This window comes from Miniopterus schreibersii (assembly GCF_964146895.1).
Source record: "Miniopterus schreibersii genome assembly, chromosome: 4".
Classification (NCBI taxonomy): Eukaryota; Metazoa; Chordata; class Mammalia; order Chiroptera; family Miniopteridae; genus Miniopterus; species Miniopterus schreibersii.
This window is the reverse complement of record NC_138105.1, coordinates 55,275,576-55,410,485: the sequence shown is the minus strand read 5'-3', so window position 1 is coordinate 55,410,485 and position 134,910 is coordinate 55,275,576. Positions and strand designations below refer to the sequence as shown.

At 35.6% G+C, this 134,910-nt stretch overlaps 2 protein-coding genes and 1 pseudogene across 3 annotated transcripts; 2 read left to right on the top strand and 1 right to left on the bottom strand.

Annotated features, from left to right (window-relative positions):
• Positions 1 to 13,321: 13,321 nt before the first annotated feature.
• LOC308556080 (putative ATP-dependent RNA helicase DDX60) lies at positions 13,322 to 86,623 on the top strand (the record flags this gene model as incomplete). Its single annotated transcript, XM_081135131.1, has 37 exons — positions 13,322 to 13,610; positions 17,977 to 18,046; positions 19,385 to 19,574; positions 19,929 to 20,270; positions 21,631 to 21,753; positions 23,533 to 23,703; positions 24,918 to 25,076; positions 26,777 to 26,918; positions 27,738 to 27,893; positions 28,942 to 29,044; positions 33,108 to 33,223; positions 37,801 to 37,967; positions 40,760 to 41,009; positions 41,780 to 41,943; positions 43,757 to 43,912; positions 44,321 to 44,470; positions 46,088 to 46,207; positions 46,764 to 46,859; positions 54,112 to 54,227; positions 55,103 to 55,242; positions 56,977 to 57,086; positions 57,186 to 57,290; positions 57,889 to 58,014; positions 61,631 to 61,758; positions 63,305 to 63,463; positions 64,770 to 64,914; positions 66,860 to 67,012; positions 69,306 to 69,410; positions 70,037 to 70,237; positions 70,632 to 70,736; positions 70,879 to 71,023; positions 72,757 to 72,878; positions 75,675 to 75,822; positions 78,129 to 78,271; positions 79,745 to 79,896; positions 85,700 to 85,762; positions 85,862 to 86,623. 37 exons carry the CDS (start codon positions 13,322 to 13,324, stop codon positions 85,968 to 85,970), a joined length of 5,439 nt encoding a protein of 1,812 aa, XP_080991257.1. The 3' UTR covers positions 85,971 to 86,623.
• On the top strand, positions 38,027 to 40,628 carry LOC308555597 (large ribosomal subunit protein uL6 pseudogene; annotated as a pseudogene). Its single transcript has 2 exons — positions 38,027 to 38,068; positions 39,999 to 40,628. The product of its transcript is annotated as a large ribosomal subunit protein uL6 pseudogene (transcript).
• Positions 86,624 to 87,305: 682 nt separating the features above from the next.
• ANXA10 (annexin A10) lies at positions 87,306 to 126,496 on the bottom strand (the record flags this gene model as incomplete). Its single annotated transcript, XM_081135426.1, has 11 exons — positions 87,306 to 87,374; positions 89,345 to 89,467; positions 92,117 to 92,175; positions 94,224 to 94,319; positions 95,019 to 95,112; positions 95,209 to 95,262; positions 101,727 to 101,806; positions 103,030 to 103,120; positions 104,698 to 104,811; positions 120,338 to 120,432; positions 126,397 to 126,496. The coding sequence occupies 11 exons, from the start codon at positions 126,494 to 126,496 to the stop codon at positions 87,306 to 87,308; spliced, it is 975 nt and encodes a 324-aa protein (XP_080991552.1).
• Positions 126,497 to 134,910: the final 8,414 nt, after the last annotated feature.

Here is a 134,910-nt window from a genome sequence, read left to right as displayed (position 1 = left end):
TGATATTGGCTTTTTCCCCCACTTAGTATAATTCCCTTCAGAACCATCCAAGTTGTTGCATTATCAATAGTATGTTCCTTTTTATCGCTGCGTGGTTTTCCTTGAAGTGGATGTACCACAATTTGTTTAGCCGTTCAACCCACTGAGGTAAGTAGATATTTTATTAAAGGAAGGGCATATTAAAGACTAGTTACAATTTTACCTTTGGCATGTGCTGAGTACTTTATAGAAATTATTTCTTTTAATTCTTATAATAAACCTTGGAGATAGATGTAATTATTGTTTTCCTAGTGAAGCTGTAGAAATTTATATTCAGAGCAATTACATAACTTGATCAAGATCATGCAGCTAGTGAGCACAAAGGTCTCTTCTTTGAGGAATTTGAACCCAAGCAATCTGGCTTGAAAAGATACCCTCTTAACTGCCATACTATACTTCTATCTGACAACAATAATAATAACAATCAATCTTTATTGTTAACTTATACTAGGCACTGTGCTAACTGTCTTACAGATAATATACCATTCAATTAGTAAAGCACCCCTGTGAGATAAGTATATATAATACAGAAATCTTTGGGAAAACAGAGGAGGTAGAGTTATATCTGTTTAGAATTATTGAGGAAGATATCACATAGGCAGTTGGACTTTTTTATTTAAATTATTGTTAAGCACTTCATGGAGATCCACTGGAGGCAGAGCTTGTGGGTATAATGTCCAGACTGCTCTTCTGGAATGAAACTCTAGTAGGTATGTGGTGATTGAGAGGGAGGCTCTTAAAATAGTCAAAGTCAGAGATGATAAAACAAGAGCCTTTACAAAGCAGTGACGCTAGGCATAGAAAGAAGGGATGAATAAGAAAGGTATTTAAGAGAAACAATTGACATGATCTAATGTGTATTAAATGTGGGTCTGAAAAGAGAAAAGGTAGGTTTCTCATTTGAATGGAAGAATAGATTTGGATGACATTAAATTATGTAAGATACATCAGGGCAAACATTTGAGGAACAGAAGATAATGATTTTGGTTTGGGGCATATTTAGATTGAGCTACCTCATTAACATTGCTGGTAGATAGCTTGAAAGATGAGATATGAGGTTAGGGAGAGATATTCAAGCTAAAGATAAAAATTAGAAACACAACAGTCATCAGGAATATTTAATATTTGGAGCTATGGAGGCATATTATGTGCTCAAAATCCCATGACATTTTCTCAATGATAAAATCCAAACTCCTTGGGATTCTATTTAAGACCTCCACAATCCAGCATCATCCTGTCTTTCAGGACATATTGCCTACTTTTTGTCAACATGGTATGTCTTTAATAATCTGGCCAAACTAAACCAGTCCACAGAGTGCCCTCCAAAGCATAGTTTGCATTTCCTCTTTTTAAACCAATTATATGGCTCTGAATTTCCCTCCAGTTGCTCTATTTAAATCTTAGCCATGTTTTAAAACCCACCTCAAATATCACCGTCTCTGTACAGCTTTCCTCCCAGATGATCTCATAGAAAGGGAAAACATAGAAGCACCTCTTCCAATATTCTCCAACTCTGAGTCTTCCCTAGCGAACTCAAAACGTAATGTAATGAGATGCATTCAAACATTTTGAGTCAAAATATTTTCTGTAGAATGAGTGAACAAAGCCCTTAAACTGTCATATTGTCTAAATGCTAGAAACCTAACTAAAAAGAGGGTCAGTACATTAGAGATAATGGGCAGACAGCCTATGAAAACAGGTCATCAGAAAGAGTGGTGGTTGGATTTGGAGCCTTTACTTCTATGGAGGAAGGAGTGTTTCTCAATGGGCTCCTCCTACTGCCATGAACTCAAATCCCCTTATTCTGATTGTGTGCTCATGATGCAAACTAACATTCAGTTTGACTACAATAATTTTCACATTATAATGAAAAACTTCTATTTATTAAGTTTAATAATTTTCTTCTATTTATAAATTTATAAATTATAGAGTACAATAAATGTCTTCTACTTTAGTATAACTTTATAATAAAATGACAGTGATAATAATAAATCTCATTTATAGAACTTCAGGCACTGTTAAGTACTTTACAGAAATTATTTTTTAATTCTCAAAACAACCTAGCAAAGTAGTTATCATTATCTTTGTTTAAAACAGAAAACTGAGGCTCAGAACGGCTCACAGGGCATAGTGTAAATCCAGGTCTGTCTCACCCCAAATCTCTTATTTATAAAACACTGTCTCATGTACAGGGTATTATTTAAAGTAACCCCCAAAAGAGAATGGCATTATTTCCAAGGTTAGGAAAAGGTTGAGAAAATATGTAAACTTATTTTGTGGGGGCTTTAAAAACTATGTTTAATTTCTTTATATTTTGCTGGATCAGGTAAGCTATTATTTTATTTAGGGTTTCTTTAGGGTTTTCCCTCTGGATATTTTGTTTAGGATTTTTACATCTACATATATCAATGATATGGACCTAAATTTTTCTTTTCCCACGTCTGATTTTCTTATGACAGGATTATTTTAGAGTCCAAAGTAAGTTGAGGACTGTTCTTTCTTTTTTATTTATTTATTATTTATGAATTGTTTGATGAGATTGGAAGCATGTCCCTTTAATGTTGATTTATTTTAGTTGGAGGAAGGGAGTGGGGTAAATTTCAAATGTTCATTAAGGCTTTCTATTTTTCTTTAGTTTGGCACATTATAAGAACACTTTCATGTTATCTAAATATTTAAATTTTTGATTTATGTTGTTGAAAGTACTTTATCTAATTTTTAAAATTGCTGCCATTTTTGTAGCTTGAGTCCTGTTTTTAATCCTAAAATTATTTGTTTTTGTTATCTCTCTTTGTTTCTTGGCAAATGACAAACTTCATTATTTCATTATTTTTAAATAATTAGTTTTGATTTTCTAAATCTATTCTCTTTTTTACATACAAATTTTTATTCTTTTTTAAAAAACAAACTATTTTTATTGATTTTAGAGAAAAAAGAAGGGAGAGGGAGTGGAAGAGAGAGGAAAGGAGAGGTAGAAAAATAGATGCATCAAAATGGATCAGCTGCCCCCTGCACACCCTCTGCTGGGAATCAAGCTCACAACCAAGACATGTGCCCTGACTGGGAATAGAACCAGAAACCTCGTGGTGCACAGGTCCATGCTCAAACACTGAGCCACACTGTCCGGGCTAATTTTTTTTTTACTTTGTCTTTATTGTTGAAAATATTACAGATGTCCCCTTTTTTCCCCCTTGACCCCTTTCTCCCTGCACCCACTCCCCACGCCAGGCCTTCACTACACTATTGTCTGTTTCCATGGGTTACGCATATATGCATGTAAATTCTTTGGTTAATCTCTCCCCACTGACCCACCCCCTGTTCCATGCTTCCATGTCACTGAATCTATTTTGTTAATCAGTTCATTGAGTTCTTTAGATTCCACATATAAGTGAGATCATGTGATGTTTGTCTTTCTCTGCCTGGCTTCTTTCTCTTAGCATAACATTCTCCAGGTCCATCCATACTGTCCCAAAGGGTACAAGAACCTTCTTTACAGCCGCATAGTATTCCATGGTGTAAATGTCCCACAGCATTTTTATCCCCTCATCTACTGATGGGCACTTGGGCTGTTTCCAGATCTTAGCTATTATAAATTGCGCTGCTATGAACATAGGGGTGCATATATTCTTTCTGATTAGTGTTTCAGGATTCTTAGGATATATTCCTAGAAGTGGGATCACTGGATCAAAAGGCAGCTCCATTTTTAATATTTTGAGGAACCTCCATACTGTTTTCCATAGTGGCTGAACCAGTCTGCATTCCCACCAGCAGTATACCAGGGTTCCCCTTTCTCCACATCTTCGCCAGCACTTGCCATTTGTTGATTTGTTGATGGAGCCATTCTGACAGGTGTGACGTGATACCTCATTGTGGTTTTAATTTGCATCTCTCTAATTAGTGAAGAGCATTTTTTCATATGTCTCTTGGCAATCTGTATGTACCTTTTGGGACAGTATGGATGGACCTGGAGAATATTATGCTAAGCGAAATAAGCCAGGCAGAGAAAGACAAATATCACATGACCTCACTTATGTGTGGAATCTAAAGAACATTGTAAACTGATGAACAAAATAGATCCAGTGACATAGAAGCATGAAACAGAGGGAAGGCAGGGCTGGGGGTAGAGATTAACAGAAGAATTTGTGTGCATAAATGTGTAACCCATGGACACAGACAATAGAGTGGTGAAGACCTGGGGTAGGGAGTGGGTGTGAGGTAGAAGAGGTCAATGGGGAAAGTAACAGGACATCTGTAATTCTTTCAACAATAAAGATAAATTTTAAAAAATCTTAATACCTTGTTTATTTGATCTCAGTCAAAGCTCATGGAATCAAGATACCACCAATCATTGAAATATGTTTATACCATAGAAAGGCTAACTTAATAATGAGGAAATAATGAGGGAAGTGATATTGTAATTTACATGCCCCTGCCCAGCAATGAAAATTCTCAAATGATGTTGATGGAAGTAAATAAATCACATACATTATATAAACCCTCTTGTTTCCTAAATGCACAAAGCATTTTATTGTCTGCTCGAGGAATACATGAGAGCCTAGTTAGTAATTAATTAAGAATAAATTGTCCAAAACAGTAAATATTTGACAAGTAAATATGTGTGCATTATAACTGTTCAGGCAGTTATAATGCACACATAAAAAACAAGGTGTTAAACATTTATTTCATCTAGTAAATTAGTTTTGATGTCCTGTTTACTGTTAGTATTTGAGCATAGCATTTTTAAAGCAAATCATATTTATGTTTTCTGCTGCTAACAAACATATCCTGTCAATTTGGAAATGTGTACTTTTATATCTTTGGCCAGAAAAATAAAGAACAGTAATTCCAAGAAGAGTTTCCCACAAAGCTGAGGTAAGAGTGAGATCTGTTTTTAATCACCGTAGCCAGTCAGCCATAGTCCTAGAATATGATGGTTTTATTGTCCAGGTGATTCACAGCAGAACAAGGGAAAGGTGATAGGTGTGCAACCCTTAACTGAGGAGGCAGGACAAAAATATCCCCAGTGATTATGGTGACTTAACTAATTTTCCTAATGATTTCACAATAAATTTATTTTGCCTTGTTACTGCTCTAGCTATGTTACTTCTTGAATCATAATACCTTATATTGCCTAACAGAAGGTGGCATTGGCTTGTGAAACTGGAGAATTCTCACCATAAAAGCATATTAAAGTTTAATTCAATACAAACATACATTTTGGTTATAGAGAGCTATCTCATGTGTTATTTCAAAACAAACACTTCTGTGACTCTCTAAACATTATCTCACCTAGAATCTGCATTTTAACTAAGATGTAGACCTACTAACATCTATTTAGAATTAAAAAGGAACTATATATGAAACATTTTCATCTTTTTCAAGCTGCATCTTAAAAACTTTAAAAGTAAAAAATTGCATATCTAAGAATTGATGTTAAATATTCCTACTTTTATATTACTATACACTATACACTATACACTATGACTTTCCTTGTTATAGACATATATGATTGCTCATCACTTGCAAACTTACATTTTGGAGGGGCACATATCACTTTTTCAAGGATTTAAAAATATATGAATATGTGTAGAACCCAAGTAGTCACATAAAAGGACTCTGTGCAGCCAGTTCAGTATGTTTTAAATAGGAGGCACTTTCCTGGGCAGGCAGTTTAAAATGCACTGAACAATGCAGATTCCAGACATATTTTGTTGGAGACGAAGATTTAGAAATATTGAAATATATTAATGGGGAACCAGAATCCCATGTGTTTCCTTATCGATATTAGCATATTCCATATAAAAATATGATGCTTTATCTACAGAGTAGGCCAAGATTTGGAGAGATATACCTTTGCCCAGACATGTACAACCTACCTCCTACTTCTTTCAATCTCCGGGATCAACTGTTTCAAAATATCTGTGGTCAGAATTTAAATTATATGTCATAAGCCTAGGAAACAAATGACAAACCAACTATTTGGGCCTCATTACTATCAGACTAAAAGCCTAATAGTTAATTGGCCAGTGTTAATATTCATAACTTATCATATAAAGAGATAGATAGATTAGGGTATATTTGATTTGTATGTATATATGTACATATACATACATATATATGTATACATAAACATTTATTCTTTATCAAATGTTAGCCCAGTTCAAAATGTATGCAGACATAATTTTTCTCCTACAGATTTATCTTTTTTCCTTCTTTAACTTTCTTTAAAAAGTGTTCTTAAAATATTTTTTGTTCAACTTTTTTAGTTAAGTTGCATGCTTAGCTCACTTTCATTCTAATTTCTTTCCTGTAAGTACCTAATGGTATAAATTCCTCTCTAATCACAATTTTAGATTCACTCCATACATTTTATAAATATTTTAAGCATAAAATTATTTTGTTGATTTTTTTCTTTTTTTTTTTTTTTTTTGCCTTTCAGTTAATTGGAAGAGCTCTTACTAGATTCCAGATGTAAGAAAAAAATTTTATTTTTTAAAATTTATCTTCCATTATTGATTATGTGGTCAAAGAGCATGGTCTCTAAGACACTAAATCTTTGAATTTTGTAGACTTATTTTGTTACATAGTACATGGTTAGTTTACATGTGTTCCTTAGATGCTTGAATAGACTGTGTATTCTGAAATTATTAGGTGTAATAGCAATCAAATGTTCTTAGTTAAGAACTTTGTTGTTCAAATTTTCTCTAAACTTCCTAATTTTTTATGCGTGAAACATGAGGACTATGAAGAAAATAGGCATATGCCAGAGGAGTTCTATTCTCTGTCCCATTAAAACCCTGAGGGAGATTCACTGTGCTCATTCTCTGCAGAGCACTGCTGCTGAACAAAAGCTCTCCACTGTGGGGTTTTATCTTCCACTGGACATTCCATTCCATTCAGCAGATCATTTTTGACCACATACAACATGTCAGATTCTAGTCCACACTGATCATGACTTTTGAGTTGATGACAAATAATTTTTAGTGAGAGTCTCGAGACCCCAGTTTATTATCCCAAGAGGTCCTCTACCCTTGCTCTAATTTTGGTAGAATTTTAAAAGCCAATAAAAGGAGGAGGAGAAGGCAAGTGTGAGCTTAAAGGAATGGTTGGACTAAGTCCTTAGGGTAATGGGTAGCTGGGATATGTGCCAAATTGCAGTGAGCTAGTGAGGCAGATGTTTGTGTAATGGACCTTTGCCTTCAGCCTTTAGTTTTCTACAGGGTGTGGCCTAAAGAAGTGAATAATGCTGAGGTATAATCTGTTTCCAGTTTCCTCACTCTCCGGGAAACAGAAACTAAGGCAGGGTGCCTTAACTGGCGCAGAGAAGTTGCACCCTTGGTTCAGTTAGAGAAAGAGCTCAGGTCTGACTGAACGGCGTGGAGGACTTCCCTTGCCTGGCTTGTGGCTACTGCTGGCTGTTGGACTGTGAAAAGGTAAAGGGTAAAAGAGAGGTTTGGTGTCTTGTGTTCGATGAATTGGTGAGAAAAGATGAGTGCTTATGTTAAGGGATCCTTTAAGAAAGAACTGGCTGCTAAGAGCTAAGTAAAAGAAGGTTAGTTAGACTCGGGGCAGAGAAGTAGTTTTAGTCCCAAGACAAAATAATTTATTCGCAAGTAAATTAACTACAGTATCCATTTGAGATTGATGTCAGATGGCTGTTTTAGGTTGCATTTTATTTGTAAAACGTGCTAAGACTTCCCAGCACCAGTGTGAATATTAAACCTAAATGTGATACACAGTTTTGCATTAGGCTTATAGCTTAATGTAACAGACAAGGCAAATATAAAAGGACACACACATACACAATTATATAAATTTAAGTAAATATTTCTAACTGTTATGGGAAGTTGAGGATGATGAGCTTGGCAGGATTGAATGACTCGGAAACAATGGTGTTAGTGACAAATCTCCCTTAAATGGTAGTTTGTAAACTTGGATTTTAAATACTGTTAACAGAGTTATCTTGAGTATATGTCTAAGCTTAATAGAAGGGAATTGTATTTCTCTTTAGGATAGGCAGTGATATATGACTCAACTTATTAGGGCTCTCTGAACCATTAAGGCTATATTTCTGCAATATTTCAATAAAACTGGAAATCAAAGGAAAAGTTAGTTCTTGCCTGTGTAGTTATTTCTAAAATCTAATTGTGAGGCTCCCTGGGGTAGCCACTTCCTTTTTAATGACTACAGTAGTATTGTTGGTCTATTGGGAAAGACAAGGACCTTGGATCAGACAAAATCAGTTTCTTCATCTTATTAGTTGTATGACATTGTGCAAGCTATAAAACCTCTCATTCTCTGATCACTCATCTGTAAAGTGAGAGATAATCATTCTAACAATATGGAATTATTCAGAAGGCTCTATGAGGATGAATAGAAAATACTTTTTAAAAACCACATCTTTTTATATTTAAAAAATATTGATATATTGTGTGGTAGAATGCAAAATTTATGTGCATTTTACTAAAAACCAATGACGTAAAGAATGAGACATCAATGAGATTGCATGCTTGCCAGGGCTGCTATTAGATTGTTCCCCAGGTCGTGTGTTGTTTGGTTATTTCTGGGGAAACATTTGAGGGAAAATGGTATAAGCTATGCAGAGAAAGACAAACATCACATGATCTCATTTGTATGTGGAATCTAAAGAACATAATATAATAAACTGATGAACAAAATAGATTTAGTGACATAGAAGCATGGAACAGACTGATGAATCTCAGAGGGAAGGTGGGGGTGGGTGGGGAGAGATTAACCAAAGAACCTATATGCATATATGCATAACCCAGGGACACAGACAGCGTGGTGGAGGCCTGGGGAGGGGAGTGAGGGCAGGGTGGAAGCAGGCAATGGAGTAAAAAGGGGACATCTGTAATATTTTGAACAATAAAAAAAATACAACCTGAGGAACAAATTTTAAAAATAGTAATCATCACTGGAAACAGTTTTTAATAAGCTTTCCGTTTATTCCATTTGATTGCGTTAACACTAGCAGCACCTACAGAAATGAGATTTTTGTGATGTGACAATATTCTTCCCTTCTTCTTTTGACTGTTCAACAAGTATATCAGTAAATAAATGTCAAAAGGAAATCTGTAACTAATTCCAAGTTGCTTGGTGTTGCTTCTATGATTTTGAAAGTCAACACTGTTATAAAGCTTGTGTATGGTTACATGGTTAGGCCTAATTCAATAAAAATATTCAGAAACAAAAAAAAAATGGTATTTGTGCTGACCATTAAGACAAGCATGATAATCTAGGATATACTTCCAGTTATTTCTTGATACAATTGACCAGGGGGATTAATCAAGTAAGGTTTATACATATTCTGTTTGTAAACTAGGGAAGATATTGCTTCTAATCTTGAAGAGGCACACCTGAGCAAGCTTAGCGAGGCACTCCATTCAAACTCTGCTCTCTCAGATCTGCTGTTGGCCTTTGAACACCCTGTTTTTCTAGAATGCTCTTACCCTGCCATTATCTGGCAAGCTCCTGATAATCCCTGAAGTTCAAGTTCCATGTCAAATCCTCTGAGAAGCCTTATTCAGTTCTCCCCAGCACTCCCATTTTGTGCTTCCATCCTACCTACTGCATTTACTAGCTATAGCACAGCCTTCATCATAAGGCCTCTTAATTTATCTGCTAATTTTACTTTCTTTTTTCTTTAGACTGTGTACTTCTTATCTATTATTTATTTAAAATTTTTAAAAATAGTTTTAATTATAGCTAACATACAACATTATAGCAGTTTCAGGTGTACAATATAGTTATTCAATATTTATAAACCTTACAAAGTGATCACCACAAGTCTAATAACCATTTGTCACTCTAAGTCGTTATTACAATATTATTGATTCTGTGCCCTATGCTGTACATTATAGCCCTGTGACTTATTTCATAATTTGACTTATTTCATAATACAAACTTACAATAATTTGTATTTCTTAAACTCTTTCCTCTTTTCCGTCCAAACCCTCACCCTCTCCCTTCTGACAACCATCAGTTTGTTCTCTCTGTATCTATGAGTTTTTTTCTATTTCATTCTGTTTGCTTTGTTTTTTAGATTCCACATATAAGTGAAATCATGAGGTATTTGTCTTTCTCTATCTGACTTATTTCACTTAACATAATACTTTCTAGTTCTATCCATGTTGGCACAAATGGTAATATTTCATTCTTTTTTATAGCTGAGCAATGTTCCACTGTATGTATGTACCACATCTTCTTTATCTATTTGTCTATAGATGAAAACCTAGGTTGCTTCCATATCTTGGCTATTGAAAATAATGTTGCAATGAACATAGGTGTGCATATATCTTTTCAAATTACATTTTTCATTTTCTTTGGATAAATACCCAGAAGTGGAATTGCTAGGTTATATGGTAGTTCTATTTTTGATTATTTGAGGAATATTCCATAATGGCTGCACTAATTTATAATCACACCAACAGTGCATGGGGGTTCCTTTTTCTCCATATCCTTACCAGCATTTATTATGTGTTGTCTTTTTTTATAATAACCATTCAGACAGGTATGAGGTGATATGTCATGGTGGTTTGAACTTGCATTTCTGTGATGATTAGTGATGTTGAATATTTTTTCATGTGTCTGTTGGTCAATTGTATGTCTTTGGAGAAACATATGTTTAGGTGCTGTTCCCATTTTTAAAGTTATATTATTGGGTTTTTTGATGTTGAGTTGCATGAATTCTTTATACATCTTTGATATTAAGCCCTTCTTGGCTACATCATTTGCAAATATCTTCTCCCATTCAGCAGATTGTCTTTTTGTTTTGTTAATGGTTTCCTTTGCTGTACAAGTACATTTTAGTTTAATATAGTTCCATTTGTTTATTTTTGCTTTTGTCACTTTTGCTTGAAAAGACATAACTAAAATTTATTGCTAAGACCAATGTCAAGAGTTTACTGCCTATGTTTTCTTCTAAAAGTCTGTGGTTTCAGGTCTTAAATATTTAAGTCTTTAATCCACTTTGAGTTTATTTTTGTATATGGCATAAAAATGTCTCGTTTCAACTTTTGTATGTATCTGTCCAGTTCTCCCAACACCACTTATTGGTGAGACTGTCTTTTGCCCATTGTATATTTTTGCCTCCTACGTCATAGATTAATTGATCATATATGCATGGGTTTATTTCTGGGCTCTTTATTCTGTTCCATTGATGTGTGTATGTGTGTGTGTGTGTGTGTGTGTGTGTGTGTGTGTGTGTGTGTGTGTATACACCAGTACCATACTGCTTTCATTTCTATAGTTTTGTTGTATAATTTGAAATCATTGAGCATGGTATCTCCAACTTTGCTATTCTTTTTCAAAATTTCTTTAGCTGTTGGGGGTCTTTTGTGATTCTCTATACATTTTAAGGTCTTTTTGTTCTAGTTATGTAAAAAATGCCCTGGACATTTTGATAGGGATTGCACTGACTTTGTAGATTGCTTTGGGTAGAATGCACATTTTAACTATGTTATTTCATCCAATCCAAGAGCATGGTATATGCTGCCATTTTTAATTTCTTTCTTCAATGTCTTACAGTTTTCAAAGTATAGGTCCCTTACTTCCTTGCTTAAATTTATTCCTAAGTATTGTATTATTTTGATGCAATTATAATGGGGTTGTTTTCTTTAATTTTTTCTGATAATTCGTTGTTTGTGTATAGAAACAGATTTCTGAATATTTAATTTTATATCCTGCATGCAAGTTTACTCTATTTATTTATTAATCCTAATAGTTTTTTGGTGGAAATTCTAGTTTGTTTGTTTTTTATATATATAGTACCATGTCATTTGCGAATAGTGACAATTTTACTTTTTCCTTACCAATCTGGATACCTTTCCTCTGCCCCTTGTCTCATTGCTGTGGCTAGGATTTCTGATACTATGTTCAATAATAGTGGTAATAGTGGACATCTTTGTCTTGTTCCTGATGTTACAGAAAAAGCTTTCAGCTTTTCACAGTTGAGTATGATGTTAGCTGTGGGTTTGTTATATCTGACCTTTATTATGTTCAGGTATATTCCTTTTATAACCACTTAGTTGATAGTTTTTATCATAAATGGATATGGAATACTGACAGATGTGTGTATCCTTCTTGAAGCTAGAGGCCTTGAGGGTATTGCCTAGAATATTGTCTGATGTTATAGTAAATACCCAATAAAATGATTGAGTAGATTAATTAATTTTATTATTATAGAGACTCAGTAGGGTGACAAATATTATACCCAAGTTACTCTCAAGTGCTTTTTTTACAAAAATAAAACAGTGACTTTTATAAATCTGTATATGTAGTTTTTGTTGTTTTTTGTTTTTGTGTTTTTTAATGCAGTTTACTCATTATATCTGTGATTTCCTTTAAAGAATTCATGACATTAAAATATCTTGGTGACACTATTAATGCTACTGTAGACTGGAATTTACAGATAATTATCCTATTTGCATGTAACTATATTGTGAATGTGAGTATCTACAGTATCTATTATTGTATCTATTTATGTTAGGTATGCAGTAACCCTTTATTAGTCTGATTTCTGAGGGGCCACACTTGACCCTTTCCCCTATAAGCTGGAGAATGATAAGTTTATGTAATATAAGTAATATAAATTTATGCTATCTGCTGGCCAACAAGACAGTGTCCCTCTTTAGGTAGCTTTCTTGGTGTCACCACTTAAATATTTTACTATTAAAAAAAGAACAGATGAAGGAACAGGACACATGTTGATTCAGTGAGAATGCATATTTTATAAACTCATTTGAAAAAGTGATGGAAGTCATTGAGTACACAGAAACCAGCAAATTTAAGCATTAATTGGATGCTAATTCATTGTCATCTGGTTGCTTATGTGCTCAACTATGCAATAAAAAGAAACAATGAAAGTAATATTTAAACTGTTGGAAATTTATCTATGTAGACCTTTCCAAAGTTAAGATTTACATAGAAATGTTTACTATTACTAATTTTCTTAGATTAAATCCTTCTTTAAACGTGTGTGTTTTGTTTTTTGTTTCTTTGTCTCTATAAATGTGACTTTCGCATACATATTTTCAGGAATATATTTTGCCCTACCATGCAACTCCACCATCCCTTTTGAGTGACTTAATTGCAAACATATTTGGGGTGAGGATTATGAAAAATGATCCTCATTAGGAAAGTAGATATTGAGGAGATTTAGAGAAAAGAAGGAATTGAACAGATTTTATTTGAGAGAAGTAAACTATATTGTGATATGTTATTTTAAATAAAGTGATAATGAAGAGCTTTGTTTTTATAGAACATGGCTTCTGCACCTCCTATGTCATATGAAACATCAAGCCCTAGTAACAGTGAAAGTGAGAGTGAGAGTGAGAGTGAGAGTGATACTGAAAGCGACAGCTCTGATGACAGTGAGACCGCAGAGAGCTTGTCCTCATTTGATCAGTCTGAAGAAGAAGATCATCTAAGCCCAGAAGACGTAATAGAAGAGCCAGCTTCTGGGCAGTTACCATGTGAGTTTGAAATCAATGAGGAGAAGCCTTCAGAAGTTGAAGCTACAGATGACAGCAGTCATGATTTAGAAAAACCAGGTGAGGCAATACCCATGGGTGGATTACCCTCCCTCCCTCCTCCCCCTCCCTCAGACTCCTCCTCTTTACCCCCTCCTCTTCCTCGCTGTTTACACTATCAATGCCTTCAGACACTGTCTCTTTTATATTAAATAAGATTTTTGTTGTTATCTTTTAGTTAAACCACAATGAAGAGTTGGCTTGGCTTGGACTCTATATTGAAAAAAAAAAAATTAGGTTTGGATTTTTTTTATTTTTATGAGTGTGTATAGGTGATTTTATTTAAGTTAAATATGGATCTGTTACACTGCACTCTAGCATAGATCTTAGAATTTTCATCAGTCCAATTAAATCAATAAATCCTTGGGGACAGGGACTGAGAATCAACAATTTTAATAAGATTCTCTCATGATTCTGGTCATAGTACTGTGACTTTAAAAGCAGGTCCACATGACTCTGCTTGACTCAGAAGGTTGAAGAGTACAGTACTGGAATGATATGCTTGAGTTCCTAAAATAATTACAGGGTGGGGCAAAAGTAGGTTTACAGTTGCGAGTACCCGAAACACAGAATTTATTCTATCACCATTATTTATTTATTTATTGCATTATCTTCCATATGAACAGCTGTAACCTACTTTTGCCCCATGCTATATTAGCACAAAAAATACAATTATACTGAATGTAAAAAAAATCAATACTATGTTGAGTTTTAATATATATCTCAATATAAAATTTTTATAATAAAATACTGTATATTATCAGATTAAAGGAAAATATTTCTGTAGCTGCAGAAAAACATTTGATAAAGTTCAGTAGTCACTTGTGATTACTTTTTCACCAACCAGGAAAAAAAGATATTTACCTAAACTTAATAAAAGCAGCCTGCTGAAAACTACGTCAAGCATCCAATAACGATAAAATTTTATCTGATTTGCCACTGACGTGAGGAGCAAGAGGGCGTTTTTGCTTTCATTACTACTCTTTCAGTGCTATTTAGTATTATGTTGGAAGGTCTAGTTAGTGTAAAAGTTAATAACATACGTGAGAATGAGGAAGAAAAGTTAATAACATACGTGAGAATGAGGAAGAATGAAAATAACTGCCTTGGACAGTGAAGAAAGTCTACCTAAAATGTCCTAGAGAATCTACACATAACTTAGAAATCAGAGAAATCTCCTCTGGGATATAAGATTGACATTTAAAAAAAATATTGATCCTAATCACCATCAGTATGGAAATGTCCATTAGTATGGAATATAATACTGATTCTAAGCACCAAAAATTATTAATTAGAAAAATACATTAAAAAATGGAAAACCATCAAATTAGCCACACAAACTAAAATATACTCAGGAATAAATCTAACAAAACATATTAAGGGGAGCCCTGTCCAGGTGGCTCAGTTGGTTGGAGCATCTTCCCAGACATGAAAATGTTGCAGGTTCGATTCCCGGATAGGGCACATACCTAGGTTACAGGTTTGATTCCTGGTCAGGGCTCATACAAGAGGCAACCCATTGATGTCTCTCTCTCCTCTCTCTCCCTCTCTCTCTGTCTCTCTCTCAAATATCAATAAACCTATCTCGGGGTGAAGATTAAAAAATATATAAACATATATAAGGTGAAAATAATTATTAATCATTATAGAAGGTCTTAATTGTACTGAATAAATGTGAAAATATATTAGGTTCTTCCTTGTTATTATTCAATATCATAAGTATTTCTAGCATGACAAATTTAATCTTTAAATTTAATACATGTTCAATCTGAATCTCCTCTTTTATCTTGCCTCTATGAAAAAAAATGCAGTAGAATATCTTAAGGGTCTTGAGGTAAATTTCTTAAACAAAATAAGACAAGTATTAGATTTCTTAAACAAGATAATAGAAAATTTCAAATAAAAAATTACAAGTTTGATAAATTTTACCATAATCAAGTAAAAGAGCGCTTATGTAATAAAAGATCCAAACAAAGTTAAAGGGACAGAATGAGACCATAAATCTATGTATAAATATAGGAATTATTTATCCAGGAAAGCTAAAGATTGTATACAAATTAATTGGAGAAGACAACTCAATAGAAAATAGGCAAATGTTATCAATAAGCAAATCACAAAAGGGAAATCTGAATGTTAAATATATATATATATATATTCTACAAGATACTCATCCTTGGCAGTAATAGAAATCGAAACTATGAGACACTATTTCACATTTCTCAGATTAGAAATATTTTAAAATTTGAATTAAAAAATGTGACAATATCAATAACGTGAATATGAACTGAATACTATCTAGTGAAGTGGCTTACCTCTCTAATGGTAACCTCTTAGAGGATCTCTCTTGCATATGCTCAGTGAGACATATTAAAATTTTTATTAACCAATGTCACCCCAATAAATTCTATTTAAAAAGAAACAAAAAAAGGCAAAAAAATAATGTACAATATGCTATAATTTGTAAGACAATGGCAAGAAAACAAAACAACTTAAATGTCTATCAGTATGGAATTTGGCTTTGGAAGATGATATACTTGTATGGTAGAGCATTATCAGCTGCTAAAATGAATGTAGTTTATCTTTGTGTATCAACATGGAATGATCTCAAAATCATAAAGTTGAATGAAGAAAACAAGTTGTGGGATGATACCATTTAATTTAAGACACAACACAGTATTATATACTGTAATACAAAATTATGGCAAAGAAATATCACACTGTTGGTTGCCTCTGTGATAGCAGAATGGGAATACAATTATATCTTTAATGTTTATTTCCCTTTAATAAATAAATTTGAAGCAAATGAGCAAAATTTTAACATTTATCAATTCCAATGTTGGGATACATAGGTGTTTGTTAGTATTCTTTATACTCTTTTGTATTTTTAAATTATCATCAGCCCCTCCCCACAAAAATAACCAACTGAAATTTAGGGTTGCCCGATCACCAACCACCTTTTATTTTCATCTTGATTAAATTCTCTAGATTTTTAAATTCTTCATCTGGATGACGTATGAATAACATTTACCCAAAGCAAATGTTAATAATTTACCTAAGCTCAAATTGAAATAGTTCTTACTTACACACTAAAATAAAAATAAGCAAAAGAAATACAGTAAACCAATTTAGTGTGTTTCTAAAATGAAACTTTAAAATATTCTTCCAAATGAATTTTTTCACATGACTCCACCAGTTAGGCAGGCTTATAATAATCAAACCTGAAGACCTGGTAACTGAAAATTTTCTGCCACCTTGAACAAAATTTTAAATCTTAAATCTGTAACTATTCACAGTGTTAGCTTGTTGAGTTGCTTCTCTCAGCATAGATATGAACATAGTTATGATAAAATGGTATTATGAAATTCTAGGGTCACAAAATGATGAAGACATTTGGAGACGTCTACATTAATTGTAAGAAATATGAAATAAGTACAATTTTACATCCAAGTGTAGCCTTACTGTTTGGTTAATAAATTCCAAAGTAGTTTTTAGGAGTGAGGAGCTACCTATTATTAGTACATCTGGCTCTGTATATGGGCATGTCTAGGCACCTCAAATATTTAAATATTCATTTATAATACCTAACACCCCTCAATTATGCACAAATTCACTTTTTTTGAAAAAGAAGTAGTCGGGAGGGCTCAACTCAATTAATATCAGTCATAACAATATGAGAGACTACATATGTTGTATCAAGAATGCCAAAAAAACTAAAATGTGTTTTAATATTCCTGCTTACTATTTTTCCTGAGACCTCACATGCTGAATAGATGAATGTTTGTTTCCTTTTCAAGTCCTAATTTCTTGATAGAATGCATTTAACAAGGACGTGGAACTACAAAGAAATTCTCAGGAGAAATTTATTTCAAAGAATTAAATCAGTGCCCCCCCCCATATAAGGAGAGTAGAAAAATACAGGATTTATCATTTTACCTTGAACAGTGAAGAAAGTCTACCTAAAAGGTCCTTTATCTTTAGTGAGAGAACTTTTACACTGTATCTGTATGCCTTTCTATAAATTCATATGAATTAATTTTGAAAGTAGTGAATTTTCAGTTTCTGGACAGTTTTGTCTTTTTAGACTTGTTATATTTATGTTTGTCATTAAAATTTATTCGCAACTGGGAATTTATTATTTTAGCCTTTATGAAAAATCTAATTTTAAACTGTAAGATGGCTTACCCTGCCCATAATTATTCTTTACAGTAAGTAATGTAAGCATATTCTCATTTTTAACAATCTGTTTCTCTTTTGACATGTTACTGAATATTTCAGCCATGCTTATGAAGTCGTGCATAAAATATAAATATACTAAAAGTTAGCAACAAAAGAATTATCATTAAAACTATCTTAAAATTGAGTGTTACACTTGTTACTTATTTTAAAGGATTAACTAAGTGTAAGAGAATTCTGAAGTCGCTCTCATTGAAGATTTGGGAAACTCTGTCAAAATCTAAGTAAGTACAGCTCAAATTCTTCAAAGTAATACATCATTAGAAGTAATTCATTTCCTCTGTATGGCATGGATTTTTTTTTTACTTCTTCCGGCTAAGAATCATCTTGTAGAAACAGCCAGTGGGACAAGAGATTAATATTTTTGAAAGTAGGTAAATATCTTCTTTTCTTGGGAAGGATTATGCTATATGGCTTTTATTCAGTAGCAAGGAATGATATACTGAAAACTTCAAAGAGATATATAAGTGGAGGAAAGATTCACTTTCTTTTCATATTGCGACGAGAATGATCATTGCAGCAAATTTTGTAATAGCAAAAAATGAAAGAAATAATTTAAATGTTCATCGAAAGGAGAAAGATATAGAATAAATTGTAATGTAGATATATAATTGAATTTATACAGCAGTAAAGTTATTTAAGTATAGCTTCCTATAACCATATAATAGAATTTTAATAGTAAATAGTAATTAAGTTTAAAAAGTAAATTCCATAAGCCCAGAAGGGGTGTGGCTCAGCAGTTGAGTGTCAACCTAGGATCCAGGAGATTGGGGTTCAATTCTGGGTCAGGGCACATGCTTGGGTTGCGGGCTCGATCCCCATTCGGGGGCGTGCAGGAGGCAGCCGATCAATGACTTTCTTATCATTGATGTTTCTCTCTCTCTCTCTCCCTCTCCCGTCCTCTCTCTGAAATCAATAAAGATATTTTTAAAAAAAGTAAATTCCATAAAACACAGATAAGACTTTGTCCTTAATAAAGATCTCAAACTAGGTATACATATATTGTCATAAAAACTTTAAAAATTAAGAGAGCGATGAAAACTAAATTCAAGGCAGTGGTTGCCTCTGAAGGAGTGGTAGGGAGATGAGTTTTGAGAACAGCTCATAAGGTAGATATCAGTTATGGAAAATCTTTTATTTCTTGGAGTTGGTGAAGAGCTCTTCATTATAGTTTAATTTAAAAATGCAAAATAAGATAGTCTCATACATATAACTCACCAAGGATTATGATGGCTTTAACTTTTCACACTAAAAGTACAGAAATGGTATCTAAATTTAAAATAGAGATGCACTTTTTTGCATAAATTTCTGCTTACACCAATGAATTTCAGTTTCACTACAGAATCCGTCATATTGTTAACTGAGGGTTTATTCACTCCTGCAAAGTAACAGGAATGCCCTAAAAAATTGTTGCTTAAATATAATAGAAATTTGTGGGTAATTTTTCTTTAAGTTTCTTAAACTAGAAGACAGTTTGTGTAACCAACTGAACTGTGGAATTTTATCTCAAGCTACTGTTACTTTTATAATCTTTGCCTTATGTGTTTTATATTTTTATTCAGAATAGTGAGCTTACTTAAAGACTTTGTTGAGTCTGAATTTTTTTTGATTGATGGAGATTCATTACTCATCACCTGTGTTCTGAACATGAACTTCAAGAAAGGACAAACTCTTCACTTCTTCTACATTGTAGAACAATTTCTGTATGATTTCATTCAAAAGGAAGCCAAATTTGTCATAGTTTTTTTTAAGGTAACAAACAGATTTAACTCTCTGTTCTCATTTTGTAGAGCCTAAGAAAACAATATTTATTTTTAAATGTGATCAGTTGTTACTTACTTTTTAAGATATTTTGCCTCTTCAGATTGTAATTAAAGTATCTACTAATAGGAATAATACCAAGTGTTATTGGTAGGAAAACAGCTAATGAGTCTTTATTTATCTGACATTTCTACAGGATTCAGAAGAATTAAGTTAATAACCTTGAGCTTTTAACTCTTTGTAGTATGTTAATACAACAATTTATATACAATGTTAATATTTAGAAAAGTAACCAGTTATTCTATTTTTATCTCTAAAATTAACATTGGTTTCCTTTATCTACAGGATGCAGAAAATCTGTATTGTGATTACCCTGATATTCTGGCCCTTCGTACCATATTGATTCACCATTTAGAATACAACACTGATGTTACTATTCATACAGAATTTTCCAACTGTCTGACACCAGAATGGGAGAGATTTCTTAAAGAATGTTATCCATATTTCCTAATTGTCTCAGAAAAGGGACTAACATCTCGTCAAAGAGACTTTTTAAATATTTTTATCATGCATACTCTTCACAAGAAAATCAATATTGTACAGTCTTTGGGAATAGAGTCAGATGTCCTTAGAATTTATGGATACTATTCCTCAAGTCTCTATATGCACATACAGTTTTTTGAAATGGTAAGTTATATTAAATTGCGCAGAATAAATGGGCAACATAAGTGTGGGGAAATTAACCAGAGAACCAATAGCATAAGGGTTTATTCATAAATTCTGGGCATGAGAACGCTCTGAAGGAATATTCTAACATGGGGAGAGAGGGCAGAATTTTTTTTATATGGCTTTAGGAGAAGTTAACTTAAGTCCTGGCCTATTAAGCCATTGTATGGGCAATTTTGAGAAGTGGGAGGAAAAATATGGGCTAAGGTCATGTACAAGAGACACTGGGGAGGAACAGTTCAGAGGCCCAGGACATGTGAGGACCACAGTGGGAAATTCTCAGCCAGTGTCTTGTACATAAATTACATGTATCTGTATATACATATGTATACATATTCACATACACACTTATTTATATGCTCCTATAAATTATAATGTATACTTTTCTGTGTATATATTTTACATAGACATATGTGTATAAATATATGTGTGTGCATATATATAATCTGGGATGATTTTGTCTTTATTCTCACTTTTAAAATTAATACCTGGAGAATATTATGTTAAGTGAAATAAGCCAGACAGAGAAAGAAAAATATTACATGATCTCATTTATATGTGGAATCTAAAGAACATAATAAACTGATGAACAAAATAGATTCAGTGACATAGAAGCATGGAACAGACTGACGAATCTCAGAGGGAAGGTGGGGGGTGGGTGGGTGGGGAGAGATTAACCAAAGAATTTACATTCTTATATGCATAACCCATGGAAACAGACAATAGTGTGGTGAAGGCCTGGGGTGGGGAGTGGGTGCAGGGGGAAAGGGGTCAAGGGGGAAAAAAGGGAACATCTGTAATATTTTCAACAATAAAGATAAATTAAGATAAATAAATAACAAAAAACACACAATAAAAAACCAAAAAAATAAAATTAAGATAGCTGATAAAGTATTCCATCATTTTATTAGTACTTTTTTGCAACTATTTTTAATATCCATTAAAAATAGATAGCTATGAATAAATACTAAGACTTGAGAATACCACTTAAAATTTTCTTTCCTTTTGTGTGTGTAAATAGATAACATATCATTGTGGGGCAATATAGAACAATTATACTACTGCTACGGCCAGCACTTTTTTTGAGTGGTTGATTTTATTAGAAAGCATTTTCATTTCTCTTCTTATATTCTAGTGACATCAGCAGTGAATAGTTCAAACAAAAGGAGTGGAAGTCTATTTTAACTTGAATTAATGGAGTTTTTGTTTTGTCTGTAGTCAAATAATCACAAACATCATTTTCCACCTTGTATTTAGTTTAACTAGAGGTTTGCAATAGGTATTTGAACCAGAAGACTTACTTATGTGTTTTGTTTTTTAGCATGAGATACAATTGCAACATGCCTTACATGCCTACATAATACAGAATTACCAAAGGTCACAGGAAAGAGAAATACTTCTGTATGGTCATTTGAAACTAAACTTGGGAGAAATGCAGAAAGAGGTAACAACACATTTACCTGGAAACTAAAGTCCAGCTTCTAGGAAATATACTTTTAATGATTTGTTGCTTCTAGAAGACAGACTTTTTTAAAACCAGAATTCATGTCCTTGCCAATTGTATAGACTTTCTTCTTCAAGCTGCATAGCCCTGAGGCAGAGGGAGTCTTACTAAATTTGTTGGTTGCAAAACCCTAGATATTTTCTACAAAAAAACCCTATGTATAAAATATACAGTAAAATCGGAGGAAGAAAACTACTGTGATGATTTTAAGATCTCACTTTTATTCTTAATATATGGGTGACTACTGTGGAAATGTTTACCTAAAAAGTAGGAATTTTTTAGTATTCTGGAAAGGAAAGCTATGTCGTTAGATTAAAGTTGAGCCATTGATGCTTTGGTAATCTCTGATGAGGAACGTCTGTCAGTGGTTATTTTACCTTTTTGATTACTTCAAACTCACTGTCTGATATTTATCTTCCATAGGTTATTCTTTTTGGAAGACTTGGTATACTGCAATGATGTGATAAAGGTCACATGCCTGTGGAGTCAATATGCTTATGAGCAGCATAATTTCTCTCACAGACAGTAGCCTATTAGATAGCTCCTCATGGATTTTTAATAGGCCTCACAAGATTAACAAGGCCAAGTTTAAGAACTTGAGTCCAAACCCATTCCAGTGGAGTCTTCACATATCAGTTAATGTTATCTTTAGGCTTAGAGCTGTTCAGGACATAAACCTAGGAGGTATTTTTGACCTCACTTTTTCCCTCATAGCCATACCCCATCCACTAGTAAATCCTGTCACTATGCATCCTGATCCTGCCAGCTTCTCCCCATTTCTATCACTATGACACCAGAGACTCTATTATCTCTTGCATGGAAAAAGTTAGTAGACTAAAATACATCAGCCCACTTGTATTTCTGCTTCTGCTCTTGATCTTCTATGACTCACTTTTTACACAGTAATCAGAGTGATCTTTTAAAATTTTAAATCTGATATCATGGTACTACTCTGCTCAAAACTCTACAAGACTGTTATCAATCTTAACATAAAATCTCTGCACAGCCTACATATATTGTAGACACTAGATAAACATTTTTAAATGAATCCATAAGGTTAAGTGACTTCTCTAATTAACATCTTAAGTTTTAGGAGAAGTTACGTTTTTGGCTCAGAATTGGATACCCTGCCACAGATAGAGAAAACTGTCTTAAGTTTGCATTAGCTATCTCTGCTCTTGTCTAAACTCAGTTTCTTTCTTCTTTCCAACCTTCTCTAAGGTTTGCAATAGGTTGTAGTGATAATACTTGCAGAAGCAGTGGTTTATAATTATCAGCTTATGAGAAGGTAGCTTTGTACATGAGGTAAATGCCTGAGAGTTGTCTCAGTTGTTTCAATGGCCACTGAAAATTGTCTGAACTGACAACATTGAAGAATCTACAAGTTAGTCATTCAGGGGCTTTCAAACTGGGTATGACTGATCCAGATTTGTTAGGGACTATACAGATTAAGAGGAAAAAGAGTTATTAATATGAAAATATACTTCAAACCTAGTTAGATACAGCCTCATTATCATTTTTCATTAAAGTTTTCCAAACTATTCTGTTTTTCCTTAGGCATTTCTTTTATATTTTCCTTTAGTTCTTTGAAAGATTAAAGTTCATTATTAATATTATTAGTGGGAAAAATTAAACTTATTTTTCTAAGGCTTAATATCACCTGAGCTTCGAATCTTGTCCCTTATAATCACTAGGTCTTTAAAAAAATTTTTATTGCAGATACATCAGACCTTGTCCTTGCTTCACAATCAGTGGCCCAAAGGGGCTGATATAAGAAGTGTTGTCTGCTCTATTTCATGTGCTGTGACACTAAAACTCTATAGAAAAATGTTACATGGTGCACAAGACTGTGAAAACCTAAACACCTGCACAGAAGATCATAACACTAAGGTGGGAATCTTTCAAAATTAATTTAATTATTCAATGTTACTTTTAAAGAGGTGGCAATGCTTATTTATGAGTAGTAAATAAGTTCATCAAACAGAAAATATGCGTTTGTCACATGTTTGTTGAATAAACATTGATAAATCTATTGATCACATTCTTATGATGGCATGCAGGGCTCTTTACAGAACAAGTTAGGATAATTTCTTTTCCCCTGGACTGAGCTTGTCACCTCTTTCTTCCCTGAACCAAAGCACAAATATCTATTTCATTCTTGTTCTCAGCTGATTATCACTGCTGCTGAGAATTTCAGAGACCGATTTCAAGTAATAGGTGGTGACATCCCACAGGAAGTTTAGCATCTGTTATAGTGGATGGAAGGTGGTGTTGGGGCTGTGATCAGGATGAACCTGGATAACTAGCCATCTACTCTGCTGCCCAGAACCCATGTTTTCTGTTGAGAATATCAATAACTATGCTGTACACCTGAAACTAATATAAAATAATATTGAAAGTCAACTGTAATTGAAAAATAAAATACAAAAGAATACCAATAATAATAGTGATGTTACAACTAATAAAAGAAGCTAACTTTTACTAAGCCTTTATTGCATACCAATGCCAGGTACCTTATACACATTATATGTTATATATATTAAATATAACATTAATGCATTAGGTATTCTTGTTATTCTACTTAATAGATGAATAAGAATGAAACAGCTAATTGGTGGCAAAGCTAGGCTACAACCCAATGTTTATTGGTTTGTTTCCTTAAGTCCTGCTAGGCTACACTGCCTTAGTATACAGTCATATCTCCTACTAAGCTCTGGTCTTCCACACAGGAACAGGTGTGACAGTGAGAAGCTTTATTACTCTCCTTGTATGTCTGCTTTCAGGTTGTAAATAGATACTAGACATGACTCCAAGCAGGTGATCATCCATCATTTAAAAAAAAAAGAAAGTATTAGATACAGTAAATGCTGGGGGCTCCATTTATTTTGAAAATCTTCCCTCCTGAGCAAAATAATTAGTTATGCTGTTTAGAAAAATAAATCATATGCTTGTTAAAATGTTTCTAAAAACAACATAATTGAATAGGAATACATCTGTGATGTGGGGAAATTGTGAGTAAGATGCTCTAAGATGCTGTTCTTACGTATCTCAATTTTTACATTGCCTGTGTGTAGGTTGACATTTTTAAATTTGTGTTTTTCTAGGACTTGAAGGAACCACCAACAATTAATGAAGCAGCAGATCTCTGCAGAATGCACTGTCTTAGTGTCATTTTCCTTCAGCATTTACCCCTATGTCAAAGAGCTAAGAGTAGAATCATTACTTATGTTTGGGACAGAACACTTACACCATTTCTAAGAATGGTATGTGAACCACATGGAATATCATAAATATTGTAAATTCAATAAGGCAAAAGTAAGAAGGCAGAATGCTTTGCTTTTTCTGATATTACTTTTATTTCTGTATTCACCTTAAAAATTGCTACCAGCAAACAGTGCAGGTTTCTAGGAAAATAGTCCCTTCATATATAAAAGTACTCAATGAGAAAAAGTACTTCATCTACATATAAAATGATCCATACTCTGTAGAATTCCAAATATGTATACAGTTTCTTTGAAGAAAAAACAATCCCTACTATTGATATATATAAAAGCAATAAATTTAAAAAATTATATCAATTGCATGTTTACATTTTATTAATTAAAACAGAAAAATGAATGTAAAAGTCATTTGTCAGCTATTGTGAAACTTTAAAAATCTTGGTTTTCATATTTAACATGGTGCTCCCTAGTTTGATATTTTTGTATAGTGCAGCGATTTTCAACCTTTTTCATCTCATGGCACACATAAGCTATTACTAAAATTCTACGGCACACCAAAAAATTATTATAATTGTTGTCAATCTGACAAAAATAGGTATAATTTTGAATCATTCACACTGGAAGGCTATAGTGTTGTGCTGGCTGTTGTCATTTTTTTAATTTGACAATCTAAGGGGAAAAGTTCAGTGCCTCGACTAAGTAGTCAGGTACTGCATGTTTGAAAAATTCTTTCAGCACATCGGTTGAAAATTGCCGGTATAGTGTAGTGCAAACTTATTTTGGGGTTAACACTTTAGCTGAAGAAAAAAAATTGCATTTTGGAGCAAACTTTAACCAAAGAAAATATTATATAATGTCTTTTATTAAACTTAAGCCTGCTAAGAGTAAAATTATTAAAATTATTCCATTAGGTTTAGCACAGTATGAGATTAAGGGATGCTAAGTTACAGAAAGCTAAAACAGTCCCTTTGTGAGATATTGAGAAACCCATACAATAAGTTAATACAATTATACAATAAATTAAAGCATAGTTGTATGGTTGTAAAAGTGCATTGTTGATTGTATTACCTAGTCATTGTCAGCACAATGGTATTAGGCATGCAGGTGACATTTTCAACGTATATTTAAGAAATCCCATTTGATATGTCATTGTGTTTTATTTAGGCCCTAAAACATTAAATGATGCCATATGTAACTTTAAAAAATATATATGTTTTTATTGATTTCAGAGAGAGGAAGGGATAGGGGGAGAGAGAGAGAAACATTAATGATGAGAGTCACTGCTTGGCTGTCTCCTGCATGCCCCCTACTAGGGATCTAGACCATAACCCCTGGCATGTGCCCTGATGGGGATTCGAACTTTTAATTGAAACTATTACAATAACAATGAATACCCACTATTTTTCTATAACTGTTATTTTGAGTCAATGGAAGAATATTTATTGTGCTTATGATTGTGATAAGTTCAAAGGAATCATTTCATTATAGAGCTGCAAGGTACCTTGGAAGGTGTAGATTAGCCATGTTATCTTATAAAAAATGAAGCATAAAGAAGGTAAGTCACTAGTATACAGTCACATTTTGTCAATGCTAGGTCAGTGGCATTGTGTTTTCATGTGTTCTTTAGTTATTTTTTCTTAATATAAGGCGTAGATCACGTTGAAGAAAGTTTAAGGAAGACATGAGCATTCTGGGAAGATTTTATATCATTGGGTCATGCCTCTCTCTTGTCTTTTTTCCAGCTAAAGAGATGTCAATTTTTCATCCTAAAACAACTAAAAGCTAGGAATAATTGGAATGTGAATTTCACTGGCCTGCCTGACTTAACTGATGATAGTTTGTGGAAAAATATTGCTTATTATTATGAAATTGAACATAATAGAGGTATGTTTTAAATAACTGTGTAGTTATGTCTTTTATTTTTTAGTGGGCAGGTGAGAATTGTATCTGAGAAGTAATGGCAATGGGCTATTCATTAATTAACTACAATTGGATAGGAAGCTTTCTTTGCAAATATTGTCTATGAAAACTCTACATTTTCACAATAGGTAAATGGTTCCATTGAGAACCTTATAAGGAATTTTATTCTCTCAAAACTACATGTGAGACAATATCAGCTATTGGGAGGGGGGTAGTTTAAATGGAAGGATTATGGGAGCTACTCCTAGAACACTATGATAAATGTTACCACTTATTGTATATCTCTCATATATTAGATAATTTACATGTTATAAAATGACACCATAGCTTTGCTGCTGATTGTTTTGGACAAGGTATTGATTCTGTGAAAACAGAAAAGGAGTGTCAGGCTGGCGTATCATGTTTAGAAATGAAGATGCACAGTGCTGAAGCCCTGCCCCGCTTCCTCCAGCATGACCTTTAGAACACCCGATACTGACCCCTGACTCCTTCACCCATCATATTGGACCCATGCGCTGACTTCTCATTGGCCCATCTGGTTTTGTTAAGAGTGACAGAAAAATATAGCAACACCAGCAACAGTTCAAAGATACTTTTACCTTCTTATAACATTAGATGCAACATGAAAAATATGTCAGAGCCTATTCTGTTTTGTTTTAAGCATCCAATATGAGATACAGACATAAACTTATAAGATAATTCATACACTCATAAAACATAAAATATAGTGACTATCACTCCAATTTTAATTAATAATTTGAACATATATTTTTTTCTACCTAGGGCTAAATTTGGAATTGGGTGACACTTTGAAACAGGGCTATCAGGAATTGTGGAACACAATCTTAACGTTATCAGAGGATGATGATTTTGGAGGACCCATGCCCATGAGGACAACGCTCAGACCATTTCTTACAAAGAAGAAAACATCACCTAAAGGTGCTGACAAGTTTTAAACGTTGATCTCATTCAGGACAGAAAAAGATTAGCAGTACAATCCATGTTTAGAAAAGAAATCTGACCTCTTAAAGTCTTATATTTTTCAGGGTTAGTCTTGCTGATTAACATCCATGCTTACACACTGTCCTTGCCTTCCCATTGTTTTATTCATTTCTTTGCTTATTTATTTATTGTGAGGACATGAGAAAGGGAGTTTTTACCCTTTCTGAGATACCCATTCTGAGAGATTTGCTGCTTTGCTGTTCACAAGAATTTTTAGATTTGTTTTTCAAAACAGCCCTACTCCTGGTATTATCAATCTCATTTTACAGATAAGATCTTGGGAGGGTATGTTCAGTCACATAGCAAATTTATGGTAGAAGGTTAGAACGCAAATCTGTCTCCACAGTCAGACACAGAGGACATCACAATAGTATCTTTATTGTATTTTCTACAAAAAGTGCAAGTTTGCTAAGGCTCATATGAAGGAATCAACTTGTATGGAAGTAGACCTGAGGAGATTATGATTGACAGATTAGACCAGCTTATTTATCTGGAAAAATTTTATTTGGACTAAATGAAATATACAAAGTTTTTTTTTTAAGTTTCAATTAATCAAAGAAACAGAAATTATTTTATTACTATTTCATTTTATTAATACTGATTATTAAATTTGAAATTTTTTTTATAAAACCTTATTTGTTTTGGTCTATTGGGAAATAGGCATATTTCTTACTGTGGTTCAGAATAAATATTCGTCTTTTCTAGATTGCATAGTGATTTGGTCACTGTTTCTCAAATTCCTTCAACTTAACTTGAAATAAAATTCTACATTAATTCATTCTATATATTTACATTTGTGCCTTACTAGGAGTAATATAAAGTTGATCTAAACATCCTGATTTGCAACAATTCCATTGAAGTATCATTTATTTTGAAATAAATGATGAAAATGTCTAATTTTGCTGTTCCATAAACATTTGCATCACCACAGTAAATTATTAGAGTTTTGTGTTCAAATGTTAATTATATTTCTAAATACCACCAGGATCAAATCAAGAAATTCATAAATTAGGACTCATTCCTTTGAAGGCTGAGATTATAGAAGATTATGCTGGAGATATCTTGTCAGAACTACCTTTTCTAAGCAGGTATTTATAGAAAAACTTTGCCTGTTTATAATATCTATCTATCTATATCCATCTCTCTATTCATCCATCCATCCATGTCACTGGGCATAGTGAACATAGTGAATTGGATTTATTGTTGTCTATATTGTACATATACAATTAAAATTTCACATTGGAAGATAAATTTTAATGATAATTTTAGTGAATTTTGCTTTAGATGTGATTGATTATTGTAATTTAAAAAACCCTTATATGTCTTCCTTAAATAACTTCCTTTCATTTCTCACATAGATATCTCCTTTACATTTTTCTCTGTAATAGTAGGACCAATGAAGGGTATGATTAATGGGTGGCTGAGGTGTGGTGGTAGCCAAAATATATAAATTAAAGGCCAGATATGAAACTAATCATAGATGTGAATCTTGAAATCATCAAGAGTGATATGAGAAGGAAATAGTAAGGAGAAAGACAGTAAGCTAGGTTTATAGCTTCAGTGGAAGAAACAGAGTAAGAGGAGAGTAACTCTCTCGGCGAGGAAAGGTTGCTGGAGTTGACACTGGAGTAAGGCTGCATGAAGTATCCTAAAATTTATTCATTATTTATCTGAAATTCCAATTTATCTGTGTGACCTACGTTTTTATTTGCTAAATCTATGAATCTTATATGTGAGTCATATATTTTAATGGAATGGAAAGGGAAACAGATGTCCTGACGCAGCAAAGAGGAGCAAGGAGGTTATTCAATTGTCTCTTTAAATATCAGTTTCTTGCTAGCAAGCCTTCAATTTACATCTCCAGTTTTTTGTCTCTTTTTTTTTATATATATATCTTTATTGATTTCAGAGGGAGGAAAGGAGAGGGGGAGAGAGTGATAGAAACATCAGTGATGAGAGAGTCATTGATCGGCTGCAGCCCGCAACCCGGGCACGTGCCCTGACCAGGAATCGAACCCCGATCGCCTAGGATCCTAGGTCGACGCTCAACCGCTGAGCCACGCCCGGCCGGGCTCCAATTTTTTGTTTGTTTGTTTGCTTTGAATCCCCCAAATTGTATCTTGACTCAATCCTCTGAATTCCTGATTCTAGTTGGATATCTCGCAGACATCCCAAACTCAATGTATAAATGCCAAACTCCTGATCTTCTGGCAGGAACCTCCTGTTCCCTCAGCATTCTATGTCCATCTTCTCTTTTCTTCCAGTTTCTTGGGCCAGAATGTTTGGAATCATGCTTACTTACTTTTTTTTTTAATTGATTTGATAGAGAGAGAAAGAGAGAGAACCATCCATCGGTTGCCTCCTGTCCCCCGCCCACCGGGGATCAAACCCGCAGCCTAGGTATGTGCCCTGATAGGCAACTGAACTTTCGACCTGTTGCACAGGAAGGTGCTCTATCCAACTTAGCCACACCGGCCAGGGCAGGCTCGGCTACTCTTTAGAGTTCTCGTACCACACCCGGCCTTTCAGCCAAACTCATTTCTGTTCTTCGAAAACACATGTAGTGTAATTCCTTTCCTGGTCTCTGCCCACCCTGCACACCCTGTACAACCCGTCATCATCTCTCCGCTCTTGCAGTAGTTCCTTAACTGGCCTCCTACGACCCCTGCCTTGGCCTCCTTCACTGCGTTAGCACAGCAGCCAGAGTGATGCTGTGGAGGAAAATCAGATTATTTCTCTCATCTGCTCGAAACCTTCCTAGGAGTTTCTGCTCACTCAGATACAAAGGACTGTGGGGCTCTACTGCTCTCTGTGCTCAACCTACTTCCCCTTACCCCTTTGACCTCATTTCCTCCTAATCTCTCCCAAATTCTCTTGCTCTGTCCATGCTGGCCTCCTTACTGTCCCGTCCCCCTCTCCCCAGCTGTATAGAGATAAAATTGACATATGTAACGTTGTGTAAGTTTTAGGTGTACAATGCGATGATTTGATACAAAAATGTATTGCAAAATGATTACAATAAAGTTAGCACAGCCACCATCTCACTTAATTACCTTTTGTGTGTGATGAGAACATTTAAGACATACTCTCTTAGCAATTTGCAAGTATATGATACAGTATTGTTAACTAAAGACACCATGCTGTACATTCCATCCCCAGAAAGTTTTCCTCTTATAACTAGAAGTTTGTATTCTTTGACCAATATCTCCCCATTTCCCCCATCCCCAGCCCCTGGCAGCCACCATTCTACTCTGTTTCTATGAGCTTGCTTTTTTTTTTTTTAATTCCACATAGAAGTGAGATCATATGGTATTTGTCTTTCTCTGTCTGACTTATTTCATTTAGCATAATGCCCTCTAGGTCCATCCATATGTCAAATGGAAGAATTTCCTTCTTTTTAATGGCTGAGTAATATTCCATTGTGCATGTCTATCTATAAGTTACTTATCTATCTAGGTAGCTAGCTAGTGATTTATCTCATTTTCTTTATCCATCCACCTGTTAATGGATACTTGGATTGTTTCTATGTCTTGGATATTGTGTTTCTTGAACACAATAGTCCCACCTCACAGCCTATCTACTTGCTGTGCTATTTGTTCCCAATGTTCTGACTCAGACCACCCTTTACCCATTGCTCAAATACCTTCCCAGCAAGGCTTTTCCTGACCATTCTTCTTAAGATCACACCATCTCTTCTTCCCAGAACTCACTATCCTGTCTCCCTGCTTTATTTTTCTCCTTCATGCTTTTCACCATCTGGCATAGCACACAGACCCACGCACTGCATAATGACAGTTCAGTCAACATTGGCTGCATATACAACAGAGGGCCTATAAGATTATAATGGTTTATAAGCAAAAAGCTTGTGATGTTGAAAGAAAAGGCTGGACCAAACTATGATGCTGAATTTACTGCAGGCTCTGGGTGGTTTAAATATACAAGGAGGATCAGTACACTGCTCTGTACCTGCCCAAGGCTGTGGCCCTGAGTTGGCAAGGGAGTGGGAAGAGTGGACGGGGGAGGAAGGGACCCGGGAGCCTGCCCTTCCCATGACCCACGCCCTGCAGAGGCACATGCGTGCACATGGACACTCACACACATTCATGTGCACACACTCATATCCCTTCCTTTTCTCATTACCTCTTTTTTCCTGGTCCCTTCCTGCTCTCTCACGCCCTCTCTCTTCCTCTCCCTTTCCTTTTTATTATTTCTCTTCTTGAACTTTCTCTTTCTGGGTTACTTTCAATCTCTGCCCTATTCTTCCTCCCTCTTCCTGGCATCTATTCTCTCTCTGAAGACACTTCCCTCCACAGCCCTCTCCCTGTCCCTGCAAGTGTTTATACATTTAGATACACAAATGTTTACCATTATGTTACAATTCAGTACCACAACATGTTTCTCAAGTTTGTAGCCTAGGAATAATAGGTTATAACATATAGCCTAGGTGTGCAGTAGGCTGTGCCATCCAGTCTTGTGTAAGTGCACTCTGTGATGCTCACACAGTGAGGACATTGCCTAACAAGGCGTTTCTCAGAATGTGTCCCGTCATTAAGTGATGCATGACCTTGTTTTACCTTTAAATTTCTTTGTTGTTTGTAACCCTCTGTTAGTATATAAAATCCAGACATTTTTAAAAGTCTGTTTTGTTCATTAACATATTCTTAGCATCTAGAAGAGTACCTGGCACACAGCAGGAACTCAAATAAATACCTTGGAATAAATGAATAGCTTGGCTCATGGGTGTCAATTACTCTCTAATTTTTTCTATATGTCTGAAATATTCTACAAGTACACACATATACACAAACAAGCTAAAAGAATCTAGGAGTGTCTCTCAACTTTAGAAATATCATCTCTTATAGGTAATGCTATATATACACTCTATTATTTGGTGCCTAATTAAATCTGACATACAAATAAATTCTTAATATGTGTTCTTTATTGCTCTAGAGATGACAGTTCTACAGCTATCTTTCCCTGCTTCTTGACGCTTTCTTCATGAGATTCATTATTTTTAAAAAACCATATCTTGTTCATTTATAATTATAAAATTAAAGGTAGAGACCCATTAAATAAGTTAATGCCTTATAGTAGAAACCGAAAAAAATCATATGTGTATTATAATGTATGCTTTTTAAATTTTTTCCTCAGTGATGACCCAGCTGTTACATCTCTTTGTAAGAAGAAAGAATTTGATGAACTCACACACTGGCATTCTTCTAGACCTCTCAGTGATGATTTTGAACGGACAAAGTGCGACAGTGATAGTAAGTGTAAATAATATCATCAACATTTTCAACATTCCTATATATCAAAGAATTGTATCCTATGTATAATAAAAAATGAGTCATCTGAAACTAATGAACTCTAATTTATAGTCTTTTCCTTCTCTGTCTCAGGCCACCATACACATTTCCAATGCCTTTTACATCAGAACCAGGAAGAACCTGGTTTCTACAGTATGAAAAATGAGATTCCAATCCGTCTATTGATGGAGGGAGGGAATCGTTTTGTTGAGATGAGGATCTTTAAAAATTTTTCTTAGGTTGCTGCAACAATTACTTTATATGTTATTATTAATGTTTCTTTAGTTCTTTGCTCTTCTCAATTAAAAATTCCTGTTGTATTATCTCATGAGACCCCATACCTTCATTAATCACATTATGTTTTCATTATTTGCCCAAATTACTATTATATTAATTATTTGCTTTAAAATACTGTTTAATAATTATTAAGCGCAATAAGTAATAAATATTCAAATAATCTAGTAATTATTTTGGCAGTGAAATATTATGGGCTAATGTAGTTTTCTAATCTTGTTATCTTCTTGGATTTAAAAATGGTACAGGGAGGGAGGAACAAGATGGCGGGTGGGTAACAGCTGCACCCGCCGCCTCCCGCAGCCACATCAGAATAAACACAGAACCACCGTCACCCAGAGCCTCCTGAGATCTGGCTGCACAGAAGCCCCACAACCAGGGAGCTGAAGGAGCATCGAGACCAGGAGGAGGGGCAGAGACGCAGGCGGGTCGGGGCTGAATCAGGGAGACGCGGCCGCGGGCCCACACCTGGTGCCGCGGGGTAAACCCGGGAGGGAATCTTGGCAGTGGGGGTTTCCTGGAGGGGCGAGGGGGCCCGGCCCCACAGCAGGCCCCCAGCCCAGGGCTCCAGGGCCGGGAAGAGACGTCCCCACAACTTCTGGCTGTGAATCAAGCGGGGACTGTGGCTGAGGGTCGCGGAGGCTGCGGGAGCCCCAGCAGCTCCTCTAAAGGGCCCGGCACGGACTCACTCGGACGCTCCCTCTGAGCCCAGCGCCGGGCAGCAGCCTGAAAGGACCTGGGACACTCGGGGGGGAACTAACCTGCCTGGAATCCGGGTGAGAGGCGGAGGGTGGCTTCCTCCCAGGCAGAAGGGCTGGCGGAGGCCATGGCTCCTTCGGCGAGTCCACCCCGCACAGCCGCAGGCAGGCGCCATGTTTGAGTCGCCAGCACCTGACTCACCCCTTTGGCCCCGCCCCGTGATTCCCGGGGGCCCCGCCCCTCCCCACCTGCAGGCTCGTCCAGGCCATTTCCAGGGGCTTTTCTGTGCAAGTGGCCTCTCCAGTCTCATGCTTAGGACTTTCCTAAAACCTCTCAAACAAGCAGCAACAGGCCCCATACGGCTTGATAAGCGGCCCCAGGCCTGGCACTAGCGGCAGCCTGCATTGGCTCATAGCTTGGCCTCTCCTGGACGCATCTAAGCCCAGCAGAAATAGCAGCCAACTACGGTTTGCTGTGTAGCTCAGGCTGGGTGGCCCTGGGCAAGGCACTGGCAGAGGCTGACTGTGCACCTCCCGGGAGGCCCCAGAGACAGTGCACCTGGTAGTCAGACTCAACCACGCTGGATTACAACCCTACCACATCCACAAGTGACCCACTCAAGGGGAGCACTTGGTGAACACTAAAGTCCCACTGAAGTAAATCCTGCTCCATAGGGGTGTCTCCAGCACAGCACTTCTTTGGCTATAGTTGCAGCTGGTCCTCACAGCCGATTGGCCTGCAGGTCAATTCCTCCCAGTGACGCCAACAGCAACCAAAGCTCAACTACAACAGGACAGTGCACACAGCCCACACAGGGGAGCACCTAGAAGGCCCAGCTCAGGTGACTGGGGAGGCTGAGGCACTGGACCCCACAGGACACCTACTACACAAAGCTACGCTACAAATTCAAGGAGACAAAGCAGTTCTACCCAATACATAGAAAGAAACACCTAGAAGCAGCCAAAATGTGGAGGCAAAGAAACAGGTCACAAAGGAAAGAACAGAAGAAATCTCTAGAAGAGGAACTAAATGAAATAGATCCAAACAAGCTAAAAGATACAGAGTTCAGAAGTTTGTTTATAAGGATGTTTAAGCAGACTATTAGGGAAATAACTGAGAAAATCGATGACATAATAAAGTACCAATTTGAAATGAAAGCTACAGGAACTGAAATGAAGAATAATTTACATGGAATCAACAGTAGAGTAGAGGACGTGAGAATCAAATCAGCAATTTGGAACATGAGGAAACAAAAAACACCCAACCAGAAGAGCAAAAAGAAAAAAGAATCCAGAATATGAAGATACTATAAGGAGCCTCTGGGACAACTTCAAGAGGCCCAACATTAGTATTATTGGGGTGCCAGAAGGGGAAGAAAGAGACCAAGAAATTGAAAACCTATTTGAAAAAATAATTACAGAAAACCTCCCCTGCTTGGGGAAAGAAATAGACTTACAAGTCCAGGAAGCACAGAGGGTCCCAACAAGAGGAACCCAAAGAGGCCCACAGCAAGATTCATCATAATTATAATGCCAAAGGTGAAAGACAAAGAGAGAATCTTAAAAGCAGCAAGAGAAAAGCAATTAGTTACCTACAAGGGAGCACCCATACGACTGCCAGCTGATTTCTCAACAGAAACCTTGCAGGCCAGAAGGGAGTGGCAAGAAATATTCAAAGTGATGAAAAACATGGAACTACAACCAAGATTGCTCTACCCAGCAAAGCTATCATTTAGAATTGAAGGTCAAATAAAGAGCTCCACAGATAAGAAAAAGCTAAAGGAGTTCATCACCACCAGACCAGCACTACAAGAAAAGTTGAAGAGTCTTCTTTAAGAAGAAGCTAATGAACAAAAGAATCTGAGGAACTAAATAGATCCAGAGACATTGATGCATGTAACAGACGATCATATTTCAGAGGAAAGAGGGAAGGGGGGGGAGTGGAGGGTGGGAAGAGATTAACCAAAGAAGTTATATGCATATATGTATAACCCATGGACACAGTTAATAATGGGGTGAAGGCCTGGGGAGGGGGTGGGAGTGAAGTGAAGGGGGTCAATTTTGGGGGGAGGAAATGGGACACTTGTAATACTCTCAACAATAAAGATAAATTTTTAAAAAATAATTAAAAAAATAAAAATGGTACAGGGAAATCAATACAGGAAAACTTAAAAAATCAGTTGCACACAATTAGGATTCCTTATAGATTGGGAAGTCACAGCTGGATTGGTATTACAGGACTCCGACACACTCATTCAGCGTCTATCCTATGAATTGAGAGTTACTATGTGCCCAGCTTTGGACTGGGCTCCGGGAAGCCAGCAGAGAACATGAAAGATATGTTCCTGCTCTTGTAGTGCTTACAGTCTAGCAGGGAAAGCAATATTAAACAAACCATTGCAGAGATACTTATTTAAAATTACGATGAATACGACAATAAGGTGCAAAGGGTGTGACAAGTGTAGGCTTGAGGGGTTGGGGCATTTTCAAGCTAAATCTGAAAGATGAAGATAGTTAGCTAGGCGTGTGGTAGTGGTGGGGACCAACAAGGAAGTGGCCAGAGAGCCTGTAGCACAGAGAGTGATGTGGGATGAGTCTGAACCATGCAGGCTTTTGTGAGGATTTTGAGTAATAGAAGAGCAACAGGAAGCAGCTAAGATCTTCAAACCATATGAGCAGCATGATCAGGTTTCCATTTTACTCCAGCAGCTGCTTGGAAAAAGATACAGTGGCACCTCAGTTTTCAAACGTCTCTGTTGACGAACATTTCGGTTTTCAAACCCCATAAACCTGGCAGTAAATGCTTCGGTTTTCGAACACACCTCGGAAGTCGAACATGCCCCATGGCTTCCGCTGAGGGCAAGATCCTGAGGCCCAGCTGCCGGCTGTGGAGCCCTCGGTTTTCAAACATTTCAGAGCTCGGACGGCCCTCTAGGACGGATCACATTCGGAAACCCAGGTACCACTGTACATTCCTTTTAGTTGTGTCCAGTATTGCTGCAGACTAAGAATAGTTTGCAAATTGGTAATACCTTGTTCCAGAGTCCATTTTATGATATTACCTGGAACTTCACTAGTTGTTTTAGTCAAATGTTTCTGACCTAATTTGGGGGTAGTTTTCAGAGACTCTGTTTCCAAATTGGAAACTCTTGCAGGGTGTTTGTGTCTTTTGTTCTTGACGCCATGCCCAGTGCCATCAAAAATGTCCAAGAGCTGAAGTTTCTTTTGCGGTTCTGATGTCCTAGAAGAAAAGTAGGGCATAAGCTGACCATTGACTTATTCTGTGGGATGTACCCATAATGCCTAGTAGGTTGTACTAAAGTGAAAATGCAAATAACAGATGCTGATTTAGATTCTACCATGTTATTGAAATACGGCTCAAATAATTTGAGTTTCTCTCTCTCAGTCTCTAGTATGCCTGTAACTAGATGAGTGCAAGTTTTAAGGCTGTTTGTCAAAGACTTTTTCACGGATGCTTTCTAAATGAAATTCTTATTTATAAAGATCATTGTCAGCATATTTTAATGATATATTTATTTCCTACAGCTAAATCCCAAAATGCCAAAGCAAGAAGGGACATGCAGAAATTACATCATTTTTATCATGTCTTTGGAAAATCTTTGATAGGAAGTGACAAATCAGTAAGGATTACAAGAGGAAGAGCTCTGCCACCTCCAGAAAATTCTTCAGTGCAAAAGAAAAAAACACACCAGGTACATTCTTGACCCATTAGGGCAAAGTCTTGTGGGCGTCCTAAGGTTCTACTCCTTCCATGTGGGATCTTCATGAACAATATCCAGCATTGTTCACAACGGTAATCTCATGTGTAATCGGAGAAGAAAAAAATCCTTTTTCTAAAAAAAGAGTAACTGTCAAATCAAGTAGACTCTAAATACTAACCATGAATTACAAAAGATACTTATAAAATACTTTTAAAATGGAAAAAAAAAAAGTGTAATGAAGAAAACAAAATCATAATAGGATTTTAACATTTAGTGCACTTCCTTGTAGTCATTTTTCCTTCCTGTTATTAAAAATCTCTTGAAGCACATTTTTGAGGCTGTATAATCTATGGTATTGCATGCTATTATTTGTTTAATTATTTCTTTTGAAATATAGAAAAACAGATAAGAAAAAAGGGGAGAAAAGAAAAGTCTATTCTCACATACCACAGATAAACACTATTAACATATTGACATACAAACTTTCAGTCATTTTTATTCATGATGTGCTTTTTCCCCAAAAAAGTTTCCTTTATATAGTTTTAAAATTTTTATCTTTATTGTTGAAAGTATTACAGGTGTCCTCTTTTTCCCCCAACTGACCTCCTCCACCTCACCCCCCACCCCGGCCTTCATAGCACTATTGTCCGTGTCCAAGGGTCATGCATATACGCATATAAATTTTTTGGTTAATCTCTCTCCACCCACCCCTGCCTTCCCTCTGAGATTCGTCAGTAGATTATATGCTTCTATGTCTCTGTATCTATTTTTTTCGTTAGCTTATTTTGTTCATTAAATTCCACATGTAAGTGAAATCAGGTGATACTTGTCCTTCTCTGACTAGATTATTTCACTCAGCATAATACTCTCCAGGTCCATCCATGCTGTTGTAAAAAAGATTTTTTAAGGCTGCATAGTATTCCATGGTGTAAATGTACCACAGCTTTTTTATCCCCTCATCTACTGATGAACATTTGGGCTGTTTCTAGATCTAGGCTATGGTAAATAATGTTGCTATGAACATAGGGGTGCATATAGTCTTTCTGATTAGTTACTATCTTTGTCATATATGTTGAAAATATTTTCTTAGTCTTTATTCTTTATTCTCTATTTTGTGCTTAAGGAAGTTCATTTTTTCTGGATGTTGATCTTGTAGACCTCTCCCTCCAAGGATATGTTTTTACCTCTGGTTAGGCTGTGTCACTCCCATGAGGAGCTAACATCACTTAATTGGTACCCTGGAGTTCCTGAGGTGGTCCACTGCTTCACATTTAGGAGGTGGAAGGTGGAGGGGAGTTAAATAAGGACGTGCCCTGAGTTCTGGACTAGAGTTTGTTACAGCGATTGGCTATGGCAGCATTCCCTTCTGCCTACGGTAGTCCAGATATTACAATATTAGACCTGATGACTTTGTATCCCATTTGGACTTACTATGTTTCTTCTTGCAATCACTGGGCAAGAGTTACATTTGTTTTCCTATAAAGCATAGCATGCTACTCTCCTGACTAGTTTTTGTGGTTATATCATACTTTGTTTAGTTTTATAAAAATGTATATATCCTAATTGGATATGAGTTTAAAATGGTTTTTCTTAGACCCAACCCCACAGACTTGGAATGCTAGAAAACTGGTCTTCAGCATATGGGTTAAGAAAATAATAGCTGAAGAGATTAGCCAGAGAACATATATGCATAGCCTGTGGACACAGGTACCGTGTGCTGATGGCCAGAGGGAGTGGGGAGAGGGGGCTGGGTGGAGGTGGGCAAAGGGAGGGGAAATGGGGAACATTTGTAATAGCGTTAACAATTTTAAAAAGTAAAAAGAAGAAGAGAAAAGGTGAGGATAGAAAGAAGAAAGAAAGGAACGCTGAATTATCCTGCTTGTGTAAATACAGATGTTTACATTTAATTTTTCGGGACCCTAAGGTCCTCTTAGATGCTCTACTTCAGTGTGCTAAGTGGTAAACTAAGGGCTTGAGATATTAACTATTTCTGTCAAGAAACATCACATTGAAAGACATTAGCTCTTTGAGAGGGTGAAGACCGTCCTCAGCAATCAGACTCTCAGCATTCCAGAAAATGTCCACATCACTGTGAAGGGACGCAGTTATTGTGAAAGGCCTCAGGCACCCTGCAGAGGGACGTCTGTCATGTCAGTCACATCAATGTAGAACTCAGTGTCCTTGGAAAAAAATAACAGGCTCCAGATTGACCAAAGAGTGGGAAGCAGAGGGGAACTGGCTACCATTTGCACTATGTGTGGTCACGTGTAGAACACGGCTGAGGTTGTTATACTGGGCTTTAGTTACAAGACCAGGTCTTTGTATGCTCACTTCCCCATCGACATTGTTATTCAGGAGGATGGTTCTCTTGTTGAAATCCGAAATTTCTTGGGTGAAAAATACATCTGCAGAGTTCAGGTGCGGTCAGGCATTGCATGTATAGTATCTCAAGCCCAGAAAGGTGAGTTAATTCTTAAAGGAAATGACATTGAACTTGTATCAAATTTAGCTGCTTTGATTCTGCAAACCAGACAGTTAAAACAAGATTATCAGAAAAATTTCAGATGGGATCTGTTTCTAAAACGGGAACAGTTCAGCAGGCTGATAAGATCTAAGTTGTTCAGCTGTAGAAACATTAAAGGTGCTAAATGATTCCTCAGACTTCTTTGTGATATTTTAAAGATCCAATAGAAGTGTATTGGAAAAAAAAAAAAATCAAATGTATTATCATGGAAAAATTTGTTTTATTGTTGATTTTTCTTATTTCTTTGTGTTTTTTTAAGACAAAGGCAGAAAAACTTATTGAGAAAAACCAAAAGAGACAGCTAGCTAAACTAGAGGAAAAAGAGGAAGAAAGATGGAAAAACTTATCTGTATGTATTAAAAAGGAAATTAAAGAAAATCCTAATTCTGGAATAAAACAACTGGAAGATTTTCTCCAAACATGCCCTGTTAACTCTGTAAAATTCGCTGCAGAAATGGTAGGATTGGATGCCTGTTTCAAATTATGGATGGAATGCTGTTTAAAACCAGGTACATAAAATATTAATTTTAGAAATGTCTTTAAATAAAAGGTCCCTGGTTCAATTCCAGGCAAGGGCTTGTACCTCGGTTGTAGGCTCAATCCCCAGCCCTGGTTGGGGTGTGTGCCGGAGGCAACCAATAGATGTGTCTCTTTCACACTGATGTTCCTGTCTCTCTCTCTCTCTCTCTCTCTCTCCCTTCCATTCTAAAAATCAATGAAAAAAATATCCTCTATTGAGAATTAACAACAACAAAAAGAATAAAATAATGTCAATTCAGCCCATTCTCCACATTAATCCTTATGATTAATAACAGCTGCCATTATTGTACAATTTTACATAAATTAATTTGTTTAAACTTTATAATAACCATATGAGGTGAGACCTATTATTAGTATCCCCAATTTCGATATAAAGAAAATAAAGCTTAGAAATGTAACTTTTCAAGTTCCTAAATCAAGTGCAGGCAAGTAAATTTGAATTTCAGATAAAAAGCAATTTGGTTTTTTTGCTCTAAGTATATGTCATGAAATATATATCTCAAACTAAACATCCTGTATTTTTATTTGCTAAAGCTGTCAATCCTACTCTTACTCGAGGCCACACTCTAACTGTTATGAATTTACTAGCCACTATGAATTCCTCAATTATTATCAGTGATTCATATGATATGTTTTTCTTATCCAGCCATAAAATTAAATCAGCTTTGGGGTTTTAGTATCAATATCACATGACACTTAAGTTATGCATGACAATGTGGTTTGTTTGTTTTTAAAACAGAAGCAGAATCCAGAGATATAAACATAATAATTAACTTGATGAAAAGGATTCATACAATCCATGAAAAACATTCAGAACTATTAAAAAATACACATCGACAAAAATTAGCCAAATACCTAAAATACATTGGATTTGACAATTTGGCGCATTCATTATGTCCTCAGGTAGATGCTACAGAAAATATTACGTGACATTCCTATATGCGTGTGTGTATAAAATATTTTATGGAATCTATTCAGAATTAATGTCTATTAGATGAAGTTAATGGTTAGCTATTTGTCATTCTGTAGAAACACAGATCTAATAATTTTTATGGATGTCTTTTTACCTAGAATAAATGTTTTATTTGTACTAGGGGTGCTATGGTCTAAATGTTTGTGTCCCCCCTCCCAAATTCATATATTAAAATTTTAACTCCCAAAGTGGTGGTATTTGAAACTGGAGCCAGAAAGGTGCATAGTTAGCCTTGCATTTCCTCCTGAACAGTCCTTCCTTGAATGGCTCTATAACTTTCCCGAGTCTTCATACTGACCCACCACAGAGATCTAGCCTTTTGCCAGATTGCCCAGTCCTGAAGAATGCTAACAGGGCCCATAAATCCTTTCTGGCTGCATCTTGTTCCCATAATCTCAGGATGACTTTGGGACACTTGTTGGCAATTCTAGAGACCCCCCTGGAGAGCTCTTCCAGGAGGCTTTTGTTCTGCTCTGTTTTACTTCACATCCAGCATGGAAAAAGCATTTTGATTACCCAAGTGCCATAGTTAAAATTCAACTGCAATATTTAACAAGACCTTTGAAGCCTTGTGATATAGAAATGTATTACACTGTAGAAAAATATCTCAATGCAGAATATGAGATGAGTTCATAATCTAGGTCCAACCACAGTATGGACAAGACGTCTCTTTCTTTGGTTGTTCTATTCTTACCTCATCCTGCAAGAGTATATAGCATATTTCCCACCAAGGGAGAGCTATGTTTCCCCACTCCTTTGAAGGACCTGAGAAGTTGGGGAGGGGTTCCTAAAATAAATTCACAAGCTCTAGGAAAGCAATTCTTTCTTTCTTAAAATAATAACAATAATAATAATAATAAACCTAGATGATAATGGACAGAATCTCTAGGTCCTCATTGTTTCCAACTCCAGATCTGGAGTTTATGCTCCAGCTCTGAAATAAGCTATTTACTTTATTATTACATAACCAAAACTATTACATTTTTTTTCTTTTTTCTGAAACAAGAAAGTAAATAAAAAAAATACTGCTAATTTAAAATTTTTAATTATACTTATGGTAATTTTTAAGTGAGAGATTTTCTTCTTCAAGCCATCAGTATTTAAAAACATGTTTTATGATACATTCTCAACCAGAACACTGTAATATATGAATTTATATGTCCCATGCTTTGCTAATAGTATCATAATCAAGTGTTATTGAAACTTCAATAGCAGAATAGAGGCCAAGTTTGTTGTGGTGGATTCCTCAGTGATAAGAGTTATTTAATCATTGGGTAGAATTCTTTGAGTAAAATAATTTGTGAGATACTATGTATTCATTATATAGATTCTTATAAGAATATATCCTTTACTAAAGATGCCCTTTTAAGATTGGCAAGAGTTCCTCGATTGAAACACAGATTTTATTGTTTGTGCGTGCGTGTGTGTGTGTGTAGGTGGTTGTTCATATTTAACAATTATCAAAGATTACGCTGATTTATAATTAAAAGACTAACTTCATATTGAATTTTACTTATATTCTATGGAACATGGTAGTGCACATGGTAGTGCAATAGTATTTTAAAAATTAAAGTGAAGATACAGTGTCTATATCTTATCTTCCATTGTTAACTCTGAACAATTGTGAAACATAAAATAATAATCTTGTTGAAGCAAAGCAAACTACAACATGATTGATAATAATTTTCTTGCCCAGATTAAAAATCTTAAATATGAAAATCTAACATGTAATATTTACTTTAGGTGCAGAAATCAGGTACTGAGAAGGATATTTCTAAATATTCAGTTCATATGGGAGCAGCTCGATTTCAGTTAACATATATGGGCCCTTACTTACTTCGAGAAGAAAGAAGTGATCCAGATCCCAGGGTTCAACATTTTATACCAGACACATGGCAGGTATTTACTGAAAAAATCTGCAGCATGAATCAGTGAAGAAACTTGATGGAAACAGTTGGTTCACATCTCATTGTGTGTTCACCACCCAAGTCAAGTCTCTTTCCATCACCAATTATCCCCCCTTTACCCTCTCCCACCTCCCCTGACCCCGCTTTCCCTCTGCCCCTCAGGTAATCACCATGCTCTTGTCTCTGTCTATGAGGTATTTTTTTAAATCCCTTCACTTTTTAATCCAGCCCCCCCCCCCCCCCAGCTATCAGTCTGTTTTCTGCATCTCTGTGACCTGGTACACTACTATGTCTCAGAAGGAACTGTGAATACTAATTTGCCTTAGATATTGTTGTCAAATTAAAATTTGACACTAAATATGTATTTTCAAAATGAAATGTGTTGTTTTTTTTTATCTAGAGGGAACTCCTTGATGTCGTAGATAATAATGAATCTGCTGTAATTGTTGCCCCGACTTCATCCGGGAAAACCTATGCTTCTTACTACTGCATGGAGAAAATCCTGAGAGAGAGTGATGATGGGGTGATTGTGTATGTTGCTCCAACAAAGGTATTGTGTGCATATGACACCGTGTATCTTACAGTAATTTTCCCTGACTGTTGTTTGTGCCCTTAATCACAGTGAGGTACCAGAGGGTGCAGGCTCCAGCACTGCGGTCATGGATGTGAGTGCTCATGGGCTGAGTGATCTTGAGCCAGTTTCTTACCTTAGTTTCTCTGTCTGGAAACAGAGGATAATAATGCTTACATTATACAGTAGCCCCCCCCATCTATGGTTTTGCTTTCCATGGTTCTTGTTATCCATGGTCAACCATGGTCCGAAAATATTAAATGGAAATTTCCAAAACTAAACAATTCATAACTGTGAAATTGTGTGCTGTTCTGAGTAGCGTGGTCCCATTCTGCCCTGTCCGCGATGTGAATCATCCAGGGTATCTTCGCAGTGTGCACTCCCTGCCCATTAACCACTTAGCAGCCCTCTCGGTTATTAGATTAGCTGTGGTATGGCAGTGCTTGTGTTCAAGTAACCTTATTTTACTTAATAATGGCCCCAACGTGCAAAAGTAGTGACAGGCAATTTGGATATGCTAAGGAGAAGCTGTAAAATGCTTCCTTTAAGTGAAATGGTATATAAGTATAGGAAAAAACATAGTCCCTGTATATAAGGTTCACTACTACCCCCTGTTTCAGGCATCCACTGGTAGGCTTGAAATATATGCTTTGTGGATGGGGGGAAAGGGGCCACTGTGCTTTTATTCTAAGGATTAAGTGAGATGATATATGTAAGGCATATTATAATATGTCTGGGTGCAAACAGTGATCAATAATGGTACTATTCACCCTTATTTTTTATTCATTTTATTGCTTAAACCTCCTTAGGTCCAGCACTTATTAAAAATAAGGATTTAATGATTTAGAGAATTTTGCTCAAAGAAACCATATGATATCCGTGCCAGGGTTAAGAGAGGATAGATAAGTTCATAAGAGAGGACAGGGGAGGGAAAAGCAGCCTTTCTCATTTCGCTTTCATGCTCTGCAGAATAGCCCCTGATGATTCCAAGTGCTATAGGCTCTTCCTTTAGGAACCTGTTTAAAACGATGTCTAGAGGTGCTTGGCTAAATCAGAATTTTTCTCTTCATCTAGAAGGGACTTGGCATATTCTTTCCTCTCTCCTTCCTAAGGAGAATACTTAATTGCAGGCCTTAAAGATGCAGTGAGAGAAGAAATTCAGAATGCTAGTGTTGGGAGGGATCATCTCTATCCTATCACCCAACACTCTCGCTTTACAGGTGAGAAAGCTGAGGCTCAGGGAAGTTAAGTAATATGCCGATTATTGGAGAACCAATTAGAATTTTAAATAAAAAATCATCATCTCATTTCACCTGTTCAAATATATATCCCATTTACGTGGCAGAGATTGTTGCTTATTGTCTTTAGCTAGCTCATTAAGAACTGTGATAGATTATACATTAAGGAAAACTTTAAAATGGAGCCAGTAGGAAGCATTTGGTGAAAGTAATTCTTTTATTAAGAAAGAGTTATATAAAATTGGTGCTGTACTTTTTGCATGTAAATTTGTTGGAACAAATACTTGGTAACTTTAAACAATTTTTTCAGTGTTGTCAATAATGACTGAATAGCAGATTGTGTCTTTTGTGATTTAAGGCTCTGGTTAATCAAGTGGTAGGAACTATCTGCAGTTTATTTACCAAAGCTCTGCCAAAAGGATTGGTGGTGTGTGGAGTGTTTACAAGAGATTACCGTCATGACGCCTTGAATTGTCAGGTATGTCACCGACAGGAACACATAGTAAATAATAATTCGTATTAAGGCACTTTGATAGGTACTTCAAGGTTTTAATGTGAGGATAAATTAAATTCACAATTACCCTGTGAAATATATTTGTATTTTAACATTATTTATATTATTTTTGTTTAATAATGTGGTTAACTTTCAAAAAATTGTATTTTCTATACAAAGTAACATACTTCTCTGAAATTTTAATATGAGGAAGCAGCTTCTTTCAATGGCGAAGGTTTCAAATTGTGATGATATTGTATTTCCAATATATTATATGGGGGAATGTTTCTTAATGAAACAAGCTTAACTTTTTGAATATATCAACCACAACATACATTTGTTACACAAATTTGTTTTGTTTTTCCACAAATGAGATGATTGTTTTAACGGAAATGCTAATATGAACATACTGTATCATCTAAAATATTTTACTGATGTTTAAAAGGAAGGGAAGGGTGGGGTCTGGGGAGGAAAAGGGGGGGGAGGTGGGACAGTTAAAAATAATTAAGTCAATGGTTTCCTTTTTTTTTTTTTTTAACAGATATTGGTGACAGTGCCTCAGTGTTTGGAAATACTCTTGCTATCACCTCGTAATCAAATGTGGGTGAAAAGGATGAGATATGTCATTTTTGATGAGGTATGCTACCTTTTAAAAAAAATTTTATGTTTCTTGTTGAAAGTATTACAGATATCCTCCTCCCCCCCCCCCCCCCCCCATTCATCCCCTCCACTCCGCATCTGTTCCCCTCACAGGCCTTCTCCACACTATTGTCTGTGTCCATGGGTTATGCATATATGCATATAAGTTCTTTAATTAATCTCTCCCCACCCACTCCCCCACCCCTGCCTTCCCACTGAGATCCCTCAGACTGTTCCATGCTTCTGTGTCTCTGAATCTGTTTTGTTCCTGAGTCTATTTTGTTTATTAGATTTCACATCTGAGTGACATCATGTAAAACTGATTCAGGAAGAATCAGAAAACCTGAATAGGCTAATAACAACTGATGAAATTGAAGCAGTAATAAAAAAAACTCCCAGCAAACAAGAGCCCTGGTCCGGATGGCTTCACAGGGGAGCTTTCTAATTCTTTAAGTTGCAGGGTTAGATAGTTTACTAAAAATGTTTCTTGCTTTTTGAAATAGGCCTGTAGTGCTATGAACTTCCCTCTTAGGACTGCCTTCGCTGTGTCCCATAGCTTTTGGGTTGTTGTGTGTTCATTTTCATTTGTTTCCAGGAAGTTTTTGATTTCTTTCTTGAGCTTATTGGTAACCCATTCATTGTTTAATAACATGTTATTTAGCCTCCATGTGTTCGAATGTTTTTGAATGTTTTTACTGTAGTTGATTTCTAATTTCATGCCCTTGTGATCTGAGATGCTTGATATGATTTCAGTCTTCTTGAACTTGTAGAGGCTTGTTTTGTGTCCTAACATGTGGTCTGTCTTTGAGAATGACCCATGTGCACTTGAGAGGAATGTATATTCTGCAGCTTTGGGGTGAAATGTTCTGTAAATATCAATTAAATCCATCTGATCTAGTGTGCCATTTAGAGTCACTGTTTCTGTGTTGACTTTTTGTCTGAAGATCTATCCAGTGAAATCAGTGGGGTGTTAAAGTCCATGACTATGACTATATAGCAGTTGATCTCTCCCTTAAAGTCCTTAAGGTTATTATCGATAGGTCCTTATTTATTGCCATTTTAATTCTTTACGCCTATCTTTCTCTCTCTTATTATTATTATAGCAGTCTTTTTAACATTTCTTGCAATGCTTCTATTTCTACTTCACATTACAGCGGTCCCTTTAACATTTTCTGCAATGCTGGTTTGGTGGTGATAAACTCCTTTAGCCCTATTTTGTCTGGGAAGCTCTTTATTTCACTATCTTGAATGATAGCCTTGCTGGATAGAGTAGTCTTGGTTTCAGATCCTTGTTTTGCATTACCTTAAATACTTCATGCCATTCCCTTCTGGCCTGTAGAGTTTCTGATGAGAAGTCAGCTGAAAACTTTATGGGAGCTTCTTTGTAGGTAACAGCTTACTTTCCTCTTGCTACCTTTAAGATTCTCTTTGTTGTGGACTTTTGGCATTTTAATTATGGTGTGCCTGGGCATGGGCATCTTTGAGTTCTTCTTGCTTGGGACTCTCTATGCCTCCTGAACTTGTGTGACTTTTTCCTTGACCAGGTTAGGGAAGTTTCCTGCCATTATTTCTTCAAACAGATTCTCTACCCCTTGCTTACCTTCGACCTCTTCTGCCACTTCTATGATGTGAATATTGTTACATTTCATGTTGTCCCACAGCTCCCTTAGACTGTCTTGTTTTTTAATTGTTTTTTTCTTTTTGGATCTCTGATTGAGTGATATTTTCTACCCTGTCTTCTAATTTGCTGATCCTGTCCTCAGCTTCTCCTAATCTGCTGTTTATTCCTTCCAATGTCTTCTTTATTTCTGCTATGTGATTCTTCATTTCTGACTGGTCATTTTTCATAGTTTCCATATCTTTTTTCATGCTGCTGAGTATCTTTATGATCAGTATTCTGAACTCTATATCTAATAGATTGCTTATCTCCACTTCCTTTAGCTCTTTTTCTGGAGACTTCTCTTGTTCTTTCATCCGGGGCTTGTTTTTTGTCTCCCCATTTTGGCTGCCTATTTGGGTTTGTTTCTACGTATTAGGTAGGTCTGCTAGGACTCTCAGTCTTTTTGGAAGGTCTCTGGTTTAGGCTAATGTCAGATGCTGTTTGTGACTGGCCCTGAGTACCCTGTTTGGAGCTATCAACAACCTAGGGCTTGAGGTCCCTCTGTTGGCGCTGGTGCATTTTGATAGGACCAAGATGCACTGCAAAGCCTGCTTTTCCAAGGCCCAGGTCCAGAAGCAGATCAGTCAAAGACTCAAAGCATTTGGAGGTCTGCCTCTGACTGGGGGCTGGTTAATTAATCTGATTTTTTTAAAGAGCCTCAGGTTGTAGAAACTCCACAGGGTGAGGCAGCTGATTGTTATCATTCTCTTATTGAGCCTCAGGCTGTAGAAACTCCACCGGATGGGGTGAGAGGTTTTCCAGCAGGGTGGGGCAATTGCTTCCCCCTCAGGCAAAAGCTGCTTGGAAGGTAAATGTCTGCCGGTGTCAGATGTCCTCTGCAGTATGGGTGAATGACTCAGTGAAGGAATCCAGAGGGGTGCTTTCTGATCTCAGTCTCCAGGGCCCACAGCTCTAGGTTCTCCTCACACAGCTCCAGTCCACTCTGCCCTCCCTCTGCTGGAGCCCAAGGTGAGTGGCTGCAAATGAAACTTTGTGCATTGGCTCTTTGAGAGGGTGCCTGCAGTTCCAGCCGCCTCTCCCTGGCAGACAGAAGCCCGGCTGCTTTTCACAGCCAGATGTTATGTGGGCACCTTTCTCAGTTCTGGTGCTCTTGGCTGGGAAGCTCAGCCTGGGGTTTAGGCCCCAGAGTCCTCAGTGGGAACCCCCCAGCTGAGATATCCCTCCGGACCTTCAGCTGCTGCCTGTGGGAGCCCAGCCAGCCCTCTTCTGCCACCACATTTCCTACCAGCTCTATTTGGTCTCCACTTTTCCTCCTTGGTTATGAGGGTGCTCTCCAGCTAGTCTTCGGTTGCAGTTGATTTTCAGGATGGTTTTTCCATATTTTAGTTGTAATTCCAGTTTGGTCCTGGGAGAGTGTCAGTGTAGCTTCCACTCCGTCCATAGCCATCTTTAATCTCTTTGAGGTATGTACTGTTATTCCACTTTTTTTATGTACATAAAATATTTAGCTTATGTATTTTAGTAAAGATGGCAATCCTATGGACAGTTATTAAAATAAATATTCACTGTAAGGAAGGGATAGACTGAATGTGTGGGTGTTAAAAGATAGATCTGTAAGGAGTTGAAAAGGGTAATGGAAAATTTTCTAGAATAAGAGTGATAATAGCAGAGAGAAAGTATCCTAAAAATCACTGGACAAACTAATGATATTATTAATAGACTATTTTTCTTTTAGCTATAGAGCTTTATCCCCCTGAACCAACTATCTTTTAAGAGGTACTTTCTTATTAACTATACTGGTTGCATTAATGGCTAAAATTGGTCATGTCACTTTATTGCTGGTTTAAAGTGAAAGTATCTTATACTGCTAGCTAGCATTGATTTCATGAATGATACTGGGAGGAAATAAAGAACAAAATACAAATAAGCAAACAATACAATTAAACAGACTAAAATAAACAAAGTAGGGTGCAAATTTAGGAATACATGATTTGAACAGGAATTTTACGTTCTTTCCTAATACATGTATTTATTTTTTTCTAATACATTAATGTATTGAAGGTTATACATTAATCTTAAAGTACTGCCTTAGCAACACTGGAACATTACAGTTTTTATGATTCAGTTTAAAATATCTTTTAATTGCCATCATCATTTAGTTTTCGGTCCATAGGTTAATTAAAACTATATTTCTTAATTTTCAAATATACTTCTTTTTTAAAAAACTATCTTTTTGGTTTGTATTTCTAGCATAGTTACATTTAGGTCAAGAATATATCTTTATATTTTTCATCTTCTGAAATTCAAATTGATGAATAATTTTCATATTGGCAACACATATTGAGAAAGTGAGATAAAAAAGTATTTTTAATATTATTTCTAGTATCATTACATACACAAAGTACTTTGGAATGTATAGGACTTCTATAAATAAATTGTTAAACTTTACTGAGGCTATTTAATGAGATTTTTTTGAAGAATAAAATGAATAGAGATACCTAGAGAAATAGTCCATGTTTTCACATTGGGAAAGTCAATATTATAAGTGCCCTGATTATGATTATAGTGATGATAGATGAGTTTGGACACAAACAGATCATTCTGGACAATTAGGTCCCCAAATTTTTCTATAGATTCACTGCAATCACAGTAAAAACTCACATTTTCTTTTTCTTTTTCTTTTTTTTCTGTCCTTTCATGGTATTTATGTGTGTGACTGTGTGTGCAGGTTTGCACATTGGTGGGGGGGAAAAACTGATTACCTGGTTCTGAAACTTACATGGAAATGCAAAAGGGAAAAAGTAACCAAGGTACATTTGGAAAAGAAGATTAAAGTAGGGAAAAAATGCATTTAAAAAAGAAGATCAAGGTGAACAAACTTACTCTAGCGGGTATCAGGATTTATTGTACAACTATGGTAATGGAGTGATGCCTTTTGAAACAGGGAGAAAGATATAGACAAATGGGCCAGCAGCCCAGAAATAGAACCATGTATAGGCATTTTATTTAAGAAAAATGTGGCACTAGAAACAGTATTGGAAAAATTGGAAATTAATGTGGAGGAGAAAAAAATTAGATTTCTTCCTCACATCATACACAAAATCAATTTCAAATGATTTAAACACAGAAATGTGAAAGGCAAATTGATGCAACTTTAAAATACGTTATCTGAAAAGAATATCTTCATTACTTAGGAGTAGAGAAAGACCTCTTAAACATAAAGTTGAAAACACAAACTATGAAAAATAGATTAATAATTTTATATTAAAATCAAGACATTTTATTCATCAAAATATATAATTAAGAGAATGAAATTACAAGCCACTGAGTGGAAGTATTTATAATTTATAAACTCGCAAAGACCTCTGATTTAAAATATATGATTTCTTTAAAATATTAAGAGGAAAGGCCATCACAAAAAAAGATTTTCCAATGTCTAATACACCCCTGAAAAGAACTCAGCTAAAAAGTTAAATTAAAATCACAATGAAACACACCAATCAGACAGTAAAGGTTAGAATCTGACAGTGTCAGTGTTGGGGAGGAAGTGGAGCAATGGGAAGGCATATACACTGCTAGCAGGTGCCCCTTTGGAAATTGTTTTTACTATATCTAATGAAGATGACAATACTTCATGAACAAGGAATTCCAATTCTAGTTATATACCTGAGGACTAGAAAAAAAGATGTATGGTCTTAAAAAATAAGACAATTTAAGAACTCTCACCCATGTTCAGAGTAGCAACTCAGATGTCCATTAGAGCGGAAATAATAACAAAATGTGGTATATTTATACAATTGAATACATAGATCAATGAAAATAAGTAGAATAATCTTAAAATTATAATATTGAGCAAAGGACAGATGCTCTATAATTCAAATCGCAAAACCTTACAAAACTGGCAAAATCAACATATTGTTTGCGAGCACACATATGTATATATATAAAGAAATATAATGAAAACCAAGTCATGATTTTTAAAAATCAACGTAACTATCAAAAAAGGTTGTTATAATATAGACTTCAGAGATACTGTAAATATTTGCCTTGATTTATGAGAATGTTTGCTTTACTTAATCTGAATTATACTTTGTTAATATGAAAGTATATTGTATACACTTACTGAATGTTACATTTCACAATAAAACAAAGGTTAAAAAAGAGTGCAGATTCACTTAGATATAAGTAATTATATTACACATATTGCTATACATAAAATTATAAGTTACCATTATTTTAATGTCTACTATGAATATTTATTCTAAATGTCCAGCTATAATGCCATTTAGTCTTCAGAAAAACACTATACATTAGCTACTATTTTGATGGCTAGTGAACTGAGGCTAAGAGAGGTGAACTTTTTTCCAGTTCACCCCATGTTAAGTGCAGGGCCAAGGTTAGAACGCAGGTCATGCTTCCATGTTCTGTGCTTTAATGCGGCACAGACACACAGAAGTATCTATCTGTACAAGTAAAAAGATGAGATTAAATGTCCTCTAACATAGCAACGAAGAAAAAAACTGCAAAATATTTATTTTAAATCTTGTCTTCTGTATCTTTAGTTAAAATACTAAAGAGTGTTTCTTACCAAGTCTCACTTCGTCAATATAAATTCCACATTCATCTCCTATCTGCTGGCACTTCAAACACACACACTTTGTTAAAATGATCTTGTTATCAATATATTTCTAATGTCATTTACATGTTTTTCTTTTTGTTTTTCTCTCTGTTTTGACTAAAAGCTTTTTGAATGCTTCTCTTTACCTCTCCATAGAGCCTGCCTCATAGTGGATAAATATTTCACGAAGGATAAAGGCTTCAGTAAAAATCAGAAATTAAGCATAAACAAGACTTTTGAAATTGAGTTGTTTTTCTCTTTTTCTTATTCTATAAAATATAGGCTATAATATACATAAAGATCTAATTTTACTAAATAAAAATTTATTGATAGCTGAGAATTTTACAGAAATTATTTAAAATCAAGTCTTTTAAAGTTTCCCATATCATTGTGGCAAACTAATAATGAATGAGCTAATAATCACTGCACTTATCTTGCCCCCATTTACTGTCAGGGGACTAGGCTTTCTCTAGATTTTTAACTAGTACAGAATAAGTGTTCTATGTATATTAATAGACCAAAGACTGAAGAAGTGTATTTATTTAAAATTAATTTTTTTATAAATATTTTCATCTGCATTTCAGTAATAGGACTAGTGACACATGACTAAAATGTTTTATTTTTACATAGATTTTTCTTCATCTTATCTTTTTGTGGTAATTGCTATAATTTAGCCAATATTTCATTTGTCAACAAGACTTACAAAATGTATTTTTTGCTTAATTTGTCCTTGTTTATGAGTATTGTTACCATGGCATGTGATCATCTTTTCCGCAGTTCAGCTACCATCATGCATAACAGAGCAAGTCATGTCTCAGTGTTATTCTCAAACCCAGTTTAATTCTTCTCAAAATCACATTGGGATTCTTTGACCAACTTTGTCAGTGGTGAATGAACATTACTAAATGTGGAGAGAGGAAAAAATAATAAGTTCTGGTGGCCTAATCTATTTGTATTTTGGGGAAAAAAAGTCACTGATTTTATACTGAGTCTATTTAACTGCATTGCCAGGTTCACTGTCTTGGGGGAGAAATTGGAGCCGAAGTTTGGGAACATCTTCTTGTTACAATTCGGTGTCCATTTCTAGCACTTTCTGCTACTATCAGTAATCCTGAGCATCTCACTGAGTAAGACTGAGTTTTGCATTCATTGTAATTGCTATTAATGATAATAATAATGAAAATTAATAATATAATCATAGACTATTTAAAGTAATCTCTAAAACAAAGCAAAAATCTCTTCAGTAACACTTATTTTCTTAAAATTTTGCTATATTTAACTAGAAAACATTTGCTCTCATCCTTTGACTAGATATAATTTACATGCTGGTTTTTCAAGAATTTTGTGTGAGCTGGGCTGGGCGTGGCTCAGCAGTTGAGCATCGACCTAGGATCCAGGAGATCACGGTTCGATTCCCGGTCAGGGCACATGCCCGGGTTGCAGGCTCCATCCCCAGTCAGGGGTGTGCAGGAGGCAGCCGATCAATGACTCTCTCATCATTGATGTTTCTCTCTCTCTCTCTCCCTCTCCCTTCCTCTCTCTGAAATCAATACAGATTTTTTTTTTTTTAAAGAATTTTGTGTGAGAGTGATTTAGTTTTCCTATTTATAGCTTGATATTTAGATTCTCAGAGGGCAGCATAAGGCAGTTTAGAACTATCCTCCCAATATCCTATGTACACTATTTTCCTACGCAAAACACCAATAATGTTTTCAAACTGAGTCAACACATATAGCAGAAATGCATATAACTGTTTTATTGGGTTATTGAATTTCATAAGAAACCTCAAAATATTAGTTCTTGGTTATTGCATAAAAGTAATAACTGATTAAACTATGTGGTTAGTATGCAATAAATGGTAGCTATTATAAATATTTTAATATGTATAAAGTTTAGAGAAGATTTTTATTCTCTTAGAATCAATTCTTAGTGATTTTTCTGGGAAAACATGATGCAGATTTTTTTCTGTGATGATAATACCTTTTTCTTTTTTTATCACTAGGTGGTTGGTGTCAGTTAAAAGATACTGGCAACATGTTGAAAGCACAATGGAAAATTCTGGTTCATCGAAAAATGCCATGAAAGTTTCAAGGAAACAACAAAGAAAAATAATAGAAAAGCCATCACACAGAGTTAGACTGGGTATGACTATCTCAAACTAGGAGAAGGGGCACTCGGAATCATCGAGCGTACTCCACATGTTTGTAACATATTAGGGAATCTTATATGAGTAAAACAGTTTGATTCTTACTACAAATCTGAAGGGAAATCAATTTTTTCCTATCATATGATTTCACTCAGATGTGGAATCTAATGAACAAAATGAACTAACAAGCAAAATAGAGACAGACTCATAAATAGAGAGCAAATTTTGTTTTAATATACAGAGGAAATTAAATAAGAATAGTAGCTCTAGAGGATTAAGTGACATGCTGAAGTCCACACAGCTAACAAATGGTGGATCTAATAAACTCGAAGATCAAGCTCTTTGCAATGATGATCTATTTTGAAATGATGAGAATTTCTGCATAATTCAGTGTGGTTAAAGATGGAATTGCAGCACAGATAAATGTTTCACTCCTTATTTTTGTAAGAAAAAACTAAGGCAAAAACATTTCTAGAGGGCAGTTCAGTTTGGGTTTGCTGAAAAATCACTGCTTGAAAGTGTCCTGCTTCACTTGTGGTCTAGTTCTGTGGTCTATTCCTGTTTCAGACCACAGCATCTTCCTTTTTGTGGGTTTTCTTGACGGTGGAATTATTCATTGTTCCTCAGAACTTGCCTTTCCTTTTTAAATTCCTTGTTCTATAATAACCTTTCATTTACACTTGACCACATTCTATCTATTCATTATTTAAGAGAGATCATCTAGAGGCACAGCTCAAATACAACCTTAATTCTTTTAGTTCAAGTCCCATAGTATGTCCCACATTATGATATGTCCTACTATCTTTTGTACCTCTTTTAATGTCTTATTTTCCTTGGAAAACACTAGACATTTTAAATGTATGTATATATATTTATATGTATATATGTAAATAGATACTATTATATATAATGCATTATATATAAAACATATATATATATTTGTTTTTAATCCATACAATGCTGTCTTTTATATGTACTCTAAATATTTTACTACTGAATTAATGATTGTTGCTACATGTCATATACTCATGGCTGTTTTCATGAGAATTCTATGAAGTAGTATTAAAATTGTATAAATCCCTAGAATTACAATAGAAAACAGACTCTGCTTTTCTGGAGCTTAAATTTTAATGTGGACATAGAGATTAAACAAGATGAATAGTAAAGAAAATAAAATAGATAGCATGTTAGGTAATGGTAAGTGCTAAGAAAAAAAATTAAACCCAGTGTAATATTAATAGAGGTAGTTAGAATATCAGTTTCTTCGATTAAAGAAAATGAACAGAAAAAAAAAGAAGACACATATTCTTTCTTTGCCCTGGTAATATTATTCTTAAAGATAGAGAGATAATATAATAATAATAATAATAGTGATATCCACTGTCCCTAATTAATTGTGTGTCTATATATCCATTGATCTATCCCATACCCCATTACACAAAGACATGCTTTACAAAATTACATAGAGAAATAAATTAGAAAATCATAATTAAATACTAGAAATGATGATACGATATAATTGAAGATTAAGACCAGGAAGAAAAGTAAAGCACAAATATGCAGTATAGATACATTGATTCCTCTTTCAAAGTTCTTCCCAGTGCACAGCACTGTTTCTAATTTTTGGCAATGGGCTCTTTCTAGATCTGCTTATAATTGTAAAATCATAATTAGGTGATTGTTTTGAAAACAAACAGATCTTGATGATCATTTCAATCCTATGCTTACAGTATGGTACAAAGAGCGATACAATGATCTAGAGAAGTACGTGTGTTCCCTAAAGGATGATGACTTTATCATTGAACACTATCACCCATGTGCTGCACTTACAGTCAACCATGTAAGTATCAACCACTTGGGAAGATGAGAATGTATCCAGGTTGTTAAAAATATGTATATGGAATATAAAATTAATTATTTTGTATTTTATGGGTTTTAGATAAAGAAATATGGAATCCCTTTAGACCTTGGATTTTCTCCAAGGGAAAGCATACTGCTTTATGATGCAATGGTACACATTTGGCCAGAATGGACAAGAAAGCAGGTGTGTGATTTTATACTCTCTACAGCTGATATCTCTAATACTTTGGCTATGGCACTCCATCAGTGATGAGCAAATTCATGAATGGTATTTATTCTGGTTTAGATAAATGCAGTATAGTTTATTGTTAAGAATTTAGACTCCAGAGCCACGGTGCTCCAGAATTGGGCAAATTAGTTAAATTTCTTTATTATTCCTACCAAAAAATATTTACTTTGTTGGTTTGTTATGAAGAGTAACTTAATTTTTATTTGTAAAATGCTTAGAATAGTGCCTTGCCATGGTAAATATATGTGTGTGTGTGTGTGTGTGTGTGTGTGTGTGTGTGCGTGTGTGTGTATGAAAACAAACATTTTAGAAATTTTTATTTCTTTTACCTCTAAAGCTAACTGCAATATTAAAAACATTTATGTGTTAGTATGTTCTAATGAAAACAAAATAATATGCAACCATTACATAGAGAACAGAACTGTTGGCCTATCTGCAGTGAACTCTGTAACTGAATGTGGATGCCTGCTTGGGAGATTTCCTTCATGATGGTGTATATGGAAAACTCTAGAAAGGATGAGGAACTTCATTTTTCTTGGTGTTTGTTTTCAAGGAGCTAGAACCTGAAGAATTCAGCTGCTTCAAAAATAAAATAGTCATTATGAAGGCAGATGCCAAGAAATATGAAGAGGAACTGAAAAAGGAAATAATTCATTGGATTCAGCTGGACCCAAGCAAGGTAATTAAAACCATTTAGGATTTCTTTAAATTTAAGATTAACATGAAATGGATCTGACTTCTTCATTTAGGTTCAAGAGAGTCACTCGTAAAGCTCTCAAGGATTTGAAGATGAATACCTTATTGCCATGCTTTGCTATTCTGGCTGATATTCAGTTGGCTAGATGTGGGAAAATGGAAAGAATCATTACTTGAGCTCCAGCTTGGACAGCCCACATATGTTGGTACCATAACTTTCCTGAGTCTCAAGTTGGGCTATTGCTTTTCATAGAAGATAAGACTTCTCTGATTTCTGATACTACTGGGTAATTGCCCTAATTTTCTTCTCTAATATTTCTCTAAGGAAGACCTTTTGTCTATTTACTTATTTGAATAGGTGAACACCCAGTTTCTTTCTATTGCCAACAAATTGGATAGATAAAAGAAATTACAAATATTGTTTAATTTATCTTACTTACTGTAAGTTCTATTCTTTGACTTTACTTTTTTTTGATGATAAAATCCTGATGATATTTTATGTCCTGAAATGGGTACTACAATTTTTCCATGATACAAGCAGTGGCACATGTTCATAGTTAGCCAGGGCTGATTCACCAGACAGTAAAAAGGAAAGGGATCTGGTCAAACTCACTTACATATACTGGCATGTAATATCAAACAATCTTAACTGCTTTGGGCCCAAGGTCATGGTTAAGATGTGATCACTTCTTGATCAGCATGGTTCAGGTAATGGAAGCAGAATTTCAACCCATCCCTATATTTTTTTAAAATTTATCTTTATTATTGAAAGTATTACAGATGTCCTCCTTTTTCCCCCCATTGATCACCTCTACCCAGCATCCACACCTGCCCCCCCCCCCAAGCCTTCTCCACACTATTGTCTGTGTGCATGGGTTATGCATATATGCATATAAATTCTTTGATTAATCTCTCCCCACCCACTCCTCCAACCCCACCTTCCCTTTGAGTTTCATCAGTCTGCTCCATGCCTATTTTCTGTATTCTCTTTCCATGTGGGAAGGAACCCATGTTTTAATTTTTTCAATTTAATTGCACACTGACTTGGGCAGACTACCTGGTCTGCAATCTGAAAACCACCTAGTGTCAAGAATTGCTACTATATTAAATAGAGGTTTTCAAAACTAGCTGCTTATACAAAAATGCAGCTTATTAAAAATTCTGATTTGATTGGCTTTGTGTGGGGCCAGGGCACTGGAATTTTAAAACAAAATTTTAGGAAATTTTAATGTGCAGACATGCTTGAGAATCTTTGGTCTATGATTGCTATTCTCTGGCTTTTTAAAACACTGGGATATATAGATACCAGCCTAGATCAAAATTAATTTTACTTAGCCCTCTTGACTTACCATATTTTAGGAGGTGGAAAATATCTAAACTCTAATTAGTTCCATCTAATATACTCTCCAGTAGGCACAAGTGATATATTTCTTTCCCTTCGAGCTTAAGACATGCCTAGTGCCAATAAGCTGTGCCATTCATAACATGAAAATCCTCTTCTCATTTATTGTATTTTGTCTAATAATTTTTGTTAACATTTTATATTCTTTTCACCTAAAATTTTACTTTTATACATTTATTTTTCTTATTTTTTTTAATTTTAGATATCTTGTTTAAAATATTACTTATAGACAGGTGCGGTATATATATGTATATGCGTGTGTGTACCAGTTGAATGAGTAAATGAATAAAATTATCTCTCAATTTTATTTTTTACCAGGCATCCTTTGGTACAGTACACTAAATTCTGCTTTTAGTCGATATTTATGTGGCTAGCTTTTCCCCTTGTTATATAATTTTATTCTATATTCATTATTTTTAATTAAAGGCTGGTTGTAAATATTGCCTTATCCCAATTATTTTACTAGATAAAACTGTAGTTGTTTTGCTTTTTTAGTTATATTATTTCTTTGTGGTTTGATATGGCTTTGATTAATGTTAAAATTACACACTGATGCGGATGTCAACATTTTTTTCAATTATGAATTGAGATACCTCTCAGCAGATACTTAACAAGTCTTAGTTTACATACTTTAACGGTCAGTAACAATTTTTTCCTTTGTTGGTATCTGTAATGATTTCTTGTTTTTCTGAAGTTCCTGGAAGGCTGTTTATTGTAGGTCTCATGGTTTAAAATTTCTTTTTTTTCTTCATTTTCCTTTGTATCTTTTCCTACCCTAGTTAATTCCCCCCCCCCCCCATGTCTCTTCCTCTTTTGGCTCTCTTGACACCGAATCTATTTATTTATATTTTTCAGAACTTCTTATTCTGGAGTTATTGATCTACTTCCAAGTCCAATATCTATGTAATCTCTTCTTTTTATCTGGGATAATTTTATTTCTTCTTGAGAAGGGGTCATATTTCCCTTGTTCCTTATATGTTGTTATTTTGGGGGATTGTTATTTTTGGACCATGAATGTTATATTGTGGAGATTCTGTATTGTGTTATAGTCCCCTGAAGAGTGCTGTTTTGTTTTTGTTTGTAATTTTATTTTAAGGGGCAATTATAACTTAAACTCATCTACTTTTTTTCAAAATATTGGGCAACAGTGTCATAAAAGAAGCAACCGTCCTCATTTAAAGGCAGAGAAAGCTTCACCACAGCAATTTTCTTTAATATTCTGCTTCCTCTACTGAAGCTAGAGCTATTGAGGCCTGGTGGGGGTCCTCGCAGGCCATAGGCCCAGGCCAGGGAACAGTGAATCACCAGGCTCTTTGTGGAGTGGATTAACCTCTACCTTATAATAGTTGCAAATGGCTCTCTGAGGTGTTTCTTCAGGGCAAATCAACTGATGGAGTGAAAGAAATGAGAGAAAGGAGCAGAGCTTGTTCAACTTTTTTTCTTCAAAATTTTTTATGATGTATTTATTTACAACATATAAATTGAGTAATTAAACAAAACAAAAAGATAAGGAAACATGGTATATATAGTTTGGAAAACTGGAAGAGCTCCCCTAGTGTTTTATTTTTCCTTGAGCTTATATTGAACTACACACCGCTCTAATCCCAACATGTACAGATGACCTGGTTTAATAGTTGATTTATTGTGTCTCTCATGGCTGGGTTCCTAAATACCTGGGGCGTTAGCTGAATTCTTTTACATAATTGTATTTGTTCGCATTTCTTAGTTTTTCCAGGACAACCACGGTTTGCACCTGTTGTTTTTATAGCCTCCTCAGCCCTTCACTTTTAATTTTAATTTGATGATGAATATGAATGACCATATAATATCTGATTCATAGTGGCAGAATTTGAGTAATGTTGACTCTGTGTTAAAGTCCTACTTACTGTACCCTGTGCTCACCCCATTAATGACCAACATCAATTGGTAACAATCTCTGTCCCCTTCCATAAACACCATGTCCTGATACTACATAGACATGATTACAGTATTATGGAAGTATATCATTCAAGTTTTCTCATATAATTTTATTTAAAAATGTGCATGATTTAGATATAATTTCTAACTTACTCCATGAAAATGCACTAAGCCTTACCAATTTGATTTTCATTCTCAAATGCTAGCTGGTTTTATCATCTTTTTTTCACTATCACAAGTATCTTATGACTTATCTTTTACTTATGATAATTTTATTCAGGTGAATCAGTTGTTGAATTACCTTAAGCCTCAAACTTTTGACAGTCCAGAAAGTGAAAAGCGAAGAATGTTTCCTAATTTTGTGGAAAAACTTAAAGAAATGAATAGGCTGCCTGCAATATTTTTTTCGTAAGTAACATTAGCATTATACTTAAGATTGTATGCATTTGAAGACTTTTAAAAACAATAATTGAGGAAGAATATATATAACCTTTGATTCATATTAGTAGACTTTTAAGAATTTTTAAAAAAATCCTCACCAGAAGATATGTTTTTATTGATTCTAGAGTAAGAGGAAGGGAAAGAGAGAGAAACATCAATGTGAGAGAGAAACATCGATTTATTGCATCCCATATGCTCCCTGACTGGGGATCAAATACACAACCTAGAAATGTTATTCCCTGACTGGGAATTCAACCCACGACCTTTTTTGGTGCACGGAATGATGCCCCAAACCAACTGAGCCATCCAGCCAGTACAAATTTTGAGGAATTTTTAACTCTATGTTGAAGTCATGCTTAAAATACCAAGCTGGGTATAGGATGAGAGGAAGGAACACCTCTCACTAAATTATACTTCAAATCTAATTGTATAGTTGAGTGCTGCAGAATTTCTGGCCCATTAGTTATTAGAAAAGTTCTATATGTCATCAAAGTAAGATAAGGAAAAAAGGATAAGCTAGAGTGTGCATTTGCCAAAAGAGAGCACGTACACTCGCACGCATGCGTAACATATACAAGCATAGTACCTTGCTGTAGTAGTTGTTCTGTAGGTTGTTTGCAAAAGTGGTTACATCTAAACTCTTCACAAAAAAGGAACATCTTCATTCTGCTAGTTTCATTTTTCCTAGTTTTCCCTTCAGAGCATTAAAAGAAAAGTGAGCTGGGGCTTAGTACCAACATCAAATAATTAGCAGCCATGTTTTCATTATACTTAAAATAATGACTTTCCTTTGAGAAATATTTAATCAATCTAAATAGATGAAATGAGCTCACATCAGTTCATTTCACTTTGCACCTGGGTACTAAGCCCAGGACTCAGGGATGCAGAAACAACCTGTGACATTGACTGCCCTTAAGGATTGATATTATTGGAAGAGTGGTTGTATATGACCTTGAAAAGAGTTAGATTCAATAGTTGAGCTGGTCAGTAAATAAACAGTTATGTAATGTTTCAGTATTCAAGGCATTCTTTAGGTGTTAATAATGAACATGAGGAGATATTTGTCACTTCTGGGAACATAGGAGAAAACACTAAATTATTAATTGTAAAGCATAGCCTGTTCCTCAACAGTATAACAAAATCTACAATTTAAATAAATGTGTGACAAAGACATTAGGTGCGTCAGAGTTTAGTGGGAAGAGAAAACAATGGCTAGGGTGGTTAAAGACGCTTTTACAAAGGGTGGGGTCTCAAAGTGTAGATGTTCTAGACGAGGGGGAGAGGAGAGGAAACCTAGATCTAATTTATTCAATTCCATTTGAAACAAAGCAAGATCTCCAAAGCAAACAAACACATTAAAGGTAGATTATGAATAAAACGTATATGATTATATATATAATCTACCTCTCTAATACATGAAATATATCTATAAGATATATATGAGATGTATCTAAGATATATGAGATATATAAGATTGATATGAACATGCAATTCTCATATATTTTTAATTTAGATTTAACATTCACTCAGTGGAATTATCAGCCTCACGACTGCTTACTAATTTGATAAGCAAACAAATTGCTCATAATGATCCAAATTCTGAAAGAGAGAAGAAAATTTTGAACAAAAAACTATGGAAAGCAAGAAAGTCTCAAAAAAGAAACATTGCTGCGTGAGTATTTTTACTTGAGTTGTAGAATTTTAAATGTTTAATAAAATGTATGAGTGTTCAACTGTTTTTATAATTTAAACCTGTTTTTCTAAGGTGATGATGTACTTTTTTTCTCTTTTTATGACAAATTGAGTTAATTTAATTATACTTCACTTTTGGGAGGACATCCAAGAGAGGATTTTTTGTGTTTAATAATTATGCAATAGTTTACAATAATCTTATTCATTATACTAGTTTCTTTCCTTTTTCTTAGAAATGTAAGTTACAGATTTATTTTTTAGAAATTGCAAGTTTGCAAATTTTCTAAAAGTAAATTGTTTAGACATATAGCTATTAGAACACCTAATAGCTAATTAGTTAGAACAAGTTCACTAACACATTGTCTTTTAATATAACACAGGAAATATGATTTTTATATATTTATGTCTTTGTCTTAACATAAAGTATACAAATATGTAAAGAAATGGCTCTATTTTTTGTTTCATTCTAATGTACAAATTAATCTGGAAAACATGATATATGAATTTTGTTACATAACTTTGTTTGATAATAGTTACACAAGTCTTACCCTCACTCAGGATTCTTTTCTAGCATTTGTCCTTACCTACTCTTGAGAGAAATAATAACCATAATGCAATAAATTATTCTTTTCTGGCTCTTGCAGGTATATTTCTGAGATTGAGTGATCATATAAAATAGGATTGGGTCTTAAAAGAATGAAATTTCAGATAGGATGGCTGATACAAGTCTATTCTAATGGCCCAGCAGACTGGTCACCCTGCCTCTGTATGTCATTTCACCCAAGCAATGACTTATTGAGAAGTATTCTCATATAGCTCTCAAGGCTAATTTTGGCACATACAGAAAATCAATTACAGCATATGTTAAAAAGAAGAGAGCCTGGCAGATAAAAAATTTTCTACACTTTTTCAACTATAAAGAATTTGCATTTGTATGCAGTTATTAGAAAAATTGAATTTTTCCATCAAATTTAATGTAAAAAATATTGTCCTACTGTATATGCAAAACAAATTAAGATTTGGTTGGCATGAGATATGGGAGAGGTGCAGAGGTTTTCCAATTTTGTGTTAGATGCATTTTAATGCATATATTTAAAGTATACTTAAATGGTAAACTGATATAGAGACAATTGAGGTCATTAAGGCCTGATGAAAATTCTCTAATAGGGCATTGTGTTTGGGGTTTGAATTACCTGGCATTTATATACATAACCTCAAACTTAAAAGAAATAAAGAACATGCTATAGTCAATATACTTACTCATTTCCCTAATTTTTTATATTCAGTTTCTTTAATTCAGATTCAGGTGCTAGAATTAACAGAATCATTTTATTGTCAGCTGAAATAAAGGAAATTAAAAGAAACCTTAAGAAGCATTATCAAGTTCCTCCAGACTGTACTTTTACTGACCGTACAGTTGTGGATTATCAGGTAAGAGAAAAGAAACAAGGATATATACAAGTGTGTGTACAGATTTGATAGGGCTGCTGTAAGAAAGAACCACAAAGCGAGTGGCTTAATTAATAGGAATTGATTTTCTCCCAGTTCTGGAGAGTAGAAGTCTGAGATGTTGATGGGGTCAATTCCTTCTGAGGGCTATGAAGGAACGATCTGTTCCAAGTCTTTCTCCTCGGCTTGCAGGTGGCCATCTTTTTTCTCTGTCTTCTTATCATCTTCCCTTTTATGTGTCTGTGTTCAAATTTCCTCTTCTTGTAAGGACACTAGTCAGACTAGATGAGGGCCCAACCTAATGACCTCATTTTAACTGAAGTGCTTTGTAAAGACCCTATCTCCAAAAACAGTGACATCTTGAGGTACTGGGGGTTAAGACCTTGACATGAGAATCTTTGGAGGAACACAGGTTAGCACATAAAAGTGTATGTAGTATCTATACTGTAATATGGAATTTATAAAACACACAACATACTTAATCTAAATTAGTCTTGAAACAATAAATGGGAGACTAAAGTTGGAGGCTGCAGAAATTAACTTGTGTGGGTTTATACACTTATTAAAAGCAACTCGAAGATTTGTGCCAAAGTATAACTCCAATATTTATTAAGCTGTCTTTATTAATTGAAATTCATTATAACTATTCCTTTATGTAGACAGATATATGAATATTACATGTAAAAATCTTTTTTTTTGAGCTATAGACTTCAACAACAACTTGCTAAAAGAACCTCAACGTCATATTTGCCTGTCTTCTGAAAAATTTCCCTTGTCTGTTTTTTGCCTACCTTGTACCTATTTCTTCAAACTGGAAACTGGGGAGTTGTGATTGTCTTCTACTTCTCCCTAATGCCACAGCTCCTTCAGAAACTTAACTCTGGAACATGGACAGACACTCTATAAACAATGGTTGCTCATAAAATGCTTGCTGGTTGACCTAGTTGTTCATGTAGTAGTCAGAGAAATGTGGTTATTACGTGTTTATGCTTTTTTTCTTTCCTGAAGTTATAGCAGAGGGGGAGAAAGAGAGGTGGACTGAGAGAGAAAAGGGGAGAAAAAAGAGAAAAGAGAAAAAAAAGAAGAAACAATAACAGTGACAAACAGACAAATGCACAGAAATAAACACAGGCAGTTTCAGAGAGAGAGAAAGGAGAACAGGGGAGAGGCAGAGGGAGAGAGACAGAGAAAGACTGGGAGAGAGAGAAAGAGAGGGAGAGAGAGAGAGAAAGGAAGTGATGCTCACAAAGATAATGCAGAGAAAAGATAGGAAGACACAGAGAAAGAAAGAGAGTGAGAGAACTACAAACACTGGTCATACACGACTGGAGGTGATAATAAAAAAGAAAGTAAGTTAGATTTGAATTAACAGCAAAAATAAAACAAAATGGGGGTGGTAGCAAGTCAGACTACGCTGAGAATTTAGGTTGGGAAGCGTTGGGTACTGGCCTCAGGGTACTCGGGTTCCTCACCCACCTCTGATCCTTTCCCTTCAGCATTTCCTCATCTCCCCAGGGTGAGCTGGAGCCCTTAGTTCTTTTGAGCTATAGCAGTGATTAAACCCTTGGGACCAAGGCTAGGCCTCAACCACTCAGTGGGTCTGGGAAAGAAAATGGGGTGCATGTTCCTAATAAAGAAGTGGATGAAGAAAGGATCACCACATATAAGGTTGGGTTGCATTTGCTTGTATCAAACAGATATCAAGCTTTGAATGTCAGGTACTGTGAAACCATTCTACTACAATACCACATGATGGGCATTTTGTAGTTGAAATAGGCTTTGGATTCTGGCCTAAATCACAACTCTTTTTAGAAGTGTGCCCAACTCTGCATTGATTTCGAAACAACCTTTTAACGTGCCATCATTGTTCAGTTGAAGGATAAATGCTTTAATTTGATCCTGCAGACTCTTTGCTTGGCTATTTCAGACTTTAGCAAAGATCTTACGCAGACTGCGAGGAACAAGACAAGCCCACAAACTGCACTGTCTGTTAAGGCGGGGCATTGGATATCATCACGGTTCGATGGTCTTTAAACAAAGACAAGTTGTAGAGATGCTTTTCAGACTGAAGCATGTCAAGGTTGGTGAACTTTGAGGACAACTTTCCTAAAAGCAGTGCCTTCATTCCTTTGGCCTGAGTAGGAGGAAGAAATGTACCCTGACAGCATGCAGGAGAGTCACTCCATCTCCCTCCCTCCCCTTAATCCCTCCACTTGGAGGGATGTGCTGCTAATATTTTAGCATATTGTATTCTGTTCTTTTAAATATTTTTACATAATTCATAAATAATGTATATGCAATTAGGGATCCTTTCTACTATACCTAATAGTATATAATTCTATTATTAATTAGCATTACATAATAAACATTTTTTCAGTGCATCGTAATGTACATATACTGTATATAATAATTCATTTAAATATTCTGCTAATGTTCAGATTTTTTGTTTATAAACATATATCATCATTTCTGATTATTGATGGGATCAGCTGATTCTGCAAAGTGAAATAACTGTTTCAAAGAGCAAAAGTAATTTTCAGGTTCTTATATGCAATGCACCCAATTTCCCATATTAAAAATCTTGCATTAGTATGGTACATTTGTTATAATGAACTAACTAATATTGATACACTTTTATTAACTAAAGTTTATTCTTTATTCAGACTTCCAGTTATTCCTCTAATGCCCCTTTTCTCTTCCACGATTGCATCTAGGATGCACCATTTTATTTGTCAGATCTCTGTAGCCTGTCTTGGCTGTGATAGTTTCTCAGGTTTACCTTGTTTTGAAGATCTTGGTGGTTGTGAGGATAATTGATCAGATTATTTTGTAGAATATTACTCAGGATTTTTACTCATGTTTCTCTCATGATCACATGTGTTTCTTGAAGGAAGGCCATTACAGAGGTAATATGTCATTCTCATCATATTATATTAGGGTTATAGACTGTGGGCATGACATCACTATGGATGTTAATCTTCAGCACCTGGCTGAGATCATATTTGTTAGACTTTTCCACTATAAAGTTACCTTTTAACCTCATTTTCCATACTGCCCTCCTTGGAAGGAAGTCACTATGCATAGCCCACACTTAAGGAGTAGGTAGCTCAGTTACACTTGACCTCCTTATAGTTGGAGTATCTACATAAAATTATTTATAATTCCTCTGTACAAGAGCTATGTCTCTTCTCTCTCATTTATTTATATATCCAGCATTTATTTATATCAGTGTGGACACATGGATGTTTAATTTATGCCTTGGATTATAATTCAGTGCTACTTTACTTGTTTTCTTGTTCAAATTGTTGCCGTTTTGGCAACTGGGAGCTCTTTCACTTGCTTCCTGTAACACTTTGGCATGCCTCCATCATTGTGAGTTGTTTGTTCTTGAGCACTTCCTTGCTTTCTGACAAAGTAAGATGCTTACTCATCCTGTATATTTCTTGCCCCCGTCTTAAGTAAGTCATGTCTCCAAAGGTCCCTGATTTCTTTTAGACTAAGCCTGAGAAACCACTACAACCAAGAAGAGTCAAAGGAGACATGCCTATCAAATGTAATGTGATACCAGGGGTACATACAGAAGAAGGACATTAGGCAAAAACTAAGAAAATTGAAAGAAAGTACGAACTTTAGTTAATAATAATATATCAATAAATTGTAACAAACGTACAGGACCTTTTAAGATGTTAATCATAGAGGAAACTGGGTGCAGAGTATAGAAACTGTACTGTCTTTGCAGATTTCTGTAAATCTAAGAGCTCTAAAAGTGAAGCCTATTAGCAATGTGTTCTATACAGGCATTAAAATATGTGTTCTGCAGGTACAGACTTCAGTGTTCTGTGAGGCTTCTTAACTTAAATCTGTATTACTGGTAACCTTTTTTTTTTTACCTTCTATCAATTATTGAGAGTAGAATTACTGAGAATAGAAAGTGTTAAAAATCTCTCATTCTTAATGTAAATATTTCTGTTTCTCTTTGTAGTTCTGCTAGATTCACTTTATATGTTTTAATATGTACTATACTGTGTAAGAAAATGGCATTTCGGGAGAGTCATTGATCGGCTGCCGCCACTGGAGATCTAGCTCGAAACCCTGGCACATGCCCTGATCGGGAATCAAACCCTGACCTCCTGGTTCATGGGTCACTGCTCAGCCACCGAGCCACGCTAGGAAAATCTTTCCTAATGCTTCTTTTATCATTTTTAATTTTTGGTGACATTGGCTTCCAATTGGAGTTTTAATTTAAAAAAAAATGATTTCAGGGGCTTTAATCTACTCAATATTTAAAGACTAAGCATACATTTATGTATTCTATGTTAAATTATTTATTATTTATTTACTTATTCATTTATTTATTTACCTTTGACCCTTAGGTGGTAACAGCTACTTCCACCCTTGCTTTGGGAATTAATATGCCATGTAAATCTGTTGTTTTTATGGAAGATTCTGTTTTTTTGGATGCCTTGAACTTTCGACAGGTATTTTATACAACCTGCCTGTGTTACATTTGCACACATAAGGGTTGGGAACATCTATTCAGTAAGGCAAAATAAAACCACATTTATTTGAAAACATTTGGAAACTAACACAATATTTTAAAATGGGTTCCAGATATATGACATTGTATGAATATGAATACATTTAAAGACACTTTGAGCACTTATTGACTAGCTAAGTGGGTTAGTTTACTTGGGAATATTCCTGCTTTGGTAAATATTATTGAACTTGAGCAAAAATAATATGAAGAAGAGGTAACCACATCTTCTGAGAACCCAAAGGTGCCAAGAATCTACAATTATAATTTGAATGTCTACAGTATTCTCAATTCATTCTAGTTTCTGCAAATACATTATTAAGTATGTGAGATCTTAAAACTCATGATCTTAAAACATAGACATTACTAAAAAAACAAACACACTTTGACAATATATTTGTAAAATAAAATAATATTTTAAACTTTGCTAAAGTTAATATACCAAGCAACAAAACCTCTTTTGAGATTTTTGAAGGTTTAATGTTTCACAAGGTATAAGTACATTAGACATTAACCACTTACAGACAAGATTTGACATGATTTAAAAGCGTTATGTGATCATCTCCATAGATGTCTGGTCGTGCAGGAAGACGTGGAGAGGATCTTATAGGAAATGTATTCTTCTATGGTATTCCATTACCGAAGATAGAAAGGCTCCTAAAGTCAAATGTGCCCAAACTAAAGGGTCAATTTCCTCTAAGCATAACCTTGGTTCTCAGACTCATGCTTTTAGTTGCCAAAGCAGAGGACAAGGAGGATGCCAAAGCAAAGGTACGCTGTTTTGCATTATTTAAATTACTTAAATAAATATAATTACTTAAGCTCAATTTTGTAAGTTATATAAATTACATAAGCTGAAGGAAATAAGATAACAATGTGTGGTAAATAAACTCCTGAAACATTTAATTCTGCTTTATAAATGCCCTTATTCAGCTCAAAAACATGCTTTTAACTTGCATGCTTTCAAACATTTGGAAAATTAAGCAATATTCAATGCCTAATTAAAAATACAAAAATTTTATCATATATGATATGTAGTACATAAGTAGATATAACATCCTGTTCTATAATAGAAATGTTTAGTTGTCCTTTGTATATTACATTTGGAAGATACACTATAAAATGTGCTTAATATCTAACTGGATATTTTGATATATATATGTAGGCATTATCGATTCTCCAACATTCACTGATGTCCTTCAAGCAACCGAAGATCAATTGCATGTTAAAGTTTTACTTTATATATTCTTTGCAATTCTTGATCAGAGAGGTAAGAATTAAACCTATTTCCACCAAATTAAGGTGTTAGTACACATGTTTAACTCCATTGTACTAAAATGTATTAACAATTTCTTTGTTTGATATTGCTGAGATCTGGAGACTAAGGTTAACATGTTAAAATTAATTTATAGGAATACCTGAATCAAGAATGTATTCCCATTGGATATTCTGGTCTTGTGTCACATTTGCACTACCATGAACCTGCAAACTTTGTTTTAGTAAGCTTGCTGAAGAAACGTTTATTTCACAAGTTGTGTATTCCAATGAAGAAAAAAGGTAAGCAAATATTCCTTTCCCAAACGTTCACTCATTAAATTGTGCATACAAACACACACACAGACTGCATGTGTAGTTACATCTATCCACATATTCCCCAGAATGGATGGTGTAACTTTCTAACTGCATTGTCTCTTAATGTATTTTGAACATTTTAAAATTTTATATCCACTATATATATGTTTATAAAAATATTATTAATGTATGCATGGTATATTTGTAAGTACTATAAATATTTTAATGACCATTTAATGTACTTTACATTAAAAAGAAACCCTTAGAGTAATAAATACTATTCTTTTAGAATCACAAGGCATTTTTAATGTATATATATCAGTTGAAATAAATTGCAATAATATATGTAAAACCACTAATTTATCCTTTTTATATCTGGTCATTGATATGAAAAACAGGCCTCTTTTTGATATCTTCACATTTAGGTCCTAATCATTAGCTATATCATAATAAAATATAAAAGTGACAATTCAAAAATCACATATAAACTGTAGGAATATATTGGCATCACAGTGTTGTCCTCTGTAATGATTTCCTTTTTTAAATCATAAATTATTTTTCCCTTTTTCATAACTTTAACATGAAGAAATTTAATTTTCTATGGAGAGAAATAAAGTGATATGTTCTAAATTCAAACGAACTAATTAATATCCCATTGTTCACTTTATTTTCAGTAAATTACCAACTTTTGTTAAAAGAACATTCAAAATAACAAAAATATTATATGATATACCTTAGAACTATTAATATATCTAACCATAAAGCTTTTAATCCATTACTAATCTATCTTTTTCATGAAAGGATCATAGAAAATAATCATCGCTAAATTTTACTTATTTTATAAATATTGTGAGTAATGTATCACAATGTTAAAGGAATAAAAAAAGCTGAAAAAATTTTTTCCATAATTCTATCAGTATGAACACATCAATTTGAGGTGTTTTTTGTTTGCTTGTTTGCTGGGAGTCTGGGAGCTTCACTCTTAGTGCTCTGCATTTCTCCAGGAGTTGAGACAGTTGCGGCTTGTTTCCAAGTTCTCACATGAGTGGCTATCAGTGTGGGCATGGCACTCTGTTAGATACGGTGGCCAGTTAAAAATAGGGAATCAGACATAGGGTTCCCCTGGAGATTTAGTGCCTAAAACACTGCAAGAATTTAAGCATATGGAAATGTAGGAAACAGATATTCCAAGGAGAGAAATATCAGGAACATAGCAATAGGAGTAGTCGTGAGCTTTTTATGGATTGTAATGTGTGCCAAAGACAGAATGGGTACAGGTTAACATTTGGCCTCGAGTGGCAGATAAGGAATTTGGAAAGAAGCATAAGGCCTTCATTCCTTAGCAGGTTTTGAAGCGAGGTGGGAAAATTGAGTGGAACAAAGCAGCAAAGGGAAGGTTTGGAGCCCATCATGGAACCCAGGGCAATTCCAAAACTAAAGGCCAGATGTCTGTTCTTTTTTCATTTTTATTCCTACAGCTAAGAATGGATCCAAGGATACCAAGAGTCTCTGTTAGTAGGAGGTCAGTTAGTCTGCATTATTATAAAGTAATATTATAATTTGTTTAAAGATTCACCAAGTATCTGGAAAGTGACATTTTTAAATGTGTCTTACCTTGAAATTTTAAGTTTAGGTATTAAGAACTGGCTCAGTATAGTTCTAAAATGATGAATTTTGTTCTCTAAAGTTTTGAAACTTAAACTCCTTATTTTAAACAGGCCCAAAGAGCTTTTCTAAAGAAGTGATGGAAACTTTAGTGGTGGTGTTAGCCAATCTTTTCGGAAGACGATATCTTCCTCCCTGTGTGAAAAACTTTAAAAAGAAATTTTCACATTCAGTGGTAAGAAAAAATATATATACCATAACCTTGTAATTTTATGTAAAATTTTTCCATTATAACATGCAATGCAATTGTATTTTCCCAATAACAAAGCTTTGCTGTCATTTACTAGAGTTACCTCTTAATCATGTGTCAGTCAGTTCTTGGTATATACAGTGACTTCTCAGCTGAGGTTTTCAGCTTGAGGTCTTGTTTAAAACCAGAAAACTCTATTCCTGTTAGAGGTTTTTAGCATGTGAGTAACATAGGATTTTTTATTACAATGAAGATTACCTAAATCATTACATTTAATGGTGAAATAATGGCCACAGTAACATTTAATTTGAAACGCGAAGACATGAATGCTCAGTTTAACAGCCATTGGAAATTATTGTTCTGGGAATTGTACTCATTGCCAAATGACAAGAAATTAAAAATATGATATAATTATGGGAAAGGTAAGCATAGCGAACATGAAGTACAGTAATGGAATTTAAAGCCAGATAGATTCCTGGACTCCTTCTGAGCTCTGCTACTTAACACATAGGTGGCCTTAAGCAAATTTCTTTATCCCAATCTGTTACTTATTTGTAAATTGGGAATCATAATAGTACCTACTTCAAAGGATTGCTATGAAGATTGAATTAATTAACATATGCAAAGTGCTTAGAACAGTGCTTAGCACTTAGGAAGCATTCAACAAGTGTTAGCTCTTATTTTCATGTACAGAAGAAATGACTAGCTATTTAAAAAGCCAAAATGATCAACAGAAAAATGATTACGATTAATGAGTTTAATAAGTCTTCATGTGCAAAAGAGATGTAATGAAATATATAGCTTTTTCATGTACTGAAGTTATGAAAAAATAAAATGTAAAATAATCCTACCAATAGTAAAAAATGGATATTAACAAGATACTATAGTTTACTTGTTAATATGACAAAAATTGCAATTGACAGTTATGTTGACAGTAAATAGATATATCCTTTAAAATATTCTTTAATGTAGTATTTTTACTTAGAATTTATAATAATGATATAACCAAAACAGAAATTAAAATGATGTAAAAATCTTTTATTAGTTTCCTTAAGCAGCTATAACAAAGCACCAAAAACTGGGTGACTTTAACAACAAAAATGCTGCCTCCGTTCTGGAGGCTGCAAGTCTAGGCAGGTTGGATTACCTCTAAAGACAGGGAAAAATCTGTTTCATGCCTCGCTTCTAGCTTCTGGTTCTTTGGCATTCCTTGACTTGTAGACACATCACCCTAATTTCTACCTTCATGCTCACAAGGCATTCTCCCTGTGTTCCTGTCTCTGTGTCCAAATTTCCCCTTTTTATAAGGATACCAGTCATATTGGATTAGGGCCCATCCTATTCTAGTATGACCTCATCTTAACTAATTACATCTGCAATGACCCTATTTTCTAATAAGGTTACATTCTGAACCTTAGGATTTCAACATACAATGTTTTGTGGGACACAATTCAAACCATAACATATCATAATTATTTATAATTGAAAACTGGATGCCACCTATATATCCAACAAAAAGTGAATGGTTAAATGAATTTTAGCAAACCTCTATGTGGTATTATTATGTAGCTACTAGAATTCATCTTCTCAAATAATATTCCATGACCTCAGAAAATACTCCAGATATAACATTGAGTATAATCTTTAGGCAGAAAAGAAACAGAATACTACAAAAAATTTTGTATGTAAAAGACTGAAAGGAAATACTATACAGCCAAATCTTTATAACCTATCTTCCTGGGCGGTAGTGTTGCCAGAGGAAATAGGATTCTTCCACAGTCTCGCAGGAAATGCATTTCAGAGATGCACACACAGGAGGAGTTGAGGTATAAGTGGAAAGATTTATTGGAGCGAAAACAAAGGACTGCCACCAGGCGCACCACGCCCAGGGGCTCATCCACGACCTGGTGGCTCCGCTCCTTCTCGCTGTAGAAGTCTAGCCTCTGGGTCCGCAGACCCAGACCCGTCCCCACGAGGGCCAGGACCCAGAGCTGCCAGGCCATGGGCCCAGCACCCAAGGCTCCAGGGGTCCAGCGCAGCCCCTGTGCTCGTGGGGCCGGCGGTTGGCCTGTGCGGCTGCCGAAGGGATCTCGTGGGTGCTGCTGAGCCGCCTTAGTGGAGCTTTGACTGTGTTTCCTTGGGCTTGGGCGAGAGCAGGCTTCCTTCCACTAACCAACCTCTTTCTCGGACCTTCCCGGGGCTGTGTTGGAGCCTCTCCCTATCCAGTCTTTCTCCTGGGTCTTCCGGGGTTTTCTGCCCTTACCCTATCTGATTTTCCCAGGCTAGACTCCTGGGAAAGGTCCCCATGTTGGCTCCTACTGCACGTGCCCCCAAGTTCTGCTTCCTCATCTGGCCTCTACTGCACTTGTGCCCAGCAAGGGAATGTCCCCCTGCTCATCCCGCCACCCGGTAACCCAGCTGCTCCCTGCCTACTGGGGCCAGGGGGAGAGAGAGTGGGGGGAGGTTGGGGGTAATGTCCCTTTCCCCAAGGATGCGGCTGTCCCCTGGGGTGCCTGTGAAGCTGTAGCTTCCTAGTTAATCAGGCTTGGCCAGTTTTGCTCCCTTCTTTGTTAATACCTAATTAGCTACCTATAGGAAGAATAAGATCACAGGTGATTTTAGTGTTTGTGTTTATACTTTTACAAATAATAGAATTTATACTTCAAATATGTTTTTCATCCAGACTTTTAACTGTATTATGACCCTGTGTTTCACAGACTTTGGTAATCTTCTGCCTTTTTTTTTTTTTAATTTACACTTTTCTAATTCATTGTTTCCTAGGTAATCCTAGATGATCTTCCCAAGGAATTTGCCGAAGTGGTAGAGGAACACAACAACAGAATTCAAGAGAATTTTGGCTCCTTCCTCCTAACGATTTCTAAGTTGGCTGACATGAGGAAAGAATACCAACTACCTCTCTCAGAAATTGGTAAGATTGGGAATGTGCTTAAAGAGAACGTGGAGTCAATACAAGGAAACAAATGTAGATGTATTGAGATAAAACTAAACTTTACAAAATAAGGACAAATTATTGCAAAAAGGAGACTAGCATAATCCTTCAGATCCATGCTGTGGAAATTATATACTGAAAACATTATTTGGAATTACCTAGGCCACCATAAATTTGATTTGACACCAAATACTTAAAATAGTTCTCTATTTCCGGGTGTCATTATAAGCTGGTCTAAATTTATTCTAAAATATCTCCTTTCCTGTTGATGCTATTTTTAGTAGATATTGATGCTCATAGCTAAACTTTCAAATTTGAATAACTTTAGAAACATAAGAAAAGGAATATTGCCATGTTTATTAGTGGTCATCAGTATGTTATACTTCCTTGAGTACTATGGGGCACATTAAAGAAGGTAAGGCTTTGCCCATGCCTTTGAGGAAAGGACAGGATAGATGGAAAATAAAAATATAAGAAAAATTCAGTAATGTATGCCAGATAAAATAAAGGGATTAGAAGTAGAGAATACACCCAGTGCCCCCAAATGGAAAGACAGAAGGATTGAGAGCTAAGAGGAAAATGGGAAGGTGACATAATTTTGGATTACATTAAACCACAAAGTTTATGATAATTTGCTATATAAGCATTAAGAAACTAATATAATTTCTTATAAGTGACATGTGAATAAATAATACTGACAAATAATAGGTGTAATTTTTCCTAAGTTTTTAAAAAATTGAGGTGAAATTCATATATGTAATATACAATTATATACTTTCCAAGTACTGTATACAATTCATTAGCATTTGGTGCAGTAAAGTGATGTGCAATTACCACCTCTAATTAAAACAAATAATGCCAAATAATTATAACTGTTAAAAATTGCAAGGTTACTTATTAATAAATCCTAGTCATAAATTTTAATTTTGCAGGCTTGAAAGTCAAGCATTAAGCACTTGCATTTGTCTCCTAAACTTGGGATCCACCGAACAATGTACAAGGGAGTAATATGGATAAAGCTAAATTAGAAAACATAGCTTCCGTCTACAGTCAGATGTGTTTCATGAAACAGCCCTGAGTGAGGTTGCACTTGTCTGTCCCCCAAATGAAACAGCAATGCCCTTTTCTTGTATTTCTATCCTCTAAGTTACCACATATAATAGAGAAAATAGGATGTATCCCCTTAGTAATCAGGTGGACCTTAAGCAGAGATGGAAAGACAAATGGAAAAGGACTGACAGAAAGACTGACAGAGACAGACACAGAGAAGTGTGCGTGGGAAAGGCAGGGATACAGAGAGGAATAAATAGAGTCACACAGAGAGAGAGGGAGGAGAGAGAGGTAGAAACAGAAAGAGACAAACACATAAACAGAAAGACAGGAGAGAGACAAAGAGAGTGAGACAGGAAATAGACAATAATCGAGAAAAGCAAAAAAGAACAAACAGGACAGACGAAATGAGGCAGAGAGAACAGAAGAGAGGCAGCGAGTCAGTCAAAGAGAAACAACGAGACAAACTGAAACCAAGAGAATTAAGTCGGAGAAGGAAGAAACAGAGGAAGGTAGAGGGAAGAGAGACTATAGATAGGTAGGTGATATAGATAGATCCGGAGAGGTGGCAGGGAACCATTTGAGAGGGACATGCCAACAGCTCCGTTCCCAGCTCACCACCCAGGCCGGGGGGCCGTGAGTGAGTTCCACAAAACCTCCAGATGTTCCTCTCCTGCTTTTGCCTCCGGCTCAGTGAAGTAGGAATTTTCTCCCTTCTGCCGGAGTATGAGGAATAGTGTCAGTGTAAGAAAGTGGGCATGATGTCCATTTTAATTCTATTGTGAGTGCAGTTTTTATAGTTCCATAGGATCTTGAGAGGCATTAACTGAAAATGAAATTCATTCCAAAGGACAGGTGGATGGCGCTGGGGTTTGACCTGGGCTCCTCAGATCCACTAGTGTGCAAGGAAGCGTGTTTTCTAGTTTGTCAATAGTGTCTTTCTAATTTCTGAGTGGATAGACATGGGGTTCTCCAATTGGATCAACTGATAACTACAAATAATGGAACCACTAGCAGATGCCAGAATGATTTTCATTTATGAAGGTCTTCTCAGTGATCATGCGGCAATACACCCCTAAGCTTTCCTCTTAAATGCTTTTGTTAAAAAAAAGACTTCAACCATTTGTTTATACTAATGGTATAAACAAGTATGATTTATTTTAAATTATTTGGTTTAATAGGAGAGCAGTGTTCAATCACTTTCTTATCTGATTTTTTATTTGATTTCTTATTAGACTTTTCAGGTAAAGAATGTGAAGACTCTGAACTGGTCTCTCACTTGATGCCTGGGACTGAGAGCAGAACTGCTGTCTCCCCATTTGCTTGCCTGTCCAATATAACGGATCGGGATTTATTTAATATTGATGTGGTCAATGATGTATGTAAATTTCGCTGTGAAACTTTCTTTTATCCTGTCTATCATTTAAGAGAAATAATTTTATGTGATTATAATACTAGCTAAGAGTCCAGTAAAACAAAGCCCTCTTATTCATAGTCTAGAATGAATAAAATAAAATAGCACTTTTCACTGAAGTGGGAAACATTTCTCTCTCGCTCTCTCTTTTTACTGCGTAAGTAGTTTTAAAATAGAAACACTGAGTTAGATAATAAAAAGAATGTGATTCTCTCAGTTAATCATCACGTATGAATTATGTTATCTTACTTTTGTGAATCACTATAGTTTAAGCCTTTGGCACTCCAGGTGTACACCAGAGACCAGCAACATCAGTATCACCGGCTAGAAATGAGGAATCGCGGGAACTATCTCAGAACAACTGAGTACAAACTACACATTAACATGAAACAGACTCACAGATGCGGACAGCAGACCCATGGGGGCCAGACGGGAGGGGGTTTGGGGGATGGGTGTAAAAGGTGAAGGGATTGAGAAGCACAGATTGGTAGTTATAAAATAGCCATGGGGATGTAAAGCACAGCGTAGGGAATACAGTCAGTAATAACTATGTGCCAGATGGGTACTGGAAGTATCCAGGGGAACAGTTTGTAAAGTATATGATTGTCTAACCACTATACTGTGTACCCAAAACTAATACAAAATAATACTGAATGTAAACTGTAATTGAAAAAAAATTAAAAAAAAAAAAATAGAAAAAAAAAGCAAAACATTAGAGGAGCCCTGCTTTAAACCAATTTGTGTTTGCTTCATTTTTGTGAGCCCTGCACCTAAAAATGGTGCTTAGAACAGAGCAGAAACTCAATACATATGTATTAAGCACTTAAATGTTCAAAACTGACACAGGAGCTGCTTCTTTTACTGCTCTACAAAGTTGGGAGTCATGGGACTGCCAGTCCTACCTGGGCCCCTGACAGCTTATCCATAGCATGTTGGTGGAAATGAATTCCAACAACTGTGATTATATTATTGGCCAAAATCAGTTGCTTATATCCTGGGGGAAAAAATAGATGTGTGTGGAAAAAAGAAGATCAAGCACTACTATTTTTATGTGTAGCTGATAACAATATAAGTTTATAAGCCCTTAAAGATCTTTTCAGGAAAAATGATTTTTTAAAAAATATTTGTAGTATATTTCCAAGGTTGTAAAAGTGACTGTCTCTCCTAATTCTGAATAAATTAGATATATCATGTTTGCGATATCAAAAATAGTTTTAATACTGTGAACATTGATGCTTTTACTGACATTATTTGGTCACTTATGTTAAAGTTTGCAGAACCTTAATACACCGAGCATTTGACAATGTTTTATTAAAATATATTGGGTTATTGTTTCAGTTAGCTGGATGTAATGAACCACAATAATCAAATTTTATAATAGATTGAGGCATATCTCAAAACAAATGCTAACAATCTAAAAATCTCTGCATTCCTCAGGCTATGTTACGAACAATTGATGTCCATGTTAAAAATATTCCTTTCCTTTGGTTGAATAAATATGATACGCATGGAAGGAAGTGTCCTTTGAATGGTTATGTATTGAACTTCTACAAAAACCGCTCCCTGTCGGGACTCACTTTGGATAACTGGTATGACTTTTTCTATTTAAACATTCTTTATAGACATATATGTGTTCATGTGATTAATGTTTATTTTGCTGTGGCTCTGTAATTTATGAGGAAAATTTAAGATGCAGTAATTTAAGAAGAGTCATGAAGATGCACTTTACTTGGAACTATTTTAAAATGCTACTTATTATTCTTATTGTTGAGGGGAAGTTCAGATAACATAAAATTAACTGTAGGAAAGAGAACAATTTGGCAACATTTGGTACATTCATAATGTTGTGGGACAACCACCCCTCTCTAGCTGCTACACATTTTCCTTAACCCAAGGATAAAATCTGTACCCATTGCACAGTAACTCCCTTTCTCCCTTCCCCCATCCTCTGGCAACTACCAGTCTGTTCTCTGTCTCTATGGATTTACCTCATCTGAATATTTAAAGTAAATGAAATCATATGTGACCTTTTATGTCTGACTTCTCTCGTTATAACATTTCATCGTTGTAGCATTATCAGTATTTCACTCCTGTTTACAGCTGAGTATTATTCCATATATATATATGTATATATATATATATAATTTTTTTATCGAGGTGATTAGTATTTTGGGTTGTTTCAACTTTTGGTTATTGTGAATAGTACTGCTATGAATATGCATGTACATGTATTTGAGTACTTGTTTTTAATTCTTTTGGGTGTATTTTTAAGAGTAGGATTGCTGGGTCATTATAATAACTCCATATTTAACTTTTTGAGAAACGATTGAAATATTTTCCACAGCAGTTGAACTGTTTTATGTTATCACTGGCAATGTGCAAGGTTTCTTTTTTCTCCATAATCTCGCCACACTTGTTATTTTCATTTGTTAAACAAGTAGAGCCATTGTAGTGGGTGTGGAGTGATATATATCTCACTGTGCTTTTGATTTGCATTTCCCTATACACTGATGGTGTTGAGCATCTTTCATCTTTTCATTTTATAAAAAGATGTATATATTCTTTGGAGAAATGTCTATTCAATTTTTTTGCCCATTTTTTGTGTCGTTTTTCTTTTTGTTCTTGAGTTGTAGAAGCTGTTTATAATTTTGGATAATAGACTTATCAGATATATGTTTTATAAATATTTTCTCCTTTTCTGTAAGTTATCTTTTCATTTCCTCGCTAGTGTCTTTTGATATGCAAGTTTTTAATATTGATAAAGTCTAATCTTTTTTTCTGTTGCTTATGTTTTTGGTGTCATATCTAAAAATCCATTCACAAATTCAAGGTCATGAATATTTATCTCTAGGTTTTCTTCTAAGAGTGTTAAAGTTTTAGCTCTTATATTAAGGTAGTTAATTTATTTTCAAATAAATTTTGTTATATGTTATGAGATAAGGTCCATTTCACTCATTTGCATGTGGGTATACAGTTGTCCTAGCACCATTTTCTGAATTCTTTCCCCGCTGAATGGCCTTGACACTTGGTCAAAGACCAGTTGACCATAGGTATTGGGTTTGTTTCTGAACTCTTGAGTCTATTCCATTAGTATATAGGTCCATCTGTAAGCTAGCACCACGCTGTTTTGATTGCTATGGATTTTGCACTAGGTCAGTGTGAGTCTTCAAGTTTTCTTCTTTGTATTTAATATTCTGTCAGCTATTCAAGGACGTTTGCAATTCTATACGGATTTGAGGGTTGTCTTTTCCACTTCTGCAATAAAGCCTGGAAATTTTGAAAGGCGCTGTAATGAATCTATAGAGTACTTTGGCTATATTGTCATATTAACAGTAATAAGTCTTTCAATTCATAAACCTAAGATGTATTTCCATTTTTTAGGTCTCCTTTAATTTTTTTCAGCAATGTTGTCATTTTCAGTTTACAAGTCTTTAACCTCTTTGGTTAAATTTATCTCTAGGATTTTATTTTTTAGATGCTGTTGTAATTGGACTTTTTTCCTTAATATCCTTTTCAGAAAGTAACTTGCTTGCATATAGAAACACAACTGATTTTTTGAATATTGAGCTTATATTCTACAACTTTAAAAAATAGTTTACTATGTCTAAGAGTTATTTTGTGGATTCTTCGGGATTCTCTATATATGGAATCAAGTCATCTCTGAATAGAGAGAGTTTTATTTCTTCTCTTCCAAGTTGGCAATTTGGATGCTTTTTTTCCCCCCCTTCTTTTTACCTAATTGCTCTGGCTAGTACTTCCAGTAAAATGTTGAAAAGCACTGGTAAAAGCAGATATCCTTGTTTTTCCTGATCTTAGGAAAAAGTTTTCAGTCTATTATCATCATGATGTTAGCTGTGGGATTTTCCATAAATTTCCTTTATAATGATAAGGAAATCCCCTTGTATTCCTAGTTTTGATGGGTGTTTTTATTATGAAAGGATTTTTTCCAAGTGCTTATTCTGCATTAATTGTGGTGATCCTGTGGCTTTTCTCCTTTATTCTATTAATATGGTGTACTACGTTGATTTTCTTATGTTATATTTTTTGCAATCCGGGGATAAATTTCACTAAGTCATAGTGTGCAATCTTCTAAATATGCTGCAGGATTCAGTTTGCTGGCATTTTGTCAAGAATTTTTGCATCTATATTCATAAGGGGTATTGGTCTGTAGTTTCCTTTTCTTGTAATATCTTAGTTTGGTTTCAGTATCAGGGTAACATAGGCCTCATAAAATGAGTTAGGAAGATTGGTGTTAATTATTCTTTAAATGGTTGAATTCACCAGTTAAGCCAACTGGTCTGGACTTTTTTTTTGTTGGGAAGTTTTTGATAACTGATTCATTTTCTTGTTATACGTTTTATTAGCTTTCCTATTTATTTTAAATAAGTTTTGCTAATTTGTGTATTTCTAGGAATTTGCCCACTTCATCTAGATTATCCAGTATTTTGGTGTAGAGTTAGTTGTTCATAGTACTCTTAAATACAATTCTTCCCCCACCCCCCATAGCATAGATAATAATATCTCTGTGTTTATTCTTGATTTTATTTATTCACATCTTTCTTTTTTCCTTTGTCAGTGTAGCTAAAGGTTTATCAATTTTGTTGATCTTTTCTGAAATCCAACTTTTGTTTCATTGATTCTCTTTATTAGTTTTCTATTCTCTATTTCATTTATCACCACACTGATGATCCTTTTTATTTCCTTTCCCCTGCTAACTTAGGTTTTAGATCACTCTTCTTTTTCTGGCTCCTTAAGATGGAACTATAGGTTGTTGATTTTAGGTCTTTTATATTTTTCAATGTAGGCATTGACTGGTGTAAATTTCCTTCTGAGCACTGCTTTCTCTGTATCCCATAAGTTTTGGTATATTGTGCTTTCACTGTTATTTGTTTCTGTTTTCTAATTTTTCTGTGATTTCTTCTTTGACCGATTGTTTGTCTGCTGTTTAATTTCCATATATTTGTCAATTTTCCAGTTGACCTTCTTTTAGTGATTTGTAGCATCATTTCATTGTGGTATGAAAAGATACTTTGTCTGACATCAGTATTTTTAAATATATTGAAACTTGTTTTGTAGCCTAACATATGGGCTCTTTTGGCAAATGCTTGATATGCACATGAGAAGAATATATGTTGTTGAGTGTAGTCATCAAAATATGTCTGTTAGGTCTAGTTGGCTTATCGTGTTAAGTCACTTATTTCCTTACTGATCTTCTCTCTAGATGTTCTATCCATTACTGCAAGTGGGGTATTGAAATCTTCAACTATTATTTTAAACCTGTCAGTTTCTTTCTTTAACTCTGTCAGTGTTTGCTTCATATATTTGGGGCCTCTCTTGTTTGGGGTTTATATGCTTATGATTGTTTTGCCTTCTACATGAATTAATCTTTTTATCAATACATAATATATATTTTTTTCTCATGTAACAGTTTTTTTACTTAGTCTATTTTGCCCGATATTAGTATAAGCTACCCAAGCTCTCTTTTATTTACTATTTGCATGAAATATCATTTTCTTCATCCTTTCATTTTCCATACCTTTGTTTTTTTAGATACAAAATGTTTCCTACAGAATATAACTGGATGATGTTTATTTTTTGTCCATTTGACCAATCTTCATCTTTTCTTGAATAATTTAACTCATTTACATTTAAAATAATTACTGATGCAGAAGGACTTACGTTTGCCTTTTTTTTTATAAGTCTTATACCTTTTTTGTTTCTCTGGGATAGTTTCTGATAATTTTATCTGTAAAATGGGCACACTTTCTTGTTTCTTTTCATGATTCAAAACTGTTTTTGAGAACTATACATTTTTAATGTTATAATGTTGTAATTCTGGAATTTTCTCCCTTCTCAGGGTTTGTCGTCTTTGTTTCTAGCTGACCACCAGAGCTGTTGTTTTGCTTAGTGACTTTTCTAAACAATTTTTCAAAAGTCTGTATTCTTCATTATGTGTGATCTCTGAAGTCTTTATTTCTTAGTTTGTATTCAGCTAGTGTTTTGGCAGATTTTTTTTTTTTTTTTTTTTGAACACGGGAGAGAGAAAGAAAGGAGAAGAAGAGGGAGGAGGAGGAAGAGGGGGAAAGCGAAGAAAAAATTCTCCATTTTTTGAAGTTTGGCTCTGCGTTAGGATACTTCCATCAACACTTAGCCCCTTTACAATTCTGCCTTACCCTTCACTTCTTGCTTGCACTAATCTTAGAGACCACCAGAGGGTCTTCTCAGGTCTTTTCTGAGCATGTGTCCAGCCCTAGTTATGAGCATGACTGTCTAAATTTTTCAATATGCTGGTCACTCTTTCCCAGGTTTTTCTCACAGGCTGTCATTACTCAATCCTGTTGACTCAACAGCTGCAGTGGCTCCTTTGACTTTCCGTTTTTCCTTCCCAAGTGAGTTTTGAGGCAGGCAAAACAAAGACAAGCACCTCAGTTTACACAGCTCCCAGACAGGTTAGAACAGACAGATAAACACATTCTTTGTTAATAAGGTCCACTCTGCTCCCTCTGGAACTAGGGATCAGAGCCACACTGGGAACACAGACTGTCCCAAAGCTGGCAGAAGGGTGGGGAGAGGGCAAATGAAGATGTCACAAAGCTTTTCTAAACTTTTTCATGATTTGGGTTAATTAAACCTTTGACTATTTTCCAGAGTTCTGACAAAGTTGACTCTGACATTTCTGTGTGTGTGTATATATATATATATATATATATATATATACACACACATATACACACACACACACACACACACACACACACACACACACACACACATACATATATAGGTATAATTTGTTTCTGTGGAAAGATGGACCCTTAGAGATGCCTATGCTGCATTTTCACTGACATCACTTACAATTGGCAGTGTTTTTAACATATGTGAAATACTTAAATTTGTAATAATAATGTGCTACTATATAAAAGGACTGCAGGTCTTAATTTTTTATAAATAATTAGCCTCTTTTGCCCGACTGGTGTGGCTCAGTAGTTGAGCATCGACCTATGACCCTGGAGATCTCAGTTCGATTCCTGGTTGAGGGCTTGATCCCCAGTAGAGGGCCTGCAGGAGGCAGCCAATCAATGACTGTCTCTCACCATTGATGTTTCTATCTCTCTCTTCTCTCTGTCTTTCTCTGAAATCAATTAAAAAATATATATGTAAAAAATAATTAGCCTCTTTACTAGTTTAGTCAATTGAGAACTAAAATGGGGATAATAAAATACTGGATGCAAAGGACACAAACACTTCTTTGCAGTCTTTTCATATCTGTTTTAATTTTTTTGTGTGGAAAAGTCAGGAATTAGGTGGCCATTATTACTTCCTTTACTGTAGATTGATAACATACTCAAAACAAATTTATTCCTTTAAATGTTACTTTGTCTTTTTTTCTAGGTTAAATATGGGAGATGCTTTTACTTTAATCAGAGATTTTGCACTTACTGTTCAGTCCATCAGGTATAGTAAACACTTTTGCATTTAAAGATCATATAACCAGCTGAACATCATTAAGTAAAAATAACAATGATAATAATTTAAACATTTAATCTTTTACAGGATTTCACTGAGTGAATTATGTGATGACGAAGATGACAATGTTGTGTTAGCATTTAAACAACTAATTAAAGCATTCAGTTCAATCTTAGGAAAAAAAGCAATAGGCTGAATGTTAAACTTGACCCAAGTACTGTGTTCCTAGAAAATAGAGATGGTCAAGAAATTTCCTTGCCCTGTTGTGTTTCAGGAAATGGTTTACTGCAAAGAACCACCCTATCTTCTATGACTTAGACTTATAGACGACCCCCTTGTTTACCTATGACAATCCTCAACATACCCTCCCAATTCCCATGTTTTGTCTCATAAATGATTAATTTAACTGTTTTCTTCTGCTGACAAAATTCATGCTTATTTGACTTGACCAACTTCAGTCAGGTTTCTCCCCTCCCCACAGGTCCTAAATCTTAATCTACCCTTAGGACCCTCCTGAAAACTGCCTGGAGGCATTCTCAGATCAACGGTCCCTGAACCACTGTCCAATTTCATATCAACTATGATTGGGAAGGTCAGCCAAAGACATTGCCAGGTCCACTGTCCAATCACACCACACATTCATGCCATCCCTTCATACCTGATTATTTCTTAATTAAGCCTGTGTTCTTATCCCTAGAAATTAAATTTTTTTTCTGGCTGACCTTAGAGACCCCTGAAAATCTCATAGGCAGCATGTTTTCTTATTTCATTAGCCCCCCCTTCCTACAGCAATAGGCCTCTCCACTTACTGCAATACATATTTTTTTCAAATAAAGTCTCTCATTGTTTAAGTCTGGATTTGTTTTTTATTTGACTTTCATTCTGTGCCAAAGAAACAAAATGCATTACCTAGCTAGAGTATAGAGTTCACAATTTATTGAACAGCTTATTGAAAGATGTCCAGTGAGAAAAGTTTCTATTTAGATATCTAAATCCTCACCATGAGTTCTAACAATAATTTTCTCCTTCTAAAAATTTATCTTGTATACTAGCTATGCCAAATATCTCAAACAATTACTACTTTCAGTTTGAAATATGATATTTTTAAAGATAGAAGCCAAACCCAATTTAGAACACTATCACATCATACACCACAGCAGTAAGTTGAAATTTTTTAAAAAAATTAGTTATAGCTTATATTCAATATTATTTTGTATTAGTTTTAGGTATATAGCATAGTGGTTTGACAATCATATATTTTACAAAGTGTTGTCCTTGATATCTCCAGTACCCACCTGGCACCATGCATAGTTATTACAATAAATTATTGGTTTAGGTAATAAGTAAAAATCCAGTCTCACATAAATTTATCAATAGAGTTTTCTTTGGCTTAGAATAATTTTAAAAATAGAAAAAGAAATATGATTTTATACTTTTGTTTTAATGCTACTAACAATGCAGATTCATGACAAAATCTCTATTAGACATGTCTATCAAGAGGAGTATGCATCCTCCAAAGCCTTCCCTTGACTTAGTAGTCTTCAGCATCCCCAGCACAGATGGCAAGCAGAGCTTTTTCATAGTGCCCTGAAGCAAAATTCTGAAAGAAATAATGTATTTGAAATAAAACGTCAATATTTCTAAGAAGAACCCTGACTCCTCTGAACTACATTATGAAAGACCCATGGGCTATTAGATTTTCCAAAATTATTTACTTTTTTGGCTAAATATTTAATATATCCTGAGAATTATTCCCAGTGGAAGTTGTTGAATGGGGTTTATATAAAGTTGATTGAACCCTAATGTGTATTTATAAGAAGAATAACTTGAAGTAGAATTAAATCTTCTTCTCAACGTTAATAAGAGGTATCCTAATAATATTGCTATAAATCATTACAGTGTCTGGAGGGCAAACTGACAATATGCATTAAAAAGACTTCTAAATGCTTACATTCATTAATGAAGTAATTCTACTTCAAGAAATGTATCTTAAGGAAATAATTATCAATTATTGATGAGCACAAAGATTTATGCTAAAAAATATACACCATAATATTATGTATAATAGTTGAAAATTAAAAAGCAACATATAATACTGTGGAGTAGTCCATGTACCTTACAACTTATACAATAAAAATACTCTTCTAAGTAGTAAAACATTAATATTTATATACAGTTTTAAAAAGACAAAAAGCATCTAAAACAAATTTTATCATGGTTATCTGGGGTGGACAATTAAGGTAACTTTTATCTTCTTTTTATGACCTATAGTTTCTAAGTTTTTCAAAACAATGAGAGTAGTAAATAAATGGAATTCTGAAACCTATCTTTGTTAATAATCAACCATCACATTAATGTTCTCTTATATAATGTCACATAATTACAATTGACTGCTGCAAACCCACATAGTTAAGTGGCATTAGTATGTAAATATTAGTAGAGTTTGAGGTGGTTGTGATTACTTGCAGTAAATGTATTAGAATTAGTTTATTCATTTAGAAAATGAGTTATGACACACATTTCTCAACGAGAAATGTTTATCATCACTAAAAGTTTAGGGTTGTGAAGGTTGTAAGGGATGTAGGTTGAAGGGATGCAAGGAGAATTTTATCAAAGACATAAGAATAAGATTTCCCTTAACTGATGCAGCAGCACTTCCTCTTAAAAACCACTTTGGCTCCCCAGGGGCCTGTAAAGTCTGTTTCCTGTGGTCTCTTGGTCTTTGGGTTGTCGAGTTGCCTCTGGATCACTCTTTCAATGAAAAAGCCATCCATGCAATTGAGCATTTCAGTGTAAACCAATGTGAACAAGGTAGATAAGTGGGAAATAGAATTTAAAATATATTCTCAGGGCCCTGTGCTTGGTTTAGTGCTCCACTGGTGCCATCTTGAAACTCTATAATTTTTTGTAAAAGGGATCAAGACTTTTCATTTTCCATTGGGTACCAAAAATTACGTAGATGGTTCTATATATTCTGATAATTCTTTGCTAGGTTTTATCAAAATCCAGGGTAAAGTTGAGAAGTATCAGGATGATAAATCTGGCTTGTTTACTTCTGAATCATTGCTTTTTGCCCTTCAAGGGCTAACGGGATAGGAAGGTGCAGAATTTTACATATCAGTGTTAAATTCCTCCAGATTACCCTTTATGGGATTTGACTGGCTGCCTTGCCTTGTATGATAATATGAGAGGACATCTGTACTAATCTTGGAGGCCTCTTCACAATTAATGTGGTCGTGTTGCAAAGTGTGTTTTCTCAGTGCTGATCATACTTCAGAATTGAGCTCATAAAACACAGCTATGCAATTAGGAAATGGATGTTTTACGTGACTACATCAATGATTTTTGCTTAAAACACACGAAGGGGGAGTAAGACCTATAACCCCTGTGAAGGGATTTCCTCAGCACTGGGGATGCGCCGAAGGCTGGCTGATATACTGAAGTCGATTATCCCGGTCAGGTTGTTTAACATTTGAGATTCTAAACTGAAGTTATTGAAATTAAAGCTCTTACTTCAGTTTCTAAAAGGACAAACTATGGGTCCAAATAAATCACGTACGGGAGACTTACTTTGATATCATGAAATAGGGATTTTCCGTATCTCTCTTTGTACCGTTTCCTTATGGTCATCAGGTCTATTTCACTTCTGGCAATTAGAATCCTGATCACAGTTTTATTATGGAAACCAAAGTCCTAAAAGATACAGAAAAGAAAAAATGAGAAAACAGTACCTTCCAGTTGATCTGTCTGGAACAGACCCGTCCCCTCTTCTGGAGCAGCTTGCTCTCCTGCCTTACCCGTCAGCCCCTGGCATCGCGTCCCCAGAGGTCCTGAGTCACACCCTGAGTTGCCTCTGCCTTCCTCTCCTCGCTGTGCACACACGCTCGAGGAAGGGTTCTGCCTGTTTTCCTTCTGACTCTCTTATTGTCAGTGGCCTAATCATTTCCCCCTGATTCTGCAATTTTCAGCCTTGTCAACCTTCACACATTGCATTATAAAATGCAAATCTTAGCATGTTCTCTTTCTAGGTGAAAATTCATCTTGGCCGGCAGGAGGAGTGGAGAGTTTGGGGCAAGGTGGGAGGAGATTCCAAACTCTTGTTAGATGAATGTTGATATCTCTGACGTAGCAGTTAACGTTTTTATTTTATAGTCTGTTTAGGATTGAAAATTGTAAAAATAAAAATTCCAGGTACCTGAAATATTTGCTGATTTAAGCTCAAATGCCAAAAAATACAAAAAATCAATATTTGTGTACTTCAGAAAGGATACGGTTTTTTACAAATAAAGTTTAAATTGTCTTTTCAAATGGAGTAATGCTGACATCTAGTGGCCAGTAAGCATAAACTAATATTTGATGTCTGAATGTTTTAGGTGTAGACCCGCTAACAAGCTTTACCTAATTTGAGGTGACTGAATTATCTAACCAAATTTCCACATTTAACTCATATATCATTCACTGGAGAAAAACAGATATTTTTATTTAGTTAGGGGTAGTGAAAACAGCTTTTTACCAATATTTTACATTTAAGGGCCTCATGTATCAAAATTTTGATTATTTTATGAATAGAGAACCCCCTCTTTACTTTCAAACCATTTTGGGGTACACATAACTTATTTTTTGTGTTGCAACACACAGAGCAGTAGTACAGGTTTTATTTATTATTAGAATAAGTAGCCCTCATTTGGTTCTAAGTAGAATCGGAGTAATTGTGATTATGTTCCTGTGGTCACTCACAAGTGAAGCTTTATTCTGTTGTTGGAGAAGAAAACTGTTGGAATCATCCAATAGCATTACTCAATATACTATTATATAATTTTTTAATATCAAATCAACATTTTGTGCTTGGAAATAGAATAAAAGAGAAATGGAGGGCAGTGAGTACTTGACCTTCCTCCTGTGTTCTGAGGATACATACATTCTTGCACATAAATTTTAAAAAAAACAAACACCTTTATACAAGACATATAACAGAAATATTCTTGACAATTAGTATATTATCCCAGCACGGTGGTTACTTTTAAGAAGTTTGTCTATTAAAATTTATTTGAGAATAAAACACTCTGATGATTAAAATTACTGTACTAGTGAATTATTTTTAATAATTTTCATTGATGTTTCAAGCCTTTGACGTATGTATAAGGATTTGTATCAGACCTTTTCTTTGTCTAAATATATTTCACACACATAATGGATAAGGTGTGAATTGTCTCAAGCATTTAAGTGTTTGTTTCTTTAAAAATGAATGCCCCAAAGGATATGAGATTGACTGGCACACTAAGCTATGAAAAACATTCTCACTGAATTACAAAAATAGCTTTAGAGTTTACTGTTGTCTAGCTATCTCTTTTTAAGTATTATTTTTATTTTATTTTTAAATTTGAATCCTCACCTGAGGATATTTTTTCCTTTGCTTTCAGAGAGAGTGGAAGGGGGAGAGAGAGAGAGAGAGAGAGAGAGACATCGATTGGTTGCCTCCTGCACGTCCCCACCTGGCTGGGGATCGAGCCTACAACCATGGTATGCGCCCTTGGTCAGAATTGAACCTGGGACCCTTCAGTCTGCGGGCCAATGCTCTAACCACTGAGCAAAATTGGCCAGGGCTAAGTATTATTTTTAAAATAAGATTTTATGTTTAAAAATAGCCACTGATATTATTTTGTGTTTTCAAACTTCAGGAATGTAGCAATTTCTTATGGAGAGTTTTTAACATTTTGACATTTTCTGCTTGATGCCATACATTTTTATTCGCATTAAGGATGAGTTGGGGCCTTTGGAAAGATACAAAAACATATGGGCCCTGGCCGGGTGGCTCAGTTGGAGCACAATCCCATGCAGCAAAACGGTTGAGGGTTCAATTCCTGGTCAGGGCACATACCTAGGTTGGGGGTTTGATCCCTGGTTGAGGTATATACGGGAGGCAACCAATCGATATTTCTCTCTCACATTGTCCTTCTTCTCTCTCTCTTTGTCCTCCTTCTCTCTCTAAAATCAATAAACATATCCTCAGGTTCGGATTAAGAAAAAAAAAGCATTTGGATTTACCAGTTGGTTTGGTTGCTAAGAAATGCTAAAGCATATGGAGGAGATAGGCCCTAAAGAATCATATTTCTTAGGTTCCTCAATTTGATACAGAAAGCAGAGCACTATTTCTATTCGATGGCTCTTATTTTGGTGTATAATATATTTTCACTTGAGTATACTTTCTTTTAAATGAGTGCATTTGCATACACGTTTAAAAATGAAAACCTGAAAATCAATAGATAATGGAGTAAAACTAGTACTTTGAGGAAGTAGACACGATTTCTGGAGACATTTTAAAAATATATGGGTCATACTTACGTGGATTGCACTATATAATCTATAAGCAAAATAGGCTGGTTTGTCTCGAACACAGAGAACTACAAAAAAGAGATAAAAAACAGATTTTGAGAGTGACAATATATATTTTCTTCAAAATTTGAGAAACAATGAGCATACTCTTTTTCTGTTACACTCTTGGAAAGGTCTTTGTGAGTTCTATGTAGAATCTCTCACTATACACTGCATTACAATTTCAACATTTAGATTAGTAGTAAAACCATAATCAATAAAAAATAAAAAGAAACAACATAATGATTCATTCAGATTTTCATTTATCTCTCTATTGAAATTCACTTATTTCCTTCATAAAATGTATCCTATTTATCTGAAAATCAAATAAACAGAGCTTCAAAGAGGCCCAAGTCATCACCATTATAGATTTTTATTATTGTAGAATTCAGTGTGACATAGTTCCATGCAAATGGTTCATTTTCCCAAACACGATTTTTAGACTATAGATTTGTGAGTAGACCTGAGGTCTCTTATGGAGAAAATATATGAACAATAACTGGTCTATCCCAGTGTTAGAAGTCATCTAATCAAAATCATGATGGCATTAGAACAGCCTAGAGTCTCGTCAACAGTTGTCCTTGATGAAAGTCAGTTGACGATTATAGACATTCAATATTGTTTATTTGAATAAGTAAAAAAATTAATAAATGAATGATAATGTATACGAGGCTAAAACTTCTAAGGGAAATAAAATCATCATAACAGTGTTTTCTCCATAGTTCAAATGATTGATTTAGACTGTGAGACCAGGCCTTCATCTTTTACTTTTCTTATAACTGTGAACCCCATAAGCACTCTTGAGTTGCTGCTAGATTGCAAGTGCCTTCAGGACAGAGACTTTTGTTGTTGGTGTTTAGCTGTCCCACCTGCGGTGCCTAAATCAATGACCAAAATAGTAAGTACTCAACAATGAATGAACGTAGCAGTTAAATTATTTTCTGTTGTTTCTAATGTCCACTATGTCCTGTCTCACCCTCTCTGCTTTGTTTGTGGCCGTGGTCTAGTGGAAAGAGAGCTATCTTGAGACTCAGATGACCTGGGTTCTAGTTATAACTTTGTTGCTAATTAGTTGATAGACTTTGGAGTAGTCCCTTAATCCCCTTAAGCCTTGTTTGTAAAATGAGGAGTTTTAATGTACATAATTATTAAATTATGTTGAAAATTTACTGAAATATATGCACCTTATTCTCAGAAAAATAAACAGACAAATATTCATATTTTGTATACTATTATAAGGATTTCATTGACCCCACCAAACCTTTTTTATGGAACCCTAGCTTAAAACTCCTTAAAATTCCGTTATCTCTCAGCTCCCGTGCCCATGTACATCTGTGCCACTCTATGGATGGAAAAATCACAATATTCATTTATTCAACAGATATCTGAGTACTTGATCTGTGTCTACTATAGGCAACATTATCACAATGACCCCTCATCTGTAGTCCTTGCAACATGTGCTGTCAAGTTACAGCACAGCACAGAGTAAAGCGTGGGTAGTTAATAGTAGTTTCTATGGATAGTTACCACTGTTTTCCCTTTATGAAGGGATACTTTTTCTTACTTAGGAAGAAGTGGAAGGTATACCTTAAATCACTGCTAAAGTGAAACCTTGGTAAATCTTTTTCTATAGTTAAGACTTACCCCTAAAGGCAAATTTATTAGACATGGTAACAAAACACTTTTTCTCATGGAGAAAAAGAACCTATATTGCTAGCAGTAATCTGCTCTTTAACAAGGGAATGGAAGTCAGTATACATAAAATGAATTTAAGGGTATGAGATCTCAATTACCTGAGACACAGCATTTGAGAATCCAATGTTTCCTAGTATGAAAGCTGAACCTGCTATTAGGGAAGGGTGTTCATTCATTAAAGTAATCAGGTTGCCAGCTTCATGCATTGTATCAGTAGCTAATGTACTTTTCCTCTATAAAGTTAACATCCCTTCTAAATAATTAAATTCAGGAGAAAGTGACTCAATCAAGAGCTTACTCATGCATCTTTAACGTAATCAGAGCCAATTAGCATTTGTTGTGGAATAAAAGGTCTGCCGTAACCAAATAAATTATTACTTACCTATTGCAACTAGCAGCTCTTGAAAGTATCCATCGTAGCAGTCATTAATGGCATCTACTATGTCTTGCCCAGAAATATTTTGAAATTCCTGGAACACTTTAACAAATTGATATAATTCAATAGAAATATTATAAATTTGTAAATATGATACATTTAAAATACAAATATTGATTAGGTTGCTGTACATCATGAAGGTAAAGTATAGGGGTGGAAGTTGGGTTGAAGTAGATCATTTTTTAAAAAGTTGTATAGATTTCTGTGTGTTTTATATGTTAAAAAGAACATAAAAAAATTAAAAAAATAAGAGAAACACAAAGGTACAGCAGTCTGGGGAAAATCAAAGTGCAAACTAATATGAGTGCAACTCTTGGACCAATACGGCAGCTTCACGTAACTCATGGCGTCAAAAATAAGGATTTTGACTCACTATAGACGGAGTAAGCTATGCTCACTATATTCTTTTCAAGAGAACATATACCATGCCTAACACTAAACAGCTAATATATTTGAGTAAGTTCTCCATCAAAAACAAAGATGGTTTTCAAAGGTTCATTATTTAAACGTTACATTCAGTTTTTGGAAAAAATAAAATGAAAGGGAAACTTCATTACTTAGTAAGGTCATTCGATGAGGCGTGTCTGAATAATCATAATGCAAAAGCAGTACCTTTGAGATAAATGGCTTTTTTCCATTTGTATATTACATCCCCCCCCCCAGTTTTTTCCCCCAGTTAACGACTTGCTTTCTATTATATAATCAGTTAAGTATCTAGAAAGAATCCCGGTTAATGATTACCCAGCCACAGCTGTTGGTAACTCTTGTTGCACAGGATCATTTGTAGCATGGTTTTGTGTTCCCCCGTCTTCTGCTGACAGGCTTCCCACAGGACCTGAAACATCACACACGCAGCAAGTAGCACCGCACCCTCCCCAGGCCCCTTGAACGGTGGCTCTTTACAGGCAGTTTGAGAGCGGGTTCTGCTTACCATCGCGTCCTGAGCAGCCATGGCAGGGTCTGTGTATCCTTCCTCTCGGCTTCCCTGTAGGATAAACACAGGCTTTCCTTCGTAACTGCTCTCAATTGACAACTCAGACCGAATTATTGGGACACAGCCTTTGAACCGCAAACTCATTGGTAATTCCTAAGAAACTTCTATCATTATTTAGAGCTAGCCTTGTATTTCTTGAATACTTTATTAAATATCTTTTCTTAAAATGTGTGTTCTTTTTGTTATTTTTTTTTCCTTTGCAGCAGTGGTAATATTTCAAAGATGCAGAAATGTTTTTCACTTTTCCAACTTTCTGTGCGGTGTCTTCTTCCCCATCAAAAAGAGCATCCACTGCCTGGCCGTGGGTGGCAAAGATGGGATTTAACATGGTCAGAGGGCAAAGACACTGAGAAAGAATGAGCTACTATTCCGTCTCTGCCTTATGAAATAAGACATTATGCAACAAAATAATCATGAAACCTAGATTTTGTGGCGTGATAACATTTTGGAATTTGTTTCACTCCCAGCCCTTCGTCAGATAAAGAACAGGCATGGCCACGTTGACCTAAGGAATGGCCGTTTCAGGAGAGGAGGGAAGGAGGGAGCCACAGCAGGCCCCCGGGTCCCTGAGCATCCCGAGCACAAGAAGGAAGGAAAGGTGGAAGAGATGAGTGATCAGTTTGTTTAACCTTTCCTTTGGGTTGAGATCTGGAGGAAAGGCTTTTTTTTTTTTTTTCTCTTTCAAAAAAAGACATAATCTGTGCTGAGAAAACACTGAGGATAAAGTGGTTTCTGCTCCTATCATCTTTCCAAACTCAGGAAAGGGTTCCAAGCAGTGACACAGCATAATTGGGCAGAGGGAGGTGCTGAGTATAACTCTCTTGAATTTACCTTTAACGCCTAAATAGCATGAACGGGTATGTTATCACTCCACAAATTTCTTATCTGCTCCCGATGGAGGAACTGGCATGCTAGCTGAGAGCCTGGTTAGGGAGTGTGACAGATGGAATTGTCTACGACCACGGCAGGGACAGGCGGTTCCAGGAGCCAAGGGCTACATGGTAGACCATGGGGCTGGAAATGTGTGAGACACAGCTAGACCTTAGGAGGATTCTTCAGCTCCAGCGAAAGCAAAGGTGAGGCTAAACCATCACGAAAGGTTACTTAGCTCTGACCAAATGGAGACCAAAAAAAAAAAATTTTTTTTAATCTCGTAAATTCACCAGCTGTATGGTTTGACAGAGAACACTGAGAAACACTCATATCCTGAACTTCTACTCATATGCTACATGTCCAGAGTTGCCCAGAACTGCCTTTCCATAGCTGAGATGAGCAAGGATGCGGGAAACATCCTCTTGATGTGAGGACATTAGCACTCTTCTGCTGCTAAGACACCCTCATAAACCACACACACCTCTTCACCATGTGCCTTCTTAGAAGGAGAAAGGAGGGCCAGAAATCTCACAGTTGAGTGTCTAACTCAATAAACATATAAATGAGATTGACCGTGTATGCTCACATGGACTGTTCCACATATCGTATGGATTAAATTTGCCGTATTAGATGAAATATTAAGGGTTCCCCCCCCCGTGCTAACCAAAAGTTGGAGGCATATGAAAAAGATCCATGTATTCATAGAGAAATTTTCTTGTGAGTAAATTTGTAGCCCTGGAAATTTAATATTTTTAATCATGACTGAGAAGTTGTGTATTATCTAGAGGAGTATAGCTAAGGAAAGACTGATTGAGCCTATCGGACACATTTTTTTCCTGCTTCATTTCATTTGCTTAAAATACCTGGTGACTAAGAATGTATACATGCAATTCTTATTTTTGAAATCTGTGTATTTATGCACATAACTGTGTTTTATACATATATGAGCAAGAAATAGAAGACATTTAGAGTGAACATACTTTTATTGAAAGGTAAGATATGGGTGTTATTTTATTTTCAAATTACGGCAGTGTTGAGATATAGGGACCTTAAAGATTGTGTAGTTTTGACCCTTGGAGATAAAAAAATAAATGGGCTTATAGATATTAAGTGAATTAACCAAAGTCTGATTGTTAGAAAGGGATGGTTATTCTATTTCAGTGCTATTTCTGTCCCTGGGATTTGGTTACTATACTTTTAGGCTAAAGAACTCATTATTTTCAGACAATCTCCTCTGCTTACTCTCTTATGGTTTTAATTTACACAAAGCAAGAAACTGCTAAAAGCAATTAATACACTATATCTTCTGTGGATATATAGCAATATATAGCAGTTACTTAATAACAAAAACTTATCATAGTAATTCTTAGGCTTCAGCTTATTTGACCTATCAATAGAAGTTGAAGTAATTGGTCACTCTCTCCTCCTTGCTATATATTCATCACTGGGCTTCCAGGATCCTCACTCTCTTTTCCTTTCTTTCTACTGCACTGGTTAGTCCCTTTTACTTTTCCATCTCTTGTTCTTGTCTGTACTTACGATCCTTCCCTTGTTAATCTTCACCAAGCATGTGACTTTAAGTCGTTCACATTGTCTTAGTGATTTCCAATTAAACTATATAGCTAAGTAAACATGTACCCTTGGAGTGTTCGTGAGAAATATTTAAGATTTTTCTGCAGTCCTGTGTATCTGAATTTTTTTGAAAGATAAGATTTTCGGACATTTAGCTGGAATGGTACCTCTCTGTTTACTTCTTTGTGCAGTTAATGGCCAGGAGCACTTTAAGAAGACTGATGGGTTAGGAGGATGTGAATTAGTTAAGTCTGTGATTTAGCTTTTCCCACCAAGGCAGAGTCAAGCTGATTTTGTCATATAAAAAAAAGCCTGAGATGTGAATGGCATCAATGAGCACAGAAGTTGGATTAGGGGCAAAATAAAAACGTGAAAGGAAGAAATAAAGGGACTTAGAATATAGCTGAAGACATTTGAAGCAGGTAAATTGACACAGGTGATCACGGGAAGCCTTTGGCAATAATATCCCAGGCCTCCCTGTACAAGCCTGAGGAGCAGTCATGAGGGGAATCCTGACAGCCAAGACCAGGAGATAGTTGGGTAGTTTCCATTCTTTCCATCCAGCTGGGTAGTTTCCATTCTTTCTCTTTATGAAAATATTTATCATCCCCAGTGTGATTTGCACATATTGATGAGTTAATCTCTAAGTGACTCATTTTTCATTATTTGACAGATAATTAGATCTCCTGTAACTCTAGTTTGATAAAAGCACACAGGAAGTGTTGTGAGCCAGTTTAATGATTGGCATTAGTTTTTAAGAAGAACATGTTCTGGTTGAATTGTTAACTTATTAGAAATAGCCTTGTAGGAAAATACTCTATAGATTAAATGAAAGATCTTCTTTCCCAGAAAATATGACAGTAATTTTCAGTGCTTTCCATTTCATGAACACCTTAAGGCTCCAGTGCTCTAATTCCCTCAATCTCTGTTAATTCACAAAAAGAGGTGTGTCTTAATGTTCACGGTGTGAGAAAGATGAAAGCCATGGACAGTCTTTCCTTTGATTCTGAGAGTCACATGCAGAGGGAGGCAGAGAATGTAATGATAATAATGGAAGAAGTTTAGAATATTTGTATTAGGAGGGCATTGAGAGAAGGTTGGGTTGACATCCCTTAATTTACAGAGTGAATCTCTCTAACCTGAATCACAAAAAGGTTAAATGATAAATCCAAGGACATACAACTGAATTATAACAGAGCCAAGAGGAATAGATATCTAAATACATACCTTGTTTCCAGAGATGATAGATGATAGATAGATAGACAGAGACACAGAGAATAATAATCCCAGCCAGAGGGTAGAAGAGGTTTGGTTACACTGCAGCACCCCTCAGTTGTCTGGTTGGAATTTATCAGCTCTAAATTTCACACCCCTTTAAGAAGGACCCCATTTTATTTTTGTAAAATATTTAGATAGATTCTCTGTGGAATGGCATACCCCACAGAAAGTGTGGGCTTTTTCAATTTCCTAATTCATTTTATATCTTTTCCAATCTTTTCAATGTACTCATCCAAATCCTAAATCAGGAGTTCCAAATGGAAGAGCCGCCATTAATGTAGAAGTCAGGAGTCAGTAGAATATCTTCAAAATATTTAAAAATTTAAGATAAATTATGTTTTTACTAAGAAGTATGAATTATCATGGGACTTTTGATTTCCAAAAAAGACAAATATTAAGAGAGGTTATACAAAGATACATCTTTTTATAAGCTTTTTTACTTCTATTTTCTATAAGTAATGTCTCTTAAGTATGCACTTTTATACATGTAAGGTGTGTTTTAAATTTTAAGGAAAATGCGTTTTGAAACTTTATGAATATATAATCTTTAAGTAAACCTCATTAATTTTCTTGGTTTCTGATAAAATCTAGGTATCTATTTACTCTTGTTTTTGATATTCTATGTTGATGGGAAAATTTTATTACACTGAAAAGCTATTTAAGTTTAAACACACATACACAATTAAGGTTCAAACTCTAGAAATTGAAGTTAAGAAGTTATACTTTATCCTGTAAAGTCTCAATACAAATTAGGTGAAACCCAGTGATGAAATAAATTGTTGTGTGTTATTTTAAAATATGTGTGTCTATAGAGATAATGCCATTATATATACAAATACACATACATATATACTCTATCAATAATAAAACATTATTGTTTAATTTCAGGAAAAAGGAACTGCAATTATGAATACGATTGATTGCCTTATTACATCAAGGGAAAACATTATTGTTATTTTCCCCTGTCTGATTTATTTTCTCTCATGTCTAATTTTCAGAAGTGCATTTTTTCCCCTGAAATATAGGAATGTTTGCTTTATAAAAGTAACTGTGATGCTGGTTCTTAGGTGTCAGTTACTTTTAAGTGGTTTATAGCTCAGCCTTTAAGGAGGTGCAGAGATTCCAAGAAGTTATGTGTGTGTTTGGCATTTTACCAAACAGAAGTAGAACTGGAGTGGAATCAAATGGACTTGGAAGCTAATTAAAGTGAACAATGGATGTAGAGTGTACTGAAGTCTGTTTTTATATGAGCCCTCTCAAGCAGGGAATGTGTAATGTTGGGAAGGCCATTTCATCTCTCTGGGCTTCAGTTTCCTCATCTCTCAAAGGAAGAGATATAGCCAGTTAAGTTCGCTGGGAAGGAGACTCTGAGCTGGTGATCAGCATGCTCTGGTTTATTATGGAATGTGCTTGGAATCAACACCAGTGGAAAGGAGAGAGAGGAAGCAGAATTTGGCAGAAGGACAAGGTGGACACTGATACAGTCCTATTGGAATACAAAGTAGTCCTAAAGAAATACATATTTTTCCTATTTATTTATGTTTTTCTTCAATAATACATATTTATTTGGATATTAAGACCAAAAAAAATGTGTTTGATATCAGAATGCATCTCATAAATTTACAATGGGATTATTAGTTTTACTCTTCTATTAGCAACAATATGTACACCAACATGAATTTCTTATTGGAAATTGTTTTAATTTATATTATGTAGCATCATTACTTGAAAATTAAAAAATAATGACTATTCTAAATTGAGAGAATGTTTTCATTAAAATTAATCTTACACTATTTCAAAGTTAGAAAGTATTCAATTGACATGACTAGTGAGATTATTTTTAAATATTAATAATTATTATTTTTTCCCCTATAATGACTTCAACTTCTCTTACAAATTAAAATAAGCTTATTTCTACAACTTACACAGAACTCAAGCTGGGCCATAAAAACTGATGTTACAATCCTAGATTTAAAATCTTCAGAATAGTACTTGATTAGTTGAGATTGGTCATATGGGCAGTTTATGAACTATGCAGCCAAACCATGCAAATACAAAGCAAATCAAATCAAAACCAAACACAATAAAACAAATTCTTAATTTTTTTTTTAACTGAAATTTTAAATTTAACTTGCTTAGTACTATGCCACTTTTTCAATTGAACAATTTGAAGGAATCCAATCAGGGTGAATTACCATTCCCCTCCACTTGGGGCAGTATATGCTTGGCTTCTTCAACAATGGTTTCTTTCGTACTTTATCCCTGATTCAAAACTGACAATAACTCAGGCACACAGACAGACAGACATACCCACACAAATAATTAAAATCCATGCCTCCTGGCAATGGATGGAATTGTTATTTTGCTCTAATCTGGCTAATCTATTATCCATTCTTTAATTAAATCATACAAAATAGTGTCAAGTACAGAATGAAGTTTTTAATCATGTTAAACACACATTAAAGGCAACCACACCTTCAGTCTTTGATTTGACATAGCAAATGAGGAAGACAGCAAAATAGCAGAGATCGTGTACTCTTCACATTTGTTTCTTTCTACACCCAACTCATGTTTCTGTTACAGCGACTTGAACTGAGTTTGAATTCAGTAAATGTTATTATATAGAATTCACTGTTAAACTGGAGTAAAATGGAGTTTTCTGTTCTGTTTTTTGAAAATGAAATATATATATTTTTTAATAGTGCAAAATTGTGACTTTTTCAGTATCCTACCTGGACTAGGTTCATGAGAGTATCTCTGAAGTGTCCTGAGGTCTCTGAATAAATGTCTTCTTGAAGGTTACTGCTGTATTCTGAGTAAGAAAACATCCATGTTAAAGCTATGAGTTATAGAACCATATATCAATGCACTTTGAATAAGTTATTGCTACTTCCTTAGTTGAGTGGAAAATATAAGAAATACAATCAGCCTGTTGGTATTTCTCTGTCCTTTACTACCTTCTAGTTAGATGAAGCCAATGAACAGTTCACCAAAGAAATCTGACACATAGTACTAATGTTGGCACCAGTCTGTTTTCTTAAAAAAATTCTATCTTCATTCCAAAGTTGAAAAACAACATTGAAAGTCATTTCACATTCTCTAATTCTCAAAATTTAGGATTATAAATTATATTTCCATAGGCTGCTGCTCAGCCCAGAGTTTTTCCCAAGTGCTTTGTCTCACTTTAATATTTTAAGTGAAGGGTCTTACTTCATTCCTCTTGGGAAAGTCTTGTTTTTGTTCAAATGCAATATAGGAGACTGTCTGGAACACTTTCTTGACATTCATTGTCACATAATACATAATGCATTAAACCTTTTTGAAAATGAAGTTAACCTTTCTACTTTTAAAATGTGTAAAAATCTGATTTTGAGGTGGATTACAGTGATTATAAAATTTATATAAAGTGAAGTAGTTACCCATATTTGTACAATTAGCTGAACAGTTATTGTACTTTGCTTTATTTGTCTATACACCTGGTCTCTCTTTGGTAAGAGATAAAATGATCTCTGAACTGCCACACTTGGCAGTTTCCTGTTTTAATATAAACATTCACCTCATAGAAACTTGTAATTATTTTCCTGGAAAATTCGCTTAATTTGATTGTCTAGGGTCATTTCATTTGTAATGTTTTTAATTTAAAATTTTTTTAAAATATATATTTTTTTGTTTTTTGAGAGAGAGGAAGGGAATGGGAGAGAAAGAGTGAGAGCCAAAACATCTATCAGCTGCCTCCCGCATGCCCCCTACCAGGGATGAAGCCCACAACCGGGGCATGTGTACTGACCTGTAATAGAACCAGCAACCTTTCGGTGCACAGGACAACACCCAACCAAATGAGCCACAGCGGCCAGAGCAATTATTTCATTTTTAATACTGTAATCATCTATTTTAATTAGTGAGTTAATTGGTCTTGGGTGAGTGATATTTCAGATACAAGAGTGCCTTAGAAAATCCTTTAAAATACATAAGTGAAATTTTATGTTATTTGAAAAATATAAGGTTTATATGTGTGTAAAATGTATATTTCCTTACGCAAACTGTAGGCTTCTCGCATTTGGAAAATTTCTCCATTTGTTCTTGAAGCTAATATATCAATGAGACAATTCTCTTCAGTGCCTACTCCCTGGAAAGACAGAAAGAGAGAAATATAAAGGCATTTGTATTGGGAATAACTGTACCTTATGTAGTATAAAGGGATAAAGCATTCCTGGGATTCTGAGTGGTGGCAGAGGCCAAAAGAAGTGTGCTTGGGTTCAAGATAAGCCCAATTCAGTTATGGCTCTGCTATTTATCAGCTGTGTTCCTTCATTTAGAATAAAACAACATGGGCATTTCTAAATAACATGGAAAAAGATGTTTAAACAATGCTTATGACACTGATTTTTGGGGGCTCAAATATCAGTTCTTTGGCAAGCTGAAATTAGAACCTGGGTCTCTGAATTTCCTAAGGATGTTTAGGGGCCTCTCCCCGCCTTTTCATACATGTGGAATTTTGTACCATTTGCCTAAACATTTGAATTGGGTACTTTCATGTGGTCTCTTACAGTCAAATGCATATACAGGGTGGGGCAAAAGTAGGTTTACAATTGTTGGTATGGAAAATAATACAATAATTAGTAAGAATACAAGAATTACCTCTGTGTTTATCATATTCACAACTGTAACCCTACTTTTGCCCCACCCTGTGTTCTTCTCGGATAGTAATTTTAAAGACAGCACATCTTTTTTGGAAAAGCTTCAGAAATCCTTACTATTCTATGAGATATAGATAAAATATTACAGTTTCATCTAAACAGTAACATGGCTTCCTTCTTATAGTTTTTAGTCACATAATTTTGCAAGAGGTAGGAACTGACATATGAAACTTAAAAAAAAGCAAATTTGTTGGAATTCATATGAATTTTGTAAATGCCTATTCTGATCTACAAATATATGATCAAAATTCAGATTCCCTTCTTTTTTTGTTCCTTTCCTCTCTCCTGTCCCACATTGCTCACAGGCTGGAAATCTGGCCATTGGCAGGCATTGTATTGGAATGACTTCAACAGTTCTGCAGGTGTTTAATATCAACATTTGGAAAGATGTAAAAACCCTTTTTTGTCCCCTGTCCCTAGCCAACAAAATCTCTAACAAATCTGTAGTAGATTTATTTCATAGAAATTATTTTCCTGTGAGAAAGAAGATTCTAATCCTTCAGAAGTAAAATTTAGATACATTTGAACAATAATTTTTGTAAAGGACTAACTTAAAATCACAAAAATATCCAAATAAAGATGCCACCTGTATTTCGTATCTGACTCGGTATCCTATTTTTACTTAATGAGCCAAATTTTTACAAATCATTTATAGAGGTTCACGTGACATAACATTTCCCCTTAATATGTGAATACATACTAGGGAGAGACAATCGAGTAAGTCCCTGACACTTGTTTCCTTTTTTTCCTTTTGGTAGCTCAGCTGGGCCAGTAAATCTGAATTTGTATAACAAAAGAAGAGGCTAATCCCATCCAGTGGACTCTAGAGGCCTCCTCTCCTAACAGGGCCACTTCTCCTGATCACAGAATTTCCACTGTTTCATCTTTGCTCAGATATTCCATTCCCTCTCCCTGATCCCATGCAGCAACATCACAGGGTAGTTTCTTCTTTACCAAAATATGGACCTGGACCTGTTACGGGTATATTTTTGCATCAGACCACTACCTTCATGGCATGCCAGAGTTCGTGAGCATCATAAGATGGTGGTGGGTACATGAGGCCAACCATAACATCTTTGAAGTGATCTGAAAGCTTCTCCTTCAAGTCACCAATTAGGTCCTATGAAGGGAAAAGTAAATATTTTTATTATATCATTTACCAACTTTACAAGAGAGATGGAATAATGGCATAGTCTTCTAGTAAAATTTCCTTTTCCGTGTCATTTCATTTAATAAGTCTGGTTTTGATTCACGCATATATACATCGATTAGAGGACGCGATAGACTTGAGGGTTTGAAAATGACTGATGTAATCACATCTTTCCATGTGATGTCATCTGTATGGACATTCTAGTCATATAAGCATGGAACAATATTCTTTTTCTAATCTCAATCCCCAACCATCTTTTGACTTCATTATGAAAATAAATAAAAGTTGAAACCTAAAAACTTTTTTGGTTAGGAGTTCTTAGCTTTCTTGTATGGAATTAATGAAACATTAGTCCTTAAATAAAATATGCATTTTATTATTGTACCGGTCTCTCTTAGCAGGGGTTTCCTGGTTTTACTATTGCCAAAAAGCTTGTGTAAATGATTTAACTAATCTTAGAACTTTCCTCAACTAGCCACATTAGTACATTTATTTAAAATATTGAAAGTTAAACACTTATACAGAAAAACAAGCATGCTGAATTTTTGTCCTTGGAAGATGTATATAAAAGTTTGAAATTAATTGTTTCATTTTGACTTTTATTTTATTTTTAGTATAGAATGGGTACTTTAAAACATATGTTAAATTCATATTTTGTAGGGTTACAAAGATATCTGTTTAAAATTTATCATTTCTTGCTAAAATGTATAAAGTACATTCAATGTTACTTTAAAATATGCAATATTTTAGTTCTGGGTGGCTCAACAATAGAATGCAAGTGAAAGATTCCCAGAGAGGCATAATGTTTTATATAATAAAAACAAGTTATAATTTTTATTTTATTTATTATAACTTGACAGCACCTCTCCTATAATGTGATTTTCTTTTTCAGCAAATAAAAGCACTCACCCACATGGTGTTAATTGGTAATACAGAGTCTGCTGAATTTTTGCTTGGGTCAGTGCAATTCATTTAATGAACAATTATGTCCAGAGTTGTGTTAGGTGTTTGGAGTACATATAAAACCATAAAATCTCCATTTTCATGCAGCTTATGTTCTACTTAATTCCTTTATTATTTGCTAGTGACTTTTTCTAATTCCTTTACCAAATAGCTGTTAAGGTGCTATTATGAACCAGGCACCCTTCTAGGTACTGGGGATATAGCAGAAAAGAAAACAGATATGAACATTTGAGCTCGTAAAGCTTATATTCTCATAATCACGGGAGCTCAATATTTTTTGAATGGAAGATTCCAGTTACACAACAGGTATTTATTTAATACTGTTTCCCAGACAGGGTGGTAAGTTAACATAGTCCCTGTTTTCAAGGAGATTCACATTTCACAAACCCAGGGATAGCAAAGGTAAAAGTGCGAGCTAATCTACGTTCTAAGGCTTTCAATACAAACTTTCACATAAGATCCTGAAGCAGTGGTACAAAAGGATTAAAAGAATTCTGGTGAGGGATCACAATGGATTTATAGGGTTAGGGAAGTGGGACAAGTTTAGACAAAGAAGGACAAGTAGCATTGGGATAGGAGGTAGAGAAGCCATTTGTGATGGTTCATTTTGTGTCAACATGACATTTTATGTGTCAATGTTTGACCCAGCTCTTTGGCCAAACATTATTCTAGATATCTCTGTAAATTTTTTTATTTTTATTTTTTTTATGAGGTTAACATTTAAATCAGTAGACTTTGCGGAAAGCAGGTTCTCCGAAATGTGGTGGGCCTCGCGCAGTCAGTTGAAGGCCCGAACAGAAACAGACTGCCCTCCCTGGAAGGAGAGACTTCCTCCAGCTGAGCCCCTTTGCAACCACACCGCAAGCCCTACCCAGCACGTGGATTTTCACATTGCCGCTCTGCAATCGCGTAAGCTCACTCCAGATCCTCTCTCTCTGTTTGTGCCTGTGATCCATACAGACAGGCTCGGCAAGAGACGAGGGGGAGGAACACGGACAATTTTTTTTGGTGTGTGAAGGGGCCGGGAAAGGATGGCCTGGGATGCGCCGGGCGGCAGGCGCGGCCCAGGTAATGGAAGCAGCAGCCGGCCTGCCGCTCAGCGGCCGCGCAGCTCTCTTCCCAGGGGAAGCCTGATCTCGCGCGATCTTGAGCGTTCTCAGGGGCCGCGGCGGATGCCTGTCGCGAGAGCCGCCTGCGCGCCTCGGGCGGAGGCCGGCGGCTGGGACCCCCGTGGGCAGCGCGGGTCCGGCCGGGGGTACGCGCTCGTGCTCCTAGCCCTGGCTCCTGCGCGGTGCGGGAAGGTAAGGCGGTCGGTGGGACAGGCGTGTTGGGTCGGGGTCACCCTGCGTCCGTGTGCTGGCGTTTGTGGTGTGACCCAGCGCCTGCGGAGGCCGAAAGGGCCTCCCGGAGAGCAGGTGGACGGGACAGGGGGCCTGTGGCGTGGGGCTGCGGGGCTGCGGGGCTGCGGGGCTGCGGGGCTGCGGGGCTGCGGGCCTTCGCCCCTGCGGCGCCTCGGGAACCACGCAGCTTCTGGGGACGAACTCTAGGGGTGTGTCCGGTAATCCACCCAATGACGATGGCTCCTTGAAATGGTTTTCGCAGTATGCACCGCGAAGCTGCATGGACCTTAATGAATGTTAGCTAATTTAACTGTAATTGGTCTACCCCTTTTCAGGTTTCTAAACGGGATATCTCTTAGAAGACTTGTGCCCTAAAAATTATTTCCGTAAATAATTTCGAGTTATTTTGTTGTTTTTAAATTCTAGGGTACAATACCTGTTTCTTTTCTAAATGGACCTCTCCCATGTAAAAAAAAATTTAAAAGCTGTTTAAAAGTCTTCACATTTAGTAGTTTTTAGCATTATTTTCCATGCTGGTATACCTTTGGAAAATTTTACACCCCACAGAGCCTTAGAATAACTATAATAATTCATTACAACGACCCGATCAATTAGAAACCATAATCGTCCCACCCACTGTATAGATGAGAAAACTGTGGCACATAGAACTTAAGTAGCAAGTTCCATATAAATCAGCAAGTAAGTGATGGAGCCTGGATTTTAAATCAAGCATTTTGGCCTTCTAGTCTCTTTTTTATGTTACGCAGATCATAGGAAGCCACTAGTCATTTATCAGCAAGGTGATGAACGTAACATACAGGTGTTGAATGTAGCATTTATGGACATTTAAACCTAGTGACGGTGCTTTGAAGGTTTAAATGCAAGAGATCAATAATAGTTTGTGAAAAGGTAGAAACATTAGAATTATCATCTCTTTTATGAGCCTTCCTCTAATTCCAAGTGAAGTTGATTAAATCTTTGCCAACACTGCTCTCTCTTCCCATTTTTTACACTAGATTTTAATGGCCATATTATTTGCATTTATTTCCTCCAAAAGTCTATCAGGATGTGGATTTTCTCATAAATTTTCCTAAATTCATTATTTAGCTCTGGCACAGTACTGAGTGTACAAAATGTGCAGAGTATAACGCATATGTAACGTGTAAATAAATGTATAAACAAGTGAAAGAATAAACAAATGAATGTGGAAAGGATATTTATTTATTTATTTAAAGGATAAAGAAAATATTCAAGTTGAAGATTGCTTGGGAATTGCAAACGTCTCGTATTTAATCTTTGGTCACATTTCTTTGATCACTGTCCCTCCTAAACATTTATAACATCTTCATTTACTTTGTATACTGATACTGAACACCTCGGTATATAGTCCATTGTAGATGGAGATTAGTAATGCCACTAGATGTCGCTAGCATATTTTTGTTTTGTAACAGGTATATGTGTATATACATGGCTATAGTAAACTGATTTTATAGAAGGTTGCAATAAAATTATATCATTTCAGTGAAAGAAATGGTATCCGATATCATCTAATGCCATTAGAGTGTACAGGTTCTGGAGGTGGAGTGTTTAGGTTTGAATCCTGGCTGTGCAAAGTACCAGCTGTGAGTTCCCACTTAGTAACCTACTTGGGTTATTTAACCTCTTTGTGTCTGCTTTCATATCTGTAAAGTGAAAATAATCACAGCACCTACCTCAGAGCTTTGATCTCAGTATAAAAATACTTAACTTAGGTGAAATTCTTAAATACTTTCTGGCATATATTAGGCACTCAAAAATGTCTTCCCCCCCCCCCCAAAGTTAAGTAATTTACTGCAGATAAAAAATGACTAATACAAGATTATCCCTGTCTCTCCACTCTCTCTGTTTCTCTGTCTCAAAATTTCTCTCTCTACCTCAGAAGTTTATTATATTTCTCCCAACTTTTACAACACCCAATTGTTGGTAAATTTTATTGTCTCTAATTTACAAATACATCCAGAAACTGATGATTTCTTACCACTTTTATTGCTACAACCCTTGTCCAGGCCACCACCTATATTAATGTGGTAGCATTAACTACTCTCCTATAATAAAATAGTAGCCTCCAAATGAGTCTCCCTTCTGTCCTTGCACCCTGCAGTCTCCCCTCAACGCATCTCACAGTGTGATCCCACTCCTCTGCTCGAAATGCCCTTTCCCATTCTAAACTCCAGGATAAACTACAGCTATTGTTGCGCAGTAGATCTCAGGATAAAGCAAACATGCCAGGTAGTTTCATCCATGCAAATGCCAAAGTCCTTACGATGAAGGCTTCACAAGATTCTTGACATATTCTTGGTCACTTCTCTGCCCTTATCTCCTACTGCTCTTCTCCTTGCTCCTGATTTCTCTGCTCCATCTACAGCAGGCTTCTTACTGATTCTGGAATAGCAGACCTGCTTTGCTTTTGCCCTTCCCTCTTCCTTCAATGTTCTTTCTCTAGATATTCAAATGGCTCGTCCCTCTTTGCCTTCCTCAAGAAGCCTGCCTTGGTCACACTAAAAATTACACCCAGTCCCCCAACACTTCCTGTATTTCTCACCAGGCGTCTTCTTTTTCCACAGCGTTTATTACCTTCTGATATGACACTTTACTGATTTACACATTTATCTGTTTCACCCAGGTAGAATGTAAGCTTCATCATGGCCGGGCTTTCGGTGTGTTTTATGCTTGGCTCTTTCACGGCCCACAGAACTGTGCCTGCTACACAGTAAGCACTCACAAAATCAGTACAAAATGAATGAATGAGGACCACTTGTAATTCAGCCGTTATTTATTTGAAGTCATTTTGACTATTCAAAGATAAATAGGAAGTTTTATTTAGTGGAGGGAGCAGAAGCACAGAAATTACTATTTTCCTGCAATGCAAAAAGTACTAAGAGCTACAGCAGTGAAAATAGTATGATATTGTCAGGACATAGAAGAGAAGATCTTACTTTCAATTGGGAAGATAAACATTGAATAATATATTTGAATAGCTAAACTTTGCAAGTTCAAAGAGGAGCCTTCAAATAGGTTCTCTAATTAGAGTCTTAAATTCTCACTTGGAGTTATATAAATAACTTTGCAGAGGCAATCTTTGGAGTGTGACTTTCCCCAGCCTGACTGCCTGTGCTTTCTTGGTTGCCAAAGACTTGCCTTAAAGGGACTCTGTGGGAATCACAGCTTGGCCTTGCATTAAGCTAATGAGCACTTGCTTTTTCTAATTGCGCTGATGAAACTGCAGATTACCCATGTTGCAGCTCTTCTGACCACTCCATTTAAACTAAAAGTAAAATGGCAGTTTCTTCCTTGTTTCTCTTTCCTTTATTTAATTTTGTTTAACCAGGGGCAAGAAGTAGAAGTATGACTAACATTTTGCATGCCTGTATATGCTCGGGGAAAGAGTTCTATGGTTTTATATGCTTTCAACTTATATACCTTTTTCTATTATCATAAAAAATAATACTTACTGTTTAAACACTCAGTGATGTTGGCCCTTATAAAGTGTAACTTAGAATTTGTCTTAATTCTACCCACCCCAATATTTATTGTGTAAATACTTGCATAGTTTTATATTATAGAAACATTTGTGCAAGCTGAATATTCTTTTGAACAGCTTCACTTTAGGGATGTTTTCACAGTTTATTTAATGATTCACTTTTCAGTGGAAGTTGGAACTGTTAATTTTTGGCTGATAATAATACTTTGGTCTGTTGGAGAATCAGTATATAAAAGCTAAAACTCTCCCCCTCTAAAACAAAAAAATATAACAAACTTTGCTTCAAAAGTATAGTCGATTGCAGAAGAAAGAGAAACTCCTGGATGTAAAAACTAGGAGATAGATGAAAACCAGAGGCTAAACAAATGAGATGACCTTGGCGATGACCTTGCAGGTGACTTGAGGAAAGTAGAGATTGGTGTGAGAACTTTTTGTTTTGGGTTTCAAAGCCCAATGTGAGATGCTGTATGAGGACTGGAGAACATTTATGGGGTCAGTGTAACACAGGAAACTAAGTTTGAAAACTCTTATATGAGGTTGGCAACCTGAAAGGATTATACCCTTAAAGTGTGAACTAGGAAAAAAAATACAGTTGATCCCTAAACAACATGGGGGGGTGAGGGGCACCAACTCACTGCACAGTGGAAAATTTCTGAATAATTTAATTCAGCCCTCCTCGTACATGGATTCCTACTTGTCTTACTATTCAGCATTAGAAGATGGGTAGAAAGCTCATCTCTCATTGACTGGGTTTTGAATTGAAGAATATTTTCCGTGAAAATTCAAAATAATAGATCTGTCTCCTTTGGGCCTGGATTTTCATATGAATGAGACCTCCATGAAGAGAAACCATCATGAAAGTTAGTTGTGAGCTGGCAATTCTTTTGGGACATCAGGAAGAAGCAAATGCAAAATAAATCTAGGGAAATTCTCTGACTCTCCAAAAAAAGAACTCCTCACCGAAGAAAGCAAGCTATACTTTAAATGTTCTCACAGCAAAAACATGGTATGCACTTAGAATCAATTTTCCAGAGGGATAGATGATGAACTCTACAAATAGCAGAATTCAAAACCCATTGAATTTGATACAATAACAATCTGAAAGAACACTATGAAAAAAATAACAGACTTGAAATGGAAGCAAACAAAATTCTAGAAATTAAAAACTTCTACAAATTAAAAAATACAACATATATATTTAAAGAGTAGCTACTAAGCAGCTAAATATGGAATTAGCAAATTGTAGAACTGTCTGAAAATAAACGACAAAAATTTTCACAGAGACAAGAAATAGATGATATGAGAATAAGTTTAAGGGACTTGGAAGAACAAAATTTTGGCGAATGGAACTTATAGCAAGAGAGAATGTAGATAATGCCAGAGAGATGCTATTTCAAATACTATATATTATGCGAAACCTTAGCTATTGAGATAAAAGTACACAAACCTGTTGACTAACACACTGAAATTGCAGAATACATAAAGAAAATACCTTAAAAGCAACTAGAGAATAAAAGGTAGCCCAGAAAGGAAAACTCTTACTGAGAGGAGAGATGAAATCATCAAAAGAGATCAGGAAAAAAAAAAAATTGAAATTATATTTTCAAAGACCTAAGGAAAAATAACTAGAATGTAGCCTGGAATTCTATAGCCAGCCAAACTAATATTCAACAATGAAGAAAACAATGAAGATATTCTTAAGGAAAAGACTGAAATTTTTTTTTTTTTTTTGGTTAATCCTGACCCGAGGATATTTTTTCCATTGATAGAGAAGAAGGAAGGGAGGAGGAAGGGGAGGTGGGGGGAGAGAGAGCGAGAGTCCAAGAGAGACATCGATTGGTTGCTTCCTGCATGTGCCCCAAGTGGGGCTGGGTATTGAACCTGCAACCCATATACATGCCCTTGATTGGGAATTGAACCCGAGACCCTTCAGTGCTCAGGCCAAAGCTCTATCAGTGAGCCACACCGGCCAGGGCAAAACTGAAATAATTTAACATTTATTTGTTATTTCTCGAGGGGGGGCAGGACCTGATTCTTCAATGTCCTTTGAAAAAAGGACATTGAACTCGGAAACATGGAGTTGGATATTTAATGAAAAATGAACTAAGAAGTTGAAAATTATAAATGAAACTAAAGAATCATTAAACCTATAAAACATCAAAATGATGACTATTTGGGGGAGTATAAAAAGTAGAATAAAAAATATTCAATATTATTATTATTATTATTATTATATTATTATGCCTCGAAAATACCCCTAGTCTATATGTTAATGCTAGGCATTACTTAAGAGATGTCATTTTGAAGATGGAGCGGCAAATGCCACAGAGTCCATTTCAAAGATGAATTTATTTTAGAAACTTCCCAAGGGTGAGCCAACTCCAAATCAGTCAACTGGTGCAAACCCTATAGCTGTGTCCAGAAGGAAACATGGCTTTGGCCACTGAATCAAGAGTATACATAGCTGAAACGTACGGTGTCTGCCACAATGAACTTGCCACCTGATATAGGACTTTGTGTAGGCCCAAAACATTGAAATTCATTTGATTTAGATGTGTACAGCTAACACCCAGAAAATACATGTTTCTTATTGGTGCTGATCATCTCTCTTATGTATTTTCCTTCCTTCTATGCCAACCTCTGCTGCATTCAGGAGAGAAATAATTAGAGGTTGGACCAAGGCCTTCCTGTCCCACTGTGGACTAAAGGCCATTTGTACTTGTCTGACCATATGGGGGGACACTCAGGATTAGAAGGACTCAAGTTTTATGAATTTGTTGGATACAGCTACCAAGTCTCTGTGGAGCCAGTGGTTGAATTTGGGAAATACCCAAATTCAAATGATGGGTGTGGGCAAGGTTTGCAGTGAAAGAAGGGATGCTAAAGGAGCTTGTGATTGGGGCCCTTGGACTGATTCACTGTATGATTCTAATAACTGCCATTGTTGAACATAGTTGGTTTTTGTGTTTTATTTGTTTCTGCTGTGAAGTCTACAAGTACCAAAGGGGATGCTCTTGTTAGGAAAAGAGCCACATCTAGGGAAGCGCTTCTACCTATAGCCACATATCTGAAGGCCCTATAACCCCAGTGATCACTTTCTGTTAAAAGTCTCTGTGAACTTGTTGCCTTCCTCATACATACAACTTCCAGGTACATCACTTTTGAAAAAGCAGCTATTGCTTTGCTACTGAACTCTTACAGAAACTAAATACCTGATCAGTGGAGGCTTGCGACACTTGTGCCCAATAGTCCCATTTTGATGGGACAACTGGGATTTAGTGGCTAGCAAGGGGAGAAGAAATCAACAAGCCTCACTTGTCAAATGGACATGGTACATTGAAGAAAACAGCTGGCCTGTCCCCAGGAGCATCTTGGCTTTACCTGAAAAATGGCAGCTATTATTTATTTTTGTAGAAAGACTTTAACCCCCACTTTGGCTTGAAACAAGCTGCTGAATCAATGGAGATGTCAACCAGTTGCCCTAAATGCCTTGACCTGGTTCACTGATGGTTCAGACACACTGTAACTAGATGGTATCCACTGGGCTGCTGTGGCTGTTCAACTCAGTAACAGCTGTGCAGAACCAAGAATGGATGATTTTTGTTCTGTGGGCAGAAATCAAGGTTCTTCTCATAGTTCTGACCAGTTACAAATACTAGAATAATGACAGTTTTCTAGTGGTAGAGTAAGGACAACAACCTTGGCCCCTGGGGAGGGAATGTCTAATCACACCACTTTGGCTCTAGTAGGTATTCGAGGCAGCCTCAGCTCACTGGCTAAACTTGTTATGGATGATAGACTTGCCCTGGACTTCTTCTTTGTAGGCCAAGGTAAAGTTTGTGCCATTGCTAATACATCCTGCTCTATCTAGATGAAAACTTTAAACCAAGTGGAAAGGTCATTTCTAAAACTTAAAGAAAAAGTCACTCAGCTTTTTAAGATAGGCCCTGATGATTTATGGGACCTGTTTAGCTCTTTGGGTCCAGGCTCCTATGGGGGCATTGTTGGGATCAGTACTGCCAATTGACCTCGGCATGCTTCTTGGAGACTTTTGATAATTAAATGCTGTGTGAGAAAAATTGAGGGATTTAGTCTCAGCTTTTGTTGGTCAGAATAATAGAAGTGGCTTAGGGATTGGTGTACTCAGAAAAAAGAAAGCAGGAGTGAAAGTAGCATAGAAATGAGGGGTGATATTGTTGGGAGCCAATTTTCTGTAGTTTTCATGTTTCTGAGTGTTATGCAGAGTGAGCCACTGACAGCCCTTTGTTCTGGATTACCTTTCCAAGGATATTTGTATAGTGAATGGCATTGAAGATAGCGATAATGTCTCCCTATGCATTCTACCCATTATAAGTTATTCAAGTTTCTAATCTCTGCTTTTCTTTTGCATTGCAACCCACTGCATGTACAGGTGTTATCTGGTCATCTTTGCATTGATCCAAGGGATTGAGGCTTGGGGAACTGGTGCAAAATTTTGACACTCTGGCTACCACTATTACTGTGAATGGTAAACTGTCTTTTGTCTTTGATTCAGGGGTCTCCTGGGTTCCACCAGTATCATTTTGGCTGGGTAACTTGCTATCTTGTAAACATATTAAAGTCTCATACCCTTCAGATGTCTTGATACAAGGTTGACCACATAGCGTGAAAGGAATTCATATACTTGAAGAAAATATGTTCAGTCTGTGTACACATGGCACGACTAATGTCCAAATTACATAAATAAATACAATTTAACAAATAAATTGCAAGCTGCTGAACAAAAAAATGCACAGAAAATATAAAGAGTTGACTTAAAAGAAGTAGGAACCAGAATGTAAAAGAAACTTACGAAAAGGTGCTCAACATTACATGTCATTAGGGAAAATGCAAGTTAAAACCACAGTGAAATTTCATTTACTTCCATAAAACAGGTCAAAACCTAAAATGTTTTATGAGAGAGAATTTAAAGGAAATGGGAATCATTATATATTGCATGTGGGAGTGTAAATTTATAGAACTGCTTTAAAGAGTATTTGGAAGGCTCTTGGTCTGGCTTTAGCAGTATCGAGTTTTCTTTCTTCCTCCTTTCTTCCCACCCGCCTCCCTCCCTTCATCTCCCTGTTCCTCCCTCCCTCCCTGGCAGATTGTATGTGTTATTTCAAAGAGAAAGAATTGTTCAGGATGTAGCAAGCATTCACGGGGGGTGGTGGAGTACTACACTTACAAAACTTTGACTCTATAGAAAACCTTTTTGAAAAATAAATTTTTTTTTTTGATGGTTACGTTCCCAGTTTCACCCAAAGGCGTATATTTAACCCATGATATATTTGAAAGATAAGGTAGTTGTACCATTTTAAATTATTTAATCCATGATTATAAAATTGACCTGTGATAAACAGAGTAGTAAAATTCAACTTTTGAGGATAAACCTACATCTACCCCATCACTTCCAAACTGAAAACAAGGATAGAGAAGATACAACAGTATCTATTACTGGTACTAGTGACATGGTAATTCGGTCTCTGAAGTAAGTTAGCTTTCTAGCCAGCACTTCCAAGGTGTGTTGATACTTCAAGATTAGCTTTTAACCACAAAGATGAGAGGTGATAGGGGAAAAAATTATGAGAACAAGATGGATTTGAAGAGGGCACTTGAACTCCACGCATTCACAGCTCATTATTGATTAACAGCTGTATTAATCTGGTTGGGCTGCCATTACACAATTCCACAAATTGGGTATTTACTACAGAAATTTATTTCCTAACAGTCTAGAATCTAGAAATCCAAGGTTAAGGTAGCAGCAGTGTGGTTTCTAGTGAGACCTCAATTCCTGGCTTACAGCTGGCCGCCTTGTATCCTCATGTGGCCTTTCCTCGTATAGGTACCCTTGGTATCTTTTCCCCTTCTTATAAGGACACCTATTCTGTTGGATTAGGGTCTCACTCTTATGACCTCATTTAACCTTAATCATCTTGTTAAAGACACAATCGCTAAACAGTCACGTTGGGGGTAGGGCTTCAACATACAAATATCGAGGGACACAATTCAGTCTGTAATGCTAATTATGTGCCTGCCACTGTTGTAAATGCTGGGGACACATTAGTGAGCAAAACAAAGGTTCTTCCCCTTGGGCTTGTGTTTTAGAGGGAGGTGGCAAACTAAATATTAATTATAATATGTAAATAAATATGTTAGAAGGCATTAAGTATTATAGAGAAAAGCAAAACAGCAGGTGAAAGAGATGTAGAGTACTGGCATAGGCTTTGGGGTGGGTGACAGTTTTAAATGGGGGAATCCAATTAGGCCCTCTTGAGTAGCTGACAGTGAGCAAAACCTTGAAGGATGTGAGGGAATTAGCAGTGTAGATATCTGCCCTTTTTAGTCTGGTGTTTATTCAGTTGAGAACAACAGGCATTATTGAGAAGCTTTGGTAGATTTGATTAAGAGTCAGATAACCTTGCTGCAAGTTCTCATGTTGTGTCATGTGGGGCAAGTCAGCATCTGCACTAAATTACATAACCAGCACCAAGGGGTTAATGCATTCTAGATGCCAGGATATTTCAGAGCAGATCATCCCTGTGTTAAATGAAAACTGGGAAAACAAATTGCTTCAGTGCTGAATTTAAACTCCTTCAGGAATCATTGCCGGCCAAACTTATCAGGTATGGATGGTCCCTCTCCCCAGCTTCAGAGCATTCACTGTTCCCCCATCTCACTGCACTGTCAATAGGATAGCACTTCCTTTGGTGTGGAAGATCAGAGTCACCTCATTAATGATATTGACGAATATGTCAGTCAGAGGCATTCCACAGGGCTTTGCATTGGAGTCTAGGGATCAGTTTCTGCTTTGGATGAGGCAAAGCTGTTGATGGAATTCAGCAGCTCTTCACTGATGTTAAATATCAAATCATGAGTATTTAAGGAGCAGGCCTAGGATTGCACTTTACTCAGCAGCTAAGAAAATAATTCTGTCAAATCTTGATTATCCATGTTAATAAAAAATAAAAATATCAGTGATTAAGATACAGGAAATCTATAAACTGTTGCCACAGAAAGAGAAAGATAGCAGAAGATACATCTTGGTGAAAGGGAAGAAAGGATTCTGTGAATGAGCAGCAGGGGAGGTCAGGAAGCCCTGACTGAAGGTCAGACAGATTAACCTGGGAGCAGCTGGAGCAGAGAATGAGGGAAAAGAGAAATTTAAGCAATTTATGAATGTTCATTTTAACTATAAAATGGATGTTTTCCTTTTTCTAAAGAAAAAAGTACATAGGCAGAATATAATTCCTGAGGTTTCCTTATTCTATAAGTAAAGTGCTGCTTCTATGTCACACCCTGGGCTGAGCTCTGCAACAAATAACCCAGTCCCTGATTTTCCAGGAGATTGCAGTCTAGTCAGTGAGGATAACAGGAAACCCATACAACTCGGTATGGCAAGGTCACCGTGGCATAAAGCACGGGAACTCTGGGAGCCCAGCAGGAAGCCCTTAGCCCAGAGCAGAGCGTGTTCAGGAGCAGCCCAAACCTTATTGTGTGTTCTAGGAAGGAGGAGGTGAAATTAGCTATGCCTTCACATTGTCATTCAACAAACGTTAATTAATCTTGGTATGTGACACAGACATTCTTGCTGAACTCCAGGAATGAACAAGATGCATTCTAGCTTTCAAGGGTTTAGACTCTGATACAGGGAAACAGATATATAAAAAGCTCACTAGTGTGTCATTGGGTGCTAAGGGGAAGTTACGTAAAGGATGCAGTAGCAGAACTAGCCTGTTCCACTCTGGGGAGTAGTGGTGTCAGGAAAAGTGTCCAGTGTCTGGGAAGATGAGTGGGTGTGCAGCGTGTGGAGTGGAGAACCAGGCCATTGAAGATAGATGAAACACCATGACTAAAGGGCAGGGCGTGGGAATGGTTAGTTTGTAGAACTACAAGTCGTTCCTGTGGGCTGCAGTTGAGGTATGAAGGAAAGGGAGAGGGCTGAAGATGGAGAGCAGAAGCAAAGCGAGCAAGGCTTTGTATGCCCTGGGCAGGCATTTGGGTTTATTCCATGGACGTAAGGATATTTGTTAGTGAGAAACCAGGTAAACATTCTGGGATTAAAGTAGGAAAGTATAAATTTAGATTTGGAACCATTCTGGCTACAGTGTGGATAGACTAGAGTGGGAAAGAACTTGGAATAGCAGCTACCAGCTAGGAGTTTCACCATTAGTCTGGGCCCCAAATGGCGAAGGCCTGAATCAAGGCTGTGTAAATGAGGGAAAAAGAGAGACATGGGAGAAGAAAAGTAATTTACAGGACTTGATAACTGATTTTATGAGAAGCGTCTTTCACAGGAAAGGGGCCAACATGAGTTCCTACCTTCCAGTTGGTGTCATTTAGTGCAGGAACCTTGCTTTTCCACATGGTATGGATTGTTTAGTAAAAGTGAGTGTTAAACGTTGAGACCTTTGGTATACAGTGCAAGTGCCCCACTAAGTATAAATTGTTTAATGGATATCACATTCCTTAAGTGTAGGTACCTCATTTCTTAATTGCTTTAATCTCTTGCAGTGTAATATTGTAGAGATTGATAAAGTAATGCTTTAACCTAAATGTACCTAATGTATAAAAAGCAAAGATGTATGTAAGTCTCTTGGTTAAAAAAAATTACTGAAAAGTGGCCTATCTTCTAACAGTATGCATATTAAAACAATATTAGATTACTAATGCTTCAACTTTTATAGTTTTTTACATTTTCTTTCAAAAGAAAACTAGCACTGGTGTCATATGAACATAAGGTAATAGTTTTACCTGGATTAAAAACAACAACAAAAAACAACATAACTGGTTTCCTTCTATGGCCTAATTCAACTAATTTCACTAGTAGTCATCGCTTTTTGGATTATTAATTCATTCTGAAACAGAAGGCTGTCCTTTATTTCATGTGTTATAGTTGCTCAAAGACTGAGGTTTCCAGGTGAGGTAAACTTACATGGGCTAACTCTATACAGAAGAGTTTTATGATAGAGCTTCATTGATAATGATCAGTTAACAAAGTCATTGATATTTCAGGCCCTTTTGGCCTGAAGAGTTTTTGTTCCGAATCTGTGGTTTAAATGCATAACACAAGAAAGGAATCTTTAATGGTACTTGCTTGAAATTAGAATGTGATTACTTTAAAACACTATGGAGAGTTTGATTGCCTTAAACTATTTTTAACTGCCATTCTTTTTTAATGGTCTCTATAACTGCATGCTGTTAAAGGAAAAGCTAGGAGATAATTCACTTTGGTTAAGAGTTAGGTGAGGACCTGTGGAGAATTGCAGGAAAAGATCTTACTTTTTGACCTAGTGATCATTATTAGTTCTTTCTGTGCCTTCCCTAAAGCTTGACACGGGTATTCCCAGTGCGACATTTTTTAGCCTAATTGGACCAACCAGGAGTATAAGGCTGGCAGAACTTTCACTTTTTGAAGCTGAATGATTTTTGAGAACAGACTGGTGGAGTCACTGTGAGTGTGAACATAGCTCACACGTAGGTACATTTGATGATATTTCTTTCTTGTATTCCTGGAAGCATGTTAGACATAGGGACTGTTTCTGACACACAGTGCCTTCTGAAATCTTTGTCATCTGTGAGGCTGAAAAGAAGAGTACCTTTTCTTTCAGGCATTTGCCCTAAAGTTACGTTGGTCGGGACGGAGAGACCTTACCCGGCCATACATGCCCTGGTATGCCTCTGCAATCATCAGCCTCTGTGCGTTGCAGCGTTGAGTTAGAATGTCGATCAGCATGTCTTTGTCACAGCCTGGGAAAGAATAATAATTGAAGATTAGTAAAGTCGCTACTCTGGAGTTAAGAAGAATCCATTATCTAAGGATTAAAACCAAAGTGCGAGCTTTATCCCTGATGGTACTTTAAAGCAGTGAGCAATTCTAAGTAAGATGGGAGATCCCAGAGGAACACTTGATGAAGCCACGGTTCTTCCTATTTCTTATTTTGGTGCTTTTACTACAATTTATCCCTTAAAAAAGACCCAGCCCAGCTGACATGACTCAGTGGTTGAGCATCGACCTATAAACCAGGCAATCACTGTTCTATTTCAGGTCAGGGCACATGCCCTTGATCCCCAGTAGGGGGCATGCAGGAGGCAGCCAGTCAATGACTCTTACCATTGATGTTTCTATCTCTCTCTCCCTTTCTCTCTCTGAAATCAATAAAAACATTTTTTTTAAAAAGATCCAGTAAAAATACAGAGAAGTAAAATACAGTCTTTCTTTAAATACCTCTCCTACCTTGCCAAAAAAGGCTTCCCTGCATGGGCACAATATCTTCTCATTTTACAGTTGGAGAGATATGACTTATAATGAACACACTTTAAGACAAAAAGAACCTCTAGAGAAAGAAATAGGAATTGAGGAGGAAATTATACAAGGGGTGTGCACCCTTCTGAGGGATGGTGTGAACCTCTCATGATTTGCATAAAAAGGCTTTGCTTCTGGGCTCTGAGGCCTCTAGTCCTTGTATACCAGCTCATTGAACTGATATCACACCTGAATGCACAACTAGGTTAGTTAAATTTACCTGTAATTATAGTCATAGTAGAGTGATCCAGGAGGCCTTAACATTTTCCTATAGCTTGACTAACTTTCCTTTAGCTTGACTAAAATTTAGACAGTTTTCTTCCTAACTATAGGCCCTTGATCTCCATTTTCTGAGAGCATTTAGTTTGGAAAACTTGGAATTGTAAATTCTTTATCCTTTTAAGGTGTAAATCTTCTCCCAGTCACTTGCCAGTTTTACAGCCTGCAAATGTCTTTCTCGAGGAGTTGGGACCCATCCCTTTAAAATATAATATCATGCCCTGGGTGGATGGCTCAGTTGGTTGGAGCATCATCCTGTGCACCAAAAGACTATGGGTTTGAGTCCCAGCCAGGGCACATACTTAGGTTGTGGGTTTGATCCCCAGTTGGGGCACGTACAGGAGGCAACTGATCAATGTTTCTCTCTCACATTGATGTGTCTCTCCTTCTCTTTCCATCTAAAAATCAATAAAAACTTATCCTCAGATGAAGATTAAAAAAAAAATCATCAAGAATGGTAGAGTCCCTATCTCCCAGTCTCTGTTGGAGGTAGAAACCTAACTTCCATAAGTACCAATTAACAAATACAGATGGCCTAATCACATTGACCAATGCCCCAATCCCTACTGTCCTCCAGTAAATTTCACCTAGCTCACCCCAGGCTTAAAAACTCTCATCTGATTTATTTTGTAGAACTTGAGTTCAGTCTCTCTCCTCAGTTGAAAAAATCTTGACCCCCTATTGCAGTAAACTTGAATAAATTCTTCCTTGCCTGTTCAATTCTTTGTGGTACAACCTTTCTTTGACAAAAGGAGATATTTAATGGAGATGAGGAAAAAAATGAATTGAAAGGCTAGGATGTGAAGCAGATCATATTTTTGGAAATGAAAGCCATCCTGGATGGCCTTAGGCTTATAGGAAAGCTGTGAGTCAGGTACTGACTGTGCCAATGAGAAACAAAATGAGGAGTGAGGTGTTTTATGTAGGTGAGGGAAATGGCCTGAAAGCCATAAAACGGAGGAAGGGAATAGAATAAACTCCAAAGACTGAACTTGATGATTTGTGAGAAAAAAGGCAGTCTCCAGTGAAGTGACATAAAGCAACATGCTACCAGGGGGCTAGTCTGGTTAAAGCCCTGGACTCATGTAGTTCACGTAGAACTTACGTAGTTCTAGAGGAGTCTGTTAGATGCATAATGGACATTCCAAAATTAACATTTTAAAATATAAATAGAAGAATTTTCAGTTTTATCCATTGTTATTTTTACTATCATCATGCTTATGTAAATATCAATTTTTTTGTTGTTGCCCTGTTGAGATTACCCACAACCTACCTCTCTGAATTACTTTTTATTTTTCAAAGTGTTCATACTAGTTCTTGCTCATTTATCCTTCCAGAGATATTTCAGAAGAATTTTATTAAAATTTTTTAATTAAAATAACTATAAACTTAGGAATCAATTCAGAAGAGTTGTCTTTCTGTCCCTAACATGATGTATCTGCCAAATTATTTGTTTTTTCCCCCCTACAAGGCTTAGTAAATATTTATAGAATTTTTGCAAGTGACAAGAAACTTCATTTTGTTAAAATTATTTATTTTTGCCTTTCTATTGATATTTCAAGTTATTTCATTTTGTTTCTAAACACATAATTGCTTAAATTAAAACATGAAACTGAATTTTATGTTTACCTTATATTCAGAAAAAATATTAAACTCATAATTTTTTAAAAATATATTTTTATTGATTTCAGAGAGAGAAAGGGAGAGGGAGAGAGAGAGATAAGAACATGAATGATGAGAGAGTCATGTATTGGCTTCCTCCTGCATGCCCCCTGCTGGGGAGTAAGCCCACCAGGAATTGAACCTAGATCTCCTGAATCATAGGTTGATGTGCAACCACTGAGCTATGCTGGCTGGGCTAAACTCATAATTTTTAATAACTTTTTAGTTGATTACCTTGGATTTTGAGATTATATGTATATATAATATTCTTTGTAAATAATAGCTACTTCTTCTTTAGAATCATGTTTTTCCTCTTTCTTGCCTAATTACATTAGGACAAAAATTTCTAGATAATTCTCATTTTCTGCTTTAACAGGAAATCCTGGTATAATGAACCATAGCAATTTATAGATTTTTATGATGTACAGTTGATTCTTGTTATTTGTGGTAGTTTTCTGCAATGTCACCATGAGCATTGAGTTAGTAAATGCTGGACTATTTATTGCTCCTGGGGGAAATAGTGTGTTAGGTTTCTATGACCTTGTGGTTACAGCATTTTTGTTAGCAGAAATGCCAATTATGTTATATATATTTGTTCGTCAGTGTCCTTGTAAAATAGTCTCATCAGCATTGAAAATCCTCTCTTCCACGTATGCTTTTCCTGTATAAAACTTAGGAGGTGTTTTTAAAGACTATTTAAGGAGATATCTTCTGCAGCTTTCTGATCTGCGGGCTTGTCTCACTGAAGGTTTAACAGTTTTTGTGCTGTATCATCTTTTGAAACATGCAGGCCAGCCAGCACTACTTTCAAAAGAAAGATGACCATGTACTTTTTATCATCATTTCCAGTTATCATCTCGTGAACTCACATATTTGTCTGCTCTTCCATAGCTTTCTAACATGTGTATTACTTTAGCATATTCTGGACAGCTTCATGCACAGATCAATAAGTTTTCTCTTTTTTTTTCTATTATTTCAATAATCAGTAAAATGGAAGAAGATATTTGCAAATCATATATCTGGTGAGTTAATATCTAAAATATATAAGGCAACTCAGTAGCAAAACACAAATAATTAAAAATAGGTGAAGGGCCTAAATAGACATTTTTCCAAAGAAGACACACAAATGGCCAAGAAGTACATGAAAAGGTGCTCAGCATCAGTCCAGGAAATGCAAATCAAAAAGCACAAGATATCACCTCACACTTGTTAGAATAGCTATTATTAAAAAGATGAGAGATGTGAAAAGGGAATCCTTGTGTACTGTTGATGGGAATGTCAATTGGTACAGCCACTATGAAAAACAGTATAAAGGTTTCTTTAAAAATTAAAATTAGAACTTCTGTGTGATAGAGCAATCCTACTTCTGGGTATTTATCTAAATAAAATGAAATCACTCTCTGGTACAGATATTGTACCCCCATGCGTATTGTAGCAATATTCACATTAGCCAAGATATGGAAATCACTTAGGTGTTCAAAACCAGAGAAATGAATAAAGAAAATGTGATATATGCATATGTATACACACACACAGTGAGGTATTATTCAGTCATAAAAAAGAAGATATCCTGCCATTTGTGCAACATGGATGAATCTTGAAGGCATTATGCGAAGTGAAATGAGTCAGAGTAAGACAAATACCAAATAATATCACTTATATGTAGAATCTGAAAAAGCTGAACTCACAGAAACATTCAGGTACTAAGGTGGGGGAAATGGGAGATGCTGGTCAAAGGGTACAAACTTCCAGTTATCAGGGGAATGAGTTGTAGAGATCTAATGTACAACATGACTTTAGTTAGCAGTACTGCACTGCATACTTGAAAGTTGCTATGAGAGTAATTCTAAATGTCTCACCATAACAACAAAAATGATAATTATGACAGGTGAAGGATGTGTTAACTTTTATTGTGTTAATCATTTTGCGATATATAAGTATATCAAATCATCACATTGTGCATCTTAACTGGACATAATGTTATGTGTTAGTTATATCTCAATAAAGTTGGAAAAACATCATAGTCACCAAGTAAGACACTAGTAATTGTCTTTTTCAGTTGCTCCTTTCCAGGGTCATTAGGCTGGATAAACTTGAAGCATTTTGAGCTGTCTTTGTGCTCTGGCATGCTAGACTAAACACTACAATCAAAACTAAAACCCCCTCAATTTCTTCAGCCTAAAACACTGACAAACAAAAAGTTGCAATCATCAAATTGAATCCATATTCTGTCCCTAAAGTTACAGTGGCAGGAAAATTGAAACTGGAGCAAAGAAAATTTTATTCAATGAGCAGATTGCTCTGATCTACAGTTTTAAAGCAAAAATTACTCTCCTGAATAAAAAGTTAATCTGTAATTTTTTATCTTATCTATTTTTTTTTCTAGTGACTGTTGATATTTTAAAAGGCATGACAGCATTGCAAACTCCTAAAGTTGACTTTAGAAAGCACATTTAAAGTCCTTTATTGTTTTCCTGTGGGGTTCTGCTAGTGAGTAAAACACAAAGTGAATCAAGTTCTCATGAAGGTGACCTTGTCTTTAAAGTTAAGAGACTGCTTTCTCATGAAAGGCTTTGCATGTTTTATGCAAACGTTTTCTTTATGTTGCCAATGTTTATCTTCGTGCTCACCAGAAGTCTTCTTAAAATAGCTATTACTTAACGAAAATATATGGATATTTAACAGCACCATATCATATCTTAAAGATTAAACCTTTCTTAAAAGAACCCAACAATTTTCCTCCCTTCTTTATATATCCCTTTTCTCAGTTCTAGTTTCACTCATCGACCATCCATCTATTAAACACCCACACACCAGACTCAATGCTCTGGGAGCTCAGGGACCCAAGGGAGACAAGAGAGACAAGTACAATGAGATCAGTGACAAAGGAGTGCGGAAGCAGGGTGCCCAGGCTTCAGCTTATTTGCTTGTGTTTGGAATTCCCAGTGAAGGATTTGAAGAGGAAGACTCATTTGAGGAGATCTTGAAGGAAGAGAATTTGCATGTAAATTAAACTTAAGAAGAAAACAGCACTCCAGGGAGGGGATTGTTGGGCCAGTTTGCAGAGCTGCGGAAAAAGCACATCAATTTGGGGGGATAGCAGGAAGTTTGATTTAGCTGGAAGTGGAAGTAGCAAAAGAAACAGGCCAGAAAGCAAACAAGGGCAAAGAAGGATGTTTTATTCCAGATTAAGGTTTTTTGGGGGCTTGGGATTTCATTTAGTAGTTAATGATGAGACATCTCAGGATTTAAGGCAAAAACATGTCAAGATCAGATTTGCAATTGAGAGAGGCAAACCTCTTCACGATTATTGTCCTAGGCTAATATTTTCTTTTTATCCTACTTCTACCCAGCTTTAAAAAAAAAAAAATCTGTCTTCTGTTAGCCAGCAGCTATTTATACCCATATTACAGTCTTAAAACAAGCAAAAAAAATTATTAAAAGATGATAGAAATAATCAGGTTTACCAAATCCTTGGAGCGCTCCCCCTAGCATCTGGGCATCCATTATGGGATTGAAATTGGGAGCTGGGAAGATGGTTCCTTGCGCCTGGCGGGAAGAATTCATGAGAAAGAGAACTCAGTAATTTGCACAAAAGATTTCAACATTTTTTTCCAATATGTGAAAACAAAAAAGCATATTCTATATGTTGAAATTGCTCTAAGATGTGCACATGTCTATGAAGTACAGAATAAGGAATATAGTCAATAATATTGTAGTAACTATATGTGGCGCTGGGTGGGTGCTGGAAATATTGAAGAGACCACTTTGTAAAGCGTTTGAATGTCTAATCATTATGCTGTACACCTGAAACTAATACAAAATAATATTGAATGTGAACTATAATTGAAAATTTAAAAAATCTTTTGAGAAACAACAAAAAACAAGTTAATTGTATGTTAATTGCAGAGAGCTAATGTGGTTGAATTTAAAAAATCCATTGGCCTCTACTGTATTAGCATCTATTATTCATCTAGAAAACTTAGGTACTAGAACCAATAATAGAAAAATGTGAGAATAAAATATGTATCTTTTTTTTAAAAATCTTCAGCTGAGGATATGTTTATTGGTTTTTAGAGAGAGGAAGGAAGAGAGAAAGAGAGAGGGAGAGACATTGATTGGTTGCCTCTCACACCTACCCCAATCGGGGACCCAACCCAAAACCTAGGTATGTGCCCTCACCAGGAATTGAAACCGTGACCTTTTGATGTATGGGACAGTGCTCCAACCAACTGAGCCACACTGGACAGGGCAAATATATATCTTCTTAATAAACAATAAGCTTTTAGGAATTGGGTATTATTTTATAGAAACTGAAAAGAGAGATCTGTTGAGGGAGTTCATATCATTTATATGAATTAGAAGTGACACTTGCCACCACAGCTTTTTTATACATCAGGGACCCTAAAATATTGGAGCAAATTGAAATGTTTGAATTTAGATTATACGATTCACAAAAATCTAGATGATGTAGTTAGGGTAGAGAATTTTTAGCTGAAGCTTGCAGCTGCAGAGGAAAACATAGAAACCTGATTGACGTTTCATTTAAATTCTGTCTCTTGCCAATAATAAAATGGCAGAACATTTAACTTAGGCTTTCAAACCACACGGTCTATTATTTCAGACAGAGCCAGCCAGGACTAGGCACCATATGACCACACTCAGCACAAGAGAACTGTCAATCAAAATTTATTAAAGAAGGGGAGCTCTCCCCTGTTTGTTGTCAGTGTGCCCAGAAACATTGGAAAAAATGCCTTTCCACAGCAAACAGACCTACCAGGGCTTGAGAACTCAGGCATTCACTAAGCTCTTCTGCAGTAATAACATCTTAGCTGAAGATGAACCTTTCCTGGGCCTATTGTGTAATGGTAGCAAATGAATTAATTATTGAGAAGACTGGACCATAATGTCTAGTCCAAGAAATAGACCAATATCAAAATATTTATAAAAAGAGTTTTGGAGGATTAAGAACATTGTTCACTTGAGTTAAAACTAAGAATGAAATTCAGTTTGAATTCCATTTGACTGATATTAATAAACATGAAACTGTCGTTTTGAAGTAGACTGGAGACCATATAATAATTGTGATATGGCCATATTTTCATGCTTACAAGTGCAACCATGCTAGTGACATAGTCTTCTTAAATGCTTATTTGGATAGATACACATAATTAAAATAAGAACATAGTTTGCACCTTATTTTGCTATAGTGCAAATAAGAATTAGCCAGAAGAAGATGGTGTACTGGGAGATGTTCCTTGTTGACAGGGCAAAATTTTCCCAATGATGTGTGTGAATAAGTAAGGAAGAAATGGGAATGCAGTTGGGCTTGACTTTTGACTTATGTGAGAAGCAAAAGACAGGTGAGTAGTGGCAAAGACATGATTACTAAGGGACATCTAAAGGTTTTTAAGCAAGGGGATGAAATAATCTGAGTTCTGGTAAGAACACACAATAACAATATAAAGGATGAAATTAGAAAGATATAGGTTGCGGGTGGTTAATTTGAAACCTAATTGAGATGTAAAGCATGTTTGAACTGAGGCAAATAGCATATTTTTAGTAAATACAGATTGCTTTGTTAGCTGAACGTAACTTAACTTACTAATTTTTGAGGTGTATTTTAAGTTAATCCAGTAACTTTAACCTTTTGAAAGAGTCAGACTGTTATTTCCGGTGTGTTTGGCATATATACCATTATAAACAATGTCCTTTTTTATATACATGTTCCTAATTTTTTCATGTCTTAGAGAAAATTGGAAATTTTTAAAAAGTGGACACTTTCCAGTATGATCTGAAAAATAATATGTATATGGTAAAAGTTTTATTTTTCTTTCTTAGAAAATTGACAGATTCAGAAATAGTATCGCTTAAATAAGGCAAAATACATTCGAATGCCTGTTGTCTCAATATGAATTCTTACCACAAGTAATCAAAATATAATCTTTGCTTCTAGTCATTTGTAAATTTAAGTTTTGACAGAAGAATAAGAAATACTCTTTTTATTTATTTTTTATTTTTATTTTTTGAGAAATACTCTTTTTAAAAGACAAAATAAACTGCCTCATAAACTCACTATGCAGAAGAGCATGAGTAATTTGTACATTTAAAATTGGTTCTAGACTCTATTCCCTGAGTAAATAATGAATAGGTTTTTTTAACGGACAGAAAAATTTCAAAATTATTATTTGAAATTGAATACATACTGAAAAAATCATATGTATTTTGCTCGTGAAGTTGATAAAATTATTTTCATCATCTTACAGCAATAGATACATCAATAAATGCATCGTATTTCATTTAGCCACAGCTAATCCAGTGGCTGAGATCCATAAACCTGTATACCTCCAAATTCAGTGTTTAGAGGCTACCCACAGTTTAGTCCTTTGTCTCAAGTGCCTTTTGAATCACACTCACGTTGACAACCTGAGTGCTTCAAGACTTCTGAACTTTGAAACATTAGTCTGGGAAGTTGGTAATTTGCCTAACTGGATACCCATTTAATGAGTAATTCAACACCTTTGAAATACCTTAATTTTAGTGCAGTTGAAGATTACTAGATATCTATTAATTTAGGATTCTTAGAGCCCTGAGAGGAAATTTTACAGAAATCTTGGTGTACCCTTTCCATAGGGCACTTCCCTTGAACCAAGCATTTGCTCACTTTCGGGGTGTTGGTTTTTTGGATCTCCATTGGCTCAGATGAAAATCTCCTAAGCTTTCCTGAAGGCCTTCAGCCACTCTAGTCTCTTCTGACTTGTATCTGACCAGAGTTGTTCTGAAATATTTTCAGTGGTTTTAAACACAGCCAGCTCTAAAGGATGGGTTAACACTCATATTGTTGTCTCTCTTTGTCAGTTCTGTCCTCTAAATATCTTTAATGTGATTGCTCTTCTGTTACTAGTACCTTAGTACAAGCCTTGACCACTTTTCCCCTGGGTTGTACCCAAGAGGCTGCTAAGTAGGTCCACTCTTTTTTCACTGCCAGAATTGATCCTTCTAAAAGATAAACCTATTACTTGTCTTTGAGTGATTAAAATCCTTAATGCCCAAAATAATGCTTCTCAGTATTTGTTTTCTACTCTGGCCCACAGGATGGATGACTTTCATATGAAAGAAACATCCCTGGGAACATCTGGGTTTATGAACACATGGCAGTATGCTAGCCTTAATGACAGTCCATTCTTGCTTTATTTTCTCTCTCCTGAACCTCTATACTGCCACACCATAACACACACCAACGCACACTCTTGCCAAAAGGGATTTCTGTGTCATTGTTCATTTTGTTCCATCTGTTTGAAATGTTTTTTCCCCTCCCCCCCACCTCACCTTTCCATCTTGTGATTCTGTGTTATGATTATGGTGAACATCTATTCAAAATTTAACTTTCAAGCTTTAGCTCCAGTGTCATCTTTCATAGGGAGCCCTTTCTGATGGTTCTCGTAGCATGGTCTACTTTCTCCCTAGTGCTTCCATTGATGGGCCAAAACTGAAGTGAATCCTACTAGAGCACCAGTAATATATTAGCGGAAAATATCCATTTCTAATTGTAACAGGTTTCTAAGAATAATGAGTTATATTAACCTAGGCTTCCTTTGTTTTGTGGAGAATGAATGTTAATGTGCGTGGTTGTGCAAATTTGAAGATTGAACTGTTCTCATGAATAAAGAAAAAATATTTGGATATCCAGGAAACAGTTTGGGAAGAGCTATGACATGTAACAAAAATGGTTTGGTAGAGTTACTCTCTGTGATTTCCTCCTGCTATTCATGACTTTTTTGTGCAGAAACTAGGGAAAATGATGCATTATTTGGGTTGATTCTGGGTGAAAAAAGAATAACGTGTAGCTTTAGAGGGTCATATGGAGAAAAGATGACAGCCTAAGATGTTAAGAATTTGAAGTCTGGAGAAGGTTTTGGACTTCGTATCACATAATTGGGGTATTTGAGACAATCTTATGTGTGTAACCTCCCTCCACACATATTCTGGTTTATGTTTCTTCCTGCTGCTTGATGACTATAAGTCCTCAAAGCCATAGGTTGTGTGCTTTTATTTTATTAGAGGTGCTAGATATAATTTGCAATAATTGATTTAGTCTTTTCAAAGTTTTCATAGATTGTCAGAATTTTCATAACACATATTTGTTAATCAAATTAACTTGAAATTTGTCTAAATATAATATATTGACATCAGTTCTAGGTATTTCCTATCAATATTTAAAATGTACACAATTGGGTTCCTGAGCAGCACCATGGCAGTGGACAAGAACAAGCACCTTATGAAAGGCGGCAGAAATGAGCCAAGGAGAAAGTGGTTTACCCATTTTCTAAGAAAAATTGGTATAATCTGAAAACACCAGCTATTTTCAATTTAAGAAATATTGGGAAAACACTAGTCACGAGAACTCAAGGAGCCCAAATCACATCTGATGGTTTCAGGGTTGTGTTTTTTAATGAGTGTAGATGATCTGCAGAATGATAAAGTTGCAATTTGAAAACTCAACCTAATTACTGAGGATGTTCAGGGCAAAAACTGTCTGACTAATTCCCGTGGTATGGATCTTATCCATGACAAAATGTTATGCATGGTCAAAAGATGGCAGACCATGATTGAAGCTCATGTTGATGTCAAGACTAGTTACTTGCTTTTCTATTCTGTGTTGGTTTTACTAAAAACTGCAACAATCAGATTCAGAAGACCCTTTGTGCTCAGCATCAACAAGTCCGCCAAATCCAGAAGAAGATAATGGAAATTATGACCTGAGAGGTACAGACAAATGACTTGAAAGAAGTGGTTAATTAATTGGTTCCAGATAGCATTGGAAAGACATAGAAAAGTCTTGTCAATCTATTTATCTGCTCCATGATGCCTTTGTTAGAAAAGTAAAAATTCTGCAGAAGCCCAAGTTTCAATTAAGAAAACTCATGGAGCTTCATGGTGAAAGTAGCAGTTCTGGAAAAGCTCCTGGGGATGAGACCTGTGCTAAGGTTGAATGAGCTGATTGATATGAACCCCCAGTCCAAGAATCTGTTTAAAATTCAGACATTTAATGGCAACAAATAAAAAATCCCATTTGTGATACACAAAAAAATTCACACAACTGGAATTTAGATCTCACTAAAAAATATTATGACTGGGTGTAAAATTTATTTGGAAATTCCCAGTTATTTGCTGCATAATCCAGTTAAAGGTAATTATTCTCAAATCATCTGATCTCAATCATAAACTCTCTCTCTCTCCTATTACCATCATGTTTCTAATTAGGATAATTGAAAAAGATGTCAATATGTCACTGATCCAGAGATACTGCAATTGACATGGATTGTAGAGAATGTGTCTTACTAGTGGAAGGTGAAAATTGAGAATGAAAAAGTTGAGAACTAAAAGAGAATATATCTGTATAAAAACATATATAAGGGGAAAGTTGAGATTATATGGGAAATAAAATATTTTTAGTGTGTACACTAGAATATGAGAATATTATTTAATGTCTTAAAATATTTAAACTTGGAATGTAGTTCAGGAGCACATCAGATGTTCTAGTTCTTTAATTATTTACTACATTGATAATATATATTTAGTCAAATTTTAGAACTGATTGATATCATCATAAGAAAGAATGATACTATTAGCTTGAAAAAATTTTTGTATGAGGATATAATTGTAGGTCATGTTTATTGTAGTTTTATAGAATTTAATTATTCTGGATCTTGTACCAAAAAATCAGATAAGTAATTTCATGTTCATAGGTAAAATGATTTCTTATTTTTGTGCAGGTTTTTAACTTCATAATTTAAGGTACTTTATTAGTTTATTTTAGCTATACATATAATAGCTTATTATATTTCCTGTCAGTTTATTCAGTTATTCTTTGAAGAAAGTAAAAATAAACAATTAGTATGTGTCACAGGTTGTACTATATATTACTGTGTTTTACTACTGTAAATGCAATACATATATACAATTAATTAAAGGCAGAAGTGATAAGTTTATCATAAAAGTCTGACAAAGTATCATGGAATTTGGAGGACAGAGATAATCTTCAAGTGAAAAGTAAGAAAAAGTTCAAGGGAAGGCTTCTTGAAGAGGTTTCAGTTGAGGCAAAAATCTCATGTTTGATTACCTTTTAATAAGTGGGTATGCATTGCCTGGAAATCTCATTTCTTCCTGAGATTTTACCTCATTCCCGAGATAGTTTTATGGGCTGACATTATTAGTTCCTTTTTCATTATATCATATCATTTCTAGTATGATGTTCTCATTAGAAATCTAATAGTAACTAAGTGCTTAGAATGAAGAGAACAAAAGACCCATGAGATAGTGTTATACATAATGGAAAAAATATATATCTTACTATATATTATTATATATAATGTTATATAGTGCTATACAATATAACATTTATATATAATGTTTCTAAGGAAAATGTTAGATAAAAATGAAGCTATATGTAATTAAATATAAAAGCAAGCATTATAGATACTAAGTATTTCCAACTGATAGAGTTTCTGTCATCTTTGATTGTTTGCATGAATATTCTGTATTAGCCAGGTAGTTTAGAATTAATGGTATAAAACAGAGAGAAAACAGAAAATAATGATTTTTACTTCTTCATATTACCTTTCTCCAAATAAATAATAGACTATACATAAAGGTGTTATTATATATTTTAACAATATTTCAGAATTATTTTCTTTTCACTTAAAAATATATATATATTGAAGCAAATCTCTTTCACATCATGAAATGGTTCTGATTGAGAAATGCTCCAAGTACAGAATATATTCTAAAAGGCTTCACATCTTCCTCTGAGTGAAACATCAGCTGGATTTTGAATAATTTAGGCAACAATACTACTTATTAGAAAAGACAGCACACTGGACCATCACGGACTACCACCTGCTCTGAGAGAGCAATCGCATTACAATCACTTCACCCTCAGGTTGGTTTGAAGGATTTTTCAGGAGCTGAGAGCACAGCATAAAGCAAAGTGCATAAGAACCTGCAGAGTACAGTAGTGTCCTCCCCAAAATAGAAACCTGTGTCTGTGACCACTGTGTGACTGAGCATCAGATGATGCTCTACATAATCATTTCAGCTGAAAGAGAGGGACTTGTGTTTTCATTTAATGTTTTTGAAGCTCAGTTGCTCAGTATCCCATGCTACTAAGGCTGACTGTGCATTTCCCTCTTTTTTCCCTTATAGCTTTACAAAGGTCCCCAACGCTTACACAGTGGGAGAACTGCAAACAGGTGAGTCAGTTCCTGTTCATAAGGAGCTGAGTACTTAGCTGGTAAAACAAAGACTATGATAAGAAACCGTGGTACAATGTGGTTTATGCCTGCTAAAAATTCTACTCAACTTTCCTTGTGAATGGTCTAATGAATAATGTGTCATAGCACTATTTTTATTTTCATCAATAATATATTATTTAGAGACCTGAAATAACATTTAAATATAATGAACATATCCATGTCCCGAATGAAATAATGTGTGAATATATTTTGCAAATCATGGTATTCTAGAGGTGAAGGAGGTACATATTGCTTATTTTTTGTATAGATACTTTGCAATTAAACATCACCTTCATATTCTTTATTTAATTTGAAGTTATCAGCAAGACTGAATCAGGCAAGGTAAGTGTTCTTATTTCTATATTACGTATCAAAATGATGACTCAATATTTATACAAGGCCATTGGCTTAACAATTGGCAATCCAGAATAATAGTACTCTGGCTTTGAATCCAGTGCTTTTCCAGTATATCTTATCTCTCAATGCTGTTCTCTTTTACTGTCGTTATTCTCATTTTTCAAAAATTAACACTACTTTCGTATTTGTTTATGTATCTTATAAAATGGTTAAAAAATACTAATGCACATAATGTAATCTTGAGGGGATAAAACATATAATAACTTCACATTTTTAAAAGGTTAAGTGAGAAGCAAACTTGCCCTAGCTGGTTTGGCTCAGTGGTTAGAG